This window comes from Lynx canadensis, chromosome C1 (assembly GCF_007474595.2).
Source record: "Lynx canadensis isolate LIC74 chromosome C1, mLynCan4.pri.v2, whole genome shotgun sequence".
NCBI lineage: Eukaryota > Metazoa > Chordata > Mammalia > Carnivora > Felidae > Lynx > Lynx canadensis.
The window spans coordinates 220015306-220143252 of NC_044310.1; the positions used below are offsets into that span (position 1 = coordinate 220015306).

General features: G+C 63.4%; 4 protein-coding genes and 1 long non-coding RNA gene across 31 annotated transcripts; 3 read left to right on the forward strand and 2 right to left on the reverse strand.

The window, feature by feature from the left end:
• The first annotated feature begins 4840 nt into the window (after positions 1 to 4840).
• On the forward strand, positions 4841 to 11589 carry LOC115520891 (G-protein coupled receptor 35-like). 8 transcript variants are annotated; one of them, XM_030325646.1, is made up of 3 exons: positions 4841 to 4857; positions 5770 to 5927; positions 10299 to 11589. In XM_030325646.1, exon 3 carries the CDS (start codon positions 10309 to 10311, stop codon positions 11230 to 11232), a length of 924 nt encoding a protein of 307 aa, XP_030181506.1. In that variant the 5' UTR covers positions 4841 to 4857; positions 5770 to 5927; positions 10299 to 10308; the 3' UTR covers positions 11233 to 11589. The 8 variants fall into 8 exon arrangements, with proteins under 8 accessions (XP_030181506.1, XP_030181505.1, XP_030181503.1 ...); XM_030325645.1 differs by lacking the exon at positions 4841 to 4857 and adding an exon at positions 4882 to 5067; XM_030325643.1 differs by lacking the exon at positions 4841 to 4857 and adding an exon at positions 5259 to 5374.
• Positions 11590 to 13445: 1856 nt separating this feature from the next.
• Positions 13446 to 17066, forward strand: LOC115520996 (G-protein coupled receptor 35-like). The gene is made up of 2 exons (XM_030325861.2): positions 13446 to 14983; positions 15839 to 17066. Exons 1-2 carry the CDS (start codon positions 14875 to 14877, stop codon positions 16978 to 16980), a joined length of 1251 nt encoding a protein of 416 aa, XP_030181721.1. The 5' UTR covers positions 13446 to 14874; the 3' UTR covers positions 16981 to 17066.
• Positions 17067 to 35895: 18829 nt separating this feature from the next.
• LOC115521359 (aquaporin-12B-like) lies at positions 35896 to 39716 on the reverse strand. The gene is given in 6 exon segments (XM_030326540.1): positions 35896 to 35993; positions 35996 to 36100; positions 37385 to 37455; positions 37457 to 37508; positions 39056 to 39109; positions 39112 to 39716. Coding segments are annotated over 6 exon segments (921 nt in total). The 5' UTR covers positions 39653 to 39716.
• A 302-nt stretch (positions 39717 to 40018) lies between these two features.
• LOC115521185 lies at positions 40019 to 41455 on the forward strand. Its single transcript, XR_003970981.2, has 3 exons — positions 40019 to 40371; positions 40969 to 41054; positions 41177 to 41455. It is a non-coding gene; the product is annotated as an uncharacterized LOC115521185 (long non-coding RNA).
• A 4386-nt stretch (positions 41456 to 45841) lies between these two features.
• Positions 45842 to 115622, reverse strand: KIF1A (kinesin family member 1A). 20 transcript variants are annotated; one of them, XM_030326843.1, is made up of 50 exons: positions 115460 to 115622; positions 107687 to 107763; positions 106868 to 107047; positions 106063 to 106128; positions 105405 to 105583; positions 104254 to 104365; positions 102929 to 103006; positions 102162 to 102227; positions 101622 to 101639; positions 94799 to 94874; positions 93213 to 93291; positions 92707 to 92849; positions 92235 to 92261; positions 90694 to 90827; positions 89238 to 89317; positions 88867 to 88942; positions 86854 to 86933; positions 86502 to 86608; positions 85686 to 85769; positions 84614 to 84794; positions 84414 to 84486; positions 84183 to 84276; positions 83035 to 83183; positions 82607 to 82785; positions 80828 to 80965; positions 79918 to 80187; positions 73213 to 73331; positions 71099 to 71184; positions 70182 to 70320; positions 69834 to 70005; positions 69611 to 69701; positions 68109 to 68227; positions 67020 to 67075; positions 66751 to 66859; positions 66488 to 66554; positions 66304 to 66388; positions 63899 to 64004; positions 61483 to 61509; positions 55392 to 55415; positions 54042 to 54156; positions 52943 to 53076; positions 51901 to 51962; positions 51435 to 51580; positions 50970 to 51170; positions 50429 to 50506; positions 49760 to 49884; positions 48825 to 48977; positions 48074 to 48266; positions 47119 to 47237; positions 45842 to 46766 (listed from the first exon to the last, which is right to left on the reverse strand). In XM_030326843.1, exons 1-50 carry the CDS (start codon positions 115563 to 115565, stop codon positions 46724 to 46726), a joined length of 5421 nt encoding a protein of 1806 aa, XP_030182703.1. In that variant the 5' UTR covers positions 115566 to 115622; the 3' UTR covers positions 45842 to 46723. The 20 variants fall into 20 exon arrangements, with proteins under 20 accessions (XP_030182703.1, XP_030182699.1, XP_030182704.1 ...); XM_030326839.1 differs by having other exon boundaries at positions 90694 to 90905; XM_030326844.1 differs by lacking the exon at positions 92235 to 92261.
• Positions 115623 to 127947: the final 12325 nt, after the last annotated feature.

The window sequence follows — 127947 nt, forward strand, 5'->3', positions numbered from 1 at the left end:
CGCCCCCCACGGCCCACCCGTGTCTGAGGGTCGGCTCAGCGCCCTCGCTGCTCCTTCCCTGGCCTTCACCCCAGGTGCGTGCTGCATCCTCAAGTCTGCACCGGGCAAGAGCCCGGGCTGGGCGTTCCGGTTCTCTCCTCTGCTCACCCCGGCACCCTCAGGCCAGTCCCTGCCCCACCTGGGCCTCAGTTTCCCACCTGGGCGGTGCAGGTTCGGAGCCGGGGCTGCGGAGGCTGGTGCCCAGGTGGGTGATGGAGGCAGCCCAGCCCCCCTCCGGACTCCCCTCCAGACTCTTGGCTTTGATGCCCTGCCCTGCAGAGCGGCCCCAGACCGGGGTTTGCTGCTTGCACCCCTAGGGCGTCACTTACTGTATCCCACGCCCTCTGTGGCTCTTGTCACAGGTGGCGAGCTCCAGGTGCTTCTTCAAGTTCAGGTGTGATGTTTGTTTTTGGCAAGCTACTTGACACATGAAGTGACAGGTCGTTTGTTTTTAAGTGCAAATTCATGGATTTAAGCGATTTTTTTGAGTTCCAATTCATGGAAATGATCCTCCTATTGGTATTCAGATCATCTTATCTTTGGCCAGTGGGAGCGAACTCGAGGTCACTCCTGAGTCCTCTAGACAGTGGCCAAGAGTGTGGATCTGCTTCGTTCTCTAGGGCGAAATGCAATTCCAGGCTCATTTTATACATGTTCTGACCCAGGCCTGAGAGCGTCCGCTGCCCTCAGGAGCCCCTCTTTCTCTTCAGGAGAAATGATACCTACAGACCAAAATCTGGGTGTTTAGGGTGCTTGCTTTTAGGTCTTGTCAACGGACAGAATTAAGATACTAACTTTTCTTTTTAAGATAGAACACAGTACAAGGATACACTGATACCTTTCACTCAAATTCAGAGCTACATACTTAAAAAACTTCTGTTAACATTTATTTATTTTTGAGAGACGGAGACAGAGCGTGAGCAGGGGAGGGGCAGAGAGAGAGAGAGGGAGACACAGAATCCGAAGCGGGCTCCAGGCCCCGAGCCGTCAGCACAGAGCCCGACGCGGGGCTCAAACTCACAAACCGCGAGATCATGACCCGAGCCGAAGTCGGACGTTCGACTGACTAAGCCACCCAGGTGCCCCTCGAGGTCTAGCTTCTATTCGTGGCTCCCTTCTCCTCCTCCCCACCTGTTCCTCATAGGTAATGATTTAATTTTAAACAAATTTATTGGCTTATCCTTCCATTTGTAAAATATAAGCTGTTGGTGTGCTATAATAAATGCGCATCAACACTATTTTTCGTTCTTCAATCGAGCCTGGAGAAAACCACTGAGTAATGGATAGAAATATTTCTCCTTCCTTTTTTACGACTTCCTGGTGCCCCGTGGTGTGGACGGCAAGCATCTCATGCCTCCAGGGCTTGATGGACTGACGTCCGGGTGGTTTCCAGGCCCCGCTTCACTACAGCACCGCGAGGGTAGACCCTCGAGTATCCTTTTCAGAACCCCACGGCTCTGTCGTGGGACGGATGCCCGGAAGTGTGGTCGCCGGGTCAAAGGGCAGGGCATCTCCAACGTTGCGGGATTGCCAGGCCCTCTCCGCGGGGAAGATCAGTGGGCCGTATCTGACGATGTTCCCCGCCTTCGATCGCTGCCGAGTGCTCGGACTTAGCTCATCTGACCGGGAGAAGCCGAATTGCCGTGCACTTTGAGTTCACGTTTCTCATTTGAGGAGTGCGTGGGCCCCTTTTAGATCTCCAGTGAGTCCTCTGCATCTCACATCTCCTTTTCTGTGAGTCTGTTCCTGTCTCTTGTTGGCATCTTGCCGACCTCCAAAGGCAGAGGTCCTGGGCGGAGACAAGGACAGGGGCTGACACAGAATGCTGGGCAGAGCGCTGCAGGGTGGGGGCGGGGGGGGGGCAGCTCCCTGCCCCGGCATCACCTGGCGCTGGTAAAGCGGGCGCTTCTTGGCCCGCCCCAGACAGACTGGCTCAGACGAGCCCAAGCCGGAGGCCATCTGCCCTTGGAGGAGGGGAGGCAGGGAAAAGCCCTCCAGACAAGCCGCTTTCAAGGGAGGTGGCCCTTCCCCGGCTCGGCGGCCGGCGCTGCACCTTCACAGCTGACTCTCGGGCAGGGGTGAGCCGCTGCTCTCCGCCCATCTCAATCCTCAGCCCGGGGTCCACAGGCATGGAGCCCCCCCACCCCCCCACCTGCGCCCCAGCAGCACCGACTGAAAGAGGAGCCATCCCCGGGAGGATGGCCGCAGGGAGTGGGGAGGACTCCCCAGGCAGGGCAGGGAGCCCAGGGCCCAGGTCGGTTGTGGGGGGGGGGGGGTGCAGGGAGACCGCAGCCCCAGGCGTGGAACCTGGGGGAGGGGGCCGCCACCAGCCTTGCCTTCGGAGCCGTCTGGGGCTGAGAAAGGGGAAGGTGCCTGGGAGGGCAGAGGAGCACATCAGGGGTCAGCATGAGCAGGAAGAGGCGGAGCGAGACCTGCAGCGTTCCAGCACTCACCCCACCCCCGGGGCCCCCAGGGGCTCCTCGAGGAGCCAGCCCAGGAGGAGGGGAGCAGGAGCTGTCGGAGTGAGCAAGCTGTCCCGGGCAGCTGGAGGCCGGCACCTGCCCGGGTCCCCGCTCACCCCCATCCCCCACGCCCCGTGCGTGCAGTGGCCGGCCTGCCGACGGGGCACTTTTGTCATCTTCGAGTGTCCAGATGTCCCGAGGCATCTTCCACCCCGGGGCAAAAGAAGCAGAGGTGGCGGGAGGTGCCCCGGGTCCCTGGTCCCTGAGTGTCCAAGGGCACAGGTCGGGGGAGGCTGCCCACCGCTGCTGTTGAAGGGGTGGGGTAGGCAGGAGGACGGGCAGGGAGGGCAGCACCCACTGTGCTCCTCGCTGAGCCTGTGCACCTGTGAGGCTGTGGGGTGGGGGTGGGGGCAGGAGAGCAGCCTGCCTCGACCCCTGGGGACCCTGTGCCCATGCTGCCCAGCCAGTGACAGGCCCTAGGATGTCACCGGCGGGAACAGCCCAGCCAAGGTCAGCAGACCTCAGGACTCCCTCAGGACCCCCCCAGGACTCCCTCAGGATCCCCCCAGGAACCCCTCAGGCCCTCAGGCCCCCCTGAGAACTCTCTCAAGATGCCCTCACATTCCCCAAGTTGCCACAGTGTCCCTTGTGCTGTGGTGCCTTCTCCTGTCTGACAAGGCCCCCTTCCCCTCCTTGCTTGGGCCAAATCTCTGTCCAGGAAGGGCTGTGGACGTGCCGTCTGAGCGCCTGACTTGGCCCTGACCCTCTGTCCCAGGGAGGCCTAGCAGAGGCGCTTCCTGGGCCCAGGGCCAAGGGTTGGGAAAGGGGCTCCAGGGGCAAATGTGGCTGAAGGCAGGGTCTGTCTGGGGCACGGAGGGTTCACAAGGGGACGCCGAGGAGAAATGCAGGGAACAAGACCAGGAGCACCGCGCCGGGCACAGCCAGGGCTGCCCGCCCAGGCCTCCGGGGTGCGCATCCCGGAGGCGGGGCCTCTGTCCGTGGGGTGTCGGCGTGTGCCGACTGGTCATCAGCAGCGCGAGAGGCCGGAGGCCGAGTTGTGTCCTGAGCGCCGGCTGTCCGGCCCGAGGCCCGCAAGGCTGTTCTGCCCCCCCAGATGTGCCTGCGGGTCCCTGGGAACAGGGTGGCCATCCTCCGGTGCCCCCTCACAGCCTGTCCCCGCGGGCCTGGGCCTGGGGTTTTGGCTGGAGGCCGGGGGGGTGGGAGGCTCTTATCCTTGACCTTCCCTGCACCCCGGCCACTTCCTGTGGTGCAGGGTGGATGCCAGAGGGAGCAGAGGGAGGGATGTCAAGGGGGCAGTGTGGCCAGGAAGGTGTCACCACCCCCCCCCCACTTCCTCCCCCTGGGGAGTCGAGGCTGGTTTCTGAATGCCAAGGGAAGACCCCGGGCTGAGGACGCTGGGAGAGAAGAAGCCCTCTTAATGGGAGACAGTGCCTGGGGGTGACCTAGGGACAGGCCCATGCGGTTCGAGAGTGTTAGCAAGTGACAGGGCCTCATTTTCCCAGGAGGCAGAGGGACGCTGGCAGGGGCCCGAGGGGCCTGAGGAGGGGACAGGGCTGGAAGGGTCTGGGAAGAAGAGTTGGGGGGGGGGCCCAAGGCCGGGCCCCCCAGCTGAGGAGGGGAGGGGGACTCGGGTGCGGGGGTGCTGGGGGCAGCTGACCCCTCCCGGGACCCCTCCAGCCCCTTGCCGTCCTCATCCGGCTCTGGGCCAGACCGGGGGAGGGGGAGGAGGTTCCCAGAGACAGTTGCTGGGGACAGGGGAACAGAAAGTGTCAGCGGTGGCAACGGCTTCCGTGCCAGAGGCCCGGCTGGTTCCACCCCCAGGTGCCTGGGGTTAGGCCGGGCAGGGGTGAGGCGCTGGCCTCTGGCACAGCATCCAAGGGGCTGCCGACAACTCGGGCGTGAGGATTAACCATGCTCTGGTGCCACGTTTTCGTACTCGGAGGCTGATGCGCAAACCCGCCGAGCAAAGGGTGAGCGCGGCCGGTGAAGGCAGGCTGGGGGGCCTGGCGTGCCTCGGCTTCAGGCTCCAACGTGGGGGGACCGGGAGGTCGTGAAAGACCCACCCGACCCCCAGTGTGGCTCGGAAGGCGGCCCCCTGGCCAGCTTTCGGCTCTGCTTCTCGGGGCTCCGCTCAGGCTCCCCCCGCCCCCCCCACCCCCGAACCAGAGGAAAGGGCCGCGGCTCCGTGCAGACAGTCAAGCCACGCCCCTGCCCGCTGTCCGCCTGAGGCTCCCTTCCTGCTCCTCCTGCAGCTTGCTCCCTCCCTGCCCCTGGCCACCTCCTCCTAGAAGCTTCCGGTCCTGCCCTCTGTGAACCCCCAGGAGTCGGAGGCGATGTGAGTGCAGGGTCCCGCTCCTGGGGCGCCTGCCTCAGCGTTGTGCCCAGCGTGGTGCCCAGGCAGGGCCCAAGCGTGGGTGCAGAGGAGGGAGCAGACCAAGAGTAGACGGTCATTTTAGGTCAGAGTGGACGCACGTTTTGGCTCAGGGAGTCGACCCTGGGCGGCCGCATTGCCCAGTGTCCTCAGGATCCTTTGCCCTCTTCCTAGGTGAGGGTCCCGAATGCCCCCATTCTCAGCACTTGGTTTCCGCGTGACCCAAGTGGGCAGGGGCGCGCTTCCCACCCCAGGAGGGAAGCCCCCGCCCCTGGGCCCCATCCAGCAGCCTCCTGCGGAGTGACTCAGACCCCCGGGCTCACTTCCCTTGGAGGCTCCCGGCTCTCAGCAGGGCAGTGACGTGTCATCTTGACATCGGCCGAGTGGCCCTTTTCCCTCCAACCCCAACCATTCGGAGGGGCGAGGGCCAGGAGGAAGGGGCAAGAAGGATCCACCACACGAGGGTTGCCACGTGGGCTCTGTGCGTGCAAAGCAGGAGTGGGGACCGGGACCCCAGGCGGGGGTGGCGGCCAGGGGGTGCAGGTCCGCTGAGCCCCAGTGCCCCGGCTGGTGGCGGCTCTCAGGGGCTCCGCGGTGGGTCTCGGGGCGGCGAGCGGGGCCTCGCAAGCGCTGCCTTGCGGAGGCCCGTCGCTATGGTTCGAGGCGGCCCGGCAGCCAGAGGACGGGCCTGGTCTGGCATCTGGAGCCTGCCCTGCGAGGTCAGGACTCTTGAACCCGCGGGATCCGGTGGGGCTTGAGGGGGAAAGGACCCGGCCCCAGCCCTGCACGGGGAGGGAGCTTGGCAGAGGGAAGGTTCCGACGCCCCAGCCCACCCGGGGCAGACGCTGTCTGAGTCGAGGCCGCTGCTGTTTACAGGATGCCCGTGAGCCAAGAATCCGGCTCTCCCTCGGCGCGGCGCGTCGCCGCCTGGATTCTCCCTTCGAGGCCGCCGCCAACTGGTTAAAACGCTTTAGGGAGGCCTCACTCCACACCAGGCACTGACGTGACCGACAGCAGGCGGGTCCCAGCCACAGGCAAGAACCGAGCACACGGAAGAGCTCTTCTAATTCATGAGAAATTCTATAAGGAAAACCAGACCGAACGGGGCGCTAGGAAAGGGTGGGGCCCCCAGAGAGGGGCAGAGAGGCGGGAGAGGAGGGGGGGCAGGCTGGCTCTGGAGGGCTGCGCCTGGGGCTGCTGTGGTGGGGGAGGGGGCCCCGGTCACAGGGCCAGGAGGCCCGGCCCAGCCACTGCCTTCTGGGGGCCTCGGTTGCTGCCTCCGCCAATGAGCAGGGGTGGTGGTGATGGCTCGGCGCAGAGAGAGAAGCCGCAACGACGACGAGGAGTCGGGTCCCTGCCACACTGTGCGTGCCGCGCCGGGCTAAGTGGGAGGAAGACGCGAAGGCTCGGCGTGAGCTCAGAGTGGGGAGGTCGCCCCAGGAGGCCCCTGGAGCAGGGCCGCCCGTGCGCGCAGAGCCGCAGGAAGTCGCCTGTCTGGGTTCGCACCGCCGGCCCGGAGGAGCCTCTGTGCCCACACACGTCGGTGGGTCGCGGCGGGTGTGCCCTGGAGGGTGCCTGCGCGTGTGGCCTTCCCGCCGGGGGATGCTGGCCCTGGGGGCGGGGGACACCGACCTGCAGCCCCGGGGGGCCCTGCCCCGGAAAGGTCCCTCACTCTGCAGGGTGGATGGGTAGAGAGGCTGGGATCAGAGGAGCGGTCTCGCTCTCTCTCGGGTTGTTTCTAGGACGCCCCGTCTCCGCAGACGTGTCTGGGGAGGCCATGCCACTCCCCACTTCCCTTCCCAGAAACTACCCCGGCAGCCCTGAGCCGGCACAGGTGGCGGTCCCGGCACCTGCGCTCTGTCGTCCGCCAACCCTGCCACCTGCCTGCCTTAAGGTCGGGGGACGGTCGGCCAGGGCTGCCCCCACTTTCCCATCTGGAGCCGGGAAGCTTGGAGGCGAGGGGGTGATGGGGGGGTCTCAGAGGGAGTGAGCGTATGGTGGGGGGAGTCTCAGAGGGGGTGAGGAAATAATGGGGGGGTCTCGGAAGGGGTGGGGGTGTGATGGGGGTCTCTGAGGGGGTCGGGGTGTGATGGGGGTCTCTGAGGGGGTGGGGGTGTGATGCGGGTCTCTGAGGGGGTGGGGTGTGATGGGGTCTCGGAAGGGGTGGGGTGTGATGCGGGTCTCTGAGGGGGTGGGGTGTGATGGGGTCTCGGAAGGGGTGGGGGTGTGATGGGGGTCTCTGAGGGGGTCGGGGTGTGATGGGGGTCTCTGACGGGGTGGGGTGTGATGGGGTCTCGGAAGGGGTGGGGGTGTGATGGGGGTCTCTGAGGGGGTCGGGGTGTGATGGGGGTCTCTGACGGGGTGGGGGTGTGATGCGGGTCTCTGAGGGGTTGGGGTGTGAGGGGGTCTCGGAAGGGGTGGGGTGTGAGGGGGGTCTCAGCGGGTGTGAGGGTATGATGGTCTCAGAGGGGGTGAGGCTGTGGTGGGGTCTCGGAAGGGTGAGGGGGGGAGCTCAGGGGAGCGTCCTGCCAGAGGTGCTTTGTGAGGACGACGATCTGGAAAGGAGGGCCGCCCTCCATGCGTGTGGGGGGGCGTCCAGCGTGGGCAACAAATGGGAAGCAACTTGGGGTCCCCTCCAGGGCCGGGACTCGCACCTCATTCGAGACCCTGAAACCCACTTTGTGGGCTGGGACCGGCGCTTGAGAAAGTAGAACAGAAAATGTTTGCGCGCCGTATTCCCGCCGCGGGGATCTCGGCTCCGCGACGCTTCGGTCACCCACGCGCATCCGTCCTGGATCCTGGAGTATTTCTTGCGCGGGGCCCCGGCTCCAGAGGCCTCTACGGTGCTCAGGCCCCAGGGTCTGCACCCCAGTCCCTGCCCCAGGTCCCGCTCAAGGCGTCTGTGGGGCCCCGGGGCCGTGGGGTGGGCCGGCCTCCCGGACCCGACCCCAGGCCCCTGTCGGGTCATTACAGAGGTGCCTCAGTGCAGAATCCAGGACACCTTTCCACTGGCGCGAGGAGGCAGACTGATGGCGCCATCAGGAAGGAAGCGGTACCCGGGAGGTGCCGCTCCCCTCCCCCCCCCACCCCCCAGCAGGAAGCTCCCAGCCCGTGTCACTCAGCGCTCTGCGCTGGCCGTGCGGCAGTGGGGCCACTAGGACACTAGGACAGCGGGGGCCCTGCCCTGGACACAGGTCCCCACGCCAGGGCCAGACACAGGCAGGACATGCGGTGCCATCGGTGGCTTCCGGACGGCCCCGTGCCACTTGGGCTGGACCCGCGACCTGACTTCCCGGGCTTGTACGGGAGGCGCCCCAAGGACACAGATGCGGGCCCCCCGAGCTGGCCGAGTGTTCAGGACCCCACCGGGTACCTTCAAAACCATGCCAAGCCCTGTCTGGGACGGTGAGGAGAGCTCGGGCCACACAGAGGCCAGCCTGTGAGTCATACTCCCAGACACCCAACCGCACGCGGCCCCGGGCATCTCATCCTGCCCCCCCCCCCCCACCAAGGTCAGCCAGAGGCAGCAACTGTTCACCGCTGCTGGACCCGTCTCGGGTGGGGGGGGGTCCCACGGCGGCACCGTGACTCTGTGGGGCCTTGAGGTACCTTCCCAGCAGGTTCTGAGGAATCTGGGCTGGTTTGACTGAGCCGCCGGGAAGCTCACACATGCTTTGGGGGGGGGGGAGCTGCGGCCGCGAGGGCGGGGCAGGCAACGAGGGAGGATCCCCGTGGTCAGTTCTGGTGGGCTCGGGGCCTGTGGAGCCTGGCTGGCTTGTGGTCTGAGGGGCCTCAGAACCTGGGTGTCACTCAGAACAGAGAGAAGAGCAGACTCCTTAAAAACAACAAAAAAAGGAGAGCACCTCGTCAGGGGCGCGGAGAGCGGAAACCATGGTGAAGGCTCATAAAGCTTTGGTTGCTGGCAGGGCCGCCCTTTGAAAATTCCAGAGATAAAATGGGATGGTTTGGTGGAATATTTCTGTTCGAGCTGAAATCTGTGCTCCCGCTTCCCTAAAGGACTGTGGTCTGGAGGTTCCCAGGGGGCTGCGGCTGAGGAAACGAGTCCCCCTCCCACCCACCGGCTGCAGGCACTAATGAACCTAATGGTTCTAGATATTTCTTCTCTTCCTGTGTGGGGAGGGCTCAAGGCAGTAGAGCTCGCCCAGGACCCGCCCTTCCTTATCGCCCCAAGCGCAGGGAGCACCCCTCCCCCCAGGGCCTGGTGCTCCTGGGGGCGGGGAGGCCACGCCCACCCTGCCCCTCCAGGCCCTTCCAGCCGGGGGGGAAGTGAGGTGGGGGCTCGGTAGTGTGTTCCCTGTGCTAGGCACTGGCACAGCGGTCACTCACACAAGTGCTCCATGACCCCACATGTGTGACACCAGAACCCCTTTGTGCTCGGGAGGCCAAGGCTCATCCGGCGCTCGGGTGAGTCCGGAGTCCAATCCCTACATCACAGGCCAGGCCCTGTGTGTCAGACCCCTGACCAGGTCCACCCCGGCCCTGGGGGACCGGTCCCAGCCCTCCTGGGCCCTGTCGTGGAGCTTGTCCAAGGGAGGGAGGGGACAGTATGGGTGGTGGAGGGTGAGGCCTTAACAGTGGCCTTGATGATGATGGAGCAGGGGACGCCCCAGTGCCACCCGGAGGCCTGTTCTGAACCGTGGGTCTGGACCTCTGACCACAGAGGGCTCAAGGGGCCCTTGCAAGTGGACCCCAGGGCACAGCACTGGGGTGGGCGGGCACTCGGAAGGTGGTGGTGCCCCGGGTGGCACGGGAGGGAGGGGGGACAAGGGTGTTCTGGGGGTTCCCGGGGGGCTGTCCTGAGCCGCAGCCCCGCTGCCTAAACGGCATGTCAGCACCCCTGCAGCCAAAGACTGGGTGGGGGGAGGGGGGAGGGGGCAGTGGACGGCCCTCAGGTCTCTCCTTGGAGCCACCCGGAGAGCGGCAAGGGCTGGGGCCAGGCTGGCTGCCCTTCGGGCTCCCTGTCCTGAGAGCTGGCACCGTGGGGGGCCCTCAGGATTTGGGCGCTGGCCAGTGGAGACTGAGCCCCTGAGCCCCTCCCACCTTCCTCGCCATCCAGGAGATCCAGTCCCAGCCCTGGGCTGGCTCGCTGTGTGACCTTGAGCCCCCCACTGAAAGCCCCCGGTTCCCCCACTCGTCCAGCGGGCAGGGGTGTGGCCTGGAGGGTGCTTCAGAGCCCCCGATGATTTCTAGGATCTTCTTTGGGAAGGTTCGTTTTGGGCTGCTGGATGTAGCGGTGCGGGGCGGGGGGGGGGGGGGGTGGGGGTGGGGGTGGGTGGCGTGCTCACCTCCTGCATCCCTGGCCAGAGGTGGGCGGGGCCTCGCTGGCCCCAGGGGCGCCCCCCCCCCCCCCGCCAGCCCTCCTCATCCCTGCTTCTCTCCTGCAGCTGCAGGACCATGAACGGTACCTGTCACTCCAGTGAGCTCACCTGGCCCTACTGGGTCAAGAACGTCGTGGACGCCTACGTGGGCCTGCTGCTGGCGCTGGGGCTGCTGCTCAACGGCCTGGCGCTGTGGGTGTTCTGCTGCCGCGTGCGGCGGTGGACGGAGACGCACATCTACGTGGCCAACCTGGCCGTGGCCGACCTCTGCCTGCTCTGCGCCCCGCCCTTCTTCCTGTATTCTCTGGAGCAGAGAACCGAGGACACGCTGTTCTGCCAGCTCTCCCAGGGCGTCTACCTGACGAACAGGTACACGAGCATCAGCCTGGTGACGGCCATCGCCGGGGACCGCTACGTGGCCCTGCGGCACCCGCTGCGCGCCCCCGCCCTCCGCTCCCCGCGGCAGGCCGTGGCCGTGTGCGCGGCGCTCTGGGCGCCGGTGACGGGCTCGCTGGCGCTCCGGCGGGCCCTGGGGGTGCGGGCGGGCGGCTTCTGCTTCCTGAGCGTCTCCCGGCAGGGCTCCAACACCACGGCCTTCTCCCTGCTGGGCTTCTACCTGCCGCTGGCCGTGCTGCTCTTCTGCTCCCTGCGGGTGGTCGCTGCCCTGGGCCAGGGGCCGGCCGCCCACGCGGACCAGGCAGAGGCCACCCGGAGGGCCACCCGCATGGTCTGGGCGAACCTGGTCGTGTTCGTGGCCTGCTTCCTGCCCTTACACGTGGTGCTGGCGGTGCGCGTGGCCGCGAGCCGCAGCGCCCCCACCCCCGCCCTCTGCTACGCCCTCTACGTCACCAGCAAGCTCTCAGATGCCAACTGCTGCCTGGACGCCATCTGCTACTACTTCATGGCCAAGGAGTTCCAGGAGGAGGCGTCGGCACTGGCCTCCATGCCCACTGCCAAGGCCCACAGGAGCCGGGACTCTTTCTCTGTGACCCCGGCCTAGGACGCAAGTCGCGGGCACGCGGGCCAGGTCCCGGGCTCTCCGGGAGGTGCTGCCTGCTGGGGGCGCCCCGGCTCACCGTGGATGGGGGCAGGCTCCGGGGGGCCTGGCGGGGTGGCGACGACCCAGGCACGGACCCTGCGGTGGTGTCGCGCCCATCCCCGGGGTGGAAGAGGGTGGGAGGACTGAGCGAGGTCAACCCCTGGGGCCCTGAGATCGGGCCAACACCTGCAGTGCCCAGGGTGTGGTGCCCCCGGGGTACTGGGGCGGACGCTTGCTCTGTGCCTGGAGGCCTCCACGGCCAGCTTTCCGCAGCCAACCTACAGCGGTTGGAATAAAGCTGTTCCCCTGACCTTGTCAGGGCTGTGTGTGTGTGTGTGTGTGCGCGCGCGCGTGTGTGTGTGCTTTTGGACACGCGTGTGCTGTCCGTACTCGGATGGTGGGAGGTAGGAGGGCCGGGGCGTCTTCCTAGACGGCCAGCCACTTGGGGGCTCTCCTTGGGTCCTCCCGCCTGCTCCCAGCCCGCAGCGCGCCCAGCCACCTGGAGGGCCGGGGGCGGCGCTGCTCTCTCCCTTGCCGAGGCAGGGCCAGGGCCCCTGGACCCCTCGTAGGGGCTGCACAGCCAGCCGCACTAGCCTGGGGGTGGGCTGGGGGCGGTGAGGAACCGCCCGGGGTGCTGGTCCAAGCAGGGCTGGGGTTCAAACCCCACCCCACCTGCACCCCCGGGCACCAAACAGCCTCCCCGTCCTGTTCTTTCTTCCGCGTGTGCGATCGGAGCCGGAACGGCAGCCGTGTCCTGGCCCCAGGGGCCTGCGGACTCAGGGGGCCCCGCCTTGCGAGGTTGGTGCTCAGGGAGGCCCCCACTCGGGTGGACCCGTGCCCGGGAAGAGCCACACTCAGGGGGGCCCCGTGAAGCTTTACCACAATGCTGCCCGATCCTGCTGCCCGATCCTGGCCCCAGGGGTGCGGATCCTCCCCAGTCTACGGCTTGGAGAGGGGATGTGTGCACAACCTCTCCCTCCGGCCTCTCCTGGCTCCCAGCAAGTGGAGGCAGCTGGGCTTTGCACGAAATTCCTGAAGGAACAAGAAATGGGGCAGAAGCAAAGTCAGAGAGGTTAAGCGTCCCCACAACTGACTTCTGAACCCTAATCACGGCCCACGCGCTCAGTATCCTACACCAGAGTCCAGCCTCTGGGCTGTGCCAGGCCAAGTGGAAGAACCTCTATCATGAATGTATGCACAGACCACCCCCAGCCCTGGCCCAGAGGGCTTAGGGGGCAGTCTGGCCATTGATGAGGACTGGGCTTGCCATAAATTAGCAAACGACCGGCATCTGAAAAAAAGCAGATTCATTCTGAGGCTGCATCATCAGGAGTATAGGGCCCAGAATGTGGGAGGACACAGTTCATTCTCCCTCCACTAGGATTACCCCTGGGGTATTTTATCTGGCCAGGGCACTGTTCTGTACCAGGCCTTGGTCACCTGGGAGAGGGTCTGGAGGGTTCAGGCTGCTGAGGGCTTGGCAACCCAGGCCAGCTGGCCACAGGCAGAGGAAGTATGAGCAGTCAGATAAAGTGAGGTGCGGCCCAGGAAGTGGCAGCATCTGCAGTCCCCGAGAAGCAGATGGGTCTGGGTGGCTGCAGAGGACAGATCCCCAACGGGGAGGGACTCAGAGAACCTCCCAGGAGTGGGCAGAATCTAAGTGTCCAATAACATTCTTTTTTTTTTTTAACTTTATTTATGTTGAGAGGAGAGAGAGAGAGCAGGGGAGGGGCAGAAAGACAGAGAGAGAATCCCAAGCGGGTTGTGCACTGTCGGCGCAGAGCCCGAGGTGGGGCTCCAACTCACAAACCGGGAGGCCGTGACCCAAGCTGAAACCGAGAGTCGGACACTTAACCGCCTGAGCCACCCAGGCACCCCGAGTGCCGATAATTATCAGAAAGAGAGAAGGTGTCCCGGGAAGTCCATGCCCCTCGCTGGGGGTTCGAGCCCGGCTGCAGCCGGTCTCAGAAGGCAGTTTGGGGGGGGCAGGCCGGCCATTAGTGGGTAGAGCCACGCTTTGTGTCCTGTTCTCCGGGGCCCCCTGCTGCTGTGCCTCGGAGGAAACTTTCCTAAGAGTAAGTGTCCGCGGTCAACGGGGCAGCGGGCGTCAACCAGACGCGGGGCCCTGCAGGGTCTGGGGAAGTGGGTGCCGGGTGGGGGGGGGGGCTGCCAGCCCCCAGGCCAGCCCCCCCCCCCGCGGCTGCAGTGCAGGGTTTGGGGCACCGCAGGGACCCCAGGGCTGCCCCTCCCAGCAGGGAGGGGGCGGCAGATCGCAGAGCTGAGCCAATGGGTAGGTCGGTACTGCAGGGAACTGCTGCCCACGAGTGACCTTTCGGATAAAGGCGCCAGGGGCTGGCACCCCGAAGTCCACAGGGGAGCACGCGTCGGCCTCCGCCTCGCGTGGGCACGCTGGCCTGCACCTGTCCCCGGCGGCGAGGTGTCTCTCAGCTCCTGCCACCCGGGAGGGTAGGGAGGAGGGCAGAAGTGACACTGAGCACCGCGAGCCCCCCCTCCGGCGGGGGGGAGACCTCACCTCGCCCGGCTTTCAGAGCCGCTGCCGTCCACACGGGGCCGCGCCTGCCCCTGCCTCCTGGTCTGTGTGGCAGGCCGTCCCTCTCAGGGTCCCCTGGGCACCCACCCCCACGTCACCCACCTCACAGCTTCACAGGGTGCCGTGTGCCCCAGATTCGTGGGAGTACGCGCCCCCTGCTTTCCTGAGCAGGGGGTGGGGGGAGGCAGCTTCCTCTGGCCTCCTTGTTCCTGCAGGCGGCCGGGCCAGGTCCTGGGACAGCAGACCCTGTGCCGGCCCCACACCCCCACCCCCAAGAGCCCCTCACACCGGCCCTCTGGGGGAGCTGCTGGTGTGGCCAAGGTCGGGGCCGTGCTGGTGCTGGACAGGAACACACCCCTGCCTCAGGGTGGGTTCCAGAAGCCTCTCTGACATGGAGACTGGCACGCAGGGGTTTCTGTGGGAGTGCTCTTGGGAACCCCACCCAAAAAGGAGCTGGCCAAGCGGGATGGACGGAGGGAACAGCTTCCGTGCCCATGGGGAGCTCTGGAGTTGTGACCACACGGCTGACCATACAGGGCTACCGTGGGTGCACGGCCTCTGATGTGTCACTTGCTGAAGGTGATTCTGGAGGGGCCTCCGGCCGGCAAGACAAGCACCATGTGCCTCGGTCGTGACGCCCCCCCCCCCCACCAGAGCACCCCGCAGCGTCCACTACAGCCTCCCACCCTGTCCGGCCAGGCGCCCGGACCCCTGGGCCGCATGGGTAGGGGCTCGTGGCCAAGGGTCTCTGGGTTCTCCAGCCCCGAACTCTGCAGGCTTCCTGCCCGGGGTCTCCCCGCCCGGTGCCAATCACGGACGCACACAGGCAGGGGGCACCACCCGGCCAAAACGGGCCTGCCTGAAGCCCCGTGCAGGCCGTCCCCCCGCCCCGTGTGAGAGGCACCCTCGGTCCCCATCCAGCCCTGAGCTCCAGGCTGCTGCAGAGGGGCCCAGAGCTGTGGTCTGGGTGTCACAAACCGCAGGCAGAAGCTGCGGGCCCCAGGCACACATGGCCCAGAGAAGGGGGCGGCCTACCTGCCGGCTGCACGGAGATGGGACCACACCCACTCGAGAGAGTACAAAAGCGCAACCACAGCCTTGGGGCTGCAGAGCAGCGAGCGGCCCAGCCGGAGTCTCCGAGGCCCCAGCCATCCCAGATGGGTGAGTCCGCCCAGGCCTGGAAGTCCTCTGCTGTCGCCTCCATGAGCCCCGTCCTGCCCTTGCCACGCCGGCCGCCACAAAGGGCTCCCGGGAGCGGGGCCGTGGGCCTCGTGCATCCCACCCGAGGACCACGCCTGGGCTCCAAGCCCAAGCAGGCGTTAGGGCAAGGGCTGAGGGGGCAGTTAGCTTCTGCGGACGGACAGTGAGGGGGGCCGTGGGGGGGCAGAGGTAGACAGGAGGAGGAGAGATAGGAGATGGGGGGGAGTGCAGGGGAAAGCTTTGGGGGGAGGGGAAAAGAGGGCCCCAAGGAGGAAGTGATAGAGAGGAAGGGCAGAGTGGGGTGGCTGGGGTGAGGGAGACACACACACAGAAGTAGGGAGCCTAACAAAGACAGAGAAGACTGGGGTCAGCCCAGGGCTCCCGATGCTCTCCTGATGGGCTGGGGGTGCTCCCTCTCTGCAGACCAGGAACCCCCGTGGCCCCTGCCAGGGGAGTCTGGGGTCCCGCTCCATGGGTCATGCGTTGAGGGACCTTGGACAGGGCCCCAGGCGGCGGGGGACGGCAACGTGGCAAAGGTCCCCGGCTGAGCTAAAGCCTCTGGTGGAGAAGCCCAGAGAGAAGCCCCCCCAGAGTCCCCTTCGTGGCAGGGACCACCGTCCACATCTAGGAATGCAGACCCTCTGGGCGGGGCAGGGAGGGCGGCCCCAGTGGAGCGCTTTGAGGTCAAGAGAGGGAGCCCCGGGGCTGGCACAGGAAGTAGGGCAAGGGATGAGGGGGGAGGGGGGAGGGGGGCCGCGGGAGGGAGGTGAAGGGGGAGGGGCGAGGCCACAGCAGCCTTTCCCTCCCTGCCCGCAGGTGAAGCTGGGGCGCCCGCCGCCGTCCCCGTCCCCGTCCCCGGGAACGGCTCTGAGGGCTGCAGCACGGAGAGGAGCGTCCTGTCCCAGGCGGCCACCAGCGTCTCCATCTATGTCATCTTGGCGCTGGGGCTGCCGCTCAACGGCCTGGGGCTCTGGGTGTTCTGGTGCCGCCTGCGCGGGTGGACCGAGACCCGCGTCTACATGGCCAACCTGGTGGCGGCCGACTGCCTGCTGCTGCTGAGCCTGCCGGGAGTCCTGCACACGCTGGGCCAGGCGGCGGGGGCCCAGGAGGGCGTCCTGTGCAGGGCCGTGCAGAGCTTCTACTACGTCAACACCTACATGAGCATATGCCTCATCACGGCCATCGCCACCGACCGCTACGCCGCCCTGCGCTTTCCGCTGCGCTCTCGCGCCTGGCGCAGCCCCCGCCAGGCCGCCCTCACCTGCCTGGCCCTCTGGCTGCTGGTGTTCGGGGCCGTGGCCCTGCCGGCGTCCTGGCTGCGCGCGGGGGAGAGCTTCTGCTTCGGCCGGGGCCGCACCCGGGGCCCCGGGACCCTGGCCTTCTCCCTGCTGCTCTTCCTCCTCCCGCTGCTGGTCGTCAGCTTCTGCTCTTGGCAGGTGCTCCGGCGCCTGGCCCGCAAGCGCGCGCGGTCACCGCCCCAGGACGCCGCCCACATCCTCAGAGCCCTGCACGTGGTGGCGGCCAACTTGGCCACCTTCCTGCTCTGTTTCCTCCCACTGCACGTGGCCTTGCTGGCCATGCTGGTGGCCCGGTGGACGGACGCGGCCTGCCCCACTCTCCAGGCGGTGGCCGCCTTCGTGCAGGCGACCTCCCGCGTCGCCAACGCCAACTGCTGCCTGGACGCCGTCAGCTACTATTTTGTGGCCAAAGAGTTCCAGGAAGAGGTGGGGGCCGTCCTCAGCACGTCCCGGCCTTTCCGGGGACGGATGCGGGGCGCTCCTACACATGACCACCCTGACCGGGCCGTCCGGGCGTGGGCGGAGGAGGACAACGGCGCGGGAGAGGCCCCACGCGTGGCCCTGCAGCGCGCGGCGCGGGGAGCCCCGGGCCCCCCCGAGGCGACTCCTCCCCCCCGCCCCGCGGCGTGCGCCAGAAATAGCCTCACTGCGCACGTGTGACTTTGGATTTACGGGTCCTGGGGACGCGGACTCTCCCTCAGCAAATAGAATTTAGCCAAGGCATTAAAAAATTGCCACCCCACGGATCTCTTTTCCCAGACGGATGTCTCTTCTCAGCGCCTGGGCGGCCCCCTCGGCAAGAACTGGGGAGGGCATTTCTGTCACCTATAGACGGTGATTAGAACCAAAATCTCTCAGAGGCGACCAGGTCTCTCCTCAGGCCGGTGACACCACTGCAGACAGAATCCAAGTACCTCCCATGGGCCGCAGGACGTTCACAGAGACACAGCCACTAAACAAGCTTAAAGACACTCCTTTGTAAAAACCGTTCCGTGGGTTCTTACAGAGCATCGAAGAGGTCCCGTCCTGACCTTCGGGGATTCGGGGTGCTTCCCCGAGCCCCCGTTCTTCCGCACCCCTCATGCCTCCCGGCACCGCTGGGGGCCTCCCACTCTGGGCCGGGCTCGTGGACACCCACAGGCTGAGCTGAGGGTTGGGGGGTGCCTCTCTCCCCACAACGCTGAGGTTCTCAGGAGGTGTCCACCCTGCCGGGGCCCGAGGGCCCGGCTTGGAATGGACTTACGGGATCGGCGCAAACACCTCCACTAGGAAGCCCGGGCAGGACACAGACCTGAGGGGCCCGTGCTGGAGGCTGGGGGCCCCAAACTGGGGCCGAGGAAGCAGAGGTGGGGGCTCCCGACAGCCTCAGGTGACTAGAGGGAGAATGGGAGACCCGGACCCCTACCCCCGACACCTGCACCCTCAGACCCGTCTGCCTGGCAGGGCCCGCGGCCGCACAGGGAGATCTGTTCCTGCGGAATGAGAGCAGCTGGGCCTCTGGGCTGGGCCCCAGGCCGGACCTGTCAGCCTGCGGCGCCGCCACCTTCGAGCTGAGGCCAGGACCTGCACGGCGGTCGGCACGGCCTGGTGGTCAGTCCTGTTCCGCGTGTGCAGGTGCCCCGCCAAGGCCTGGTCTTCCGCTGCCTGGAGACCCAGGCTTGACTGGCGTCCCCAGCAGCGGCTCACCTTCCCCCCTGCCCACTCGTTCTGGTCACCGCTCAGCAGGCACCTCTGTGTGGCCAAGGCCGACGGCGGCATCGGTGCCTTTGGCCACCGCTCCAGGGCCGAGGCCGAGGGCAGCTGTCCTGTCCTTGCCCCAGGTGTGGAGCTTGCCGGGGTGCCGAGAGTACGGCCACGGTCACTGGCCCCTCCGTCCTCTTGGGGCTGCCTAAGCGGCAGCTGGCCGACCAGGGCAAGTACGGCCTTGGCCCGCATCGCCCCCCTCCTCACACACAGAGATCGTAGGGCATAAAGTCCCCGGTCCAATCCTCACCACCAGTGCATCCGGAAGGGGCTCCCGAAAGAGGGGCGCTCCCGTGTCACCATGAGGTGGAGCCTTCCCCGGAAGAGAAGCCTGGGCTGGGAGTGTGACCCCTGGAGGGCCAGGCCCTCCACAGCCACCTGTCGGAGCACACTCAGGGCGGCGGTGAACGGAGGTCCCGGCTCGGCCAGGCGGCCTTCCCCTCCGAGTCCACGGCTGCCGTCCGGCCGCCCTCTGCCCAGCGAGCCCGCGTCCCACTCTGGGGAGGTGCGCGTGGGGGTCCAGAGAGGTGGGGGCTCTTGCTCGTTGGGGCTCAGGCTGTTGGCAAGCACGCGGGAGGCACGTGGGCTCACCCCCTTCCCCAGCACCCCCTTTAGGGCGCCTCCCCCCCAGGAGGAGCGCCCCGGAGTCAGCTTGCAGGACTGATCCCTTTGAGACCCAGGCCGTCCCAGCCTGGAGGCAGCGTTGGGGCCCAGCAGGCTGAAGGGCCGCCACGGGGGACCGGACTCCTGGACACCTTGGGTGCTGCTTTCCGGGCCGAGCTCCGGTGTTGACCATCGGCAGCGTATATCCGGACCCGCCATGCTGCAGACACCCTCTAGGCGCTGAGCCCTGAGACGTGCACACGGGGAGCCTCACAGGCTCGCGCGGAGGGGTGGGCAGGGGAAAGGCTGGGTCACGGAGGGCCTGGCAGGGGAGAGGCAGGCCTCGGACGGTGTTCGGGAGGCTTTGCTTCAGACCGGTGCGGCACCTCCTTGTGCTGCAAGTTGGGGGCTGGGCGGCAGGCCCAGGACGTCAGTGGGGGCCCGGGGGTGGCAACAGTGAATGTTGACCAGGATGGGGGCTGGGACTGTGACGGGGGCCAGGCCGTCAAGGGTGAGCTGGGGCGGCAATGGGGGTGCAGCGCTCTCGAGTGGTTTGGCTACGGGGGAAGAAAGCGGGCTTCCAGAAGTTAGGGTGACCCCGGGCAGGTGCGGAGGGGCACGAGGGCCAGGAGGAAGCAGGGGGCAGGCAGAGGCAGGGGACCCAGGCAGCCGGGACGCAGAGGTGTGACCCTCTGCCCTCAGGTAGGTGCTGTGGGGAGAAGAGGGGGGCAGGGCCGCCCAAGGGGCCATCTGTGTCCCCACTCACCTCAAGGACACGCCCTGCGCCGCGGGCACTGGCCGGGGCATCTTTTCGTCTCACTCACCAGGGCCGAGTCCGCATCGCTGCCCCTGGCGCTGCTCTGCAAGCCTCCACCTGGGCGACCTTGGGGCACCCCGGGCCGTGGGGGCGGAGCCGGAGAGGGGCCTTGCCACCTGGCCCCGCCCACCCCGCCCCCGCCTCCCTCCCTCCCAGGCTGGTGGGTCGGCCGCGGTCCCTACAAAGGTTGTTGCCCGTTCTGTGCGGCTGACGCCGGCCGGTCCAACCCCGTTCTCTCCCTAAAGACGGCTCTAGGTTCCCGAAAAAAAGCGAGGGGCGGCCCCTGGCGCTGGGCACAGGGGCAAAGGTGGGAGAGACCCCCTCTCCCCACCCAGCTGCTCCAGGCGGGATTGAGGTTTTAGGTAATCTAGGGAGGGAATCCCCAATCGACGGGGACGCGCCGAAGTGCAAACAGGCCATGCGTGGTGGGGAGGGCCTGCCAGTTCCCGCGGTCAGCACGGGGCAGGGGTCCGGGGGCTTCAGTCCTGTCCTGAGGTCCCCTGGCCCTCCGGTGTCTCTTGGCTCCGGGGCTGTTCTTAAATCTGCTCCAGCTGCCGTATGGGAACACCACGGACTGCGCGGTCTTTATTTCTCATGGTTCTGAGGCTGGAAATCAGACATCAGGGGGGCGATAGGGTCGGGGTCCGGGGGAGGGCGTTCTCCCTGCTTCAGACACCTCCCGGGTCCTCACCTGGAGGGGCTAGGTGGCTCTGCGCCGTCTCTCTCCTAATCCCATCACGTCTGTAATTGGGATTTCTACCTATGAATGGGGGGGAGGGGAGTGCACGTTCAGCAAGGAGTAAGTATATCACCTAGACCATGCCTGGCTCGCAGTTGGCATCGCAAAGTGTTGGCACTCACTTAGGGAATTCCACGCCCTCCCAGACAAGGTCCACTTGGGTAGTGAGGTGCCCGCCCCTGCCATTTCCCGGCGAGAAGCAAAACTGAAACCCAGGGTCCCTGCCCTCTGCCCGATTCCTGCCCAGCACACGCCTGGGAGCGCCGCGCCAGCTGTTAACCTGAAAACGACAACTGCGGGTATTTTACCAGCCAGAAATGGTTACTTTGGGAAGAGCAGAGAATTGCAACCCAGGACCAGCGAGCTACAGCAAAACCATAGACAAGTCCAGAAAACCAGCTGCACCCACCGCCCCCCCAGGCAGATCTTTTCTAAGGAAAGGGACTGTTATAAACTAAAAGCCCATTGGAGTAAACTAGGCGCTGGTAGTGGCTTCTTATTGGCTGGGCTGTCTTTGGCTGTGACTGCCTCTCATTGGCTGGGCTGTTGCCAGGGGAGGAGAAAACCTTCCTTCCTCCTGCGGGCAGAGTAAAGTGGTGGCCAGCCACCTGCAAGGTCCCTCTCTTCCTCTGGTGAGAGAAAAACTCTCTCAAGCGCTGTTATATGAGGGAAGCCATTTTAGATTTCTTTCTAAGGCAGCATGAGTCTATATTAACTTTATATTTCAACCAAAAGCCCGATTTATGGCCCACCCACCGTGCATATCTTACACACCTGCTTTGTAAATGAGTAGCTTAAAGGAAAACCATCTTGTCCTGCACGTATGGATCGATGCTGCTACTCCTTTGCATTAATTATACTCATGATATTAATACTCATGATCCTGCCTACGCGCTAATCTATAATCTTTTTGAACTTTAACAAGAATATACCTCTGACGTATTGATTTGTGGCTCTTTATGCAAAAGGTATAGAACCCTGTAAAAACTGTTCACTCTCTGAAGCACTTTCTTCCCTGCGAAGTTCGTGTTTCCTGGGCAGCTGTCTTAATCTGGGTTTGAACAAAATCCTCTATTTTCCTCTTATATTCCTCTTATATTTCTGGTCAGCTTGCCTAGTCACCGGCTGGGTCTGCAATTGACAAACAGCGCTGGGCACGAGAGCTCCCCCTGCTGGTCTCCAGACTCCGTGCTAAACAAGGTTTCCTTCTACTTCCACACCCATCCCACCTCTTCCCATTTTTACCCCACAGCAGCTCCCTCCTTAGTCCCTCCCCCCCACCCCCCAGCCTCTGGAACCTGCCTACCACTGCCCTGTTGGGCTCTGCCCAGGAGTCCAGGGTGCTGGGGCCCTCAGACACTGAGCTTGCACAGGATGGCCCATGGTCCAGCAGTTAAGAATATGGTCCTTGAGGGGCGCCTGGGTGGCTCAGTCAGTTAAACGTCTGACTTCAGCTCGGGTCACGATCTCCCGGTTTGTGGGTTCGAGCCCTGCATCGGGCTCTGTGCCGACAGCTTGGAGCCTGGAGCCTGCTTCGGATTCTGTGTCTCCCTCGTTCTCTGCCCCTCCCCTGCTCACGCTCTGTCTCTCTCTCAAAAATAAACATTAAAAAAAAAAAAAAAAGAATGTGGTCCTTGAACCTGGCTGCATGAGTGCAAATGCAGGGGGCATGCTTACCGGCCTGCTGCCTCTCTACCTCGGTGCTCTCCCATGTGGCCTGAGGACCCTCGGATCCAGGGGGGTCACCCCTAACATTCGTGAGGTCCAGGACATGACTACAGGTGGAGACCCACATGCCAGTCTAAATATTTAAAGCTTACGTCTGTGCCTTTGGAGCCTGACCTTAGCTCCCACCTCCGGTGCCCCCACCCCACCCCTGGCTGTAGGTCACAGGGCCGAGGAGCTGCCCTCTCTCCGGCCCGGACCTGGGAACCTGAGCCATAGCACCGTCTGTGGGACCAGGGCAGGACTCCTGGGGTGACTCCCGAGCGAGGGATAATGGAAGGCCTGCACGGGCACTCCCTCAGCCACTGCAGAACCTCTAGGACCGCCCCACACAGCTAGCAAGTGAGCAGACGGTGCTCTGAGAAACAGCCCCGGCCCTTGTTGGGACGCCCTGTGGGTCCGGCCACTGCAGGCTTTGGTCCCACTGTTTGTGCCATCGGGGTCAGTCCAAGAGGCTGGCCAGCTGCTCACCATCTCTCTGCCAAGATACTGGGGTGGCCCTGCCTCAGACTTGGGAAGCGTGGTCTGGCCTGGAGAGCCCCGGCGACGGCACCGGCTTTGGGCTAGAAATGAGAGGCCGAACATGAGGGCGGGACGGCCCCCCGTGACACGCAGTCAGGATTCCTTTGGTAACACATCCACCTGTATCAAGGCCGCAGCCAGAGACCAGGAAGATGCCATCAGCATCCCGCGTCGGTTTATCGCTTTCTGCAGTGAGGGCGGGGGGCCGCATCTCCAGAAAACGTGGGGCGAACAGAGGCCTCGCGTTTGCGGGAGGATTTGGGCCTGTGGGAGTGACTGGACCTCAAGAAGTGGTCCTCCACGGGGGCCGGACGGGTGATACTGGGTCACGTTTGCAGGGGCCGGATATGCCTTTCTGTCTTGTTTTCATCCCAGAGACCCTTCTCGAATGCCGACCTTCTGTGGGGCCACCCGCGGTGGCTGGGGACCACGACGGCTCAGCAGTGAAGCGGCCGCAGGGGAGAGCAGGGGTCTGTGACGTCACAGCTGCCCTTTGTCGGAACCTGCTTTTGCGGGAGGCCGCCCGGAGGCGGCATCCTCGGTGGGCCCAGAGCAGCCACGGCAGAGCCCTTGAACCAGACAGCCGCCCTGCAGGCAGCCGTCAGAAATGAAGCGCCCCTCCATCCCGGCGTGGGCCGCAAAGCTGGTCCCGACCGGCCGTCAGCTCCTCTGCAAAGGTTCGGAGACTTGGTACTTTCGGTCTGCTGTGGGGCTCGCCAGCGGTGCCCGCGGGGGAGAGCAGCGCACGACGCCGTGCGGGCAAGGCAAGCGGGCAAGGTCACGTTCCAACAAAACTTTATTTACGAAAAGCGGCAGCAGGCTGCTTTCAGCTGGTTAGCCCGCCCCCGGTGTGCGTGCCCGCAACCAGGGCGGTGGGCGTGGGCAGAGACGTGGGCGGCTTCCTCTGTCGCCCGTGCACGGGCCGTTCTCCTTGATCTGTGCGCCGTGGGCTCTGCTGTAGCCCGGAGCCCCCTGGGCTCACGAAGAAAAGGCAGGGGCTCCGCATTTGCTCAGGCAGCCCTGGAACAGAAGAAGCCCGCGGGGCTCAGGTGCCCGGGAGCAGTGGCCCCCTGTATGGCGGCACTGTGGGGCACAGAGCCGCGGGTCCCAGGGGCATCGAGGGGCCACCCGCTGGTGCCTGAGGGCGGCAGGTGTCCGGGGCGGGGGGGGGGGGGAGTTTGCAGGTCCTGGTCTCAGGTGCCCGTGGTCTCTTACGTGCCGCGCAGTCCCTCCTCTCTCCCACCACGGGGAATATTGTAGCCGAGAGCCACCCGAGTTTCCTTTCCCGATGGGCTGGGTTTGTTGACAGAGTTAGAAGCAGCTCAGTAGGAGTCTTTGATTCATTTAAGGTCCAGTCCGGTTTTCCAAAATTGAAGGTTGAGATAAAAACTTGAGGGAAATTTAAGTGTCAAAGGTGACCTTGGGGGTGGAAATCTACCTTCGGAAGTATTTAAAGGAACAGCTGCTACGTGTAGGTCCGCGGGTTCCAAGGGCAATCAAGGGGAAGGATGGGTCACGAAGCAGTGGGAAAGACCAGCGTCCAGCTACAGGAAGGTAAGCTGGTCTGCCGTCCCGGGGAGCCGCCCCGGAGGGGGCAGCAGGGGTTGATGGGACGAACTGGGAGGTGGTGAGGGTTTTGTGACCTCTCTGCTTTGGGGGTCGTGGCCTCACACATATTACAGCTACTCCAACCGGGGGAGGAGCTAATAGCTAAGTGCTTGTGAGACCACGGCAGCTGGGAGTTCAGATCTGAGGGTCTGAGTGACGCAGAAGCTCTCGGCAGTGGGACCTTACCGTGTCGTTTGTGGCTTAGGAGGTTCGTCTGGCCATACGGCTGTAAGGTGAGACGGGGCAGGCAGGCGGAGCCCGGCGGATGTCCCAAGGTGCCCGGAAGCGGCCGGACACGGGTAGAGTGCGGCCCCAGCGCTGCCGGCTTCCAGCTCTGGATTTCGGGCCCAGCACGAGGCGCCTGTGCCCCCATCCCCAGGCGACACCCTGGCGCACTTTGGTCATGTGTGGGGCAGGAGAAAAGGAGGAAGCAGGTGCGGGAGGTGGGGGCAAATGAGTGGCAGCGGGAATAGGACGACCAGAAAGAGCCAGCAGGGACCTCCCCCCAGGTCCGGTGCCGTGGCCTCGGCAGGTGTTGGGAGCGTCCTCCGTGTCCAGATGTCATGGCCTTTTCCAGTGCCTTTTTGTTCCCTGAACACCCGGGCAGCAGCCCACACAGCACACAGGTGGGGGTCCCCGCCTCGCAGCGTCTCCCGGGACGGGCACCTCCCGTCACATGACGATTGCGGTGGGCCTCCTTCCAGGGGACCCGACTGCACAGGAGTTCAGCCTGCTGGGCAGAAACCGGCAGGTGAGTCCAGGTTTCCAAGGGAAATGAAGACTGAGCCTGAATGTAGTCCCCGTCGAGGGCAGGAAGGGCCTCTGCTGGCCCCTGACTGGGCTGCTGAGACTCGGTTGAGCTCAGCAGCTGCTCGAGCCCCGAAGTGGCAGGGTGACCACTGCACTCGGGGAGCAAGTCCCCCCGGGTTTGTTCTGGGAGCAGAGGATCCAAGCAAGGCCTTCTCCGCTTCTGGTCACAAGGCCCACTGAGGGCGGCCACAGGCAGATCACCACGCATCACGGGCCCGGACGAGTCTGGTTCTGATCAGCCCAACGGGTTCAGCAGAGGGGGCCCTATGGTTCCTGGAGGGGCCAGAGTCATTCCCTGTCACGCGCAGGCTCGAGGCGGGTCTCCGTGTGACACTGCGACCAGGGAGGAGATCGGAGACCCGTCCCCCTCAGGCCCGTCCTGCTCAGCCGACTGGGGCTCTAGCTGGACCATCTCAGGGACCCACATGGGTGGTTCCTGGGCACCGTCCAGGGCTGGACAGAGCTCCGCGCCCTCTGCGTGGACAAGCCCGCTCACCACTTCCGTGGGCCGTGGATTCCGGGTGGACGAAGTCCCCAAAGCCCCCACGCACACCTCATTCAGGGGCAGCCGTCTGTGTAGAGCTGGGAAGGAGGCCCGCCATCCCTCCAGGTGGTGTGGACGTTTGTCCTGGCAGTGACGTGCTCTGACAGCGCTTTGAGGATTGAAGGACAGCTGACGCCCACGGCGGGTCTCACAGCAGCTCTCCCCAGCCTGACCACAGGGTGGTGGGGAGCTGAGACCAGCACGATTGCCCAAGGCCAACCGTGCTTGTGTCCCCAGGCCCCACCCTGCCGAGTTCTAAACTGACCACATTCTGTTCCAACTGTTACTGGGGATGGCCAGGCCATGGCTGAGGTCAGAGGGGGCCAGGGAGGGGGCGAAAGTGCCATTTGACCTCTTAGGTCTTTTCCAAACCAAACACCAGAACTGAGAGCAGGGAAGGGGGTGGGGGGTTCCTGGAAAATCCTTGTCACCTTCATAATCTGCCTGGGGCAGGCCCGGCTAAAGGGTGGCAGGTCTGACCTGTGACCTCTGCTCAGGGTCACCTGGGGCACTTGCCCTGGTGAGGTTCGGGCTGTCTCCCTGCAGAAGGCCCGGGGAGGTTGGCTGCAGCAGATCGAGCCCCACCCCGTGCCCTCGGGGTCACTGCTGGGCTCAGGTCCCGTCGGATGTGCCCATGGGCCCGTCTCGTCTGTGGGAACCCCCGAAGTGAGCTCTGGGGAGCCGGGTCCTGAGACGCTGACCAGGGTCAGAGTGGGGCAGGGGGACCCTGGGTGAGGACGGGCTGCCCGTGGAGGAAAACTCACAGGTGAGCAGGAGATCCTTGTCGGGACCTGGTTCCCGGGGCCGAGGCGGGGAGGCAGCCGCGTCCACAGGGCCGGCCTCCCGGAGCCGACACGCTCACACCGTGAGTGTTGAAGGAAACCACGACCTGTCGTAACGGTGTTCCCCAAACTTTTTTAACGTAAATTTAGTGAGTTGAACCTATCGGTCTCCTGACTAGAGCGAATCCTTCTGTCCGTCCACACCCAAGTTCCCGTTCGGGGCCCTGAGAGCCGGCCACACCCCCACCCCGTCCTCCGGTCCAGGACCCGGGAAGGGACGGGGCGCTCGGAAATTCTCTGCCACGGAAGCTCCGTGCACACATCGCTGTCCCGGGGATGTCAGTCCTGTCCAGCGTCAACCTGAGCGATGGGCCCCTAACCACAGCAGTGACACCAAACGAGAGGAAATTGCTTTCTGCGAGAGAGCCCAAAAATCGCAGTTTCTGGATCAATAGAAGAGACGCATTGAATAGAGTGACGGGAATGTTCGATTTGCTCCGTCTAGAAATCACGAGATGGGAGCCATTTACTAATAAGATTCACATGTGTGGAACGAACCCATAAAACACCACCCTGAAATGGTAATCTTTCCAGGTCTCCACTTGAGGTGTTGGGTAATCACTTGATAATAACCATGAAACCAAAAGAGAAAAAATTGCATTTATTTTAGGAGACCAAATCTGGCCGTGTCTGGGTTATTGCATTCGTTAGCAACAACGAAATACTGTAATGACACTTCCCACAGAGAGAATAACACTGAAGCACTTGTAAGAATTGGCTAAGCCACCTGAGGCTGTAGAACATCGTCTGAGAATTATAATCTGAGAGGTTCCCACGTGAGCCATGAATGACCCCTTAACAGCAGTAAAACCGAAAGAGAAAATCAAAGCTATTTCAGCAAAAAGAAAAGCGTCTTCCTGTAGACCTGCATCCTCAGAAGCAGGCTCACTGGAGGGTGGGGGCGATTCGGAGGGGACTCCCTTCGGGGACCCCTTGGCGTGGGAGCCCCATGCGCCGATTCCAGAACCTTCTGGAAGCAGGCCGGGAAGGTCAGGGAGTGCAAGGCGGTTGCACTATAAGGTGAAGGTTTGGATGAAAACTGGAAAGTGTCCGTGAGGGATTCGCATCTCACATCTGCTGTACCTGACCGTGCTGTGGGGACAGACGCTGTGCTGGCCGAGGGGCTCCTTCCCCACCTGCTGCAGTCAGCCAGAAGGCATGTCAACGCCCCCTTCAGGCCGGCATTGAATGGGGGCCAGTAAGTTGGCCCGAGCCCGAAGAGGCTAATATTTCGAAAGAGGATGGGACACACCTGGTGGGAAAAAGGGATGGCCACCGGACGCCGTGCGCTGTCAGAAGCTGGAGTGCGGGAGGACAGGTGCTCCCTGTGCTATAGCTCTGTGTGGAGCACAGACAGACTATGGCAGAGGCCAGTGAGTGCCCCCCGGGGGCGACCACCGGGATACTGGACCAGAAAATACCCAATTCGCGGGCTGTTTGGTTTTGACTGACGTCGCTTATGGCCAAATGACCTGATCCTGAAACCCTAAATACTCGTAGCGTCCTGAGTGATGCCCGAGAAATCCTGCAGTGGGAGTTCAGTGACCAGAAGAGGCCTGGGACAGGGGGACATTTTATTATGTATTTTGCAGGTGCACATGCCACTACGGGGGTGCAAAGAGGTACTCACGTCTGTGAGCAGGGAGCCCCCCGAGGAGCTGCCAGGTTCCACTGCCGCGTGCGCAGTCCCCGACGTGCAGCTCTCGGCTGGCCCACCGAGGGCTGCCTGGCTTGTTGCTGGCTTGTTCCAAGGGGAACGGGCCGCGTCCTAGGCCACCACTCTGATCAAAGGGCGGCACAAGTGAATCGGTCAGTGAACGGAACCGCGTGCCGTCGGCCCCTCTGTTGGGTTTTTACTGATGTACAGGTGGTGCCGACGGGCTGGCCGTGTGATCGGGTGGACGGAAGATGGAAACCCAGTCTGGGACAGAGATGGCCCCGTGCAAACCCCTGTGCATATTTAAGGGGTGTGTTTGAGCAGGACGTGTTGATTTCACAGGAAGAACTCCCTTCCGGGGTCAGAAGTGACCGGGATTGGCAGGTGAGTGTCTCAGCGCGGCTGCCTGTCGAGGCCACCGCGTCCGCGAGATGGGTTGAAGGGGGGCACATGGAGCTGGGCCGGGTCTGCCCGTGCCCCTTCCGGCACCCTGGAGCCAGGCGTGCCCACAGGAGCTTCTCCGTCCTCAGGAAGAGCGGGTCCGCACACAGCTGTGGGGCAGGCTCCCCGGCGGTGGCTCCAGAAGTGGGCGCGCCGCCCAAGCTGGACCGACGCCCGGGGGCCCCAGGGGGCCCGGTGGGGTCCTGACCGAGTGGGCGCCGACTCTGGACAGGGCTTTACTTACCTGGTGCCCTGGGGACGCAGTGCTCAGAGCGCCGGGGACAGGAGCAGAGGGCGTCACCGCCACCGGGACCGTGCAGGCCAAAGAGCGTACGTACTCTTATCTTCCGAGTGGCGGTTTGACAGAGGCCTGGGATGGGCGGCTGAGACCCGGGTGGCGTGCATTGTGCGAGCGCACACCAGGCCCCACAGGCCGCAGGGACGCTCCGGTTCTCTGGCAGATCGGGAGGAGGCAGAGAAGCGCACACGCGTCCTTCCGCAGGGGGTGGACTCTCGTGTCCCTGGAGGCCTGGTGCGCACAGCGCTGGCCTGGTTTTTTGCCCGGAAGTGTGTATCTGACACCGCGTAGCCGCGCCTCCTTCACCAGGGCCCGGTGTTGGCGTGCTGGGTCTCCCCCCGTCCTCTTACCCTCCACCTGCCCGTGCGGTTACAGTTGATCTGAGTTTCTTAAAGACCGTGTGGATTAGAGCCAGGTTTTTATAGCCATTCTGCCAAGATCTTTCCATTGTGTATTTGATCCACTCACATTTTCTGTAGGTGTTGATGTAATAGGGCTTAATCCTGCCGCATAAAAAACTATTGTTTGTTCTCTCTGGTTTTTGTCTGTCTTTTTTTTCTCCCCACAGATTTTGTTTTTTAGAGTAGTTTTAGGTTTATAGAAAGATCGAGAAGTGCAAATACTCCCCATATACTCCACCTCTGCGATCTCCTTTGGCTAACGCCTCACCTCAGTACAGTCCGCTTGTTACAACCCACGAACCCATGTCAATTGTGTTCATTCATATAGTTTAGGTTTCTCTGATGTATGTTTCAGTTTGTATGTGTTTCTCTTCGTTTTGCTTTAAGTTTGTTTGTTTATTGGAGTGAAAGAGAGAAAGCACGAGCAGGGGAAGGGCAGAGAGAGAGAGAGAGAGAGAGAATCCCAAGCAGGCTCTGAGCTGCCAGGGCAGAGCCTGACACAGAACTTGATCCCATAAACCGTGAGATCATGACCTGAGCTGAAATCCAGGGTCAGATGCTCACCGACTGAGCCCCCCAGGCCCCAGTATGTGGCTTTTGTCTAATGTACTTTCTCCGTTGCAGTGCACCAGGCCAGAGATGACACTGTGTTTGATTGTCACGACTCCTCGGTCCTCTTGGCTGGACGGCTCTCAGACTTCCCTTGTTTTTGATGACCTTGATCATTTTAAGGAGGACTGGCCAGGATTTCGTAGGATGTCCCTCTATTAGAATTTACCTGACGTTTTTCCCTATTAGATTTGTGGGATTGTGGGTTTGGGGAGGAAGACCAAGAGGTCAAGGCCATTCTCATCACACCCTACCGAGCACGCATACTGTCGACGTGACGCGTCACAGGCTGATGTTGACCTTGGCCACCTGCTTCAGGGGGTGGGTGTCAGGCTTCTCTACCCCAATCTTTTCCTGTTTCCGTCCTGCCGTCTTCGGAGGGAAGTCGTTATGAGCAACCCACCCTGTGGGAGTGAGGAGATAGGATCCCTCCCAGAGAGCAGAGTATCCATGTCAAACAATAAAAGATCTGGAATTCTCCTACACAGGAGTTGTCTCCTTCTACCTCATTGATTTATTTACTCAATAATTTATGTATATCGGCATGGATTCACGGGCACTTGCTTTATAGTTTGGGTCAGTAATTCAATATTATTATTATTTTTTGCTCAGATGGTCTTGGTGATGGGGGGCTCTTTGAGTTGGCCTCTGTATCCCTTTGACACGCTCCCATCCATGTGGGTGTTGGGGGGGCGCTCTCTAACTTCTTGGTGCTACCAGGCGCTCTGGGCTCACTCGGGCATGTCCTGTCCCCGTTCCAGATTCAGCCACGTCTCCACAGAGCCCTGGTCCCCATCACTCTACCCCCTATAGCGGGCCCTGAGCAGAGCCCCCACCCCGCAGCTTGCCCCTGGCTGGGGGGCTCCCCAATAGAAGCAGGGCCCCCCAGGGCCTTCCTCAGCTGCCCATTGGACCCTCTGGTCCACCCCTAAATCTCTTTCCTGTGGCCCTGCCTCCCTAGAGGGTCCAAGGCAGAGGCGGGCACCACGTGATCAGAGTCAACGGGCAGTTGGTGCGCACAGAGGGCTGTGAGGGCTCAGCCAGGGACGGAGGAAAGGCCCTCAGCACGTTAGTGGCCTTTTCCCTAAGTGGCCGGCACAGGGACAGGAGCAGGTGCCCAGGCTGCTTCGTTAGAGCCAGTGCCTGCCAGGGGCCAGAGGAGCCCGGGGGCACAGGCCCTGAGGGACTCACCCCACATAGGCCAGCTGCTAGGGGGCCTTCCGGGCCCCTGTCCTGAACGTGCACATTTAAGTGAGCACGTCCACACACACAGACACAAACACGCAGAAACACATACATGTCCATTACGCACTCAAGGCGATTTCCTGCAGTGGCCACAGGTGGGGTGGGACACGGGGGCCCCTCCGGTGAGCCAGCCCGGCTGGGTGAGGAAACGTTTCACTTAGGAGAGCGTGGTCGGGCGAGGGGCCCCGGGGGATGGTGGGACAGGGACCCGACGCGCTGAGCCCGCGAAGCAGGCTGGCTCGTGCCGGTCCTGCTGCGGAGGGCCTGGAGGCTCCGCACAGCGCCTCCAATTTGCAGAAGAGGAATGAGTCAGCAGGGTGTAGCCAGTGCTCCCGCGGGCTGACCACACTCAGCTCCCCGGAGTGGCCGTTGGCATTTCTTTTAGTCAAAACGATTGCTATCACTGAAGCTTCACGCGAGCAGCAGGGTCTCCCCTGGGCCTGCTGGACGCACGGCTCAGAAACGCTCGTCCGTGTTGCCAATATTTGCCGGGGTCAGCCACGTGCCTGTGACCTCTTCCTGCTTTTCCACCTCACAGCCTGGGCTGCCGATTCATGAGCCGGAGGGGCTGCGGGCCTCTGACCGGCACCCCGAGCACTCTTATCCCCGGGAGGCCAGCCCTGGCCCAGGAGGCACTTGCTCTCCAATCTCTCTCCGCTCACCCACCGTTCCACATTCAGGATTCACTCCCTTGACTAGATCACAGTCTCTCCACTGGCCCTAGAAAAGGTTACACTTTCAGGCACTGACACCGGACAGGTGTGGGCCTCCGCTGGGAAGGACAGTCTGCTCAGGTGAAGCGGATACGAGGCTCCAGGCTTGGTGCCCGGCTGAATCTAACCCCCTCGAGTGGGCAACTTCCTTGGCCACCTGCATGGCTGGCATAACAGTGAGTGGGCTCCCCGGCTCTGTCCCTCTGAGAACCCAGGTTATTTCGGCCACGAGCAGTGACGCCCAGAAGTGGCGAGGAAGGTCTCAGAGGCAGGGGCCTGTGCCAGCTCTGCGGGAGGCCCTCTAGGTGTGACCCTTGGGTACTGTGGTGCCCCCAGGCAAGAGCTGGATGCCTGGCTGTCCCCCTGAGCGGGTCCGGGGTAGCCCTGTGTCCCCGCACCCCCCCCCACCCACACACGCACCCCGGTGCCCTGCGGGCCCAGCCCAGAGCTGCCCGCAGGGCTTGGGGCAGCAGCCGCCTGGGGGCCCTGTGTTGCGAGTCCCAGCCCTGCAGAGTCCGTGGGAGAGAGCGCAGGCTCTGGGGGGTTGGGGCCCGGACGGTGACCCAGCTGGGGCCAGGAGGAGCTGAGGGCCACCTGGGCTGTGGTTTGTCCCCTTGAAGGATGTGGGCCTCCCCCAGCTGACGGGGACCGGCTGTCCACCAGAGGGAGGCGGTCTGTCCTTCCCTCCACAGCCCAGGCTGTGCCCGGCTTCTGCCCTGCGGGAGGCGGGGTCAGGGTGTAGTGTCCTGTCCTAAGGCTCCGGAGTGATGGCCGGGCGGGAGCAGGGTTTGTCTGAATTCAGGGGCCCCGTCTTGGGGCCGGGCTCCCGCGGCTCAGCGGGAGCTGCCTGCCCTGCAAGCTCGCGGAGGCCTGGCTTATGTGCAGAGAAGCTGTGGTTTTTTTGTTTTTTTGTGTTTTTTTTTTTTTACCACTGTGGGGAGGACACTGGTACCTGATATGGTTTGCGGTCCTCTTATGGCGCGAGCCTGTCGCTGTGCACCGAAGTCCATTTCTATTCATGTTTCTTTTTTTCCCTGTTTTTTGAAAACAATGAAAAAAAAATGTTTTAATGTTCATTTATTTTTTAGAGAGACACAGAGACAGAGTGCCAGCAGGGGAGGGGGCAGAGAGAGAGGGAGACACAGAATCCCAAGCAGGCTCCAGGCTCCCAGCTGTCCCAGCCACGACACGGGGCTCGAACTCACGAACCTCGAGATCGTGACCAACTGAGCCGCCCGGCACCGCTAAAACTATTTTTTAAAGAGTTCTTTGTACATTAGTCTTCACCCTTTGTGACAAAGGTTGCCAACTCTTTCTCCCTAGTTTGCTATTTGTTATAGGTATCGATGCTCTTTATTGCTTCTGGATTTTCCGTCACGGTCCAGAGAGATCTCCCCCGCTCCCAGTGTAGAAAGAACGTCACCCCCGCTTTCACGTTTTTACAGTTAGGTCTCCGACGGCTTTCGAGTCCCTTCTGGGAGTTCACTCCGGTGCGAGGCACAGAGTCAACCCTCCCCCACAATACGGCCCGGGCACCATTTGCCGCGATGTCTGCCTTCTCCCCAGTGACGCTGGGGCCCGCGCCCGTCAGATACTGAGTGTCCTTTGGTACTTGGGCCTGGTTGTGGACCGTCATCTTTGTCCACTCGCCCGGAGCACGTGCTGTGACTGCGGAGGGTTTGAGCTGTGTTTGGTGACCTGACCACAGTGCCTCCGCCCGCGGCCGCGTGTCTCCTGCGGCGTTTGCTTGGCTTTCCTCGCTGGCTGTTTCATACTGATCTGGGAATCTGGCATCCAGCCTCAAAGCACTCTGGCGTTATTTTGTTATTTTTATTACTATTATATATTTACGATTCTGTATTATGTAATTTATGCTAATGACTTATTATTATTACTGTATCATCAACATGTATGTGTTAACTTGAGGGAACTGACATCCTTAGGATGTTGGGATATCGTTTCTAAGAGCAAGGAATGACTTTCCGTGTTTTCAAGTCTTTCGGGAATTTAAAAAATTTTCACTGGAACCAGGATTTACGCATTCCCTGTTAGATTTATTTCTAAGCTCTTTATAGCTTTGCTGTTACTGATATTTTTCTTCTCATTGTATGCTATGTGAAGCCTGTTGGATGCCTATTTTTTTTTTAATTTTTTAAATGTTTATTTTTAAGAGAGAGAGAGAGAGTGTGCATGAGCGGGGGAGGGGCAGAGAGAGAGGAGACACAGAATCCGAAGCAGGCTCCAAACTCTGAGCCATCAGCACAGAGCCCGATGCGGAGCTCGAGCTCGGCGAACCGTGAGATCACAACCTGTGCTGAAGTCAGACGCTCAACCGACTGAGCCTCCCCGGGCGGCCCTAGTGCCTGTTAATGTGACATTCCGCCACCGTCCTGAGGCTCTCCGTGCTTGTGACTGGTTTTGTGGTGCCTATTTCTTCCAGTTCACTATCACGCTGTCTGCAGATAGGAATTGGTTTTCCTCTAACTGTTCCCTCCTGTCCAGTTTCATCCGATCGTATCTTAGCAGGAGCCGCGACTCCTCACTGTCTTTCTGACTCGGCCAGACGTGGTCTGTTCCCACCGAGTGGGGGCGTCGGGTTGTGGGCGCGCCCTGTGCGCACGTAGGCGTGTACACAGGATTAAGAAATGACCCACCGCTTCCTAATGCGCTAGCATCTTTAGAACAGGAAACAGATGTTATATTTTCTCAGAGGCCTTTTAAGTGTCAGTGGAGATAATCGTGGGATTTTATTCCTAGATTGATTAACAAGGGGGATTATATTAAACAGTGGCCCAGTATGGAACCATTTTGCATTCTTCGTGTTAAACTCGTCATCAACTTTTTGTAGTAATTTTAAGTTGCCTCCCACGTTAGTAATCAGTTCATCAGAGCTTCGTATGGAAATTATGAAAATCGTGTTCTTTCCATCAAGTGCAGTGTTCCTTAAATTTAAGTTACGCTCCCAGCATGTGGGTGTTGCTTTATGACGTTGAAGTTTTCCAAAACAAAGACCCTAAACTCCTCAGGGAATTCTGATAATTTGCTGATATTACTTATTACAATGTCCACAGGTTTGCTTTTCCTGTACGAACTCACTGGTTACATTTACTACAATGAGTGGGGCGCCTGGGTGGTTCAGTCGATCGAGTGTCCCACTCTTGAGCTCATCTCAGGTCTTGATCTCAGGGTTGTGAGTTCAAGCCCCGCATTGGACTCCTTGCCGGATGTGGAGCCTACTTAAAAAAAAAAAAAATTTACTAAGTGAGCACCAGAAGCTTCTGTCCTGGAAGTATTTGTGCAGAGGCCACGTTCTATGGGGACAGACGTGCCAGCCAGCCTCTAACCTTGGGCCCCCCGAGGACCCTCTCCTCCTTCCTGGGGCTACAACCTCTGCTATCACCCCCAGCCCCCCGGCCCACAAAGACTCCCTTCAAAGGGAGCTGGATGGCCCCCATCCTGGCGCCAACCCTGTGTGCACCTGGTCCTCCTTCTGGAAGCTTCCATGTAGCCCCATCAGGCCTTCCAGAAGGCACACAGGGCTGGCCTCAGAGACCTGGGCCTGCTCACCCCTCCCGGAGCAGCCCCTCCGAGGAGGGGAGAGGGAGCCGGGGCCCAGAGGGAGCGGCCTCACCTGCCAGGCCAGGCGGAGAGCGTATGAAAAAGGGGCGAAGGGGCAGCCACGGGAAGTGGGGGGGGGGCGGAATTCTCCTTTCACTCTACCCGGCCACGAGGACCCGGGGGCGTGCCGCCCTGAGGGTCGGATGCTGGCGGATGGTGGGACCCGGACCCTGTGTCCAGCCCGCTCCCCTGCAGCCTCAGGCTCCGGGCCGCCTTCCCCACGTGGCCAGCAGGTCTCAGGGCGACGGAGGCTGCTCGGGCCTCCCGGGCGTGTGGTTCTGGGCAGCCAGGCACCACCTGTGGAATCTGCCCCCAGCATCTTCTCAGGACCCCGTGACCCACCCTGGACCTCTTGCCTTTCCTCCTCGGTCTTCCCTTTGATCCTAATTCCGTAAAGAGGCAAGAGACGCCCCGTGGGAAGACGGAGGTGACGCAGACCAGCCTCCGTGGCGTACTCCCTTCCTGCCTGCCCTTCCAGAAGCCTCTGTCAGGGCCAGGGAGACGGGCAGGGTCTTAGGAATGGTTTATTGACGAAAGGTTTTGGGGGGAGAAAGGGACTGCGGGTCCGGTCCCCCCTCGGCTCAGGGACGCCCCAGAGTCCAGCCAGATCCCCGGCCGTCCCCCCAGAGACCGTGCTGGCTCAGCGGGAGCCCGGCAGCGGCTGCCACCGCCCCACCCCGCCCAGGCTCCCGCTTCTGCACCCCTCTGCAGGCGTCTGGGTGTCTCTAGGCCCCGGGCCGGCTTCCCTCTAGGAGTTCGGTACTTGTTCTTCTGGCTGTACAACAGGTTCCTCTGGAACAGGCGAGGAAGGCGGCCATGATACAGCAGGACGGCCAGGACCATCCCTGCAAGAAACCGGGCGTCAGACCACAGGGCCCAGTCGGCTCGTTGCAGCATGAGGCAGCCCGGTGCTCACGCGGGGACCCTCAGTGCGACGGGGGCCCCGGCAGGGGGGGAGCCTGCGCACCAACGTCAGGGAGCCAGCGCCCGGACCCTGGTCTGGCCCTTCCCACACCTCCCTCCCCTCCCCGCCCCCTGCGCCTACCCCTGGGAGACGTGCATGACCCATCGGGAACCGGGCTCACTTCTCGGCCAGGCTCCGGGGACCTGGGCCTGGTGTCGCCGGCACAAATGTCGTGGGCCGCGTGCACAGCCTCTTTCTTCCCAGGGCTGCCTCCCAAGTGACCTGTCATCCCTGTGCGTGGCTGTGTTGGGCGTGTAGGCAAGAGTGGAGGTGACAGCGAGGGAGGAGACGGGTGTGGGTGGGGCCGGGGCTGGGAAGTGCAGGGTGTGCTGAGGGCAGGGCCCGGCCCCTGGTCCCCAGGTTCTTCCCGGAACTCGTGGAGCAGAGAATCCTAAATTCTCACGTGGCCGCTAGGGTCACTGGGAAGGTAAGTGGGCCACGGCGGGACCCGAGAGCACATTTTCTTCAAGTGTACGTGAATCTTCTAAGGACTTACACGGGGAAGCCCCCTTGAGCCCGAGGGCTGTTCTCAGGTGCACACGGCCCGTCCCCCGGGAGGCGGCGGGGGAGGAAGTCACAGGGAGGGCCGAGAGTTAGTGCCCTAACTGAAAACCCAGAAGTGGCTCTGCGAGCCTGTTACGTAGGGAAGGGGGAGGGGATAAGGAGACCCTCGCTGCCTCTGGAGGGGGGCGGGGATGCGGGCAGGGCAGGGACTGCTTTCTGCGGACGGACCACATGCACTTGAGGCCGCGGTCAAGTGGAAAGTGAAGTCGCGAATAGGAACGATGGGAGTTCTCATGGCTCCTACAGCTGCCTGGGAGCCCCGGGGAGGCCGAGGCTGTGCTCCCCGAGAACACGCCCACCGTGTAGACAGAGAGAAGTGGAGGAAGCTTCCAGAGCTCCACTGGACCCCGCTTACCCGCCGGACAAGGTGTGGAGAGTGTGGTGAGGCCGAGGGGCCAAGGCCGGTGCTGGAGAAGCGGCCCCTGCCTGGGCCCCGGGCTCAGGGTCCGTGAGGGCGCCCTGCAGGCGTGGGTGCGTCCCTCCTGCCCGCCCAGCACCCACGTCCACCACAAATGCTTTGCGTGGCAATCCCCAAGCCACTGTCCAGGCCTGGCCTTGCCTGCTGCCCACGGAGACTCCCAGGTGACCCCTCTGCCCTTACCTGTCAGAGGACCCAGCCAGTACACCTGCATGTACTCCAGCAGGGTGTGGCCCGAGCAGTGGAAGGTGCCCAGGTGCCAGGGCCGGGTTGAAGAAGGCGGATGTGAAGGGCCCAGCTGTGGGAGGAGGCACAGACCATCCCCGTGGGGCCCTGCCTGCGGCCGCCTCTCCGGCCAGGAGAGGAGCCACCCCGGAAATCCCCGCCGTGGTTCCCGCACACAGGCCGGGCTCAGCCTATCCTCGCCCCCCTGTACTGAGGGGGCGTGGGCAGGAGGGCTACTCGGCCAAAGCCAAAGGTCCCCGGATCATGGAGCGGCTGGGACAAGAGTCCGTCCGCAAACCTCCCCCACCCGACCCACCGCTCATCTCCCCCAGCTCTTTTCTCCTCTGTCCACCTGGGGCACTTGTCCTTGAGAGAAAGGGAGACAGAGACAGAGAGATGAGAGACAGAGACGGTGAGACAGGGAGACAGGCAGAGACAGAGACAGACGGTGAAGAAACAAGAAAGGGGAAGGGGCAGGGCAGATGAGGGGGCTGGGGAAAACGCCAGCGTCCTTCAACCCCGGCCACGTCCACCGCTGCCAAAGAGCACCGGCCTCGTCCGGGCGGACCAGAGTGGGAAGCACTCTGCAGACCAGGATCTCCGGGAGGCGCCCTGGGTGGCGGCAGGGCCGACGCAGGGCCCGGCATCTCCCCGGGCGGGACCCCAGGCAGCCCGGACGCACAGCCCTGCTCCTGGCAAGTCTCTGCTCACCCGCGCCTCGTTTCCCCGCCTGTGCGCGGGCTCTCGCGGCGCCTTCCCGGGCACGTGATGTCTGTTCTGTACCAGACCCTGGACGGCGTCTCAGAAAGTCAGCCCTCTGGTTCTGTCCCTACCGGGGCCCGCCCGCCCCCGAAAGCAGACTTGGGAGATCTGGGCCCTCAGGCCCTTCCAGGTGTAGCCCTAGCGCCCTGAGCGGAGTGAGCCGCCGGCCACATGACCTGCACCCCACCCCCACGGCTCTGTTCCCCTGCCCGGGACAGCTGCCCTGTGAGGTCAGCGGTCCGGACACCCCACAGCCGACCTCAGCTCTCTGCTTGCACCACTGGTGGAAGGGCGGCTGCGTGGGGTCCGGAGAGGGGGGCGGTGCCAGGGAGTTGGTCAGGAGGCCCGGGGCCTGAGGCGCGGGCGAGGACGGGAGGGGGGAGGCGCTGCCCTCCCTGGAGACATCTGGGGCCAAGTGGGGAGGGGGAGGGGGCGGGGGCGGGGGCGGGGGCAGACACGGCGGGAGCTGGTGCTCTTGGACGGGGCGGCGAGGACGCGCAGGGGCTTCCAGAGCGAGGCCCGGCTGGGCCCTGAAGAAGCCGCACTGGCTGCCCCTCCCGCCCCGGCCTGTCCCCGGAGCCAGCCTCCCGAGACGGCCAGAGCAGCTGGGACGTGGAAGATCAAGATAAGAAAGAGGGGGAAAGAGGGGGACAGGACAAACAGAACGAGAAGGGTCCGTAAGCAAGGAAGAAGGGCCACAAAAGGGAGCCCGGGAAAGGGAGGGCGGATAGAAACCGGGGCCGGAGGCCCCTTGGCTGGCGGCCTCCGCCCCCAGGGTGTCCGAAGGGTGCGGGTGGGCGGGGTGGCCACGCGGGTGCAGAGGCTCTGACGTGGCCGGGGGAGAGGCAGCCCGTCTCACCTGTGGGGTCGTGACGGTGGCCAGCAGGGCCACGGCCGGCACCCGGTAGGCGGGCAGGCTGTCCGGAGACGGAGGAGGGTCAGGTGCAAGAAGAAGGCGCCGGCGCCTTCCACGAGCGCGCCGTGGGACACGGGCGTGCGCAGGGGGGAGCTGCAGTGCGGGTCCAGGAGGTTCTGGAGGACGTGCAGGTCACAGAGCTCCCAGGCCCAGTACAGCCGGGTCAGGGCACAGGCCGCCCGCACACCCAGCCCCTGGGCCGCCAGCTTCAGCAGCGTGCGGGGCCCGGAGGCCTCGGCCAGGAGGAAGTCCTGCAGGGACACGGTGGGGTTGGCCGCGGCGCCGTCGCAGGTCGCCCCGTGAACCAGGAAGAGCAGGGTGAGCAGGGTGAGCAGCAGGTCGGGGCCGAAGCCCCCCGCCCAGGGGCCGAGCTCCGCCAACATCCGCATCTCCAGACAGCAGGCCCCCAGCTGGGCCGCGCCCACCGCCTCCCGGGCGAAGCTGGCGTAGGCGCCCGCCGGGAGCAGGGCCTTGCACGCCCTCCTGGCCGCCTGGCAGAGGACGAAGGTGGCGAAGAAGAAGGAGAGGGACACGTTCAGACCGGCCATCGGCCTGGGGGCCCCTGGAGGAGCAGGCCGAGCGGGGGACCCGAGCTGACGTGTCAGGGCTGGCGCGCCCTGAGCCCTGAGCCCCGAGGACGGGGCCGCTGTGGGAGAGTCCGCCTGGGCGGGCTGTCCCTGCGAACGCCACACCTGTGCCCTCACCTCCTCACCCCCCCCCCCCCCCCCCACCTGCCGGCCCGGGAGCGGAACCACAGCGGACGCCCATAGGTCAGGCGTCCTCCCTGGGGCCTGAGGCGCGCCTGGCCCCCTGCCCCCACTCGGCCAGCCGCGGGCGCTGGACGCAGCTTCAAAGCCTCCGTCGGAGCTCCGTGACTCACGGCCCGGGCCCTTGGCTCCGTGGGCACGGCCTGGCAGCTCCCTGCCCCTGTGCTGTGTCCCACCTGGGTGAGGGGCCCTGGCTCTGCCTGCACTGTGGGTCCCCTGGCCCCGGGTCCCCCTGCGAAGGCAGCTGCGTGCCGGGCCAGGTGTCCCCACACAAGCGAGGGAGGGAGCCGCGGGCGCTCCGGCCTGGCCGCTCCGGACTCCTCAGGAGGCTGACCCTGCAGAAGTCTGCCCGGCCCACCATGCGCTTTGCTTTTCCTGCCTAGCAGCGTAGACTCATAACGATGCGTCTCCAAGAAAGCCTGGCTGGCTGAGACGTGCAGGTGCTTCCTTCCGGACCCAAGATCACAATGACCTTGGAAGACTAGACCCGTTCCCCCTCGGTAAGCAGAGACTGCCTGTGAACGGCCCTCCTGGGGACAGGCTGTGGGGCCTGGCTCTCAAGCCCAGAGCAACCGGGGACTTTGGGACACCGGCCAGGCTTCAGAGACACGAGCTCGGAGGTCGTAGTCTCAGGGGCTTGAGGTCACCGACACGTCACAGTGACTGTAGTATGCCATCGACCTTGGGGAAGAGCAGACATTAAGCAGTTGCGTTGGGTCACTGACGGCGGCTGGATTCAGCGGCCGACCCTGGTGGAGGGGTCATTCCAGGCAGAAGGAGATGGCCTGGCACAGTGCAGAGACCGCTGGATGGGGAGCTTGCCGGGGGGGGGGGGGGGGGGGCCCTGCCAGGCTGGGGGGGGGCCTCTGGCCCTGAGCTCCTCCCTCAGGACTGGGAGGGGAGGGGGACAGAGGCTGGGAGGGGCGTGGCACTGGGGAGGGAGGAGCTTCGGGGGAAGGCCCAGGTCAAGGTCTCCTGGACACACCAGGCCCAAGGCAGTGGGCACAGTGGGGCGGGGAGATCAGCGGGGCAGGTGGGCCAGCGGGAGATGGGCACCTCGTCCCCTTACCCCATGTCCCAACCCCCGTGCCCCGCAGATGGACAGAGCCATGGAGATGGGCTCTGGGCACAGCAGGTGGGCTTTCCGCAAGGCAAAGGCCCCACCGTCCGGACACCGCTGGGGGTAGGGTGACGCCTCTGCCCCTCCTACCCTCACCCTGTGCCCACTGGGGGTCCCCAGGCCCGCAGCAGCACCTCACCCCTCTCTCTCACAAGCCTTCCATCCTGCTTCCCCCTGCCCTCAAGAGAAGGCCGGCCACCCACTTCCTTCCAAGGAGTTCGGCTGAGCAAGACTACTGGAGAAAAGGCTGGGTATGACGTCACCAGGAGGGGGCCCCAGGAGAGCGCCTGACTCCTGGGGGACCGTGACTAAAGTCCTGGACGTGTCCCAAATGGCCCTGTCACCTGCAGCACTGCAGGGTTGCTCGGCAGGGCCCAGCTCTGGACCGCGGCCCCCTCTGGAGCAGGTGCACACATTCACAAGGAGGCCCAGCGGTAGCTCCGCCTCCTTGGGAACCAGCCTTCCTGCGGGGGGGGGGGGCTCGCCTCTGGCCCAGCCTCCGCCCCCCCGGGCAGCCTCCCTTTGCGTGGACGCAGGGGAGGCTGACAGCTAGGAGGGGGGTCCAGAGCATGGGCGACAGGTGCTGCCTTTCCTCTGGTTGTCCCAGTAGAGGATTTTGAGGTCCAGAACTTTCCTGGAGGTGGGGAAGGGGCCTGGGCCCCGGGGGGCAGGGTGAGGTTAACCCAGAGGAGCTCTGCCTGCTGCTCCCCCTGGAAGGCCGACAACCGTCCAGACCCCAGCCCAGGAAGGGGTGTGGGGGGCAAGGGGCCCGTTCTCTCCTTTAAGGTCCCGCCCTGTCGGAGGAGCGGGGAACAGGTGGAGCCTGGAGTCCGTGAGGGAGAAGCCGGGGCTCCCTCGGGGATCACGCAGAGACCCCTTCCACCCTCCAACCCCCTGCTCCAACTGGGGCGGGGGGTGGGCCTGGCCCAGTCAGAACACACAGAAAGTGGTTTCAGACCCAGGAAGCACATCACCGAGAACACAAGCCTGGCTAATGCTCAGTGGCTATTCATGCCGAGCGATCAGCGTGAGTTCGATCTTCATTTTTGCCTAAGTTTAACTTTTATTTACTTATTATATATTTGTTTTTGAGAGACAGGGAGAGAGAAAAAGCGCGTACACGCATGCTCGCGCAAGCACACACGGGGGAGGGACGGAGAGAGACAGAGAGGGAGAGAGAGAAAAATCCCAAGCGGGCCCTGCTCTGTCAGCACAGAGCCCGACGTGGGGCTGGATCCCAGGAACCGTGAGATCATATGATCATGTGAGCCGAGATGCTTAACCGCCTGAGCCACCCGGGTGCCCCATCATTTTAACGTTTGGATAAAACTTAAATAGGGCAAAGCACACGGTCTCGGGGCCAACTTGCACGCCGTGGGGCAGCGGGATAAAGCCAGGGGACGGGCGACGATCACAGGTGCTCACCTCCGTCGTCAACGCGTTCTCTAGGACCACGGCACGCGACTGCAGCGGTGGTCACACTGCTGAGCCTGGCGGCCTCCCGAGGGGGGTGAGGGGGAGCTCGGACCCTGTTGTGTCCGAGTCTGCTTCCTTTCAACTGCTGCTGACAGAGGACGTCCTGTCTCGCTCCCGGTCCTGAGGGTTCCCACTCCCATCTGCCCGTAGGGATGGCGTTAGCTGTGGGCTGCTGAGAGACGTGCCTTGTCGGGCTGAGGACGTGACCGTCCACGTAAAGGCTCAGGTAGCAACGGACGTTACATTTGGTCAAACGCTTTTTCTGTGTCTGTGATTTTTCTAATTTTTCTGATTTTTCTGATTTTCAACCAGATTTTTGTTGGTTTAACGTGGTGAATCACACTGATCGATCGGTCTTTGAGCCAACCCCGCATTCCCGAGGTTCGCCCGGCCCGATCACGAGGGATCATCCTTCTAGTTAGTAGATTCGGTTTGGCAAAACGTTACCGAAGATACTCGTTTTCTATGTCGCTGAAAGACACTGGTTTGCATCTCATTTCCTTGCAACATCGTCGTTTTGGTACCGGGTGAAGCTGACCGTACAGAAAAGCTTCGGGGCTGCCTGGGCACGTGGGTTACGCAGCCAGGTGCGGCGGGTGCCGAGGGAAGCAGGCGGGTGCTCCCGTGACCATCGCCCCTCACACCCCTCCAGGCTCTCTTCCCCCCTGCCTCCACCGGTGTGGGAAGTGGGTGCTCTCCGGACAGTGCTGGACCTCTGACCCCAGGGGCCATTCTTGGCCGCATCGAACAGACATCAAACACACAAGTAAGGCCACAGTGGACACCCGCGGGTCTGACGTTGCATAAGGAGCCACATTTATTTCTTAATTGGACAGATTCTTAAGTGCACACACACGTACAGGAGCCTAGAGCCTAACACTCAGGTTAGGACGTCAGGGAACTCGAGTCGTTACGTCGGGATGGTGGTTACAGTGCAGGGGCCAGGGTGTGCCACACAACACATATGTACAAGCTACGGGGGGACGCGGGGGACGGCCAGCTGCGGGAAGCACCGGCCTGGAAGAAGTCATAGACTCTGCTGATCCCTGGGGGCACTTCCCCGGCCCCCGGGGGTAAAAGGAGGGCGCCTTCCGGGGTCCCGCACCGGAGGGGGCGGACGGAGGACCAGCACTGCGATCCGCTGACGCCCGAAACCACCAGCGACATTCAGGAACTCTCCCCGAGTGCTTCGCCACGCCCCGCCCGCAGGTGCGGAGGGGGAAACCGGGACGGAGGGGGAGGCTGCCTCCCTGCAGCCACCCGGGGCGTGTGTGTGCGTGTGTGTTATCGGTGACCGAAACGTTGGCATCTTAGGGTGATTACTCGGAACACGGAGGCCTTGGAACTTGGGAACACGTCAACACCCCTGGGCACCAGCTGGGTCACACTGCAGCCTGGAGCCCAGCGCCCCCCTTCCTGGGACCACAGCGGACCAGCGGGGGACTCCCCTCTCCCTGGAGGAGACAGAGGGCTTCTCTGGGTGAGGACGGCTATCCCTCAGAGCAAAACGAGTGCCATTCAGGTGTTAAAAAAAAAAACTCCCAGAGAGATGGCTTTCTGGATCTTTCTTCCCTCCCCACTTGGTGAGAAATGACGGCCACAGCCAGGCCTGACCTTCCTCTGGGACACCGCCAGCCTCCCTCGTCCACAGATGTGAAGACTGGCCCAGTTTGCTAAGTGCCGTCCCCTCTGACGGACACGTTGGGTAGCTTCCGGCAGGCGGACAAGGGACCAGGTGTTCTGACTCGGATCTCTCTCCCCACCAACTCGAGGGTCTGGCAGGGAAGGGGGTCCACGTGGCCACACCCGGCTCGCGGGCACGGGCACCGAGGGCCAGAATCAACACGGTCCTGGGGGCAACTCCATGGCTGTGGAGGCTCCCGCGCTGTGGGGCGCGTCCCCCCCTTCCCTCAGCCCCACGAGGCAGGTGCTCTGCAGGCTGGCTGGCCTCAGACCCCTGCGCCCCGGGTGCGGGGGCCTCGGAGCCTTCCCAGGCCGCGGCTCCAGGCGGGCTGACCTGGGTGGCCTGCGGCCCGGGCCCTGCACTCCAGTCTCCCCGCGGGAAGGGGGGCTGTCGGAACCAACTCATCTAGGAACCACGTCCTCCTTCCCTGGTCCCCTCCCTGCCCCTCAAGGCCATCACAGGAGCCAGAATAAATGCTTGCTCTGGACGGTGCCATACCCTGCCCCTCTGCGGTCTCGGCCCCGGGAACGTCCGGTCTCCGGACGTTTGCTCTCTGTCCAGGATGCGAGCCCTCCTCTGGGGGTCCCCCAAAGAAGGCCGCTGGGTCCCCGCGCCCACAGATGTGGTTTCCTCGGACGCGGTTTTCTGCCGATGGAGCGATGCCGTCAGTGGTGACTTCCCGAGCACCGGGACGAGGGGAGCAGCGGGTGGAAGTGACCGCTGACGCACTGCCCAGACCAGCTACGGGAGAAAGGCGGGCTCACAGCCTCCAAGCGGCCCGGCGCGGCCGGCGGAACCAGACGCGGCTGCCAGACGGCGCTCAGATGGGGGAGCCCGTCCGCCTGGTCCCACGTCCGGGGCGAAGCTCAAGTTATTGGGGGGGATAACTTTCCCAAAGGGAAGCCTCCAACCGAAACCTGGTCGCTGGTGTGGGAGCCACGCCCACGCACCCCTAGAGGAAAGAGGCCGCGCACACCTCGGGCCTCAGGGCGCGGAACCCGTACAATATCCACAGGCCTCGTCAGTGCCGCCTGGGGGCAGCCAGGCTGAGGGGGCCCCAGACCACTGGCCGGGGTGCGACAAGGTGATCTGAACCAAGTGGGAAAGGGGGTGTCACTGGGGCGCCCTGCAGGGTCTGGCGAAGGCAGCGGAAGGCACCAGAGAACGGCATGGACGCCCAGGTTCCGAGCGGAATCTGCTCGTGGCGGGACAGGGGTTTCTGGATCGGTTGCTGTTTTGACTGGAGTTAGAAAGAGGCCACGTGTGGCTGCGGGCAAGGGAACAGGTCACCGAAGACCCCCCAGACCCCGGGGTTTCTCTGATGTGTTTGTGGCCCGGGTGTGGTGCCCGACCAGACTCCCAGCCTGGGGCAGGCTCTTGCCCCGGCGGCCGGGCCTGGGGCGTGCAGTCCCTGGGGGCACGAATCGGACACTGCAGCAAACACAAGGGCAGCGCCCTCAGGTGCAGGAGAGGGGAGCCTCCTTGATGACGGGGGCCCCATTGCTGGCTGCCCTCCCCTGACCCCGTGGAACCTTCTCACTGGGACTCACAGACACTCCTCTCTCGGGGCAAAAGGGGGAAGCCATACACCTTCTTCCCGGGAACCACCTGGAGCTTGAGAGGCTGCACCCCCCAGCCCCCCACCGCCCGGACCGTTCTCTCCCCCCGCCACCTGCAACCTGCGGCCTGGACACACCACCCCTGCCGTCCCTGCCGGGAGAGCCCCACTGCCCAGGGGCCCATCTGCCTGGTCCCCTGTCGTGCCCGCAAGCTCCTGGGGAGAAGCTGCCGGCACTGCCCGTGGGGTCGCGTCTCGGCGGCTGCTGTCGGGGTGAGATGCGGATTCTACCTCCAGCTGGGAGGGTGCACGCCACCCCCTTGCGGCCTGGACCTCGGGCGCCGGGTCCCCTGACGCTCACACACACACACACACACACACACACACACACACGCACCCCGGGTGGAAGGCCTCCCCCACGAGCCCGAGCTCGGGCCTGGGTGGACGTGCCCCTGTGGTGCCAACCAGGTGGTGCCCCGGCCTGTGCAGACGCCTCTTCACCGTGGTCTTCCCTACGAGGCTTGGGGATGAGAGAGGGAACAAGCAGGGGACGGGGTCCATCTGAATCCTATGGGTCTATGTGAAGGCATTAGAAATAAATACTTATAAATAGAACACAGTCTTATAGTTAATTTCTGAGTGGCCTGTTTCGGTGTCACTAACTAATGTATATTAATTATAAGTCTGTCTATGCTTAAAAAAATATCAGAACGGCGGCGACGCCCCTGACTTGTGCCCTCCGGCCTCTCTGGCACCTCCCAGCCGCTCCCACCCGGGGCCCACTCCGAAAGAAGACAGAACGTGGCCTCTGCTCGGGGCAGGATAGGTCTTGCGGTGCAGGCGCCCGGGCCAGAGGTGGCGCTCTGTGGGGCCCCGCGCAGCGTCCCCAACAGGGGACCGGCTGGCTGGCTGGCTGGTGGGGGCAGGCTGGGCGCACGTGACATGACGGATGGTGACGAGGACTGGGGGCGGGGCTGGCCTGCTGGCTGTCGTGGGGGCGCGGGGGGCTCCGGCTCAGACCCTCATCTGGGCAGACCGCCGTCTGGACAGCTTGGACCTGCGGGAGGTGGAGACAAGCGGGGGTCGGGATGCCGGCCTCTCGGCGGCGGATGCCCCCCCTGCTTCCCTGCTCACCCGGAGACCCGGGCTCAGGAGTCGCCTACCCGCCTTCTGCAAGTCAGCGGTGCAGGAGGGGCGGGCGTCCCATCGCCAGGGCTCGCTGTGCCCAGGCCTGACCGTGAGTTGTGTTTGCAACCGCGTGAGGGCCTGCCCCCGGGAGCAAGTACATTTTGAACATCTCAGGGGCTCACACGCTTTACCAGCAGCAACGACACAAATTAGGCATTAACGTCCTCAAGAACACGCCAGGGGGTGGTGCCCTCCCGCCACCTGCAGGGGGAGCCGCGTACCGTATGGTCCCGGCCAGGAGGGGGTTGAATGCGTACAGCCAGTCGTGCATGTCCTTGTCGCTGTTGGCCTGCAGCAGGATGCCGCGGTGCTCCGTGCACACGGCAAACGTGTTGGGTGTCTGCAAAGGCAGGGCTGCCGTGAGACGGCGCGAGGCCTCCGCCAGGTTGGCACGCGGTGGTCACCGTGGGGCATGGGTGGGGGCAGGGGAGGGGCGCCACCGGGACATCCCAGGGGTGAGGGGGCAGGAAAGAAGAACCCGCAGGAGACAACCGCAGTGCACACGGCCCGGTCTGACCCACACGGGGGCGGCCCCCTCGCGGAAGGCTCTGCGGTGGGGACACCCCGTGTCTTCTCCTGCCCCAGGGCTCCCTCGTGGCCTGCTCTGCGTGGTCCCCTGGGATGCGTCTACCCCTCCCGGGCCGAGGTTCCTTCCCCTGCGATTCTGACTCTGCTGCCGTGCCGGCCTCTCCTGCTGAGCCTGAGCCCTGGGTGGGGCAGGTGTGGGCGGCACGCCGAGTTCGTGCCCACCCCCCACCACAGGGCGTCAGAAATCGGCCAGCGGGTGCTGTAGGAGTCTGGCAAAGCCAGGGTCACTGCTGGCTCGGAGAGGGGCAGGGCAAAGCCAGGGGACAGGAAGGCCGTGTTCCCAGGCCCACGACACGGCCGGCCCCGTGGGGCTCAGAGCCCCCGACCCAGGGTGTCCCTGGGGAGTGGGTCAGTGCTCGCCCCATCTGTGGACCACAGCCACGGCGGGCCGTCACCAGGACTAGGTGCCCCGCGGGAGGGCCGAAGGGGGACCCTGTGAGAGACAGGACGTGGGGACCTCGGTCTGGCAGCGAGTAGAAAACGGGCCTACGGGGGACGGGGCCCGGCTCCCACCTCCCGCGGCCCTGCCGGGGGTTCGCCGGGCCTTGGCCAACCCGGGACCCGCCCATCCCATTTCCAAGGCTGTACCTTGAGCATGGCCTGCTGGTCCTCGCTGTACTCCACCTGGGCGGTGGACAGGTTGAGCACGAACCTCTCCACAGAGTCCTTGTCACTGTTGTACATGTAGGCATACGGCCGCCGTACCACCACGAAGCGCTTGGCCCAGCCGGCTGTGTGTGGCTCCAGGAAGTGCAGGTAGCCCTTCTTGGAGACGATGGGGCTGCAGGAGGGACGCCCGCTGGCTCATGTGCTCCTGGCGGTCAGTGGGGGTCTCACAGTGGGGCCCACCACCCTCCACCAGGCCCGTGGCGGTACCGGCCGGGGCTCAGGGGCTATGGGGTACCCGGCAGAACCCCAACCTGGGAGATCGGAGACCAGAACCACCAACCTATTTCTGGGCCTCAGTTTCTCCAGCTGTGAGAAGGAGAAACTTTAAAAAAAAAGCTGCAGCCGCCTTCGCTGTCACATGGGGTTCCGTGACCACAACCTGCGGAGGGTGGCGTTCTTGGGCCACAAGGGCCAGGCAGGCATCTGGCACAGAGGCCAAACTGATAACTCGCAGATGCATTAAACCATCTTTCTGCAGAGGTGCCCGCGAGGTCCCCGGCCCCCTCCTGCCCTTTTGCTGTCTGCTCCTTCTCTGCTCCTGCCCCAGGTCAGGGGTGGCCTGCCTGCCTGCCTCCCTAGTGTGGCGCTGTCCCCGGGCCTGGGTCAGGGACAGAGCTGGCCGGGTGGTTTTAGAAGAGCCCCGGTTTGGGGCAGGGCACCCCCCACACACCTGACCCGGATCTCCTGGATGTCAGGAACCAGCAGGCGCGGGGGCTCTTTGTCCGCCTCCACGGCCCGAGCAGGGGATGGAAGCTTCTTCGAATCTGCCTCGGGCACAGGCTCAGGTTCTGGGCTGGCCGGCCGGGAGCAGGGCTGCGGGGTCCTGGGGAAGCAAAGTGAAGCCTCTGCACCCCTGCAGGGAGAGTCCCCGCTGGGCCGGGGAGCCACGTGGGACCGGGCGTCCTCCCACACCCAGCCGGGCCCTCGGGCACCTCCCAGGGTCTGCCCGGCCGCAGCCACAGCTGGAGCTCGGGGAGGGTCCGGCGTGGCCGCAAGACCCACCGCCCTTCTCCTGGCACTTTCCGCTCCCCGCCCTGTGAAAGCGGCCCCCTGTCTCTTCAGCTCCCCAGCTGAGCACAGGCCCGTCTCAGATGAGGCCCGGAGGGCTGGATGCCTTTTTATTTTAAGAAGAAAACGTGGATGCCTTGAGGGATTTAAAGTCTAAGGGACCGGGCGTAAGAGGTGCTGGTAAAGCTGAGCAGACACCAGCCATCAGCACGACGGCAGGCCCGTGGGTCTCCAAGCTACTTTGTTGCCGGTTTTCCTACTGACTATTGTACGAGCACTTGCCCCCGAAAAGGGTTTGGCTTTTGTGCCGGTTTGACCCGTTCCCGGTTTTCGTCCCCGGTGCATTTTAAATCTACCCTTCAGCAGAAACTGGCCTCGGAAAAGTAACACAACCGGAGACGGGTGGGGGCCGCGCCAGCCAGGGCAGGGCGCGGGGCAGATGCCTTCCAGCTGGCCCTGCCCTAGATGCCTGTGGCCGTCCCTCGTGCCCGGCCACGCGCGCGCCACGTTCCCTGCACTGTGCGCCTGAGTCACGGCCGAGGTCATCGGTCGGTTCTCGGCACTGGAAGCTGCTCCCGGAGCCCGGAGCTCACTCACCTCAGATCGGCTGCTCCGTACCGCCCCTCCACCAGAGAGGGGCAGGTGGAGGAGGGTGTGAGCGTGGCTGCCCCCAGAGGGGACATGGATGGGTCCCGAAGCAGGGTGACAGACATCTCGGAGAGCTGTGGAGGACAGTGGGCCTTTGGCGGGGGGCTTGCAGAGTGGGGACACCCCTGCAGTGGCTAATTCCTATGCCTCTGCTCACCTTTTACCTCCATTTGGGGCACCCCCATTCCAACTGCAGGCCAGACCCTCTTCCCAGCCCCCCTCGACCTGCCCCTAGCCCCTACACGCCCCTACACACGTCAAAGGTGACGACCGGTGATGGGCCGCAGACTGAGCAGAGACTGCGCACGGCAGGTCCCGAATCAAGGGGGGTGGGGCAGCACAGGGACCACACTAGCTCTGGGGACCAGGATCCGTCCCCTGGTAGGGGAAGGATGGCCACAGGGACGGGGCCTGACCAGCCCAGGACAGAGGCAGCTGGGTGAGGGCCAGGCCGGGAGGCCCCTGTGCTCCACACACCCCAGGCACAGGGAGATGGGGCCCTTGGCTATGACAGTATGTTTCTAAGAAAACCCTTATTTCCTTCTCTGGATATGACTGTGCGTTCTTCTTGGTGACAACAGCCCCGTGATGACCTGGGGGTGGCCCCTCTCTGCCCACCTTGCTCTCGCTGGCGCTGACGCACACGTGGCTGTGGGTGTACTCTCGGTTGAACGTGTGCGTGAGGAGGCGTAAGCACTGTTAGAGGAACAAATGCCCGGAGTCAGGAGGCCCCCGGACCCGGCTCCGCCCCAGGCACGGCCCCTGACGTGGGTGACTGTCCGGGGGCCCAGGCACCTCCACCCTCCGAGGTGACGGCTGACCCGGGGAAGCTTCTCAGAGCAGGCTGGGGGCCGAGGGCAAAGACGGGGGGTGGGCAGCGCTGCCCACAGTCTAAGAGGCCTTCCCCGCGGCCCGTCAAGCGGCAGAAAGAGCCAGCTCCGGGCAGAGGGGGTAAGCTCCCCGTCAGCATAGGTATTCAAGGAAGCAGGTCACTGCTTGGGGGAGGAAACTGTAAAAGGCTGACAAATTCCAGTGTGGGTGGGTGAGGGGTAGGCGAGGGGACTCCCGGGACCCCTCGTTCTCCCCGCTCCTGCTCTGACGGGACAGGGCTGAGTCACCCCCAGAGGGGCCGGGGTCACAGCAGCGCTGCCTGAGCCACCTTGACGGCCAGCTCCCGCTGTCTCTCGTTGGGAGCCTCCAGGGGGGACGGCCGGCCCTCGGCCGAGAGTGGGGACGAGGGGCCGGACGGGCCGTGGGAGCCGGAGTCCTCGCTGGAGGCGGGGGACGGCGCCTCGGGGCCGGGCCGCTGCGTGGTCTCCAGCTTCTCCCGCAGCAGCAGGTAGTGCCTGGTCTTCTCCACCTGCACGAGAGCCGGAGCGCAGCTCAGCCCCGGGGGCGCCCGGACCCACGACCCCGCTGTTTCCCTGGGGCACCGCCGGCACTCGGCCTTGAGCCCCAGCCCCATAGCCGCCCTTCGAAGCAGCCAGCGAGCTGCCCTCCCCCCGCAGGTGTGCGGCCGCCCCGGGGTCGGCGGGGGGTGGAACTGATGGACACTCGAGCCCCCCCACCCCGCCGCCCGTGCACCCTGCGGCCCGCAGTCCGCACCCGATGAGCACAAGCGCACCTCCTGCAGGAGACTCAGCTTCTCCAGCTCCCACTGGTGGTCCAGGATGAGGCTGTCGCTCCGGGGCCTCCAGCCCGCCAGGTTCTCCTCGCCGCGGACGTAGGCCACAGACGTATCGAGCACGCGCCTCCGCCGCCGCTGCATCCCTGGAAAGGGGGTGACGGTCTGGCCACATCCGCGCCCTGGCGCCAGGCCTTGGGCCCCCCGTGGGGACTTGTCCACGGAGGGAGGCCGGCCCCCCGGGAAAGCCTCAGCCACAGGAAGTCATCCAGCACGGCGGCCGCTGGGCTCGCCCCCGGCGCTGCCTCTCCCCTCACGGTCCTCCAGCCTCTCAGAGCAACTCCCGAAGTGCAAAGGTGAGCACGTGAGTCTCGAAAGTGAGGGCCCCCCAAAACGGCAGCTTAGCTGATGGGCCCCGGGGAACCCTGGCTCCTAACCAAGTGCCCCCCCCCCCCCAGGCGCCTACCTGGGCTGCCGGCATCGGCCACATGGCACAGGCTGAGCTCGTACACGCCTGTCACGCGGTTGCTGCGGGGAGAGGGGAGGCGGGTGGGCACCGGGCATGGCCAGGGCCGATCAAATGCGAAGCCGGCACCGGTCCTGCTGACAGCCCATGCCGGGTGGCCCTGCGCGGGGCCGCGGGGGCCCTGAGCTGCAGCCACGTGTGGGCGGTCCCCTTCCCAGACCCCTCTGGGCCCCCTCTTGCCAGGGACCACAATTTCGCCAAGTGCGCGCCACGAACCTTTGCACAGGGGGGAGCCAGGCTCGCAGGCGGTATCCCGTGCTCACTAGGTGACCCTGCGTGGCCGGGTTACAGCCAGCCCAGGGCCACTAAGTCCTGAGCCCCAGACTCTGTCCTCCTGGCTGTACCCAGGTGTCCCGCACACTGGGGTCCACGAGACAGTGTGGGGAGCCTCACCGAAGGTGAGCACAGGCGGCCTGCTGGTCTCTCCTCACTGCCGTGACACTCTCGTTCACCACCCCTCCCCGCCCCAGGAATGCAGGGACAGGTCAGAGAGCAAGAAGGGACGGCTGGGCCTGGGCCTGACACTCTCCTCCCTCGGGCACTGCCAGCCTCCAATGGCAAGAGGCCCTGTCCAGAATGCCCTCTCTCCAGTCGCAGCCCCAGGCCTGATGGCACGGCCCTGAGGTCCTACGGGGAAGCAGGCCCAGGACCACCCACAGGAGGGCCGAAGGGCAAACCCCCCAGGCCTTCTCCTGCATGCCTGTGGGCAGACTCGGGCTCTCTCACACCCCTCAATGTGCCATCTGTGTCCCATGGCCTCCACTGACCCCAACATCAGGGGCAGGTGAAAGGCTCTGAATGCAGGGGACTGGCTGGGACAGTGGCCAGTCTGCCTTCTGGTCTGGGCCCGCCTGAAGCCGGCGTGTCACTCGAGCCTCTGCCAGACACACCAGCCGCTCCCCGTGCAGAGTCCGGTCTGTCCTCACCGGGGCCAGAGTGCCGGACAGCAGACCCCCGGGCCATCCCCCGAGGGCAGGCTCACCTCTCCGAGGCCCGCAGGCTCCCGCTGCCAAACAGGTTGCGGATGGAGCGCGAGGCGGGCAGCTTGGCATCCCGAGAGTAGAAGACCATGCAGAAGTCCTTGGTGATGACGGCTGGCTGGGTGCAGTTCTCCATCTGCAGTGGGGGGCAGGGGGGGCTCAGGCGCAGGAGCACCCCGCGGCACCCGGGCCCCAGGCCCCCTTCTAACCTCCCGGGGCGCACAAGCCACTGACCGACAGCCCCAGACCTTCCTGGGTCTCTGCCCTGGCCCCCCACCCAGGTGCGAGCTCCCTGCACCACCCCCCCCAGGAGACTTCCGGGAGAGAGCCAGGGCCCCGCCTCCCTGGGCCGCAGAGGGCTGGCGTTGGTGCCGGGGACCCCGAAGGTCCCAGACACAGGCCTCACCCTGTCAGGCCCCCGCCACCTTGCCACGGGATGGGGCAACACGCTCCCAAAAACACCTGTGAAGATCAAACCAGATCCTGGCTTCCCACCCACATTTTAACTCTAGATGACTTCCCGGGGCCCTGACACGCCGTTTCTCACACCGCTGCTTCTCTTGTTTTCCTGCAGCTCAACGGCAGGTGCCGGCAGGGCCGCTGTGGGCCGGGACTCACGGCGGCAGGGCCCAGCCAGTGCTTCCCCAGCAAACCGCCACCCCGAGAGGCAGTCGGGACGCTCCCTTCCCACAGCCGGAGCAATTGGGCTGGGAGGGGAGGTGGAGTGCCATCGTGCCACCAGCTGCCACCCTCCGGGCTGCTAGGTCCCCGCTGTTGCACCCAGCCGGCAACGCCCATGCTCCGGGCCACCCGCTGTGCTTGGCAGGGAAGGCACAGCACAAGACCCTGGGGACGGGGTTGGGCAGGCTCTTGGTTCAGGCTGCCCGGAACATGGACGCAGGCCTCCCGCAACCCCGAGGTCAAAGCCACACTGAACATAGTGCTGGGAGGGGGAACGGCGCCATTAGAAGTACGTGGATTGAATAAGAACTTGACAAGTCCTCTGTCCGGGGCTACCCAGGGCCCCCACTGCCCCTTGGCAAGCATCTCAGACTTGGGGGGCAGCGATTTGGGGGTTCACCCTTGGCACAGATTTCTCACCTCAATGTAAGCCGAGAGGGTCATGTAGATTTTCTCTCGGTACGGGGTGACCCGGTTCAGCAGCAGAGAGTTGTGCATGGAGCTGTCCCACGCGGCCTCAAACTGGTAAAAGGTCCTGGAAGGAAGCAGAGACAAGGTCAAATGTGGCAGCACACGGGCCGCGCTTGTGGGCTGGGGACATGCAGACGGACAGACACAGACAGAGAGACCTATGGGCCACCGGTCAGGAAGCCCGGGCGGCGGGTCGAGGAGAACAGTAGGTTCCTCCTTACTGGGGACCGGGCTGGGTGGGGGACTCCCCTGAGGACGGACAGATGGACGGACGGACGGGGCAGCCGCAGCGCAGACGCTGAGGCAGGGGCAGAGGGGGCAGGGAAAGGAGGGCAGGAGGCAAGCGGGCTGGGACACAGCAACAAAGGGAAAGAGGGAGGGAGAGGAGGGGAGGTGGGGGCAGACAGGGGTGAGAGACGCGGAGAGGGCAGAAGGGGGCCGCCCCTTCCTGCCCCGTCTGAGTAAGGAGGTCCCGACCTGCCCAGGTTTGCCAAAACCTTGTGTGGCCCATCTCCTCCCTTGGGGGAGGACACTTGGAGTGGAAGCGGGGTGGCCCGGGGCAGATGGCCTCGCCCCCGCCCCCCGCGGTCAGGCTCCTCTCGATTTAGCACAGAGCAGGTGGTGGGCCCTGCTCCCTGTCCCCATCTCGAACCCAGAAAGATTGTGAGCAGAGCCGGAGGCCCGTGGCCCCTCTGAGGGCAGCCTAAGCCGCCCCTGGGAGGCGGGACATCACACTCTTCAGCGGCCTCCGCTCCGGGGCAGGGTTTCCTATCATAGGATAGCTCCTGTTTTCAACCACCCGGCAGAGCTCCTAAACTCTTGTCCGAGGCCGGGTGGGCATTCGAGGATCCTATCTGAGGTGGTGAATTTGCCTCAGTCCACAGTGTGGCCACTCAGCCCCCAGCCTTGCCCCATTTCCATCCAAGCATCCTCAAAGACACAGACCGCGGGCAGCGGCTCACGCCCTGGCCCCACCGGGCCCCCCCCCCCCCCCCCCGCCCCACGAGGAGCCGGCCCGGCCCAGGGGCGCGGAGGGCGGCCAGGAGGAGCGAGGCCACGCCGGGGCGCGGACGGGCTCCCCGTGACACGCTCAGGGGCGCGGGGCGAAGCAGTGGGACGGGGCAGGGCCACTGTCACACACACGTCACCGAGGACAAAGACCCAGGGGAAGAGACGTGAGGACAGCGGGGTGACCGGAGAACTGGCAGAGAGCGCAGGGGAGACGTCGCAGGAGAAAGGGGACTGAAAAGCGGAAGAGGGACGGACCAAGCCAGCGCGGAAGAGAAAAGTGAGCTGTACCTAGTGTCATTTCCGAACGAAACGCTAAAGGTGGAGGCAGCCAGGACACACACGTACACACAGAAGAGATGGACAAGTCAGAACGAGCATGGTCACACGGCCGGGTACAAGCTAACCGACAGTGAGCGGGTGTGTGTGCTGTCCCGCCGGCCGCCGAGGCGCCTCACGGGGCGCCGGGCGGGGCCCTCTCCGACCCCGGCCCCCCGCGTCTGCGCTGAGAGCTTTGGGCCCACCCCAGCAGGACCAGGCGGGTACCCGTGGACCCGTGACCAAGACCTAAAGGGACACCCTCGGTCCCGGGGGCCCCCAGACGCCGCAGGCCCGCAGGCACGGCCGGTGGTCCACGGCAGACTGGCCCAAACGCCCTCCGGACCCCCGGCCTCCGAATGCTCCCGCACGGCCACCCGACCCCGGGCCTTCGCCAGACATCTCTGTACCCTGCTTCCTGGACGGACCACCGGCAGGCACTGGGGCCCCACGGAGACGTGCTGCGGGCTGAACGAGCCAGGACGAGGTGCCGAGGGCGGGGCCCGGGGGTCATCATCCTTAGTCCTCGCCTCCTAGAGGCCCCGATGACACACCGGGGACGGCTAGCCTGGGGCCCCCGCCCAAGTGGGCCAGCCAGCCCCAAACCCTCCAGCTTGGCCCACGGCCTCAGCTCGGTGCGGTCCCCTCTGTCCACCTGCCTCAAAAGTCGCTAAAGAACACCGCCGGCTTCCGTTCCGCCGCAAGTGTGGACCCAGCCTGCCCCCACCGCTGGCCCGAGATCGGGGACCAGCACGGGGACAGCGTGCACTCTCTGTGTGCCCCTCCCAGGGCAGGCTCCTACTCGGGCATCAGGAGCTGGGTCCCCGCCTCGTCCGGAGCCCCTCAGCCTCGGGCGGGACACTCCAGAGGAGCCAGAGCCAGCCCGGTCTGGCCAGCCAGAGACCCAGGGCTCAGCCAGGGGCCTCGCCCCAGGACCAGGTGGGCCGTGCCAGGACTGGCCGGAGCCGCACGGAGAGACTGCACGCCTCCAACAAGGCTTACCGAGGCCGCTCGAAGGTGCCCTTGGCCGGGAGGCCCTCCGTCAGGCTTTCGCCCTGATGAGACTCCAGCGACCAAGAATCCCTCCGAACACCTGAACCTGTGGGTCTCACGTATGAGGTGACGGGGGGTGGGGACCCTCTTGGGCCCACGTCCACAGCCTAGGGTGGCACCTTTCACCGCACCGTTCCCCAGGTGCCAAGATGGCCAGGGTCTGACCTGGCATAGCCAAGCTGCTGCCCATAGCTGGCTCCAAACCACTGGTCAGCCCCCAGCCAGCCGTGGGTGCCAGACCCCGGAGCCCCAGGCAGGAAGGGTCCCCAACCACACTCCCGAGCCCCTGGAGCCTCTGCAGAGGGAGGTCCCGCCCAGATGACGGCAGGTGTGCTTGGGGTGCAGAGGGCGGTGGCCCCCCCGATGTGGGAGCTAGACAGCCACGCAGGACACCAAGCCTGCAGGACGCAGCATGGGAACCGCTGATTGGTGCCCCCTTGATCAGGAAGCAGGAAACCAAGACCCAGAGAGCCAGAGAGGGAGCCGTAGTGAGCCAGGATGCCATGGGAGGCCGTGGGTACCATGCCGGACCCCCACTTGTGAACAGGCGCAGGACTCTGGAGATCTCTCTGGGCATCAGGTCACCCCCAGAAGAGAGCCCCATTCCCCACGGCACCCCTCACTCTGCCCCACCCGACACCCAGCCAGTCCCTCAGATACAACTCCCGGGGGAACCGTGCAGCCCGGACGTGGGGTCCCCGGACCCGAAGCGGCAGCGCCACTCGGGACGCTGCGCTGTTAGCAGTGCGGGTTCTCAGGCCCCACCCCCGACCCACTGACCCACTGAGGCCGAAACACTGGGACGCGGCCACCTCGTGAGTGGAGCCCCCGAGCCCACTCCGGCGCCTCCCCTTGGGCTTGGCCCACCCCACCAGCCCTCGGGCCCTCGGGATCCAGCCCATTTGGGGAAACAGGCCAGAGCACGTGTCCCTCCTCCAGTGAGGTCCCACCCACGGCCCCAGTCCTCAGCCCTTCTCCGGGCCACCCTTGTGTAGAAAGAGCAGCGGGCAGGGCAAGGCTTGGCCCGCGGCAGAGCCCTAGGGGTTCCCACGGGGCCCTCCCCCTGGAAGGAAAATGCCGCCCTGCACAGATCCTTCCGCAGCCGACCGCGGGGCTCAGGATCAAGGCGCCCCCTCCTCTGAGACATCCCTGGTCCGGTCCAGCAGCCTCCAGCGCTGTCTCAACACAGAGCAGCTCAAGCCGGGTGGGGCGGGGTCCCAGGCTGGGAGGTCGCTCGGCCGGCTCTCCTCTAGCCACGCACGAGAGTGGGGCCGCAGGGGCCCCGAAACGGGACCACCCCCAATTGAGTGCCGGGACGTGGAGCTTGATGCTCAAACAAGGGAGGACCCACGCAGGGAAAACCAAAAACTCACTTAAAAAGTTTGTCGACAGGGAAAACGTCATACGCTCTACAATGTTTTGTCCGTGTCGACTCTTGCTCAGAAAGTTTCAGCGGCTACACCGGCCAGGACAGGGGCAGGTGTCTCATCTCCCCTCGGATTGTGACACGGGAGCCCCCACGTCTGCCCTGCCCTGCCTAACCCGACGGGCTGTGCGCCCGCGCGTGTCCCCTGGGGCTCAGGTGGGGCCGGACTGCCAGGGTAGGGTAATCGGGAGGTCGGGGCTCCCATCACACAGGCCTGGGCATTCCCGACGGGACTCTCGCATGCCGGCTGCACGTGGCCTATTTAGACATCTAGACAACCGTGTTGTGACTTGCACCTGGCGCTTGTGACAAGTGTCTCAGTGTCTCAGCTGTGGCAGGTTAGTGGGCAGGCCAGGTGGGCATCCTGACGTGAACGGGTTTGTTGAGAATCTGAAAATTAAACCCATGCTCAAAGTTTCAACAAGAAACTCCTAACGCTCTAGGAAGTCCGTTTCTAGAAGAGAATTACTCTCAAGAGTGGCCCTGGGGAAAGCGAACTGACAGGCAGACTTCCAGGACGGAGCCCCCCGGACTACAGCCGGGACAGCCCTCGTGTCCGGTGAGGAGCGTGACCCCAGCACGGTCACACGGCTAGGAGCAGGGCAACGGGCTTCAACCCCAGCCTTGGGGATTCTGCTGCACCTGACGCGACACATGTAAGGCTCAGCGGCCTCACCCACCGTGCCGTGCGAGGGTCCTTGGACCAGAAGGAAAAGGAGAAATGAGAGGATTAAGGGACTGAGGGGACGAGGAAGTGGGGAGGTGAGGGGGTGGGGGGTAAAGGGATGAAAGGATGAAGGCAGGGGGTGAGGGGATAAGAGGTGAGGGGTGAGGAGATAGGAGAGTGAGGGGCAAGGAAGTGAAGGGATGAAGTGGTGAGAGGATAAATGGTGAGGGGTGAGGGAGTAAGGGATGAGGCGATGAGAGGGTGAAGGGTGAGGAGGTGAGGGAATAAGAGGGTAAGGAGTGAGGAGGTAAGGAGATGAAGGAGTGAGAGGACAAGAGGGTGAGGGGCGAGCAGATAAGGCTGAGGGGTGAGGGGATGATGGGTGAGGGGATAAGAGTGTAGGAGGTGAGGAGGTGAGGAGGTGAGGGGATAAGTGGTTGGGGGTGAGGCGTGAAGGGTGGGGGGAGAGGAGGTGAGGGGATGAGGGGTGAGGGGTAAGTGGTTGGGGGTGACGGCTGAGGAGTGAAGGGATGAAGGGTGAGAGATAAGTGGTCAGGGGTGGGGGGGGTGTGGTGTGAGGGGGTGAGGGGTTGAGAGGTGAGGGAAGACGGTGAGAGATAAGTGGTCGGGGGCGAGGGGTGAGGGGGTGAGTGGATGAGGGGATGAAGGGTGAGTGTTAGTGGTCAGGGGTGAGGGGTGAGGGGATGACGGTGAGGGGTGAGGGGATGCGGGGTGAGGGGTAAGCGGTTGGGGGTGAGGGACGAGGGGACGAGGGTGACAGGTGACGGGTGACAAGCAGGAGACCCACAGGTGCAAAGCTGTGTGCAAGCCGCCCTGCCCAGAGCTTCACGTCGCAGCCCGTGTGTGTCACGGCCATTCAGGCAGGGGCGAAATTATCCCCTTTCTAAGGTGGAAGGAGAACAAGGTTCCCGAAGGCTCTGCCACCTGTCCACACTCACTCGGCCAGAGGAGGGCACTGCCAGGCTGTCCCGGGTCCCCGCCCTACGCCGCACACGTGGGACAAGACCCTCCCTCCGCCACCTCCCACGGTCGCGCCAGTCCCCGGTCCCACCACCACGGTGGCTCCCTGCCCCATAGGGCCGGGCCCTGCGGGGAAGGCGCAAGTCTGAGTCTTGGGGCTCTGACCCCCATTTCGCTCTCAGTGCCCTAGGCCTCCTCTTACAGGCCAAGCCCACTGGGGCCAGTGAGCCCTCTTCTGGGACTGGGGGGACTGTGCTCCCCGCTCAGGTGCAGGGGTGAGGGCCTCATGACGCTGGGGGGCTAACAAAGAAAGCCCTGCCGGAAAGGAAAACTGGTTCCCTTTCCTGGTGCCACACCTCCCCCTGGCCACGGGGCATTATCTCTCCCCAGAACCTTCTGGAAGGTCTGTGTCTGGGGGGCGGGTTGAGGACCGGCAAGCACCCCTCTATCCTACTGCACTGACTGTGGCAGCTCAAACGTGGACAAAACAGTCACGCCCCCTCGAGCCCTCACACCGACCGGCCTGGAGGTCTCCACTCGTCAAGGAAACAGCCCGTAACTTGGGTCCCGCCCAGGGGAGGAACCCGAGCCAGGGGCTCCCAGCCCAGAGCCTTCTGAGAGCAGCCACACGGCCTTAACCAGCCCGGCTCCCCACCCGACCTCCTCCAGCGCATGGCCCAGAGAGACAGGTCCCTTCCGGCCTGCACGGCCGTGCCCCCTTTTCTGGGGCAGCCACTGCCACCCTAGTTCTCCCCTGACAGGGTCCCTAGAGGACCCGCAGAAGGCTCTGGAAAAGATGGGTTCATCCAACAGGTGCGATGTTCGAGTGCGCCCCGAGGGTCACACCGGCGGGACCACAGCCTGCCGCCCTCCCTGGGGCCTAGGCTCCAAGTGCCCGGGTCACACTCACAGTGACCCTCACGGCCATGACTCAGTCCTGCCGCGCCCCCTGCCCCACCCTGGGGCTCCTTCCAGAAGAGGAGCAGGCACCACCCCTACCCGGCTCAAGCTACCATGCAGCCTCAAGGCTCAAATGTTTGCCGGAAGACTTCCAACCGCTCACTTTGCCTTTCAAAACGGCTGTCCTGCGAGACCGCCACCACCGAGCTCTGACCACAATCCACAGGACCCGGAGGGAGACAACCTTGACCCTCTGCCCAGAACAGACTTGGGTCTCAGGGACGGTCCTGATTAGGAACTCTGAGGCTGTCCGTGCCCAGGGCCTCACTGACCCTTGCACCCGGTGGGCACTGCCAGGGGCCCCACTCAACTCAGAGAGGGCATCCCCTGCCCGGGAACCCCTGCCTCCGGGGGGTTTGGACCTGGGGCCACCCGGGAGAGTCCAGAGACCTACTGGGCCCTTCCCAACTTCACCGCCCACCTACTTGCAAACAGGGTGTGTGGTGGCCAGCCTGGCCGGGCAACCGCCCAGCAGCGGAGGGTATGGTGCAGAGGTCCCTTGCAGGGCCGGTACCCGTCTGCCCTCCCGTCCCGGGCCCAGCGCCGGCCCCTCCTCCCCCTTTTCTCTTTCACCTTGCAGGGAGTGGGGCTGGTGCGGCCAGCCTGCATGCGGGGGGGGGGGGGGCACCGGCTCCTGCTCCGGCAGGGGTGGGTCAGCGCAGGGCGGGCAAGGCTCAGGGATGGGAGGAGCAGGAGGCCAGCCAGTGTCTACGGAGGGGCGGGCGGGAAACTACGGATGCAGCCAAAATCAAGAGTACGGGAAGGAGCTCAGCCAAGAGGGAGGGAGGGGGTGGGAAGAGGAAGCAACAGAGAAAATCAAAAAAGTATTCCGAGGAAAGAAAACGAAAGAAAACGGAGAAACAGGAGGGAAAGGGGAGCGAGTGTAGAAGGGATCAAAAAGCCGAAATTAAAAGTCAGGGCTGCGGGTCTGGGGAAGGAGAGAGGCTGGAATAAAACCAAGGGGGCACAAATGATACCTAGGCATGTCCGAATCAAGAAACTGCCTGCAAAACACAAACAATCACAGGTTAGTGAGGGCGGCGGGGCAGGGTGGCGGGACAGCGGGCAGCGGGGCGGCAGGGCAGCGGCAGCGAGGGGAGGGGCAGCGGGAGAGCAGCCGTCTGCGGCAACAGGCCCGCTCTGAGCAAAGCGTGGGGCCTTGCAGCGGAGGAGGCCGAGGTCGTGGCAAAGCATGAGGACAGCCCGAGCCCCTCGGCCCAAGCCGGGCCTGGGGTCTCTGAGCCCCAGCGTCTCCAGGGGGAGCAGGGCGCACCCAAGCGGCCCATCACAGGGCTCTGAGGACATCAGCCAGGGTTGGGGAAGAGGAAGATTCTCGGGAAGGGGCCTGCTGGCTTGGCCAGCGGAGCCTCGGGATGGCACCTGCCTTGGGCCGCCAGGTGAGGAGGGTCCCCAGGACTTTGCTGGGGGCAAAGCTGGGGGGTCAGAGCAGTCCTGGGGCTATACTGGCGTGGGCAGGAGCCAAGCCTGAGGCCCAAGCAGCTCTGGCAAGGTCTATGGTCCTGCCCCGTGGACGGGCCTTCCTCTACCCTTGGACCAGGGCCTTGACCTAAGACACAGGGCCAGTGGACCCCAGAGCTGCCCCGAGGCCAGCCTCACTTGCCACAGCTCCCAGGAAGCGGAACCAAAGCCCCATCAGTGACGGGTCCTCGGGCCTCTAGGGACAGGGGTGGACCTATTTAGCTACAGCCCTGCTGACCCGAGGTCCAGCCGGGAGCCACAGCCTCCTAAGCTACCCCGGGACGTAGCCCAGAGCCAAGGGCCCCTCGGCCAGGCTGGCGGGACAATGGAAAGGCCCAGAAACACGGTCCTCAGTGTCGAGAGACCGTGCAGGGAGGGAGGCCCAGGGGGAACATACCCACCCCCACTCGCTTGGTTTTGCCCCCACTCCATTTCTGCCCCCAAAGCTAGAAGTTGCCTGGGCAAAGGAAGGGTCAGAGGCCAGGGGGATGCTGAGGTCACTCAGCATGGCAGACAGACCCCTCCCCAATGGCACAGGCGGTCCCGGGGCACCCTCCCCTCTGGGGTCCCGGTCCCCACATCCCTGCAGGCAGCCCCGTGTGGCTGGGGATCAGGCCTCCTCTGACACATTCTCACGGCCTCAGAGGGGCCCCCCAGCCTGCACATCATGAGAACCCCCTCGGCACTCTGCATCCCACTCCTCCCTCCCCTGGACGTGAGGGCAGCGGAGTTTCTTCTGGGAGGCTCCTGGGCAGGGCTAGAACGAGTCACAGCTGCCCCTCTGGGGGTCTCGGACTCCTGGCCCCCCAACTGCCCACACTGAGGGTGCTTCCCTTACAGCCCACTCCTTGGGGCGTCCATGACGAACCCAGGCTCCGTCTGGACCCGGGAGTCAGGACAGGACGACTCCCTCAGGTCCTTTTACGTTTACGGACCCCAGCCTTCATTCCAAGTGTGGGGTCCCCTGTCCCCTCCGAGCACACCAAGCCTTTAAAGGTTTTCCTGCAGATGCTGTCACAGGAACCCGTGAGGACACCCAGAGTGTGAACTCCAAGGGTCAACTCTCAGCTTCTGCCTCTGGGCCAGGTCTAGCCCTCCGCAGCAGCCATCCAGCACTCTGGAACACCTCATCCTTCCCCCAAGTCCCTAGAAAGCAGCATCTCAGACACAGCCAAGCCCACGTCCCCACCAACAGGGCAGCTCTCGGCAGTTAGGAGCTGCCCTCCCCCCGCCCCCCGCCCCGTCAGTCCTCAGATACCACCCCTCACCTCCCGCCCCCTCGCCTCTGGCAAGCCTCAACAAGGCTGGCTTGTCGGGGGCTGCTAAGGGTGTCCCTGGGGGCTTGCATACCCCGACCATTGTCCCAGATGTGGCGGGGCTGGGGCTGCCCGGGCTGCTGAGTCTTGGCCATTAACCACAAGCTCGCAAAGGAATAGCCCAGCGACAAGGAGCGCGTGCCAAATGGTGCCTGGCGGATCCAGGACCCCCAGCCCGAGGGACCCCGGCCAGAGCCCCAGACTCACCCACAGCAGTGTGGTCAGGGAGATTCAGGACCGCCTGTCTGCGCACCACCCCGTGTTGCCCCCCCAAAACTCCTGAGGAGAGAACCCAGCTCACCAACCCCCGAGTCCCGCTGCCCCTCCACCAGGTGACCGAATGGACAGGCCGGACGAATGCGAGAGCCAGTGATGGGACAACGTGTAGACAAACACACCAAAGGACGTGGAGGCCACGAGCCTGCCCGTCCCGCACCTGTTCCAGAGGTGTCGGAAAGGAAGGCCCAAAAGTTTCGGGGCTGGACACGTACCGGACCCTACAAAGCCAGGTCGGCTGAGGGCACGCCCTGGGTCTTGACCTGGACCCTGTCTCCAGGGAGCTGGGAACAGAACCCATTGTCACCCCAAGGGGACTCACCGGTCGTCCTGGGCCGGGTGGATGTAGCCGGAGGAGAGGATGTTGAGAGACAAGATGTTGGGGTCGATCAGGGACTCGTCAGTTTCTGGTGTGTTTCGAATCCGACCTACGGGAAAGGCCATGGGCTCAGTCACCTCTCAGGATAACGGAAGGGGGTGCTGGGTCCCTGCCTGGGCGAGGGCTCCGGAACCGTGACACCGCATCAGGGAGCGGGTTCCCCACGTGCCCACAAGAGCGCCGGACAGGGAGCCCATGGCAAGGTCTGCTACCAGCCCAGGCTTGAGCGCCCTGTGGATCACTCCACCGTCGTTCCTCCCGTAATCGGAGTTTTTCAGCTTAGATACTCTCAAGGTCTGTCTCTCTTGCACCCAACTGATAGATTCTAAACACTCGGCCTAGAATGTACAGGCTCTCGTTGGAAAAGAAAATCTTAGCAAGATAAGGAGAGATTTTTCCTTCAAGAAAGAAAGAAAGAAAGAGAGAGAAAGGAAGGAAGGAAGGAAGGAAGGAAGGAAGGAAGGAAGGAAGGAAGGAAGGAACGGAGGGATGGAGGGAGGGAGGGAGGACACCATCTGGGCCACAGATCTCTCCCTGCAGGGCACATTTCCAACAGAAGCCTCTAAGCCGCCCACACTGGGGTGGTGGTCCTAGCCGCTGCGAGTCAGGAATCCCGCTGGCGACCCCGTTAGTAATTTCCTGCCCTGGTAGCATTAGGTTGAATACTCTGTTTCTTCAGGGGACACACACGCACTACATTTTCTCCTTAAGCCCTGTGTGCCGCCCCCCACACAGAGGTGAGGCAGAGCCCGGGACCCGGCCAGGATTCTGTGTCTGTACACGCGGCAGCTGCTGGCTCCACTTCCTGGAACCTTCTTGCAACTGTTGGGCTCTGGGAGAAGGCGGGTGTGGGCTCCCCGAGAAGTGCTCTCCAGCACGTGCCCCCGTGGCTGGAGGTGGAGTGCCCCACGGCTCGGCTGCCGGAAGAAAGCTCGCCACAGTGCCAGCCTCATCCCTGCTCGGCCCCTGGAGCGCGTGCTTCCGCAGAGGTTCTCTGCCCCTTCCGAGCACGGCCAGGTGCTCCGCCTGCAAGAGCGACGCCCCGGAGCCCATTCGCTCCCAGCCCGCTCGCCGGTCCGTGTGGTTTATGAAGCCCAGAGAGGCACAGCCCAAACACCCCAACGTGGAGCGGGGGCCTTGGCGTTCACACCGGCATCTCCCCAGATCCTTTCACCAGCTCCCCTTCTCTGCCCACACACGGGACACACACTCCTGCCTGCATCCGGTCCACGCGCTGGCCGGGTGTCTGCTAACTCTTTAAGTCGATTCACTGTCCACGCCGGCCCTAAACGACATCTGAGATGAGGATTGGCTCGCCTGCTCCAGCCTTTCACCGTGTGAGTGAAAAAAGATACGAGATGTGTAAAACGAAAGCATCTGTCCTGGGCCCCCAGAACCTCCTTGTCCACAGCTCTGCGCTTTCGGGCATAGCACGATGGGTCTCATGGTCATGTCCCCGCTCCTGCACCCTTGGAACCCCCTCTCCAAGCCCCAGGGACGGCACCCTGCAGCTGCTGCCCTTCTGGCCACAGAAATGCCCAGGATGGGGTTTCCAGAGGGATCCATCAATCCAGGAAGGGCAGGGGCGGACAGGTGTCCATGTCCTTGAATGAAAACTGGACAAAGTCTATAGCTCGGCCAAGAAACTCTTCTAGTAGACCAAAGAGTTCACAGCGTGAGGTCATGGAAGAAAACCGTCTAAGAGCCGTGGTGACCGCCAGGAGTTGAACTGTGTACTCCCCCCAAAACGGTTGTGTTGAAGTCCCAACCTGCAGGACCTCAGAACGTGACTTTATTTGGTGACAGCGTCTCGGCAGGTATAATCAGTTGAGATGGGGTCACAATGGAGGAAGCAGGCCTGAATGTAGCTTCTTCTATAGGAAGAGGCCACGTGAAGTTGAAGCATTAAAGCCGGCGGGTCCCCAAGCCGAAGAGGGACAGACATTCCCCACCAACCTCCAGGAAGGGCTCTCCCCTACGGGCTTCAGAGGGGGCATGGCCACCTGCTGACACCCTCAGACTCAGGCCCCCAGGTCTACGGGAGGATCGTTTTCTGCTGTTTAAGCTGCCAGTCTGTGGTGCTGTGTCACGGCAGCCCTGGTGAGCTGACACGGTGATTGCATAGAAATTTGGAATCATCACCCTAGTCCGAGCTTTCCTTTCCTAGGCTCTTCAGAGAGGCACAGAGAGGTTAAGCGACTTAGCCAGAGTCACACGGCATCAGGGGCAGAGCTGTGGTTAGCAGTCAGCCGCCTGGCCGGGACGGTGGGGGGCGGAGAGGGTGGGGCCCCGTTGCTCCCAGCGGCCCAGGCCCAGCCCCCAAGGCAGCCCCCACCCGCCTCACTCACCCACGACAAGCTCTCGGACTTCCTTCCAGCGGATGTGGCTGCCCGTCTCGTGCAGCAGTGTCACGGTTATCCGTCTCTGGATACCCTGCCAGGCACCAGGAGAGAGGACACGGTCAGATGGTCTGGGGGTCACATGGGGCGGGGCAGGGACACGAGGCGGGCAGGGCCGGGGAGCGCTCCGCACCTGGTGGAGCAGGAAGGTCCCCATGCACGGCATCCCGCCGCGGTGGTCCACCACCGCAGGAATGTAACTAGAAGAGAGAGATGCGTGAGGCAAGGCCCCGCCCCGCAGACACACGCGGCCCCCGCCTGCCCGAGGAGCCGAAGGGCCACGTCAGGGAAAGCAGCCCCGCCTTCTGGCGGAGGTGAGGCGGTCCGGCCCGGAGCCCAGAGTGCCCCCGTGCACCACCTGGAGCCCTGCCGACCCCGGCAGGCGCTGGGACTCACTCGCCGTTGGCCTCCAGCTCACAGATCTCGAAGTAGACCAGCACGTCGTACTTGCAGTGACAGGGCCCCGGGCAGGGCCGCGCGAGGGTGCTGAGCTTGGTGGCAGGCACTGGGGGAGGACGGGAGAGAGAGACGCAGCCACTGATGGGAGACCTGACCTGCCACGTCCTGGGGGCACGCTCAGGAAGGAGGCCCGGGGCGGGGAACGCGTCCAGGGTAGCGTGGGCACCTCCCTCCCCCGGGGGTGGACTCAGGAGGGCTCCGTCTACCTGGCTTGGACAGCGGCATGACCCTCGGGAAATGGCGGCGTGAGGGCCTCAGGGGGCTGTGGAGGAAGAAGAGCCTCTGTGAGGCGGCTGCAGGTGGCGTCTCTGGGACCCTCCAGCTGGAGAGGGAGCCAAGGGCAGGAGGCTGGCAGAGGGCCGTCACGGCACGGTCCGCTCCAAGCCTCCGCCTGACCCCTGCCTCCCAGGGCCTAGGAAAGGCCCCGGGCTCAGGCCCTCCAGCAGCCTGGATGGGGAAGGAGGGCCCCTGGGGACCCCAGACCTTGCCTGGGTGGTCCCACGAGTCCAGGAGATCGGGGCGAGAATGCTGGTTCTCCATCCAGGGGCCTCCAGGACAGAGCCTCCCCTGGCCCTCCCGAGGACAGACGAGGCTCCTGGGGCCACCCCCCCTGGAACCAGTACCTCTCATGGCTTTTCTCTTCCTCTACCACCCGGGACGCCCCACTTAGCTCCGGGTCCCCCAGCACAGCTGAGAGGGGGGCAGAGGTGGCCAGAGGCTCCCATACCACAGAAGCCACGTGCCGTTCTCCCTGCGCCCAGGTGGGGGGGTGGGGACCACAGAAGGGACACCCTGGCCTACCCTCAGAGTCCCCCAGAGGTCACGTGGAATGAGGGAGACGGAAAGATATTCCGTCACTCAGTCTGGGGGCCGAGGACTCCGGGGGAAGGGACAGCCGGGCGGTGGAGTGGTGAGCAGGCAGCAGGAGCCGTCTCCCCGTGGGCCACCCGGGCCGTCCTCCCGCCCAACGCCCGCTTCCCTGGCCTGGGGACATGGCCCATACCCGCAGGGGTCTGGGCCCAGACGGCAGTTCTCTTTAAGAAACTTGCTTTAAGAAACATCCCCGAAGGGATGTCTCTGACTTGCTCTGGGTCCCGCTGACCTTGGGTAACCAGCCGCCCCATCATCAGGGAAAATGGGCATCTGAGGCCCATGGGTCCTGTAGCCGCCCGACCAGGCCTGTCTGGGGCAAGGCCGGCTTCGCTGGCTGGGAGGTGGAGAGGGCCCATGCCCTGCGGGGGCTGGATGAGGTCTGGGAAGGGGGCCCCTAGCCCCCCCGACCCAGGGCTGCTGACCTGAGCACGTCCTTGCAGAGCGGGGGGAACGGGTGCTGCTGGTAATGGCCGAAGACCTCGAACACGATGGGCTGGCTCTTAATGTACTCGATGAAGGACTTGGTCACCTCCACTGCGATCTGGTGGATGAGGAGAGCAGGCAGGAGGCCGCAGCCACGCCACAGTCAAGAGAGGGAAGGAAGGTTGCAGAGGTAAGCGCTCAGCCTCTGCGGAGAACCAGACTGGACACCGCGGCTGGGCCCGACCTCTGCCCACGAAGGGGTGACACTCCTCACCTGGTCCTTCCTGCCCCGCCTCCCCTCCCATCACACCCCTGAAGGCCAGACCCCCGAGAGTGCCCTTTCAGAACACCGGGCTGGCAAGGGGACGAAGGTCCGTGGCCTGGCCTGAGCCTTCCTGGGCCCTCGCCCACTCCCTGAGAGTTATGTGCCCCCCTCCCCCAATTCCTATGTTGTAGCTTGAATGCCCAGGACCTGTGGCTGGACCTAGACTCTTCAGAGAGATAATCCCAAGTTAGAATGAGGGCATTAGGGTGGCCCTAATCCGGTACGACTGTCCTCACGAAAGGGGGAAATGAGGACACAAAGACAGGCACGGAGGGAGGGCTGTGTGAGAACACAGAGAGAAGACAGCATCTATCCGCCCAGGAGAGGCCCGGCACGGAGTCCCCCTCACGGTCACTGAAGGAACGACCCGACCCACACTTGCATCTCGGGCTTCCGGCCTCCAAGGCCGAGAGGCAGTAACTTGGTTGTCAAGGCCGCCAGGGCGCGGGCTTTGCTCCAGAGCCCAGGAGCGGAGGCTGCACACCCTCACCCCTGGCCCGGCCTCCCTGGCTGAGAAATCACTAGCTCCCTGCTGCCTGAGCGTCAGCACGGGCCGGACCGTGGGGCCCTTCTGGGTGCGGGGCCTGTGACTGCTTGGGCCACACAGCCCGCACCCACAGGCCGCACCGCTCAGGGTCAAATCCACGCTCCTCGGCGGGCACCCGAGGCCTTGCCCCCCGACGGCATTCCTTATGGCCAAGTGGAGCGCATCTCCCCCCGCTACCCGGCTGGCTGGCCAAATTCTCCTGCCTCACGGAGCCACTCCAGTCCGAGTCCCGCTCTTCCCGCAGCCAAGCTTGGGACGTGCCCCACCTGCAGCTTCCCTGACCTCTCCGATGCCCTCTGTGTGCCCTGCCTCTCTCTCTTCTTCCCCGGCAGCAGGCCGGCGCCACATGGGGCACCCCGGACTCCCCGTGCTCCTATCTGCCCCCCGGGTTGCCCCTACCCCCAGGTAGCAGCCCACCGAGGCCCCGACTGTCCAGCAGAAGCCTCCACGGCCCTGCCTGGCACCAGAGGCCCCGTGCCCTCACACCCGGGCACCGCCAGCTCACGGCTGGGGCTCAGGACAGGGAGACGGTATGACGGAGAGTGACCACAGCTCGGCTCAGCTCCGGGGAGGCCCCGCAAAGCCAGAGACCCGGGAGGGGGGCAGAGGCGGGGGCGCTCAGGACGTACGTTCTGGACGTGGTAGAAGCCCAGCGGGGGGCCCCTCCCCGTGTTCTTGAGGGGCTCCGTGGAGAAGGCCTCGTCGTGGCGATGGATGAAGCTGCAGAGTTAAAGGAGATGCTCGGCAGGGTGCAGGAGACGGGACGGGGACCCGTTCCCGGGGACTGGCGGGGGTCACCGGGGTGCTAGGCGCCCACCCTGGTCCCCAGCCAGCAGGGGGCGCGGGGCTCACTTGAACTGGCAGAAGATGTCCGCATATTCGGCAGAGATGCTGGACGCCTGCAGGACTGTCACACGGAAGGTGAAGGTGCTGCCCAAGCGCAGGTGGTCCAGGGCGGCGTCCAGGGGCCCGTCCAGGGCGGCTTTCTCAGGGCTGTCTAGGAGGAGGCCTTCTGGAGGCACGGCTGCAGGGGGCCGAGGGCAGAGCAACGTGGCAGCACCCCAGAGGCCTAGAGCCCAGCGTCAGGCGGGGACCCCACACGGTGTCCTCTCGTGGGAAGGTCTCACAGCCTCCCCGGCCACAGCGGGGCGGGGGCCGTGTCCCAGAGCCCCAGGCCCCGGGGCAGGTGTGGCAACCTACCTGAGCAGGTGTTGTTGTTGACTTCATCGGCCGAGGGCCCTGCCTCCGCACCCTGGCCCTGACCTTCCACGATGCGCAGCTCCTCCTGCGAGGTCCCGGAGCGGGACATCCCCACCACGGGGCAGGACTCGGACTGGAACTGAGTGGGTTGGGGGCCAGAGTCAGGGGGAGCCGGCTCCAGGTGAGGCCACCGGAGTCGGGTCAGGGCCTTTGTGGACCCGTGTTGCAGACCTGCCCCCGCCTAGACGGGCGCCCACCTCCCTCGGCCTCTCCTAGGCTGCCGTGGCCTGTGTTGGCTGCAGTGGGAAAGCGGGGGAGCAGTTCAGGCGGGGTGCCGGGTGGCCAGGTGGGGGCAGGTTAGGAAAGAGCCAAAGAAGGAGAGGGAAGGAGCCTCCCGGCCTGGGGCCCTGAGCAGGACCCTCCCCCCTCCTCCACCCTCTGGCCTGAGAGTAGAAAGGGGAGCCCAGGTGGAAAGCACTTTCCTCTGAGGGAGGACCGGGCCGGGGGCAGCCCGGCACCCGATGTCGAGACAGTGAGGAGGGGCCCTCTAGCTCTCAGTGGGATATTGGCGGAGAGCAAAGATGCTGGTGGAAACAGCATCCAGGAGAGCAAGCCCGAGGAGGGGACAAGGGGGGTGGGGTGGAGGCATCTCGGCGTCTGGGGGTGCACACCTGCTCTGTGTCCCGGCCCGCAGCTGAGGCCCAGGCAGGGAAAGCAGATACAGACCCCGGAGAGGCCGTGGCGAGGACAGAGACAGACCCAGTGGGTCAGGGCAAGTCAGACAGTGAGAGACAGGGGGACATGCCACGAGGCCTGGGGCTTGGAAGGAGAGGAAGGAACACAGGAGGCCCCGGGGCCCGCTGCACAGCTGCCCCCGGCGTTCGTGCTGGGCAGCCGGGCCAAACCCTTCACGGCACCTTTTCGAAATGCTGGTCATCAAAGGAGATTTTGGCGGTTCCTGACTGTCGGACGCCAGAGCCGTAATCGGGGGCCTCTTCATCAGCTGAAATGGGGACAGAGAAGACGGTCGGGGCCCAGCTCGTCCCCCAGGGGGAAGTGGCAGGGCCAGGCGGGGTCGCCAGGTGGGGGGAAGGCACAGGAGCCGGAAGAGACTCAGGCCCACACGGGGGGATCCCCAGTGCCGCCCACCGCAGCCCCAGAACAAGGAGGACGCGTCCCAGGCACACCGGTCGCCCGCCCGTGCTGTCCTAGGACCCAGGCGGGGCCACATCCTCCGCACAGCCTCCTCTGATGGGGCCACAGCTCCGTGTTTTCAGAACCAGCCTTATGACCACTGCCCGTCTCCCTGAGTCCTGGCCACCCCCGCCCTCCCCCACACTCGGCTGCACCAGCAGAGCCGTACCGGGCAAGACCCTTCCGTGGGGTCCTCCTGATCTCGACTCCACCGTCACCCACCCAGACCCCAGGCAGCCCCTGCTCAGCTCCCACGCCTGCTCCCCACACGCCCCCCACTTGCCGTCCTTCACGGCGTCCTGTGCCTTCCCACTGTTTCCCGAGGGACGCCCCCCAGACCTGGCTTCCGTCAGCCTCCCCAACCCCAAATCCAGCCACCCCCCTGGGAGGCCTCTCAGATAATCCAGGGGCTCTGACCTCCTCTTCTGGGGCCCCCAGGGGGGCGGGGCAAAACCCTGCTGTGCTCTCTACCCCAGCTGCCCGAGGGCCCGGGGCCAGCCCCTCCACTCGGTGCTGAGGGGTCCTGCAAGCTGACACTTGCAGGACAGGTGTGACTTCTGTGACCACCGGAGCTTTTCCAAGTGGCTCCTTCTCCATTGTAGCCACTAGACAGGGAATGTCAGGTGTGGCCCAAATACACACAGCGTCCGCCTATAAAGCAGGCCACTCTGTGGGACCAGCTGCATCGGGGCTCCCTCTGGTCACAAAGGGCCAAGAGCTCAGGGGGACAGAGCCCCTCCAAGATGACAGAGACAGGGTCCCCCTTGAGGAATGGCTGTGGCACTTGGACGTCCCTAGAATCCCCGTCCTCTGTCCTTTCCCCCATTCAGGGTCCCCGGGGGATCTCGGCACCACAGTGACATGACTGGGAAGCGCTGTAAAGAGTATCTGGAAATTGCAGGCTAGTGAGAATTTGACAAAAGAATCCTAAAGGTAGAACCAAAACCGCCTGAAGTGGCTTCAAGTGGGGTGGGGTGACTCGAGACCCTTTCAGTGGCTGGAGCATTCTGGAGCAGCCCAGCCCCACCTAGTCTGGGAGGAGACAGAAGGAGGCCACGGTGGAGGGGCTGGGGGCCCGAGGGCAGAGAAGGGAGCAACGGCCATCAGGGCACGAACACTAGGCCCTCTCTGGCCTGCAGCTTTCTGGTGGCTAAGCGTGCCCACATCTGTGTTCTGGAACAATCTTTCGACACTCCTATTGGGTAGGGAGCTTCAAACGGGATGCCATTTACAGGGAAGCAAACCCAGACTCAAAGGCATTCTGTGGCTCTCCTGTCCCGGGACCCCGGCGGGGGGGTGAGGGGAGGGCTCAGCGGCAAGAGGGTGTCCACCTCTGCAGGCCCACAGTGAGGGGGGGTGTGCACACCCTCTGGGGAGAAAGGCCAGCTCCAGGGAGGCCACGGGGCCCGCAAGCGGGGCACACCGGGGAGTCTGGAGAGAGGCTCTGAGGGCTGTCGTGGCCCCGGTCCGGGCTGCAGTCTGCACGCCTGTGCTAGGCTCAGAGACCGCCGGGGAGCGGCCGCTCCGCACCAGGCTGGGGTCTGGAGCCGGTCGGTCTCTGGGTCCACCTGGGGCTGTCTAATGGGAGGGAGGAGGACCCCTGAACCGGAGCGGGTTCGGACAGCCCTGGGCTCAGCCCGCACAGTCTCCTAGGACCCCGGCCGACCTGACCCGGGAGCGTCTGGAAGGCCGGAGCGCAGAGCTGGGCGGCAGAGGCTTCTCCTGGAGCCAGCAGCCCGTGTGCCGGCCGGGAGCCGGAGACACAGAGGCGGCCGGTGGCGCTCGGGCCGCCACGTGGTGCCCACGGGGCCCTCCGCCCGGGCCGTCCCACACGCACCTGAAGTGGCCTGGACGGCCACGCGGAGGAAGCCCTTCACCTCTCCCTTCTCGCTGACGACGGCCACGCGGTGCACCAGGGGCACAGGGTACAGCAGGTTGCTCAGGTACACGAAGGCCCTGGGGGAAGCAGAGGCCAGAGGTCAGGGCCTCTCCAGCGTGCGCGCGGAGCGGCGCTGGCGGCAGCACGGCCCGGGCTCACGACACAACACTGCAAAGCAGAGCGAGGCGCAAGGCAGCCAGGGCAGCGAGCAGGCGGGACGGACACAGGGCTGTGCTGGGCGGGGGCTGGGGGGGGGGGGGATCCACGGGCCGCGGAGGACACAGGAGGAGGAGGGCGTGCGCAGGGCGGGCAGAGAGGAAGCGCGGAGCGGGGCTGGCACGGGGCGGAGCCCGCGGGGCCATACCCGCTATCAGAGCTGAGGAGGGAGGTTTCAGCCTGCTTCAAGGAGGAGGAGGACCTGGGGACCCGGCCACGCCGAGCTAGGACCTCACACTGGCACTGATGCCCGGCATCCCCCTGCCTCCCGCCTCTTTCCCAGTGACCCCTGACCTCAGGGCCCCACAGAGGGCTCCTAAGGTGGAACACAGCTCTCGGTTCCTTCTCGGACCCTTGGGGGAACACGGCGGGTGGGAGCGCACGGTGGCAGCCGACGGGGCAGCACCCCCGGCCCACAGGGCACCGCCACCCCCAGGGCGCCCAGAGCCCTTCACATCCCGAGCGGCTCTGCCGCACACCCAGCGAGTGGCAGGCCAGGCCGGTGAGGGGCCACGTCACCCAGGTGTCCACCGAATTCCCGGAGCTGGCCAATGCGCAGAGGTCGCACAGGCCGCCCGGACAGAGAGGACTCTGGGAGACCCGTGCCACGCAGCTAGGTGTGCAGGCTGACGCGGAGCAAAATTCCTCCCTGGTCGGGGGCACCCGTCCCGAGGGGACACCTGACACAGGGAAGGCGGCCCACGTGGCCCATCTGGTGAGAACCCGCAGCTCCGCTCACACATCGGCGCAGGACCTGCCTCCCGCCCGGCCCTCCCCTTCCCTCCCGGCATGACAGGCATTGGGCCCAGCTCGGAGGTGCAGATTTCGATAGCCCCGGGCTTCCAGGGGGGATCTTGGGGCAGTGGGGGATCCCAGGGGAGGGGGAGAGCTTGGGCGAGGATGGGCAGGAGGTGTGGGGGAGCAGGTGTAGAGATGGGGCAAGGGAGTCCCAGGGCTTCAGCCGGGGAGAACACAGTGTGGACAGAAGTGAGAGCAATAGGGGAAGTGGGGGAGGGAGGGAGGGTAGGGAAGGTCACAGTCTGAAGGCCATGTGGGTGCTGGCACCCAGATGCACGGCCCAGGGCTGAGCTGGGAGGAGGAGGAGGAGGGGGAGGAGTGGGAGGAGAACGAGGAGGAGGACAGGGAAGAGGAGGGGGAGGAGGAGGAGGAGGAGAATGAGGAGGAGGACGAGGAGGGGGAGGAGGAGGAGGAGAGGTATCACCACATCCCCGACCCCTCTTAGCTTGCTTAGAGATCAGACACCACCCAGGCTGAGCCCCTTGGTCTCGCCCCATGCCTAATTTCCTGGAGGAGCCCCTGTGACCACAGGCGTGGGGAAGGACTGTGCCCCAGGGGCCTGATTCCAGACCCCGGAGCCCCTCTCTCGTGTGGGCTCCAGATCTTGTTCCCCCCCACTCCTGCCGGACCTCTGCCTACAGAAGGTGAGAAACCTGAGCAGCGTCCTGGCTCTGCTCTCAAATGCGTCAGCTCTCCCTCAAACGTAGAGGTCCTCTGCGGAGGACCTGTCACCCAGCTGCTTCCCCCTCGGCCCCCACAGCAGCCAGACGGGGCCTGGGGTTCTGACCAGACTCCCGCACACCCTCGATGCCAGCCAAGCTCCTGCCTCACCGTTAGCCCTACCGCCCAGCCACCCCCTCGGTCCCGGGGCAACCCCGGTGCTCTCTGCTCCCTCCACAAGTGAGGCCTGTCCTCCTCTCTGTTCCCAGCCCCCATGTCACGTATCTCTTCAGAGCCATCTGTCCCAACCTGCGGGGGGGGGGGGGGGGCGGTCTCTGCCAAGTGTCTCTTGCTCCCTGGGCACCCCCCAGGCCAAGACAGGCACCAGCTGGAGGAAAGGGCTCACTGCCTTCCGGGGCCCGGATGTCCCGCTGGGGCAGGGGAAGCCCCTGATGGCTTTGTGGAGCCCTTCTCTTCGTCAGCAAGGTGCCCTCTCTGAGAATGCCCCAGGGGAGGGCTGTCCCAGGGGAACGCATCACTGAAAAGCATTTGTGTTGAGGACGGTGCAGGTAGGTCTGCCTGACTGCGACGGGCGGGGGCTCTCCTGCCCCTGGCCACCCAGCAAGACTAGGCACGGAAGCTGTCGGCAAAAGCCAGCCATGGCCCTGGTCACAAAAGGAAACCGAGACTCAGAGAGCAGAAGCCCCTTGCTTCTGACAGGGTCTGGCCGGGGCTGGCTGGTGAGCCTCTCGCAGCACTCACTTCCGGACAGGGACAGTGCTGGGCTGCCCTCCCTGGGCCCCCGGAATCCTGGCCAAGGGCCTTTGCTTGAATTTGAGGGTGCGTGAAGGGGGCGGCCACGAAAGAAAGCAAAGCCTTGAGGTCCAGAGGGGGAAGCAGAGGGAGCCCGGAACTCGGGCTGCGGGAACATGTCCCGACCCTGCTCTGCCCCCTTGACTGGGCCCCCGTCTGGCCAGCCCACCACTCTGGACACAGCTAAGGGGACCGAGCAGGACAGCCCCCAGCTGCAGGGCCCTCAAGTCAGCCCCCACCCCATCTCCCAGCGCCGGGCCCACTGCAGAAAGCCCCGTGCTGGGAGGCAGAGAGGAGGCCCCCAGGGGCCCTGGGCACAGACACGGGGGCCGCGGCCTGCCCACCCCCATCGATACTTGCCAAGGAACCAACGGGAGGGCCCTCAGAAGCGGAGGAGCACCTCCCACCGCAGGCCTGTGAGGGCACAGTGCCCGGCACCAGGGTCCTCAGCCACTATAGCCTCCGGGAAGGAGAGCTGAAGGCTGTTCCCACCCAGGCCTCTTCAAAGCCAGGAGTGCCTTCCTAGAAGGCTCCGGGGACCGTTCCACGGGGGCTGGCTCTGGGCTCCGGGGCCACCCAGAGTGCCACTCACAGCACCCCAGAGGTGATCCCTACCCCCTTCTGAGCTCTCAGGGTCTGTGCCCCCCCGCTTCCTGACTCTCCTCCCCTGTCCCCAACAAAGGCCAGGACAGAGGGAGACCGAGGCAGAGGGCAGGGCCGGGCCCAGGTCAGGGCAGGCATGCCCAGTCCTGGCTCTGTCCTTAGGGCCTCATGGCACAAAGCCCCTCGCCGTCTTCAGGGTGGACGCTTTCTGCCATGTTGCCAATCCACGGGCTCAAGAACCTGTAGCATCGTGCAGATTTGAGGTTTCCCACGCGCCGGCTGGGACTGGGCCTCTTGTGTGCCCGAGGCCACAATCACCCCGTTGGTGGGTGGAAAAGTCGTGAAGCCATCCTGGGAGCCCGTGCCTCTGAGCTCACGAGGGGCCAGCACTGACACAGCGGTGCCTCCACGGCCCCGGGCAGCACGTGTGTCCTCCTCACCCACGACGCGTCTCAGTTCAAGCACCTGCACCTTCCTCGCCTTAGAGCTGTCGGTACCCATCTCCCAGACCCAAAACTGAGGCACGAAGACAGAGGCGGAAGTGCCTCGGGCTGGGAGCTAAGGCCCCAGCTGGGGTTTAAACCCACAGGCTGGCTCCTAGCCCTACTAGGTAGACAGCATCGTCCCGCTCACCAGCTCGATCGGCTAATTAAGTAGATCAACTTAGCATTTCCTGTCGGGGGCGAAAAAACATCCAAACACCCGTGGCATCAAAAACTGCCATTTCCAACTTCAAACCATTAGACAAATGCAGGCTCGATGTGCTCCCCGGAGGCGGGGCTGCCCAGGGGTGGGGGCCTCGAGGTGCCCCCTGGTTGGAGGTGCAGGACCACACAATGAGGTCGGCCGCGGGGGTCCACGGCCACCCCTCTGCCCCTCTCTGAGCTTCGTAACCCAGCAGTGGCTAAAACACATGCACACAGTCCCCTGGGGCACCCAGCTGGGACGCTCCCAGAAGGCAAAAGAGAGCACGGTGCCGGCCGCTGGGCCCTCTCTCCTTCCTGCCGCCCCTAATCCCCGAGACCTAATCTTGACACGGTGATGGGCACGTTCGGCCAGAAGGGACCCCTGGGGCCCAGCAGCCACCACCTAGTGGCGGCACAGCCTGGAAGGTCTCCACAAGCCAGGGCTAGAAGAGCCCACGGCCCAGGCAGAGCCCCCCCTGGCCAACAGAACCCCGGCCGTGAGGGAATAGGACCCTGGTACAGACGCCGGCCTCCCCTCCACAGCCCTACACGCGCCAGACGGCCCGGCATCAGCGTCCGTCAGCAAAGGGGCCAGAACAGCCTCGGCACCGCCCGGCGGGCCCCGCCAGCCACGGTGCGCCGGCTGCACAGAGGGGCTCACGGCCTCGCTGGCCCGGGACACGGAGGCCCCCCAGCTGGGAGCCGAGGCACTGGCCGTGCCAGCCCAGGTGACACGATGCGGACGCGCAGCAAGTCAGAATCCTCCCACGCAGAGCCTGGAACACTCCCCTCGGACGTCCCGCCTCACGCCGCCCCTGCCACCCGTCCCCGGGCCCGCCATCCCTGGCCGCCAGCCCCTCGCCCTCCTCTCTGGGGCTCCCTGCCCATCCAGCTACTGAAAGCGACGTTCCGGGCAGGGAGCATTCTTGGGGGAGGGGGGAACCAGAGCCCCCGGGGCCACTTTTGCTGCCTGGGTCAGCCCGTCCCACCTCCCTCCTTCACCTCGCACCCCAGACCACCAGAGGGAGAGGCCACTGGGGGGCTAACTCTGGCCGTGGGTGAGGAGCCCCCCAGGCTGGGGGGGGGGGGGCCCGTCCACAGGGGTGAGGGCACCTTGAAGCAGGCTGAAACCCGCCCGGAGAGAGAGGAGACGGCAGAGCGGCAGAGCCAGGGCTGAGTGCGGCGGGAGGGGAGGAGGCAGGGCTAAAACCACGAGGTTGGTGAGGTGCAGAGACGCATGCTGGGGCCAGGAAAGCCTTTCCAAAGGGAGACAAGAGTGGGTGCCCCAATTCTGCTTAAGCTTTGGAGAGAGAGAGCCAGCAGCTACCAGAAGGATAAAAGGAAACCAAAGATGGGGTCCTTCTCAGGGCCTGGGCCTGCACAGCTGCTGCGCGGGAGAAGCCAATTCTTGCCAAACCAAAAAGATCGGGACATTTCCAGATGAAGCCCTACACGGACCGCCCGCCGTAGGGGGGCTGGCCTCTCGCTGACGACTTGGTTTGATTTGGTTGTTTGGTAACATCTCAGATCCACAGAAGGGGAAAAGTGTTGGAAGGACCCAGCTCTTTCTGGCTGAGACTGCAGAGCTCACACCCCGTTTCTCCCGGTGCCCTGGCTCCCCTGCGCCCTGAGCCCACGCCTACCTGACGCCGGAGCCGCCCAGGGCTTTCTAGAGGCCTGCGTGGAGCCGGCCCCGGGGCTACACCCCACTCTCAGCGGAGCGGGAGGCCCAGACCCAGGGCATCTCGGAAGGCGAGAGCCCACGTGTTTATGGAGCAGGCCAGCACGCCACACCCACGGAGAGCTAGTCGAAGGACTCCACGACATGCGCCCGTGGGGAGCTGCTTCCTTCCAGGAGAAGCTGGTGGGCCTTCAGTCCAGCGTCTGCGCCCAAGGGCTCCTAGTGTGAACCCGTTATCTGGGGGCCAGCCTCGGCCTTCAGCTTCCAGTACTGGGGCTCCGAGGTCAAAACCTGCAGAAACTCCCATCGGCCTAGCCCACGAAAGCCGTCTCCGACTCAGAAAAGGCTGCTGTTGAAACCCTCTTGTGCTTTCTCTATACGTAAAATCAAAATGAGCTGAGTGCCTTACTACAGCAGCTAAGTTTCTAGATCTTTCCTTCCTCTGTTTTGCCTCCATTCCATGGGAGTAAAAAACATGAATGGCAGCTGCATTTGCCAATCTGCCTGTGGGGTCTGGGCTTCCCCGGGGCCTCCGCTCCACCTCCTGACCTCGGCCTCCCTCTTCCATCCAGAAAGTGTACCAAGCCCTCTCTGCCGAGGGCATTTCCTCGAGGGCACAGGGCCACGTGTGCCCTCTCTCGCCATGACAGCTGGGAGGTCAGGAGGAGTGAACCGTCCTTACTCTCAGATAGAGAGAGGCTCGGGGAGAGGCAAGGTCCACCCGGGCCCCGGCTTCAGAGGCAGACCCTCCCCTGCCAGCTCTTCCTCCCCCCCCCACCCCCCCCGCCAGGGTGGCCTCCTTCTCCCAGCGGGGAGCTATTGGTCAATAGCAGGTCAATAGCACGAGGAGGCAGAGGGAAGTGAGGCCGCTGCAGCCAGTGGTGGGTGCGCAGACGCAAAACCCCACTCTCCCAAATGCCCCCCAGCGGCCCCGCTCGGGGACTCCTCCCGGGTTCCAGGGCCTGTCTGTAGACACAGCTCCACCACACAGCGCCGGACGGCCGTGCTCCGGGAGCACCACCTCTTCTGACACTGGGGCCCGACTCTCCCTGCTGGGCACACTCCAGGATGGCCAGGAGTCCTCTCGCTCCCTCACACCCTCTGCTCGGGGGTCACGCCCCGACGGCGGTCAAATTGTGCCCGCAGCAGTGCTCCTGCGCAAAAGAGCTGGTTCCTTCCCAGCATGCCATCCTCGACCTCACCAACCTTCCTACTAAACTGAACAGGGGGGGCCGGTCGTAAAACGGGTCCCGGCCGTCGCACAGCGCGTGCTCCGGAAAGACGTCGTCCTGCAGATCCTCCTCCTCCTCCTCCTCCTCCTCCTCCTCCTCCTCCTCCCCCACGCTCTGCTCCTCGGCAGGCTCGGTGGCGTCGGAGTCGGGGCTCGAGAAGGTGGGGGAGGGGGTGAGAGCAGCCATGCGCTCGCTCATGCATGTGTTGAGAAGAGGGTAGCTGTTGCAGCCAGAGATGACTGAACTGAGGTTAGTGCGACAAGACAGAGAGAAGTTAACACCAGCTACTCGCGGGGACGGACAGGGCGGGGGCGGGGGCTTCTGTTTAAACCAAAACCAAACACACAGACCATCAGGAATGCTGCTTTAAAAGACACGAGAACCAAAAGTGCATCCCGTCCCCAGGCTTCGAAAGAAACCACACGTGTGCTCAGGGGAAGGTCACCGAAAGTTCTGGAAAGTAGCCACTGGCGTGATCCTCGCCAGGTGTGGCTGAGGTCGTGTGAGGACCAGGTCACTCGGCCTGACCAAGCCACACATTCACACGCGGGGACACGTGCAACCCGGCGGCCACAGCCCCGCAGCAGGTGTAGGTGGTGATACTGAGACTCCCTCCCCTCCCCGGTCCCCAAATTATAGGGCCCACTGGTCTGTGGACAGGAGTGGCTGGGGCGGGGTGCCTCGGACCCAGGAAGGACGAGGTCAGGGACGTCAAGGTGGGAAAGGGCCTCTCGATGGCTCCCTCCTCATGTCAGGGCCAGGGCCCAGCCAGGGCGCTCGGCCTTAGGAGGACGCCCACTCCCTGCCCCTACCACCTTCTCTCTCTCTCTCTCTCTCTCTCTCTCTCTCTCTCTCTCAGCCCAGGGAGGGAAGGAGGCGCCCACCTGCCCACCAGCCGGAACCAGGGAAAGCGGTCGTAGAAGGGGTCTCCGCCAGTCACCACGTTGTCACAGTCCTCGATGACACTGGAGGGCACCTCCGCGGCCCGGTCATACATCTCCCGCATCAGGTCCAGGCGCTGCCTGCAGGGGAACAGGGATCACTGTGGGCCTGGGCGAGCGGCCGGCACGGCACACCTCTGCTGCTGGGGACAGCAGGCTCCACCCGGCTCCGGCCGCAGCTCAGCGTCATCCGGGGTTCAGCATGGTTTGCCGACAGGCCCTGCGCGGTCCTCGCAATCTGTCAACCGTGAGCAAGGAGACCTCCAGGTGAGCATGTGCTAAATACTCTCGATGCTGGCCCAGGGACACCACGTGATCTGTGCAGGCAGGATGGGCCGGGAACTGGAGGGGAAACGGAGAGGGCTCCGGCCAGAGCCACGGTGGGGACGCTCGGGGTGGGGGATCCCGTCACAGAGCCCTGAAAGCTCAAGGGAACGGACAGCAAATCGGTGACGGGATACAGAAACATGACACATTTCAAAAAGTATCATCCCCAGGAAAACCAACAAGTTGTGGAAGAACGGGAACGAAATCGTTTCCCGGTAGGGCTCAGCGGCGATAGGAACGGGCTTGTCCCCGCCACAGCGCGGCCCCGGGCAGGGTGGGGGGCCCTGAGCGTGCGCATCTACTCGCATGAATCTTACGAGAGCGCGTGTACCTGTGTGCGCGCACGTGCGTGCCAGCGTGTGTGTGAGCGTGTGAGCGAGCCATGCGAGAAAGGAGGTGTGCGGGCGTCTGTGAGTGTGTGAGGGTGTGTGCGGGAGTGTCTGGGTAGGACTGTGTGTTTTTACAGCTTTCCTTCTCTGTATTCTAGGGTGTCGGGACATCTGTGGGGCCTTGCTGGCTGGGCCGGTCGGTTCCTGTAGACAGTGGATAAGTCCTGGGTGAGCCCACCTCTCACAAGGAAACCGAAACCACCCCCCACCCCCGCCACCCACCTGTCTGACTCATGCCAAGCCAGCACCCCCTGCCTGAAATCACCCTAGAGCCAGGGACTCGGCATCCAGGGGCAGGCTCTGTGCGCCAAAGCCCTCCAGAGAAATTCAAACCGGAAGGTCCCAGCGGTTGGCCCTGCCCTGCCCAGGGCGTGAAGACCCGCACGGAGGCCGCGGACTCGCTTGCTCTGCTCCTGTCTCCCTCCTGACGGCCTGCGCTTCCTCCCGCCCACCCTGGCTCGGCCTACGTGCAGGGGCCTCACGTCTGGGGCACCTCGAGCAGCGCTTGTTCGACTTCCCTCGGACGGCATCACCTGCGCCTCACTCAGTCCCCTTTCTCAGGTAAGAGCCACACGTGGGGACGAGCACGCGGGGAGGGTGCAGGCGGAGCCGGAGGAAAGACGCCTCTCGCAGGGACAGCTTCGCCCCCAGCCCAGCCCCCTCAGGCCCTCCCCCGGACCCTCGTCCATCTTCCCCTGGGATCCCTACAGCCCCAGGGCGGAGAGGCTTGCAGCTGCCGAGCTCTTCTGAGGACATGTCCGCCCGGTGTGCCCTGCGGCCCCCCGCCCGCCTTCCTGCAGCACCATCAACCTCATCCGCCCCTTCCTCCATGGAAGCACGGTACACTTGACCGCTGCATCCGTAGGAGGAGAACGCCGATTCTACGCTAACGCTTTTGCCTTCTGACGGTAAAAACAACTCCAGCAGGAGGGAAGCGCAGGGACGCGGGAGCGCCGCGAACCCGCGCCCACCCCTGCCGCCCCCCCTCGCGGCCTGCCCACCACACCTGAGCTTCTCCAGCGTCCAGTAGTGGGTGGCCCCGTTCTTCTGGTCCTGGACCTCCACGGCCACGATGGTGCGCGGGAAGGGGCGCGTCTCCCGCTCTTTGGCAGCCTCTGGGGGCAGCAGGTCCGGCGGCAGTGGGGAGTACAGCGTGTCCGTGAGGAGGACAAACTGGAACTGGACCTGTGGCGGCAGGAGGCGGCCGCCCGTCAGCCCCCGGGGGTGTGCGAGCCGGGCCCCACCTCCGGGCTGCACGCCCCACAGGGTTCACCGGAACCTTCCAGCCGGCAGCCGGAGGGGAAGCTGTACTTGCACCCCGGCTGCTCCCGGAGCAGGGAGGGTGCGCATTCGCCTGGGTCCGTCCCCGGGCCTCCCTCGCTCTGCCCACGGCTGTACGGGGCCCGGGTTGTGGGCGGCGGGGTGGGGGCCCACCTTCTTCTTGAGCTCCACGCTGATGGCATTGGCCTCTTTGAGGAAGATGGCGTTGCCCCACAGCAGGTCCCGCAGAGACGTGAACTGGTACCACTTCCACTTCCGGAAGGCCCACAGCGCCAGCTCACACTCCCTCTCCGTCCACTGGACTGCGGGGACAGGCACGTGCGGTCGTCACGGAAATGCCACCTTACCCCACTCTGGCCCGGGGCCCCCGCTTCTGCACTAACTGTCTCAGGCTCTTGGAGGGAAGGAGACCCGCAGAAGGATCCGCCCCGGGGGGCGGCCTGAAGGCTCCATGTGCCCCAGAGGGGCTGACCAGAACCGGACATTCTGAGAGTCAGAGAAGCCCAGCGGGGCTGGGGGCTGGGGGCGGGGGGAGGGAGCAGCACTGGGGCCACGTGCTCACAGGACAGGCAAGAGAGCACAGTGACCTCCCACCCTGTCCCAGCTCACACAACCTTTGTCTACTGTGTCCCCAAGAGAAAGGGAGCAGGGACACCAGGAGGGGCCTGTCCAGGCTCCCAGGCTCCGCCCCTCTCATCCAGGGCTCCTGCCCCGAGGGAAGATGATTCCAGGCTACAGGAGGCCAAGGTCACATCTACGCAAAGGTGCTGACCAGAGGGGTCAAGCTGGACGCGCATCCTGTGCCTGACTCCACCCCATCTGCCCTGCCTGCGGGCCGCCCTCGTGCCCCACAGCAGCCTGGGGTCCTCCCCCCGTCACAGGGGGGGCTGCCCAAGCTGATGCTTGGAAAGGGGGTCCTGAGGCGAGGAGCGGTGACCTAGTCCCGGGAAGGAGCACCAGCCTGTGCAGGCAGGACACACGGCAGGGCGGACGAGCAGACACCACAGCCTGCCCGCACCGTGCTCCCCACCACCTGGGCCATTCCTGCCATAACCTGCGTGCGCGAGCACACGCCTGTGTGAACACACCGCACGAGCACACGCCTGCGCTTTCCCGCTGCAGCGCAGCCTCCCCCAAATCCTGCCTCCGTGGGTGCTTCCCGGGGACAGGGAGAGGGGCGGGCCGGGGACCCCGAGGGCAAAGGCGCCGACCAGGCCCCCGGGGGCTCCTCGTGCCCGAGACCCCGCCCGGCCCCGGCCCAGGCGCTGCCCCCCCCCCCCCCCCCCCCGCGAGCCTCTCACCCTCGTCCTCCGGCTCCTCGTCCTCCTCGTTCGCTTCAGAGAAGCACCTGGAGCCCATCTGCTTCTGCAGGGCCTCCAGCTTGCTCTCGTAGTCCTGGCCACGGAGGGAGGAGTGTGGGCCCACGTGGAGGCCGGGCCCCTTCAGCCCCGCCCCCGGCCCGGCCCCTTCGCGCACCCCCCTCCCGGCCCCGCCCAGGCCTCCCTCACCGCCCTCACCGCGGGCGCCCTCACCAGCCTCTGCTGCTCCAGCAGGTAGGTGGCCTCCTCTCGCTCACGGCGGTACTGGTCCTCCAGCTCCTGGAGCCTGCGGGAGGGGGAGCGGGCGCGGGCGCGGTGAGCGGCGAGCGGGAGCGGGCGCGGCGCGGGGGCGGAAGGGGATGGAGCGCGGCGGGGGAAGAGGGGGTGCGGTGACCCGCAGCCTCGGGCCTCACCTCTGCTCCATCTCCTGCTTCATGTCGATGCCCTGCTTCTCCAGCAGCTCGCGCTGCGCGAAGGCCCAGTCCACGGGCTCAGCGGGCGTCTCTGCGCAGGGCGTGCGCTCGCGCTCCTGCCGTGCCTGCTCGGGGTGGTTGAACCGGAACACGTGGCTCTTCCCCATGATGATGCGGTTTCCTGGGGGACAGAAGCAAGGCCGGCCATCAGGCGGTATCCTGTGGCCTTGGGGGTGGCCTCAAGGGGTCAGGGCGGGAAGACGGGAAAAGTGGAGCACGGGCAGGTCCCCCAGGCTGGCCCGCCCCAGGGAGGGCCACCAGGAGCCACCCGGGTCGGCTCCGGACCAGCCAGCCACCTACCCCGTGGCCGGGACCTGACTCTCTCCCCAGACCCACCCCCTCACCACCCCACCCCCCCCCCCACCCCACAATATACAGCAGCCAGTGATGTTTGCAAAACAGTCCTGGGGCTTTCTCCAACGTGCGGTCCTGTGCACAGCCCGCACATGTCACCCCCAGGCCAGCCTGGTCTCCTGCCCCCAGGCCCTGGCCCTGGCCACTCCTCCACACCTGTGTGCTGTGTGCCCCCCCCCCCCACCCCCACCCTGCACGATGCTGCAGCACGGGCTCACGGGCCCTTCCCCTCAGTACCCGCCTCGATGGAAGCAGGGCAGGGGCCAGGGCCCCCCGTCCGTATGTGCCCAGGGCCAGGGTCCCCCGGTCTGCAGGACCCTCCAGGCAGACGCGTCCGCCAGGGCTGTAGCACCCACCGTCCTGGACAGTCCTGCCTACAAGGGCTCTTTGGACAGCCTAGTTTCCTTCCGACTTAGGGCCCGTGGAGCAGGCTCAGCTCCTCCCACACCAGCCCCTGGTGCGTCCTCCCCAAAGCCTCCCTCAGCTCATCCCCCACCACCTTGGCCAGCCACCCCTCATTTAGTCACCCTGCCCTGGGGCCCAGGTACCAGGAAGGAGACACCGAGCCGAGGCCTATCCTCCTGAGTGCGTGGACCCCAGGCCTAGTCCCGAAACTGCAGGGGAGAAGGAGACACCTGTCTCCAGGCCCTAGCCATACCTGACCGCAGGATGCTGGGCTCCGTGACTTTCTTGCCATTGACATACGTGTCTGCCCCCTCACAGGGTTCCAAGGTCACCACGGCTACGTGACAGAGATGGGGAGGGCAGAGAGCGAGGGACTGTCATCCTGAGTGGCCATGCCCTCTGTCCGCATGCAGGGCTCGGCTCAACTGGCTACCCAGGTGTGGCCCGCATCAGGCCTCTCTCATCCCTGCTAGCTGCAAAGCCTGATGGCCGCCAGACAATACATCGTGTGGGCCCTGGAGAAGCCAGAGGAGGGCTACACCCCATACAACAGGTGAGGGTGACGCCCGATGGGGAGGTACCTTTGTCCCAGTCAGAGAACCAGGTGGGCACGGACGGGAAACAGTGGCTAGTGTGTCCCCAGGGGTCCCAGGGGTCCCAGAGCCCCCTAGAGCTTTGTGCCCATCCCAAAGAGGAGGGCAGGCGTTGGAGACAGAATTCTGTCCCCAACCCTGCTCAAGGCCATCGCCCTGAGGTGACTGGCAGGCAGGCTGGGGACACGGACAGATGGCCGCGCCACAGCCAACAGGAGAGTGCGGTGTAAAAATAGTCCTCCAGCCCGGATGGAGGTTCATTCCTCACGGCTCCCCATTCTCCTGCCCACGGAGACCCCCAGACCACTCGCGACGTGGGGAGGGAGCTCCCGCGTCCACAGCCAAGCCCTCGAACACCGTTGTAATGGAAGGGCTTTGCCGGGACGGACTAAGGAGCGAGGGCTGACCCACAGCCCCGCTCAGGCCTGACGGTCAGTGGCGCCAGAGCAGAGGTGGGGACTGAAGGGCAGAGGTACCTTCGCTGCCGCCCCGGGAGTCACTCCGGAAGACACAGTGCTCCTCCTTGATGAAGTGCCCACTCAGGACGATGTCCTGCCGCCTCTCCGCATCTTCCCGGCCCACCCTGGGGAGGGGCGGGGGACGTCAGCACCGGCAGGACCCAGCGTACCCGTGCCGCCACCCGCTGGCCTGCCCGCGCATCCCCACAGGGATGCCCCAAGCGCCGCCCCGCCTGGGAGAGCCACGTAGCCCAGGGTGGCCTTCGGCATCGTCTCCAGCAGCCATCACGGGGGACGGCAATGCTACAGCACATACCCAGGCTTGGCGGCCTCTCTGCCAGGGAGCCTGCCCCACCCTGACGACCCCCACCTGGTGATCCCGTCCTTGATGTAGTACAGGAGGCACTCGGACATCAGCGGGTCCTCATTCAGGTTGACGAGATGTGGTGTCTGGGGGGAAAGGAGGGTCACCTCTCCTGGGGAGGCGCCAGGGCCCAGCACTGACGCGCACCTGACCTGTCTCTCCTCAGGTGCCAGACCGCCACCAGCCTAGGCCTGGCCTCCTGGGGACGCAGTGTCCTCCCGGCCTGGCTCCCGTGAGGAGCCCAGGGAGCTCAGAACCAGGCAGTAGGCGCTCAGGGGAGCTGGGAACCTGGGGGTTCCGAGGGCTGTGGCGGGCCCTCAGATGTGCAGGGCGCAGGCCGGGTCCTGCAGGGCCCATGGCACCAGGCTCTGGGTCTGTTGCTCCACCCTGCAAGGGGGCTACAGGCCCTCAATCCAACTGAAGTGCCCAGGAGCTGAGGTCCCAGTGGATCTGAGAGTCCAGAAGGATTAGGACACTGGCCAGGGAGGGATCTGGCCTGGGGGCTTGGAGCACAGCTTGTAAAGGAAGTCCCTGCTGAGCCACCCAGCTCGGACCCGCTCTCCTGTCCACGGGCCCACCAAAGGCGACCAGCACCCGCCAGCTTCCCTGCCCTCTGCAACCTGCCTCCCTCCCAGGGCACTGGGGCCCTAGACATGCTTCCTGAGCTCAGGAACGCCACCCCTGACTGTGTCCCAGGCCAGGGTCCTACAATATGGTGGAGGCTGGGACAGCTTCCTCGGTTTCCCACTTGGCACCTTGGAACGAACCGCCTCCACTTTAAGCTATAAATCCCACGATGCACCACCAACGCTCCTGTGCGGGGCTGTGAAGTCCTGGTCATCAGACACTGGGGACAGCGGTCCCCAACCGCCCCCTCTCCCAAGCAAGGGGAACGGTGCTCACCCTGCAGGGCTGAGTAGGGGGGTCCAGCTGGCACAGGCACTTCCCCAGAGCCCCAGGAATGCTGCCCTTCTCAGAAGGAGGTGTCCTCGGCGGTCCCTAGGGCCATCCTCCCACTCCTGGGCAGTGCCCAGATCCGGGGCCACCAACCAAAGGCACCAGGGTGCCAAGTGTCCCAAGAGCACCTGCTCCCACAGCCCCGGGGTACACCCCACCCTCCGGGAAGGGGCAAGTTTCCCCAGGAAAACTCAAGGCCTCTCCAGAAGGCACATGAAGCAGGGTGTGACCTGCTTCTCAGCCTGCCCCGAGTCCTTGCAAGCACTCCCACCCCCGCCTCTGAGCCTCAGCACTGCTGCCCCCCCAGCCTGGAGCGCACGAAGGCGGAAGAAGCCCGAGGAGCCTGGCCCTGTCCCCAAGGAGCGGACACCTGGCCGATGCACGCATCACACCGGCGTCCACACATCTCTTCCCACAGGGTCCCCGATGGCACCGTGGGGGCTCCATGTGTGTCTGGCTTTGGGCATTGGTGGCACAGAGCACCCGCCGTCCCAGACAGAGCCAGGGTGAGGGGCCAGCCACACGAAGATGCTCCCAGGAAGGCAGGCAGGAGCTTCCTCCCTAACAAAGTATCGAGGGCAGGGCCCAGAGAGTCCGGAGCTATGGTCAGAACACACGGCCACCACCTCCTGGGAGGCTCCCCGGCTTAGAACGTAGCTCCTGAGGGCTCGAGGCTCTGGCACTCTTTGGGGTGGGTGGGGGGCCTGGTCCTAGAATTATCAGAGACAACTTCTCCCCAAACGCTCGTGCTGTGCCCCACCTGAGCTACTGAGGAGGACAGTGCTCTGGAGGCCCCCCTAGTGACGGGGCCAGGTCCTGTGAGCGAGCTGGGCCCGGGCGGGAGAAGACTTGAGTGCCAGCTGGGATAGCCAGACCTGACTTTGGCTGAGCTCCAAGAGGGTGTCTCCCACACTGGGGAGGTGTGGCTGTGGGCGAGCGTGGCCCCCGGTGCCTGGACCTGACCCCTCTCCTCCCAGAGGAGCTGACACCTCACAAAGGGCTGTGGGCCGCCCGGCCCTGTCCCAGTCAGGGCTGCACCCCAGAGCTAGAAAGAGCACCTACCTTTTTTGGAGAAAACACACCCAATGTGCCGCCGTCCTCCCTCATGGCCACGCCCATCTCGGCCAGCAGTGCTTCCCTGTGGGGACAGTGTCTGGGTCAGCTCGAGCCTTGAGGCCGCAGGACCTGCCTGGCCCCCAACCGACCAGTCGGCCGTGGGCTCTGGCCACACGGCCCAAGGCGGAGCCCGGGTGGCGTCCCATCCGGTCAGAGAGTTGAGGTGTCCAGTTGGAGGGACTGGTCTCCTGATCAGGGATCAGGTCAGTGGGGCCACTGGTGACGGGGCAAGAGTCACCGGGTGAGAGGGCATGGCCACTCCCAGGAGCGGGGGCCCGGGCTGGAGCGCTGGAGTCCTCGGTTTCCCCGCCACCCACCTCTCCATCCGGATGGCTTCCGTCCGCCGCAGCTTCTCCTCCCAGGTCTCGTTGAGCTCGGCTATGATCTTCTCCGTCTCCTGGGCAGCGGAAAAGAGCACAGTGAGGTGAGGGACCTGTGCCAGGAGCGGAGGCCAGGCGGAAGGGCACCGAGACCCCAATCCCCAGTCTGGTCAGGCGGCACAATGCCTGAAAGGTCAGGGTGAAGGGCTGAGGAGCTAACGTGTCCAAGGACACAAGTCTCTCCCGTGGACACAGCCAGACAGTAGAGGAAATGGCAAAATAAACCTGGAGGGAGAGAAACGCACACATACGAGGACACTGAGAGACACATGGGGACCCTGTGAGACATGCAGGACACTGAGAGACAAGCAGGGATGCTGAGAGACACGTGGAGACACTGAAAGATATGCGGGGACCCTGAGAGATACCTGGGACATGGGGAAGCACACGGGGACCCTGAGAGACACATGGGGACCCTGGGAGACACGTGGGGACACTGAGAGACACACGGGGACCCTGGGAGACACATGGGGACACTGGGAGACACACGGGGACCCTGGGAGACACGTGGGGACACTGGGAGACATGTGGGGACACTGAGAGATATGTGGGACCCTGGGAGACAAGTGGGGACACCGAGAGATACCTGGGACACAGGAGACACACGGGGACCCTGGGGGACACGTGGGGACCCTGGGAGACACGTGGGGGACACTGAGAGACATGTGGGGACCCTGGGAGACACGTGGGGACACTGAGAGACACAGGGGGACCCTGGGAGACACGCGGGGGCACTGGGAGACACACGGGGATACTGGGAGACACATAGGGACACTCGGAGACATGCAGGGACACTGCGAGACACATGCGGACGCTGAGAAACTGATTCCGAGGCACAGGTGACCCTCAGCCGCTGCCGGGACAGGGGACGAGCACTTCCGACATCCGCACCAGCTCCCGGTTACCTTCCCAGCTGCCCCCCCCCCCCCCCCCCGTGGGCAGCCTGCCCCACCCGTGCCCCACGCCAGCCACGGTCCACTCTCTGTCCAGCCTCCGTGCTTCTGTCTCCGAGGCCTGGACCCCCCCCAGCCCCACACAGCCCGGCACCCCAGTCATCGGCTGACGGAACGCCAATGAACGAAAAGGCAGCCCGCCCGCCGCTGGGCCGCTGCGGGCCAGGGGAACGCTCCGAGCAGGTGCGAGCACAGAACCCCCAGGACCCGCGCCCGCCCTGCTCAGCAGGCGGGGACCCCTCGGTGCTGGGCGCCGGTGGGGGCACCGGGGGTGGGGCCCAGACTCCGTCTGCACCCATCCGTGCGGCCGCTCCGCCTCCAAGCCGGCCCACCCCGCGCCGTTAGCACGGCCGTGCCAGCGGGAGAGGTCCCGGGCCTGCCCCCCCCCCCCCCCCGTCCTCCCCCCCCGGGGGTGGCGTCCCCGCCGGCCGAGCCCTCACCTTCAGCCTTTCGATGGCCTCCTCGCTGCCTGGGGCGAACAGCATGCGCTCGTGCAGGCTGGACACGGAGGCGGCGCGGCTGGACAGGGCCGAGAGCGAGGACGAGGGGCTCATGCCCACCAGGGTGTTGGTCACTGTGGAGAGATTGTCAGGGGCTGGACTCAACTCCGCCCCGCCACGGTTACGGTTATTGTTCTCAAGGTCGGACACGTCTATGGGAGGAAGGGAAGGAGAGGGCGGGCAGACAGACGGGAGGGAGAGAAAAGAAAGACCAAGTTGGGAAAAAGCAAGAGGCAGGTGAAGAGAGGCAGGAAACAGACACGGCCGGCGGGTGCAGCCTGGGGCCCAGCGCCGCACAAGCACATGCAAGGCTGCCCACCACCTCCCCGCCAGGGCGCAGCCCCCCGAGCCCGCCCACCGCCCCGGCACCCGCTCGAGCGCCTCTACCCTCCGCACCTGCCCGGCCCTGAGGCCCGTCTGCTTTCCCTGCGCCTGCTCCCAGGCCGCCCGGCGGCCTCTGTCCGGGAGCGGCCTCCCCGCACCCCCACCCCATCCACCACCCTGTGCTGTCGCTGCCCTGCGGCCTTCCTACGCCCGGGGCCCCGACACCCGTCCTCATCCTCCCTGCCACGGGCGCCCACCCCTGGCACCCATCACCCGCCTGGCCGGCCATGCACCCCCCAGCTGCGGGGACTGCGCTGTGCTAACTGTCCAGCCCCACCGGGCACAGGAATCTGCCCCGAGAACACCCTGGAGGAGAGGTGAACTGGGAACCCCCTGGGAGCACGTTACTCCTGCACCCCGAAGAGCCCGCTCTGGGACCAGGGTCTCCTGGCACTGGGGTGCCCAGAGAGCCCGAGGCCTGGGAACTGAGCTAGGCCACCCCTGGTACGGGAGATGCCCAGAGCCCTCCTGGCAGAAGCAGACACACAGCAGAGCAGTGGCAAACATAGGACAGCACGGGGCGCTGGGGCAACCGAGGGCACCCTGCGGCCCCTGGGTCGGGCAGGCACCAAACCACGTGTCCATGCCGCAGGGAGCCAGGCCCAAGGCCGGAAGGGCACACGGGCGCTTCCAGGGGAAGGTGTGTGCGGTGTGGCCTGGGGGAGGCCGGAGCTGGGAGCCAGGGGACAGGCCCCGGGCCTCGGCGGGCCCTCCAGCTCTCCCGGCCCTCCGGTGCCAGCTAACATTCCGAGCTTGCCAGGCCTCTGGCACTGCGGGGCGCTCGGACAGGCCGAGTTCAGTCACTTCCGGCCTGGCAGGGCCTCGACTGCACCAGGCCTCCCTGTGGCCTCAGTTTCCCACACAGACACGGGACTGAACCCGGAACGCAGGCTCACAAGGCAGCATGGCCTGCATCCACCTAGAGGGTGTCTGCGAACAAGACGGCTGTTGTCCCCAGCCCCTGAAAGAGGGGAAGGCAGAGGAGGGCTGGGCGGGCCCCTCCCCGCCATGCTGCCCTACGCCCCGCCGTGCTGCCCTACGCCCCGCCGAGCAGGCACAGAAGCGGGGATGCGGAGAGCAGTGAGGGGGATACACACATTTGGGTCCTCCGGGCACAGTGTTGGCTATGGGGAGGGGAGGCGTGGGGGAGGAGGAGAGACAGAGAAACAGAAGAACAGGTTTGTCTCCAGAGGGTCTGAGGCACGCCGGTCGCAGGCCGGGCATCCGACAGGGTGGCGGGGGTCTTCGGGGGACGCACGGAGACCGCTGCAACCCCCCGCGCCCACGGCATGCCCACGTGGCTTCCGGGAAAAACGTCCGTGGCCTGCCTGGGCCAGCTCCAAACCCGAACCATGCAGTCCACCCGGGGCGAGGACAGAAACCCCAGCCTCCCGCCAGGGGGGCCTCGCACGGGGACTCAGAGCAGGGCTAGGATTCCGGTGGCAAGGCCACAAAGGCCGCCTGACCGGTCCCGGCCGGGCCGCAGCCGGCGAGCGGGTGGCCGTCCCCAGGAGGGAGGCCACTCTGGCCCGGCTGCCCTGCCCAGGACAGGCGGGCACAGACACTCACTGTCGGTGATGTCCCCGAGACCCTGGGCGTACAGCAGGTCCCGCAGCCGGGTCACCTCGTCCTTCAGCTCACGGATCAGCTTGTTGTTGGGGTCCTCGTTGATGACGGCGTTACAGCGTATCTGTTTGGCCCGGTCGGCGTACCTGGACGGCCAAGGGAACTGTGGGCTGTGCCCGTGCCGGGCAGGCCCGAGGGCACCCGGAGCCCTGCCCGGGGCAGAGCCGTGGTGGGGAGGGCCTCGGTAGCGGGGACCCAGGGGCCGTGACACAGGGCAGGGGCTCACGCCACTTGGAGTCAGTGGGGCCACTGGTCAGAGACCCACAGGGGGCCTCACCTAACCCTGCCCCCTTTCGGGGGAACTGAGTCCCCAGGAGGAGCAGGGACAGGGTGGTATCTTCTCCCCGTGGCGGGGCCTTCGCGTCTGGGCCTGTGGTCCCAGGGACGAGCGAGCAAGTCCCACTGCCGGGGGGCGGGGGGGACAGGGCCCACCTCCCTGGAGGACACACCTCAGCGTGCTCAGAGTCTCGTCGTAGTTGATGTCTGCAGGGCTCAGGGCCGCTACCATCGCGGTCCTGGAGTTCCCACCTGCGGGAAGAAGGCCAGCTCGCGGGGGCTCCTCCCCCCACCCTCCCGCCCCTCCCCGCCTGCATGTACAGCTGGGGAAGCCAAGGCTCAGAGAGGTAAACTGCGTCACGGGCCAACTGTGGGAACGGGGGGTCTGACTTCATCACCGCAGCGGGTACCTCGGTCATTTTTCTCCCGCAGAGTGCTTTGCTCGAATTTGGGTTTATTTCACAACCACCAGTCTTCCCTCCCCACACTGAAGAGAGGAGCATTTCCTCTCACGCTCAGGATATTTCTTGAGAAAGTCAACGTTCGTTTCAATTCAACTCCAGGTGCAATGATTTCTTTCACTTCTATCTTCCTCATTTGGAAGATTTTTCTCGGTATTTAAGGTCAGATTCCCAGCCCGGGGCAGTGCGGAGCAGCCCGGCATCAGGTTAACACACTGCGCGAGGAACTGGATGTTCGACTTCAGTTCAGACGCCGAAGGATCACTCGCAGGCTCTGAGCGGAGCGGGGGCTGGGCCGTCGGCGCGGTCGGGTCAGCGGCCCGGGCAGCCCTCGGGACGGCTGCCTGTCCGTGCTCAGGGTTGGGACCGATGGCCTCTCCATTGTGACCTCAGGGACGCGTGTCCCGGGAGTCATGTGCCCAGGGTGTGGCCCCCACACAGACTGTGAGGTGACAGCCTAAAGGGCTCGGGCGCCAGGCTGGGCTGTGGGGGGCTCCCCCTGTCCCCACCCTGGGGCCGGCCCCCGCCCTGCGGGAAAGGCCTCCTTCCTGGCCTCGGGTGAAGAAATGCATTCCTGGCACATACCATCCGCTCTCGGTGGGGCTCACCTGCCTCCCGGAGCGCCCAGGTGGCGCCCATCGCTAGTCTGAGCTGAGGAACAGCCAGACTGCTTCCGGGGTGCAGGGTCAGCCGGCCGGGGCCCCCACACCACAGCCGTGGAGCTGAGGAAGGCTGTAGATCCCAGCTGCCTATGTTCACCGGGTCAGCCCGTGACTCAGTTTACCTTCCTGGGTGTCGGCCTCCCGAGCTGTAAACGTAGCCAGGGAGGACCCCCACGGTTGTTTTCGGGTTGAAGGGATCGGGATTGGGAACGTTTCAGTCTCCATCTCCCTCTCTGTCTCCCGGTGGCCCAGAACTCAGGGAGAAGGCGTGACGTGTGGCACCTCCCAAAAGCCCAGCAAGCAAGCAGGGCTCCCCAGAATCGCGGAGTCCCCGCGAGGCGGGGGGTGGGGGGACGTGGTCCGGGTGTCACAGGCCTAAAGCGGGAGCAGCGGCACAGGCGTGTGTGTCCTGTGGCCCCGCGGGCCATGCTGCGTCCCCGCACTTGCTCTCCTCGGCCCTTCGCTGGCCACCAGCCCGGGCCCTCCGGAAGGACCCCCCAGGTCCACCTCAACCTCAGCCCAGAAAGGGTGAGGGGCCTCCTGGTGGTTGGACGCCCCTCCCCGGGAGGGAGGGCGGGACGGCGGCCCAGGGTGGAAGTTAGAACCCGGCGGATAGGCGACCCCGAGAGTCCTCACCTAGGTTTTCCCGGAGCAGCCAGGTCAGCACGGAATCTCGGTAGGGAATGAAATCGGTCTTCTTCTTTTTCTTGTTCTGTGGGGGAGGAACATTCGAGGTGAAGCCTGAGCCCGCCAGAAGGGAAGGGAGCTGGAAGGGCAAAGCACGGGGTCTGTGGGTGGGTCCCCCAAACCGAAGGCCGGTGTGGAAGGCGGGGCCGGGCCGGTTCTCAAGGCCTCTCCCCACCGGAACCCCAGGGTGCTGCCCCGGGGCGCCTGCACTCGGGGCTGGGAGCAGACTCGCTGGCACATGCCTCGGGTTCCTCCCTCGTCTGTCCCGTCGCGCGTCTGGGCCGCGCAGCCCGACGCGGCCGCGTGTCCTGCCTCTGCTCCGTCAGAAGGGCCGTCTGAGCCCACCGCCCCCTCCTCGGGCCCCACCGTCAGTCCCGCTGACTCAACAGCAAAGGCCCCGCTGCTTTACGTGACAACGCGGGCCTCTGCCCACGCCCGTCGCTCACGTGTCTCCCTCACTGAACTCACCTTCCCTCCCCTGCCCTGCAGTCCAGGGCACAGGCCCCTTCCTCGGTAGCCGCTCCTGCCCCCGCCCGCCGGCCCCAGGACGAAGCGTCCTCCACACCCTCGCCTACTCCTGTGCCTCTTTCTTCCTCCATTCCGGCAGACAGAGGACATTCAGAACCCGGACTCCGGCCACGCGACGGCCGCTGGGCACCGCGCCCCGTGGACACTGCCTACGGACTGGCTGAGGGAGACCGCTGACCGCTCCCTGGGGACGCCGCTGATGGAACGAGGGAGTCCACCGACCGAGGGCACCCGGTTACTTTCCACCGTCTCCTCGTCCGTGCACACAGTTGCTTTAAAGTATTTGTTGAGGGGCGCCTGGGTGGCGCAGTCGGTTAAGCGTCCGACTTCAGCCAGGTCACGATCTCGCGGTCCGTGAGTTCGAGCCCCGCGTCGGGCTCTGGGCTGACGGCTCGGAGCCTGGAGCCTGTTTCCGATTCTGTGTCTCCCTCTCTCTCGGCCCCTCCCCCGTTCATGCTCTGTCTCTCTCTGTCCCAAAAATAAATAAACGTTGAAAAAAAAATTAAAAAAAAAAAAATAAATAAAGTATTTGTTGAGCCCCTGCAGAGGCCACCGGACACGACCCTGTCCCCCAGAGCCCTCCCGGGAGACGCACACGGGCGCCACCGCAAGGGCTGTGCCTTTTCTCTAGACGCAGGCTCCTCCGTCGCTGTTCTTCAGGCTGATTTCCAAGAGGCGCTCCCCTAGATCTCAGAGGGCGCCTGGGGCGCCGGGGCGGCTCAGTCGGTTAAGCGTCCGACTTCGGCTCGGGTCACCATCTCACGGCTCCTGAGTTCGAGCCCCGCGTCGGGCTCCGTGCTGACAGCTCGGAGCCTGGGGCTGCTTCGGACTCTGTGTCTCCCTCTCTCTCTGCCCCTCCCCTGCTCAAGCTCTGTGTCTCTTTCCCTCAAAACTGAATACACATGAAAAAATCGTTTTTAACTGTGAAAGCTCTCGAGGCCCGCGATCAGAGCCCGCAGAAAGGCCGCGCCGGCTTCGCTGAGAGCGGGTCTGAGGGCCCATCTCACAGCAGCTCGTCGGCGCCCGGGGCCTTCTGTTCTCCTTCGAAACGTGACGGATGAAGACTGTATTTCTACGTCGTCTTTCGGTGATTTAACTCCCGAGGCCGAATCCTCTGCCGCGTCTGTCACGTTCCTCGTCCCCACGGTGAGCGCCCTCCGGGCACACGGGCCCTTCAGCAAGGACCCCCGCGGTCACCTTCCATCCCGCCGCGCCCTCCCCACGGCTCGCTCCGTCCGTCCGTCCGTCCGTCCGTCCGCCGGCAGCCCCCGATCGCTCCCGCTCCCGCACCTCCCAGGGCCACCCCCGCTCCCCCTTCTCCCCCGCCTCCCCCGCCTCCGCACCGGATCCTCCACGTCCTTCCGGGTCCTCTCGCACCCGGATCTCCGCGACGCCCACTTCCGCTCTCCCGGCGGCCGCGCCAGCCCGCCCGCCCGTCCCCAGTCTCCTCCGAGCAGCCGGGCCAGATTCGACCGGGCTTCGCGGGCCCTGCTCGAAGCGCGTCCGCTCGCCCCGTCGAGCCGCGGTCAACTGGCGCCTGACGCGGGACCTCCGGGCCTCGCGTCGGAGCCCCGCCCTCCGCTGGCTTCCTCGCCTCACGGGGACGGGTCCCCGCGCCCCCCGCTCCGGGCCCTGGTCCTCAGGAACTTCCTCGCCCGACTCCCGCCCAGGTTTCCACCGCGGCTGCCGGGGTGCCTCGCCGATGAGCTCACGGCCCCTCCCTCCTCCCTCCCGCGGCGCCTCCCCAGCACGCGGCTCGTGACCCGGCTCCTCGCGTGGGCCCCTCTGCACACGCCCCGACACGCTTCCCCAGAGGGCACGCCGTCCCTCGCGGTTCCCGAAGGGTCCGCACACGCACCTCCCACACAGACCCCGCGCCATCTTCCACGGCTTCGCGTGCGTCCCCTCGGAGCCTCTTGCGGTCCTCCACGCAGATCCCTGGCACGGCTCCCACGCCTCCCCACCGTGTGGCCCGCGCTTCCACGCCGTCGCTCGGGGTTCACGCACCTTTTCCCGCAATTCCTCGCACGGCTCCCCACACGGCGCCGTCGCGGTTTGTCACGCGGTTTCTCTCCCGTCCTCCCGGCCCCCCACACCCAGTCCTGCCCGGTTCCTCACGCTCCCCAACGCGGCTCCCCGCGTCGTCCCAGAGCCCCGCACCGTCCTCCAAAAATGTCCTCGAGAGTCGCTCCCACGCTTCCCACGCGGTCCGCCCACACCATTCCACACGCTTCTCGCGGCTCCACCAAGCGCCTCCCAGCCCTCCGCTTACACCCTCGGCTCCCCGCACGGTTCCTCGCGCGTCCGCCACACCGCCCTTCCCTGGCTTCCCACGAAGCTCCGCGCACAGGTTCGCGCCCCGTTCCCCACGGTCCCCCCACGCGCGTCCACACGCTCCCACACGCCGTTCCCCGGAATTCCTCGCACGGCTGGCTCCCCGCACACCTTCTCACGCGCTTCCGCACACTTCCGCGTGCCGTTCCGCACGGCTCTCGGCTCTCCGTAGGCCCCGGGAGTGTGCCGCCCGCTCTCTCCCGTAGTTCCCGACGCTTCCTTCACACGGTTCCTCCCAGTTCCTCAGTCTGTCACACGTTTCCTCTCACGGTTCTTCCCAGTGCCCTCAGGCCCCCGCAGAGTCCCTCGCGCAGTTCCGCGCAGTCCTCTCTCACGCGCTTCTCCGCGAACGCCTCACAATTCCCCTCCTAAGTCACCGGTTTTCCACACGCCGTCCACACCACCACTCCCCACACGCTTCCTACGTGGCTCCTCACACGGTTCCTCACGGTCCTTCACACGGTTCCTCACGCTTCCCCACAGTTTCCCACACGGTTCCTCAGAGCTCCTCACGCCTCGGGCTGTCACACACACGCAGTCGCACAGTTGCTCACGTTCTCCGTACAGCTCTTGCCCGGTTCCTCACACCATCCACGCAGCTCCTCACGGTTCTTTCACGGCGTTTCACGCGTGACTCCCCACTTCATACGCCTCCTCGTGCAGGTTCCCCGGACAGCTCCCCACACGGATCCCCAGAGGTTGCTCACATGGTGCCTCTCACAGACCGCAGTTCCTCACACAGCCCTCTACGCGGCTCCTCAGAGATCCCTCACGCCATCCCCGCGCTGTTTCACGCAAAGTCCCACGGTGGCTCACGCGGTCCACATACAGTTTCTCACAATTCTTCACATGTATTCACATGCAGTTCCCACAGATTTCCCGACACAGCATGTCCGACTCCCAGCACAATTCCTCCCGCGGTTCCTCACGGTTCCTCCCACAATTCCTCACACGGTTCCTCCCGCGGTTCCTCCCGCGGTTCCTCACGGTTCCTCCCACGGTTCTTCCCACGGTTCCTCACATGGTTCCTCACACAGTTCCTCCCGCGGTTCTTCACATGGTTCCTCACGGTTCCTCACGGTTCCTCCCACGGTTCCTCACGGTTCCTCCTGCAGTTCCTCACACGTTTCCTCACGTTTCCTCACACGGTTCCTCACACGGTTCCTCACACAGTTCTTCATGCGGTTCCTCACAGTTCCTCCCGCGGTTCTTCCCACGGTTCCTCACATGGTTCCTCACACAGTTCCTCCCGCGGTTCTTCACATGGTTCCTCACGGTTCCTCACGGTTCCTCCCACGGTTCCTCACGGTTCCTCCTGCAGTTCCTCACACGGTTCCTCACACGGTTCCTCACACAGTTCTTCATGCAGTTCCTCACAGTTCCTCCCGCGGTTCTTCACATGGTTCCTCCCATGGTTCCTCACACGGTTCCTCACGGTTCCTCCTGCAGTTCCTCCCGCGGTTCCTCATGGTTCCTCCCACGGTTCTTCACATGGTTCCTCCCACAGTCCCTCACAGTTCCTCCCGCAGTTCCTCACGGTTCCTTCTGCAGTTCCTCACACATTTCCTCACGGGGTTCCTCACGTGGTTCCTCACACGGTTCCTCACGGTTCCTCCTGCGGTTCCTCACGCAGTTCCTCATGCGGTTCCTCACAGTTCCTCCCGCGGTTCTTCACACGGTTCTTCCCACGGTTCCTCACACAGTCCCTCACGCGGTTCCTCACGGTTCCTCCCGTGGTTCCTCATACGGTTCTTCCCACGGTTCCTCACATGGTTCCTCCCGCAGTTCCTCCCGCGGGTCTTCACACGGTTCTTCCCATGGTTCCTCCTGCGGTTCCTCCCGCGGTTCCTCACAGTTCCTTCTGCAGTTCCTCACACGTTTCCTCACAGTTCCTCCCGCGGTTCCTCACACGGTTCTTCCCACGGTTCCTCACATGGTTCCTCCTGCGGTTCCTCCCGCAGTTCTTCACACAGTTCTTCACACGGTTCCTCACGGTTCCTTCTGCAGTTCCTCACACGTTTCCTCACGGTTCCTCACGGGGTTCCTCACGCGGTTCCTCACACGGTTTCTCACACAGTTCTTCATGCGGCTCCTCACAGTTCCTCCCATGGTTCTTGACATGGTTCCTCCCGCAGTTCTTCACATGGTTCCTCCCACGGTTCCTCACAGTTCCTCCCGCGGTTCCTCACGGTTCCTTCTGCAGTTCCTCACGCGTTTCCTCACGGTTCCTCACGGGATTCCTCACGCGGTTCCTCACACGGTTCCTCGTGCAGTTCTTCACACGGTTCCTCCCGTGGTTCCTCGCAGTTCCTCCCACGGTTCTTCAAGCAGTTCCTCCCACGGCTCTTCACGCAGTTCCTCCCGTGGTTCCTCACACGGTTCCTCACGCGGTTCCTCACAGTTCCTCACACGATCTTCATGTGGTTCCTCACACGTTTCCTCACAGTTCCTCCCGCGGTTCCTCACACGGTTCTTCCCACGGTTCCTCACATGGTTCCTCCCGCAGTTCCTCCCGCAGTTCTTCACACGGTTCTTCCCACGGTTCCTCACGGTTCCTCCCGTGGTTCCTCACGGTTCCTTCTGCAGTTCCTCACACGTTTCCTCACGGTTCCTCACGCAGTTCCTCACACGGTTCCTCACACAGTTCTTCATGCGGTTCCTCACAGTTCCTCCCGCGGTTCCTCACGGTTCCTTCTGCAGTTCCTCACACATTTCCTCATGGGGTTCCTCACGGGGTTCCTCACGCGGTTCTTCACACGGTTCCTCCCGTGGTTCCTCACGTGGTTCCTCACGCGGTTCCTCATGCGGTTCCTCACAGTTCCTCACACGATCTTCACGTGGTTCCTCACAGTTTCCACACAGTCCCTCAGTTTCCTCGCATAGATATTTGTCCATTTAGCTCCCCACACCATTCTACACAGCTCTTCACACAGTCCACACATTTACTCATAGTTCTGCGTGCAACTTCACACGCATTTTCTCAGCTACAGTTACACGTTTCCACACGATTTCAATTCTCTCCGGTCCCTGACACAGTCCATCACACGGTTCCATAGTGCCGTGCTCGTTTCCCATACTTCCTCACATAGCTCCTCACACAGTCCTACACACGGTATCTCACAGCTGCCACAGTTCCTCACAATTCCCTCAGAAGTGCCATCCTTGCCCCACCCCCACCTCACGTACTTCCTCTCACAGTTCCTCACACGGTTCACTCTTCCACACACACTTCCCTTACAGTTCCTCACACAATCGTCCACATAGTTCCCCACAAATATTCACACCGTTTCTACAGTTAGTTCCTCTCAGACCCTCGCTGAGTTCCTCCCATGTTTCCTCACAATTCCTACCGCATGTCCTCACACAGTTCCCCACACATAGTTCGTCACACACTGCCCCTCATCTCCTCACACAGTTCCTCGTGCTTCCTCGCGTTTCCTCACACACAATTCCTACACAAGCCAACGTTTTTCCACTTTAGCACCTCACACTGGGCGTTCCAGCTACATGGCTGGCTCCCCCCCCGCTCCTCATGTCTCAGCCTCAAAACTACGTGTAAAGCTTCCTTGGCCACCCCGACTAAAGGCCGTCTCACTTGTGCGTCACTCTCACAGCCCGTCTTTTTCCTTTATGAAAGGTATACCAATTCGTAATTTTTTTTTTCTGGGTCCACGTCTCCACATCTCCGTCCCCCATTGTGCTGTGGCCCCGGAAGGGGTGTGTTGTTCTGGCACAGCGCCCAGCTCAGCGCTGGCTCGATGTGTCTGTCTGTGAGGTGCACAAATGAAGGAGCACTCTTACGACCGAGACCTTCACAGGACAACCGGAGCTAAAGGGGCTCCTTGCTTCCAGCCCCCAGCCCTGCCCTGGAGGGAGATTCCTCCCCCTAGAACTGAAGAAAGCAGCTTACCTTGTTGGGCCCAGAGTCCTGGAAAAGAAAAGACAGAGTCTGAGGACCTGGGGCCGGCCTGGGGACACAAGGTGTGTGGGGAGGAGACTGTGGCAGGCTCCAGAGAACAAAGGAGCAGGAGAGGCCTGAGCACGTGCCAGGGGTCCATCCCTCCTCACCTGGCCACCGCTGGCCACCCGGGTCCCGACGGGCCAAACGACAGCGCGACCTCTCGGGTTCCTTCACCCCTAACAATCTCAGAAGGGTAGGGCCTCGTAAGATTCGTCCCTCTCTGAACAAAGGCCTGGGTGTCTTGAGTGGCCAATACTGGTAGGGAAACTGAGGTTCCAGGGAGTAACAGGGATCACTACCCCGTCTGCAGCCTAGCGACACACACCCCTCACACCTTCGGGCTTTCCCTTGAACCCCGGGCTCCTTGCCAGAGACAGGGCCCGGGGCAGGTATGACAGGCCCCCGGCATCCTCCACAGAAGACAGGACAGGGCGCCACCTCCGCAATCCATCCCATCAGCCTAGTTCTAGAAACCCAAAGCTGGCTCACCATTTCCGCCAGAGCAGAGATGACCTTCCCCAGCGTGGTCAAGGACTTGTTGATGTTGGCTCCCTCCTGTGTGCAGAGAGGACAGGAAGCCTCATGAACCTCTTGCTCCAGCGTGATCCCATGGGGCCTGACCCGCGTGACGTTGGTCTGAGGCCACCAAGCCCTGACCGTTGATCCCGGGGCTCCTTGGAGCACGGGAGGCTCTGGCGAGAAGCTGCTCAGAGGCCCACCCTGGCCAAGGGGGTGCAGCGCGCCCAGTGTTTGTCCTAGTCCCCCAGGGAGTCCTTAGAACACCTCACACGAGCCCCGCTGGTACAATTTCCAGGGCCCCCTCCCGTCCCCCAGGTAACGGCGGGCACCAAAGGGAGGCTGAAAATGAAAAGTCTCCTTCCCGACACCAAGGACCGCTTTGACCAGACACTGTCCGCCTCGCAGCCTGGGTTCTGGCGGGAAAGCGCAGACACGGGTGGCCGGGGTCCTGTGAGGGCCCGCACGGGGCCCAGCCTTCCCGCCAGGGCCTCCGTCCTCCTTAACCACTAAGCCAGCGTGCTGGGCGCGGCCCTCTGGCTACTGGCCTCCTCCCACGCCCTCACCCTCGCCCCCTGCCCTCCCTGCCCGGGCTCGCCCCGGGTGGCGGTGCTCCCCAAGAGGGGCCCTCCCGCCCGGCCCACCCTGGAGCAGGCCAGGCTTGGAAGATGGGACCTGCCGGATGAGCGAGGCGTGGAGGGGCCCGCTGCCGTCCACAGGCATGGTGGCCTGGCCCCTACCTTGAGCCGCGTGCCCTTGGCTCCCGTGGAGTCGGCCCGCTCACTCCCCGCCAGGTCCACCAGGCTGATTTTGCTCACCTGAAACGCAACGTGTCAAATGCAGGAGATGCTCAAGGCCGCTAGGGGGCGCCCTGCCCCCTCCGAGGCCTGAAGTGCACACTTGAGGGGCCGTGGCCAAGCCCCGCCTCGGGGGTTTGCCGGTCTCAGACCCCGCGGTTTCCCTCTGTTCACAGCGCACCGGAGGCTCTGCCTGGGGTTCAAAGCCCACCTCCCCAAGAGGCTGCGTGCCCCTCACCCCTAACACTCACGATGCTGCAGAGACGCTGCCCTCGGTGCGCGGGGCTCTCCACGTGCCCGCACGGAACCCCCACAGAGCTCCCCAGATGTGTCCTGCCCCCCTTTTCCACAGATGGGCTCATCATCCGCGGTGGGATCTGAACCCAGCTCTGGCTCCGTTCTCTCTGCCCACCCAGACCCTGCCGGGCCATCTCTGGGAGGATGGCACCAGGCTGAGAGGACCCTGGCGCGATCGGCGACGAAGTGTGGCAAACCTCCCCGGGACGTGCGGACCCTGGGGGGTTGCCTGCTGCCCGAGAGAGCACTGCCCACCAGGCGGCGGCCGAGGCGCCCCGGGGAGGAGGCCTGGACAGTGGGTCAGGGGAGGTGACACAGAGAAAACCTGACCCCAAGGGACAGGGCCACCGATGGGCAGGAAGAGGCTCTGAGCCTGCCGTGCGGCCCCTTCCGGGGCATGGAGACCACGTGGCCAGATAAAGGTCCCAGGGGACCGTGCTCCTACCCGGGTTCCCTGAGAACGCCAAGGCGCGTGGGAAAGGCATCCGGAGCCAGGGGCGGTGGGCGGGGTGGTGCTCAGACCACAGCCTCTCCTTTGTGCTTGTGGATGCCGGGGCCCCCGCTCTCCTGCCAGTCGGTCACCGTCGTGACAGGCACTCACTCCACCCACGGCCCTCTGCTTCCAAGGGCCACTGGTATCCTCAGCGGTGCGGCCGTGGGGACACCCTTCCTCAGCCCCCACGGTCTCCACCAAAACCACCCGGCAGGAGGCAGACCCCGGGTCCACGGCCCCTCCACCGTCAGTCCCTTCTACGCCCAGACGGTGCCAAATACCGAGACGAGGTGGCCCCGCAGGCCGGCCAACTTCTCGGAGGCCCACGCTAAGCAGGGGGTGGTGAGGGCCCGGCGCCCGGGGTGAGGACGCTGTCCGAGCCTCGCAGGCCGGTGGTTCCCTGGCCTCCTCGTCCTGCCCGATGGGACTGACCCGTGCCCCCGCCCAAATGGCCCACCTCTGCCAAGGCCACGCTCACCTTCTCTGTGGTGATGTTGGTCTCCGCGTCGTGGCGCTTCTGGGTGAAGATGATGTTGAAGACAGCGTGGGAGCGGCTGCTGGTCTCATTCATGTTTGTGGCCGCCACGGTCCTGGGGGAACGGAAGCCACACGTGGTTACCTGTCGTCCTATGGTCGGGCAGGAGAGTCGCTGACGGTGCTAGCCAGCTGGACCAGGTCACGGGGCATCGGCTCTCCCAGGGCTCCCGGGGCTGCCCTACCCAGCCTGGTGGTGACTGCGTGTCCTGTCACAGTGCCAACGGGGCCCCCGCCCTCCCGGCCACCAGCTCCAGCCTGGTACTCGGGCGCCGTGACAGGGGCCAGCAGAGCCCAGGAGCACTCACGAAACAGGGAGGGGGCCCCGTCGGGCCGAGATGTGGAAAGGCCCCGCCCAGGAGGGAAAGGAGGCGCCCACCTCCTGTCCCTTCGGTCCCCGTCTGGGCAGGGCCGGCAGCAGGCCCCTGGGGGCAGAGCCCAAGGCAACTCGAGGGGAGCTGCAGGGCTGGTCCCAGGGCTGCCGACCTGCCGGGACCTCAGGACGTGTCCCTGATGGGGATTCGCTGACAGCCCACAGAAGGGACAGGCCTCACCAGAACCCTGCTCCTGCGGGGCTCTGACCCACGCGAGGTCGTTCACCGTGGGGGCGTCCCTGGGCGGCAGAGAAGGCGACCGTTTCCGTGAGCAGCCGGGCAGACCCCCCCCCCCCGGGGCAGTGCCACCAGTGCCCGTGGCCAGCAGTGCCTTACGGCTGACCCTGCCCCCAAGCCCCCACCTACGCCCCCCGCAGAGCGGGCAGAACCAGGCGTCACAGCCTCCTGACCACTGGGCCCAACGGGGCAGCTGCCCACAGGGAAGGACCCCGGGGAGCCTCACAGATGATGCCAGTCCCCCCCAGGAGGAGCAGCCCCTGTGGAGGTGACAGGGTGGGGGTCTGGAGGCCCCTCCCAGGCTGGCCCTTCAGTGGCCTCAGGCCCACGGGGTCCACCCTCCACAGGGGTGCTGGACAGACCCCACGGGGAAACCGACAGGTGCCCCAGGAGCAGGCCTTCCTCAGGGAGACTCACAATGGCGGTGGGGGGGGGGCGGCGTTTAGGGTAGAGAACTGGGGGAGGGCGAGCCCCCGGCATGCACCTGGCCTTGTTCCCTGAGTCCATGAGGTCCTGGATGTCATTGTAGGAGGTGACGGCCAGCTTGGAGAGGTCCTCCACATACGGCCCCATCAGCGGGTGCTCACGCACACGCAGGTTGCCCTTGTTCTTGGGATTCAGGAGGTCACGGACGCGTTCACAGTAAATCTCCATGTAGCTGACCTGCAGGGCGGAGATGTACCATCAGGGCCCCCCAAGGTGGGGGTGCAGGGCGGTTACCAGGGACTCTTGGGATAGGGGTGTGGGGGCCACCTGCTGGCAGGGGGAGGCATGTGCGAGTGCAGGGGTCAGGTGAGGGCAGTGAGTGCGCAGGGAAGTCGGCCCACCTCCTGCTGGTCCCCCCCACCTGCGCTCATCCTGGGGCTTGTCCGACGTGGACACACCGCGGCCATGGCAGAGCCAGGTCCCGCGGCTCTGAGACATCCGTCCCTGCCCCTGGTCCGGAGCAACTACTCAGTGAGACTTGCTGAGCAGAGGACCGCCCCTCGCTCCCGTGCCCGGTGTGGGTGATACATGCACGAGGGAGGGACGAGCCAACGGCACAGACCAGTGGTGGGGACTTGCTTTAAAGCAGAAAAGCACCGCTGTCCACGCCCGAGCCCCCCGCTGTGCTGGCAGAACGGACGCTCGGGGAGCCCTACCTCCACGGAGTAGGACATGTTGTCGTTGGTCGTGTCGTTGATGCGGGAGAACAGGTCTTCACAGAGCTATAGGGCCGAGGACACACCGTCAGGTGATGGGGACAATGGGGCTGTTCCTGGAGCCCTGCCCCCGGGGTGCTGTGGGCAGCCTGAGCCCAGGCCAGACGCCGCTCTCCGGGCCCCTCTTGCTCATCACAGTCCACCTCAAAGGCACCGAAAAGGCCTGCAGCCAAAGAGCGGCTGTCTTCCGCTTAAGTCATGGAGTCCCCACGGACCATCTGTGATCCCTTCCTACGCTTTTCGGGCCGTCCTTGTCGCCACCGTGTGGGCTGGGGTCCCCCGTGCTACAGGCTACCCGGTGTTCTCTCCTGCCCTGACCAGGTCGAGCGCTGACCAGCTCGGATCCAGAAGCCTGCCCGGGGTCCCAGCAGCTCAGGGCCCCCGAGTCATCCATGTCTCAGCCTGCAGTTAACCAAAGGCCACCCCTTGTCCCGGGCGTCTCTCCCTGTCCGCCGCCAGCCTCCACAGCTCCCGGGGGAAGGGTCAGCGGGACAATGACTCTCCCGACTGCCCTGTCTTACGGATGTGACCCGGGGGGCACGCGGCCAGGGCTCTGCCCCTCAGCACCCCCCATCGCAGGGCCTGGGGCTCCAGCCCGCCTCGCAGTGTCCCTCCCCTCCTGGCCCCCTTCTCTCCGAGGCTGCTCCCCTGGGGCGCCCTGCCCGGCCCTTCCCCGCTGGGCTCCTGCAGCCCTGCCCGTGCTGCCCTCCCCCGGCCTCCCGCCCCAGCCCCGGGGCCCGCGTGCCTGCGGGATGATGCCTTGCTGGTCCTTCTCCTGCTTGCCCATCATGGTGTAGGACTTGCCGGCCCCGGTCTGCCCGTAGGCGAAGATGCACACGTTGTAGCCCTCGAAGGCGTGCTGCAGCATCTCCTCGCCGATGTCCCGGTACACCTGCTTCTGTGACGCGTACTTGATGTCCTCCGGCTGCAAGACAACAGGGAGCGAGGCTGCAGGAGGCCGGGTGCGCCCGAGGCTCAGCCCGCTGTGTTCTCCGAGCACCCGCCTCGCAGCCCGAGGCCTCCCACTGGGGAGGGACGCCCGCCCCGCGCCCCGGCGCGCAGACGCCCCGGAGAGGGGACCTAATCCTGCCTGGCGGGGTGCAGCTTCCTGAGGGAGGGGTTGGGAGGGGCTGGCGGGGCGGAAGGGCATCTCAGCAGAGGGAACTGCCTGTGTGAAGGTTCCGAGGCAGGAGCATGGGACATAAGGCTCAAGATCAAGGCTGGGTTGGCAGCCTTGGGAATGAGAAGCGGTGGGGCTGGAGGCCCTGGGAGCCCACAGATCGGTTACGGCGGCCGGGTGCTCTCCCAACAGAGGATTATTTAGGCAGGTCCGGGGCGTTACCATAACCATGCCTGTCACTGCTCAGGGTGACCTTTCAAGCACACGGGGACTTGAGGAGGTAGGCCCCTTCCCCGCCCCGGGCGGGTGCCGCTGGCCCCTTCCCCTGTCCCACCCTCATGTCCCAGGTCATGAGCTCAGGGAGGTTAAGGGACTGGCTAAGGCCCACACACAAGCGTCCACACGACTGCGGCCCACCCCCCCGGATCCCAGCCCTGGGCTTACCGAGGTGTGTGACCAGTAGGAATAGTCGAAGCTGAAGCTTTTGGGTGTCTCCTTGGGCTGTTTGGGGTTAATGATGGCTGCGGAGGGGGCGGGGGGGAACAGGCGTGGCAGTTAATGCTGTGCTGGGGGAGAGACGACCGGTATGCGGTCCATACCCATCAGGAGGTACCCAGGGCGGGGAGGCGGGGTCCCCGGTGGCCTCTGGCCCCAGACAAGCCCCCCCCCCCACAGCGGGATGGGGCCAGGGCTCCAATTCCAGGCAGACGAGCCCCGTCTGCCCCTTTCCTCGGTCGGGTGGAGCCTGCAGCCCACCCCCACCGCTCGGTCCAGCCTCCCTCGCCGCCCACCCCTCTGGGCCTTACACATCCGCTCCGCGTACACGTGCCCTGGAAGCAGCCGGAAGGCCGGGCAGGCTGGGCAGCCCGGCACGGTCGTGCCCTGCTCCCCCCGGGCCCTGTCGTTCCCATGTGGCTCCCGTGTGCCGTGTGCGGCCCTGGCTGTCCCCGCCGGGGCACCCCATCACAGCCTTCACCGCCTGCTCCTCCCGGCCTGTGCCTGCAGGCTCCCTCCGGGCTCGCGCTCCCGGGCCCCCCGGGGGCCGTCCTGTGCGCGCCCCGCCCCCGCAGCGGGCTGCACCCCGGGGCTGACCAGGGGCAGCCCTGGGAACGAGGCCACGAATGCGTGCTGGTGCCGTCACACACCAGCCGGTGCCTGCCGCACGTCCCAGCGGCCCCCGGTGCCCCAGGCCCGCAAGAGGCGACTGCCCTGTGGCCAGGCAGGAGGGACTGAGGCCTCCACCCCCATTGAGCCACCCCGCCCGCTGCCTACCAGAGCACCATCTGAACCTTTGAGGTCTGCGTTGACCTTGACGGAGGACTCTGGGGCCGGGGGTCTGTGCGGGCAGGCCCCCGGGGCCACTAGCTCTGGCTGACGGGCCTGCTCCCAGCACGGGCATCCCCTGAAGCCCTGTCCCCAGGGCTGACTTGGCTTTGGGACCCAGACCCCAGGTTTGAGGGGTTCCGGGAGATAACCAGCACCTTGGGAAAGCTAGCAGGAAGGAGCAGGTGACTGACCACCCCAGCGCCGTCCTCGGGGCCTCGAGGGGGTCACATCCCTGCTGCCTCCAGGAGCAAGGCCAAGGAGAGCAGGCTGTCCTGCTGTCCACTCCTGCTGGGACCTGGGGACACAGCCACTGGAACCCCGGGCGCAGATAATGCCAGCGCCGTGGAAACAACAATCACGGCACCCCCCCCCCAGGCAAAGTCCGGGCTAGGACGCGGCAGGGGCCCGGTCCCCTCTGCTCCTCACCTCCCTGCCTTGCAGGCCTGGCCCCCCTACCCTGCTCCCGAAACAGGCCCTGATCCCTATCCCGGGTCCTTGGACAGGCCCGCTCCCCAACCCTGCTCCCTGGGCAGACCCGGGCCCACCTGGCACACCGTCCCCGCCCCCCGCCCCCCGCATGCCCAGACACAGCCGATTTCGCCGGAGAAACAGCTTCCTTCGCCAGGGTCTCGAGTTTCTCCTTGTCTGGGATTGAGGAGGGAGGAGAGAGGGGGGTCCTCGGGGGCTCGCCGAGCCGGGGACGGGCTCCCAGCAAGCCTGGGGGGGCTGGGGCCCCTCCAACGAGCACACAGTACCGGGAGAGCCGCCCGGGGTGCACGCCTGCAAGGGACAGACATGTGGGGGGGGGGGCAGCTGGAACAGGGAAGGGACGGCCGGGAGGAGGCAGCGGAACGGAAGCCGTTCGTCTCCGTCTCAATGTCCCTGCGACCTCAGGCCCCACGAGCCAGCGTGTGCTGCTTGGGCCCCTTCCAGCCAAACACTGAAGACTTCTGTGAGCCTGCTGTCAAACCGTTGTAGCTCGAAACTAGCCGAGGGGAGAGTATTTATACCACGTAAATCAGGCGACAGGTGTGTGTGGGAGAGTGTGAGCGTGTAAGCGTGTGAGCGTGTAAGCGCGTGGGGGTGTGTGCAAGCGTGTGTATGTGAGAGCGTGTGAGCATGTGTGAGACGGCGTGTGAGAGTGTAGTGAGAGAGTGTGTGTGTGAGCGTGAGAGCGCATGTGCACAAGCGAGCTGCCTTACCAGCAGGCCGCCGCCTCAAACGTCCAGGATTTGGGAGGCGGCCGCCCTCATGGAGCGGGACCTCGGCGGGGCCTCGGGGAACAGTGAGTCCCACACCCGGCCGCTGGCACTCCTCGCGCACGGGACAGCCCCCTCCTCACCTTCTCCCGACAGACCAGGAGGCTCCGTGGCCCTCTGATCTGGTTCACAGCCCCTGTGCCCTGGCCAGCCCCCTGCACCCCAGCCAACCCCCTGCACCCCGGCCAACACTGCTGCACCCGGCCAGCCCCCTGCACCCCGGCCAGCCCTGCTGCCCCAGCCAACCCCCTGCACCCCGGCCAACACTGCTGCACCCGGCCAGCCCCCTGCACCCCGGCCAGCCCTGCTGCCCCAGCCAGCCCCCTGCACCCCGGCCAACCCCCTGCACCCCGGCCAGCCCTGCTGCCCCAGCCAGCCCCTGCACCCCGGCCAACCCCCTGCACCCCGGCCAGCCCTACTGCACCCCGGCCAACCCCCTGCACCCCGGCCAGCCCTGCTGCCCCAGCCAGCCCCCTGCACCCCGGCCAACCCCCTGCACCCCGGCCAGCCCCCTGCACACTGGCCAGCCCTGCTGCCCCAGCCAGCCCCCTGCACCCCGGCCAACCCCCTGCACCCCGGCCAGCCCTACTGCACCCCGGCCAACCCCCTGCACCCCGGCCAGCCCTGCTGCCCCAGCCAGCCCCCTGCACCCCGGCCAACCCCCTGCACCCCGGCCAGCCCTGCTGCACCCCGGCCAACCCTGCTGCACTCGGCCATCCCCCTGCACCCTGGACAACCCCCTGCATCCCGGCCAGCCCCCTGCACCCTGGCTAGCCCCTCTGCACCCCATCACTGTGCCCTCTTGATTCTGCAAGGCACAGCCCTCATCCACGTGTGCAAGGTCCGCCTCCCTGCTGGAACATCACCCCTGAGGGTGGTAAGAGCCTCTGTCCTGCCCCCCTAGGGCTCCGTGGGGAGAGAACTTGTTACTTGTTCCATGTAAATCGCCAGCAGGTAGGTGAGTGTGTATGTGCGTGTGTGACAGAGAGAGAGAGAGAGAGAGAGAGAGAGAGAGAGAGACAGAGACAGAGGACACATGCCTGGAAGCTCGTGCCCAGCACACGCTTGCTGACAACATGAAGGGGCCCCCTGTCCACTTTCCTGCACGGCCACATGTGATGACAGGCCCTCACAGACCCTCGGTTTCCCCGTCTGTGCCTCGGAAACGGTCCTCATCCCCGCGGGGACAGCAAACAAGGTCACCACTGTGACCCTGTGAGCGGAACGGCCATGGTGACCCTATCGGGTGGCAGGCATCCAGGAGAGAAGGCAGCTGTCCCAGGGCTCCTCCCTGACACCGCATCGGCCGTTCCTCCCATGAACAGGCCTGCAGCAGCACCACTGCCTCCTCAGCCACTGCCGGGTTCCCTTCGGTGGCCTTCTGTTCCCAGTTTCACTCTATTTGGAGCCAAGAACATTCTAGAACAGTGATGGCAAATAGGGGCTGACTTAGATGAATTAGGTGTTTGCAACACCTGGGTCTGTGCACAGGGCTGCTGGTTGACAAAGGCCTTTGGGAGAAAGACCACTGTGAGCAGAGGAGAAGGGTCCGGAATATTCCAGCAGACCATCCAGAATGGCGGTGCATTGCCCGATGCCCACCAGGACCAGCTCGCCAGCATCCAGGAGGAGGGCTGGAGGCAGGAAGGTCGGGCTGGGTGTGGGCCTGTGGGGCCTGGCAGGGCTGGGGGCAGGCCCTGGATGATCAGCCCTGCCGTGGCCTTCCGCTCCAGAGGCGGTGTCCTGGGTGAACAGCGTCCTCCCCAAATTCACATCTACCTGGAACCCCAGAAAGTGACCTTTGGAAAAAAGGTCTTGGCAGATGTAATTAGTTAGGATGAGGTCACGCAGATTAGGGTGGGCCGTACATTCAGTGACCGGGGTCCTTATACGAAGGGAAAGCACAGACAGACAAGCAGACGCGTAGGGAAAAGGCCACGTGAGGACGGAGGCGAGCCCAGGCCCGCTGGCAGCCCCCACAGGCGGGAGACGGGCCAGGCTGGGATGCTCGCAGAGCCTCAGAGGAAGCCGGCCCCATGGACAGCCTGGTCTCACACTTCTGGTTTCTGGGGAAACGATTTCCATCCCAGCTTTTTTTTCCTGGGAAAATGAATCTTCCCACTGGTGCAGAGGGTCCAGGGATGAGGCCAGTCTGAAACGGACACAAGAGACGCTGCGATCCAGGCCCAGCCTCGCTTCGGGGCCCCAGGGGTACAGGGGCAGGGGTGGGGGGCCCCCAGTCCTGAGGGTTCCTCTGTATAGCCGGGACTCAGAGAGAAGAGAGCGAACCCTTCCAGAAGTTTCAGTCTGTTCTTATGTAAAGCGGGGATGTGGGGGTACTCACAGGACCTCTGTACCCCTGAGTAACCTACACCAGACCTGCCACGTAGGCACAGAAGCATACGCTGCGTACGATTTGGTTGGCTCACAAAATTACTAGTTTTGGAACGTTCCAGTGAACGGTATTGTTCATCCAGGCAGTGAGTATGGGACGGCAAATTAAGTTCACCTCTAAATGCTTCTAATCTGCGCCTCACGATGGAGGTTCAAGGGGTACATTTAGGGACGTGGCATCTCCTGTGCACACCTAGTCTTGAGGTTCAAGAAATATGTCACATCCCTGACACTCACGGCCTGGCACCGGATGCCGTTGGGCAAATCCACTTACGGAGCCCACCGGGTGTATCACTGGGGAGAGTGGCTCCCTGCTCAACACTTCTCTGCTGGCCCTCGAGGCCTCGCACAGCCTTACCCAGCGGAGCATCGTCCCCACCCTTTCTCATAGGCCCCACAGACACTGGCAAGGTGGCCGCCCAAACCCCGCCTCCGTGGGTGTCCACCCCTCTGCGCAGCTCTGCCCCGGGGCGGCCAGGAATAGAGCCCGTCCTGCCCTCTGACCCCGCTCCTCAGACACGCTCTTCTGTGCTAAGGGCTGGAGGGCACTCTCCTTGCCTCTGGGTTTCCTCAGCCTTCACCCCCACTTCTGACCTGGCTTCTAGCACTTTCTATCAGTACCATCACTGCTTTGTTTTCTCTGAAAATGAAAATAGCTCCCAAAGCAAGTGTCCTGATTATCCATTCTTCTGACACTCCTCTCCCTCCCTGTCTGTCTCTTCATCTCTGTCTCTCTCTGTCTCTCAGGCCAGAGGTAGGTCAGAGTTTTCACCCCCCACGGCCCATCATCTCCTCCAGCCATTTGCTTCCGTGACACCCATCCCATCCTGTCCTAGACCACTCCCAAGTTCCAGGGGAGACAGGGGTCCGACTCTGATGTTTTGTTCTTTCTGTTTATTCTGCAGGCTCTTACAGGGTTTGGTTGCCTGTGAACCCCTCAGGCCAAGACCCTCAGCTACTGTCTAAGGTGGCGACTGTGCTGGTCAGGCCTGGCCCAGGTGTGAGCAGGGACCCCCATAGTCATTCTCGATGTCCTGGGTCATCCAACACTGACACGACAGACCCTGTCAGCTCCTTGGGCCGGTGTCCACTGCCCACCCAGGGCCAGAGCCCCTACTAGAGGTCACAGTTCCCGCCAGGGGTCACCGTTCTCACCCAAGAGGTCACCTTCCCACCCAAGAGGTCACCTTCCCACCCTGGGTCACGGTTCCTGCCAGGGGTCACGGTTCTCACCAGGGGTCACGGGTCCCACCAGGGGTTGTGGTTCCCACCCAGGGGTCCCAGTTCTTGTGCAGCTCTTGGCTTCCCACCTCTAAGGTGAGAGTCACCCTCCTGAGCACCTTCTCTGGCCGCAAGGAAAGCAGGCCCCTGGACCGACCCTCAGCTCACACTGGGGAGACGCCGGACAGGCAGCCAGCCTCTGGGGACAATGACTCAGAGATGCATTCTCTAGGTCAGGGGGTCCCGGCGACCGGCCCCCGCTGCCTGTGGTGCCCCCTGCCCCCCAGGCATCAGCGCCCTCCGCATTTCCACGTTCCCTCCCCACGTGTCCCGGACCACTTCCCCGGTAAACCCTTCCGAATCCTCCCGTCAGGGTCTGCTTCCAGGGACCAAGCGGAGGCGACTCGGTTCCTGAAAGCCGCGACAAAACCCGGGGGCCTCCACAACCTGCCCACACGGACGAAGGGACGTAGGGCGCCACCTCCCAGCCCCTCCCCCTCCCACAGAGCCTAAAGGGGCCCAGAACATTCCCAGAGTCTCCCCAGTCCTCACGCCCTCCACACGCCCTCCCCTCGGCCAGCCCCTCCCTCCAACCTGTTGGCTAACAGGCGGGGTAGGGTTACGTGGGGGTGCAGGGCACCCGAGGACAGGCGAGGCCTCCATCCACCCCACGACCTGAGGACGAGGTGCGGAGTGAGCAGCTGGCGTCGAGCACACAGGACAGCTTGTACCCCCGGAGCCCGCGGGTGACAGCTGCCGTAGCCGCTTGAGGGACCCCGGGGGCAAAGCGCCTGGCTGAGCCCTGAATTCTCGTCGTACGTCAGCGGTTGTGGGGACAGGCTATCAATCAGCGGGAGATATCAGCCAAACACGGCTGCAGTTTCCACGGGACCCTAGACAAGCCCCGCTAACCCACGGGTGGGAAGCAAGGGGCGGGGGGCCTTCCGGGTGGCTGGAGGTGGGGGGGTCTGGCAATGCCCTGCTCAGGCAGTGAGACCTCCGGGCTACGCGCCGTGCTCTGCCTGCACGCGTCTGCCTGTGTGCTGCCACTCAACACGAAAGTTCAAAGCAAAAGAGCAAAGGACAGGCTCAGAGAGAGTGCTCCCCGGACTCGGAGTGAGTGCTCCCCAGACTCGGAGTGAGTGCTCCCCTGGACTCCAGCAGCCTGCGTGTGCCCTAAAGAAACCCTTCGGGGCACATCTGAGCGTGAAACCATCATCTTCTCTCTTACTGTCCACGTGTTGACTGCAGGCCTCCTACTTCTCAGGCAGTTTTGAGGCGACTTACAGTCACAAGGCCACAGGACAGACAGAAATAAAAGAACGTGTCAATGGAGGGCAGCTGAAACACGATGAGAAACCAGTAACCTCGCGTACTGGGTTGGAAAGCGTGCCCCCAAATTCACGTCCACCCTGAGCCTCAGAACATGACCTTATTTGGAAAGAGGGCTGTTGAAGATGTAACTAGTCGCTACCACGAGATCAGACTGGATTAGGGTGGGTCCTAAATCCAGTGATCAGCGGGGTCTTGTCTTGGTCGGGCTTTTAGTTAAAATATAGTGTGATACCGGTTTCGGGAACAGAAATTCAGTGATTCGTCACTCACGTGGGATCCCCAGCGCTCGTCCCAGCAAGCGTCCTCCTTAATGCCCGTCCCCCGCCCACCTCCCAGGCGATCCGTGCTCTCACGTGACGGTCACCTGAAGATGCCGGCTACAGGCCCAGATGGCCAGACCAGCAGAAGCCGCCTCCTCTAGGACCTCAGAGGCAGCACGGCCCCGTCAGCGCCTTGATCCCCGACACTGGCCTTCAGAACCGGGAGAGGACGCATCTCTGTCACTTTAGCCTTCCCGCCCCGCTGGTGACTGGCCACCGCTGCCCCCAGGGAGCCAACACGCCAGGCGGACAGGGAGGGAGGTGGGGGCCAGGGCGGCTGCTGTGTCTTGGGGGGGAGGCCCAGGACCCCTGGCCCTGAGCGCCCAGCAGCCGACGACAACGCCGTCACGACCCGTACTCACTGGTGGTGCTTCCAGACATCTGGATAATGCACTTGGAGTCTCGGCTCATCTCCCTGGAATTGAAGGGGCGGACACGCACCGCCACCTTCACCGAGGCCCCGGCCATCTCTCTGGCCTCCGTCGGTCACCCTCAGCAGCGCCGGGAGCCCTGGCGAGGGCGGAGACACCTTGGGAGAAAGGGAGACACGAATTAGAAGCAATGTCCAAAAGGCAGAACGGTGTTTCCAGTTGGGGACTGAACCTTCTCCCTTCCGAAATCCCCCTAAGTGATACGGGCACGTGGTGCCACACCGCAGGGGCCAGGAACTGGAGAGGGCGGCCACAGACGCGAAACACCACACATTTTAGACAAGAAAGCAGACAGGATGAGCGGAGCCTGGCTTAGCGAGCCCGGGAAATCCAGCGCCCAACAAGAAATAAGCCGATTCACGCCGCGGGACCTGGAAAGACTCTAGGTGCCTCCGAAGGCTCACGTCTGGGTGGGATCAAAGGCGGGTGTTTGTGGAAAGTCAGCATTAAACCTGCTATGGGTTGGCTTACGTCCCGTCAACATTCCTGCGTTGAAGTCCTAAACCCCAGGACCTCAGAACGTGGCCTTATCTGGAGACGGGGCCCTTGCAGATGTTACTGGTTAAGATGAGGTCACACTGGAGTCGGATGAGCCCCCGACCCAATACAGAGTCCTTATAAAAAAACACAGAGACACAAGGAGAGTGCCATGTGGAGACAAAGGCAGAGATCGGGGCGATGCCTCCACAGGCTAAGGAACGGCAAAGGTGACAGCAAACACCAGGAGCCGGAAAGCCCAGAACAGTCTCCCCAACGGCCTCAGTAGGAACCAGCCCTGTTCACACCTGATCTCGGGTTTCCGGCCTCCGGACCGGGAGACGATAGTCTCTGTTCTCTGAGCCACCGGTCTGTGGAACTTTGTTACAGCAGCTCGGGCAGGCCGGTGAGGACCCCTAGCCCCCCACCCTCCCCCTGCGGACATCCAGGACCCTGCCCTCCACCACCACCGGGCAGGAGGTCAGAGGCCCTGCCCGGCCCGGGGCGCCCGAGGGCCGGACGAGGGCAGGTGCGGAGCGCCCACTGGAGAGGGGCTGAACGAAGGCCACGGAAATGCGGGTGCAGGGCTCTCGTCTGGGGAAAGCAGCCAGGACCATACCCTCTAGCAAGAAACAGAGGCTAAAACAACCAGACAATGAACGCAACAGCAAGAGACAGTGCAGGGAACAGAAGGAAAGTATTTTCTTAATGCCTTGTAACTAATGTTCTCAGAAAGGAAAGCTACCAGGTCCACGAGCGAGGGGAGGACGCTATTTGTAAGAGGACCATTGAACGAATAAGGCAGTTCTTCGAAATGAAAACAGAAACTTTACAAGTTGGAATTACCAATTTTCCATGAAAGGGGACGGGCAGAATTTGAGGGTCAGTGAAAAGCAGCCACTGAAGAGATAATTCAAGCAAACCTCCCCGGACTGTCAGTCCCGTCTCCGAATTTAAAGGGCCTACCCACCCTGCCGGCCGTAAAACGCCACACACCAGGCAAATCGTGAAATTTCAGAACTTCGGGGTTAAAGGGAAGATTCCATAAGCTTCCGGAGGCACAACAGACCACAGAGGATGGAGAATCAGAGCGGTATCTGTATCTCCTCGGCCACATGGTGATGAAGAGACGCTTCCAAACTGCCGAGGAGAGGTGTCCTGCCACCTCCAGTCCTAAACTCAGCGGACTGCCTTTCGAGTGCGAGGAGAACGAAGACCCGGAAGACTGTGGAACATGCCGGGATCTGTGCTCCGGCAAGTGCGGGAGCGAACAGGGAACGTGAGGAAGACGCGGGTCCAGGCCCAGGGGATGGCACAGGGGGTCCCAGGAGGACGCTGGGGCTGCCTCAGGGGGCACCCCTGATGGGAGGGGACATCAGTGACGTCAGCGAGAGGGAGGCTAGGTCCGAGGCCAGGGAGAAGTGGCCGTCAGAGTGTCACAGGGTTTGACGAGAGCAGAGGAGGCACTCGCGGAGCAGAGAAGGGTCCTTACTGGTCCTACCGCTGCAAACACAAAGTTCTAACTCAGGAACTGCACAGGAAATGCGGCAGGAAGACGGGGATGGAGTTGTCGGGCCGGGGGGGGGTGTGGAGGGTCTCTGCTGGAGTGATGCTACGGGACAGCTGAACCTCCAGAGTAGCTAAACCCAGGGGCGCCTGGGGGCTCCGTCGGTTAAGCCCCCGACTTCAGCTCAGATCGTGATCTCACGGTTTTGGGGTTCGCGCCCCGCGTCGGGCTCTGTGCTGACAGCGCAGAGACTGCTTGGGATTCTCTTCCTCTCTCCCTGTCTCTCTGTCCCTCCCACACTCACACACTCTCTCGCGCTCAAAATAAAACAACATTAAAGGCAAAAAAACAGATTAGCTAAATCCAGAAACCAAAGAAGTGGCCACCTGAGCGGACTTGAGAGACGGGGGAGCCGGGAGCAGGGAGGGGCGGCAAGCGGGGCCGTCCCTCCGTCCCTCTGTCCCTCCCGAGGAGCCTCAGCCCCGCTGCCTCGGGTGCCACGTCCACATGTGCTACTTGGTGAGAAGTTTAGGAACCAAGCAAAGGACGACAAGCAGGAGAGACACGGTTGCTGGAGCCCCGGCGCCACCAGGCCTGCTCTGTGACAACCTCGGCGAGCGTGAGGCCGACCTTCACGTCCCTTTGGAGGTCAGCCTCACGCTCACGCCAAGGCAGCGGCTCCCCGAGGATGCAGGCCCGGGCTGGGCTCCCGCCAGCTGGACACGACAGTGTCTGGGCTCTGGAAGCCCACAGGCCAGGGGCGGGCGAACAGTCTTTGCGGCAAGACCCGGGCGAGACGGGACAGGAGGAAGGAGGCCGAGGATGGGGCCGCAGGGGGAGCAGGCCTGTGCCTGTTGGGGGGCACATGACACCTCATCGTCCCCTGCGGGAGGCGGCCCCTGCGCATCCCCCTGCCCACCCTGCGTGCCCAGACTGAGGCTCCTGGAGGGAGCCCGGAAGCGGGGCGGGCGCGGGTGGGCAGGACTCACGGCGGAGCACAGGCCGCCAGCCCTCCCTCCGGGCCTCGATGCCAGCGAGGCGCCGGTGAGCTTCCTCCAGACATCGGACTGTGCTCGACTCCCCGCGTGCCAAGGTCAGGGCAGGGGGGCAAAGAAAGAAGCCGCCTGGGGGACCCCGGGGAGGCCGGGGGTGGGGTGGGGGGAGGCACGCACAGGGGTGCGGGGACTGGCACAAGGGGACGATCCCATGATGCCGGGGCACACAGAGCCCCAAACCCCACCCGGTGAATATTCACAGGAATCACAAAGGTACAGACAAATCTTGTTTTCCCTAAAGCCACAGCTGCCGAAGACCAGATGACTCACCGGCAAGCCTCCCGAGGCAGAGACAGGGGCCTGTGGAGACGCACGCGTCCCCTCACGGCCAGTGGGCCCAGGGAAGCTTCCAGGGGGTCCCGGGAACAGAACCACCTTCAAGCATCTGTTTCCACAGAAAATGCTGCCAACCGGGTCTCTTGAGCGCCCCCAGCCACGGTCCCCCAGCCCCGGACGCCAGGACAAGGCAGGGCCCGAATGAAGAGGGTCGGGCAGCCACAGGCAGCAGCAGACATAGAGCCCCGGTGCCCTCAGACTCACGCTCCTGAGCCCTGGCCTCGCCCATCTGGCCAGGGACCCGGCGGGCACGCGGGCAGCGGGCAGCGGGCACAGCCGTCGTGAGACACAGATGCTCTTCGAGCGGGAGCGTGGCCCTTAGGTAGTCTGGGCCTTCGAGGCATCGAGAAGGGTCGTCAAGGTGCGCTTCAAAATCGAACAGGGTTCCAGAGTCTCCTACCGCACCCTACACCCTGGGGTTCTCGCTGGCAGCCGCAACCACGAGTATGGCCTCCACACTAGCAGGGAAGGAAACGATTCGCTCGAGAGCAGATCGAAAGGACGGGGCAGGCAGCCCTCAGCAACGAGACGGGGGTCTGCGTGTCGGCGTGATGGGCCACTGCGCACGGCTCGTGCCGAAGGCGCCCGGGGTATTCCCGAAGCCACATGGACGCCCCGTTGATGAGGAGCAAATTGCGTCATAGACGATTAGGGGCAAAGCAGGGACCGGAGGACCCGGTCCAGGTCCTGCCTTTACCTCCGCTGTGTGACTTAACCCCTGGGCCTCGGTTTACCCACCTGTGAAATGACAGGCTGAGGTGGGTGGCCCCCAAAGTGAATCGGAGTCTCGGGTCCCGGGCCCCTGAGGAAAGCTGGCAGAAAACTCCCTGCGGAACTCTGCTGCCGCCGCAGCCACGGTGAAAGGCCGTCCCACAGGGCGCTGCCGGGGCTGCCGGCCTGAGGCTGCGGCGGGCCACCCCAGGGGAGCTGGGGGCCCGAGGGACGGGCCCCTGGGGACACAGAGAGGGACAAGCTCGGGGCAGAGAGCTGGTGTTTACAGGAACGGCCAGAAGCACCGGGAAACAACTCAGCCTCACCCGAAGAGGCGCTCGGGGCTTCGGCCGTCTGAAATGAACTCACATGCCCGTTTAGCTGCGAACCCCCCGTCACTGGAGGCATCCAAGTAGAGCAAGGGCTCGGGGACAGGTCTTCAGACTCGCCCACACTGAGGCTCCACGAAACCCGCCCTCCTGGAAGGGGCACCTCCTGCCTCGCCCTCCTCACCTGCGACTCCCACCCTCAGGAGAATCTGCCCCGAAGACCCCTTTCCGGCAAGGACCCAACCCCCGCCCGTGAGGACCTCTGGGGACCCAGGACCAAGAGCAGAGGGGGCCTGCGGCGTGTCCCGGGGCCTCTCGGGGGGCCTCTCGGTGCAGGCGGAGGGGAGCCCCCCGGGGGCGGGGATCGGTGCAGGTTTCAGGCGATAAACTCCCAGGCCCTCTCAGGGCCAGGGCCTCGGCCCCTCAGAACTCTCCGGAACACGGAGCGGAACCCATCCCCTCGGGCAGCCTCAGCTCTTCCACAGGCTGCAGGGAGAGCAGGAAGCCCAGGGCAGCCGACCGCGGAGGGCCAGCAAGCGCAGGACGCGAGCGGGAGCCCAGGCGGATGGAGAGGAGCAGGGGGTCTGGGCTCGCCCCGCCACACCCCGGCGCCCCTTACAGCCGCAGCGCTTGTCCACACAGCCCGAGCGCTCCCAATAATTTCCCCTTCCTCCCTCCGCGAGTGACCACCCAGGCGGGGACTGGAGGGACGTGCCTCCCTGACAATCTGCTTCCTCATGCTGGAAAATCTCTGTGCCCTTGAAACGGGGAAAAGTCTTAGGACATTCCAGCCGGGGTGGGAAGAGCGAGACCGAGGTCACGAATTCCTGGGGAGAATGTAAATTGGAACGACATTTCTAGCATTTGCCAGCGTGCCTTGTGCCCTAAAAAAGGAGGCTGGGGCGCCTGGGTGGCTCAGTCAGTGAAGCGTCCGACTCCTGATTCGGCTCAGGTCATGATCTCGAGGTCTGTGGGTTTGAGCCCCATCGGGCTCCGCGCTGACAGTGCTTGGGACTCTGTCTCCCCTCTGTCTCTCAAAATAAATAAATAAACATTAAAAAAGAGGCTATATCTGTAGAGTAAGTAATGTTCAGCACTGAAATAGGAAATCATCAGGAATGAGGAAAATATTTATGAGAGCAGATATTCAGTTCAATATTGCAAAATTTTCAGCTCTCCCCAAATTTAGCTACATTATTTCAGTGCGATTCCAATAAGCAAAATACTCCAACAGGATTTTCAGTGGCATTTTGCAAAAGTTCGAAAGACAGCTGTGGAAAAGGACAAAGGGCATATCCTACCAGGTATCAGACTCGCTGTAAAGCTACAAGTTGCCAAGTCCAGTGATGACACAGGCACAGAGATCAACAGAAAAGACTAAGCCTGACCAGAGACAGAGAGACGATAAAACAGCATTTCAGGTAACGGGGTGAGGCTGGTATTGGAACGATTGGCTCCCCCATATTAAAAAAGAGAGCTAAAGGGGTGCCTGGGGGGCTCAGTCGGTTGAGCATCTGACTTCGGCTCAGGTCATGATCTCACCCTTCCCGAGCTCGGGCCCCGCGCCGGGCTCTGTGCCGTCAGCACAGCAGTGCCCCTCCCACCATGCCCAGCTAGAGAAGGCGGGTAAAATCTTACAATCTGTTGGAAGGAATCAAAGAGCTACTGAAACCATGCAGGCGAGGAGGCCAAGATTCCGGAGATGGGGGCTGCCGGGGCAGGAGACAACATTCCAGCACTCCGCAGCACTTTCTCCTTAAATGCATTTGCATTCTGGGCACAGGGCAAGAGGCTGGGAATCTGGAGTCTTCCCAGGCAGAGGGCCGTTGCCGAGGGATGGAGAAACCCGCTGAGCTTTTGGTCAAAAGAAGCACACTTGAGAGACCAAAATCCCAGAAGAAAGAAGGAGTGGGGAACTTCACTTGGCCAGTTCAAGCCTTAAGACATGTGCCGAACTCTGAGGGTGTGAGGGGTGGAGTTTAAAATCTCAAGCAGAAAGCTTCTGAAAATCCACCAGGAGTCTTTTGCGGTCTCAGGTGTTAAGGAGACAGGGATTAGCATTCAGGATCCTCTTGGTGATCACACCACGGCCTGGTTTGAAAGCCCGGGGAAGCACACAGTCTAAAGGGAGGCCAGAGCCACAGGGAGGATTAACCTTACCCAAACTGCAAGGCTTCCCTGACTCCGCTTAGTCTCTGCCTGAATCAGGGATGACCGTCTACTCTGCCTGTCTGGAAGGAAAGGAGCAAACCATCCAGAGCCTCTACAGTGTTAACAGGCAAGGTCTGACAATACCTCCAAAGTCATAGGACATGAGAAAAGACAGGACTATAGGATTCAAAACAAATTGGGGGGAAAAAAAAGAAACATATCTACACATGATCCAGATCTAGGACTTATCAAACAAGGACTTTAAAATGACCACAACTTATATATTCAAAATATAGAGAAAAGTACGGAGAAATTAAATGGAAAAAAATGAAGAATTTTGCAAGAAAACTTGAAACGATAACAAAGAATTTCTAATGGGAATTCTAGAACTAAAAACACAATAACTGACATTAAGAGGTCAAGAGATTAGACACAGCTGAAGGCAGTGTTCATGAACTGGAGGACAGGCCAGCAGAAATTACAGAACAGAGGAAAAAATGAATGGAAAATACAGAAAGTAGACTCAGAGTAATATAGGACACAGTGAAGCAGCCTAACATGCATGTAATTGGAATCTAAAAGGAGAAGAAATAGGAGAGAATCAATACTTAAAAAGATAATGATTAATTGTCTAAAACTGCTGAAGCTGGGGTGCCTGGGTGGCTCACTCAGTTAAACACCTGACTATCAATTTTGGCTCAGGTCATGATCTCATGGTTCACGAATTCGAGCCCCACATTGGGCTCTGTCCTGATGCCACAAAGCCAGCTTGGGACTCTCTTTCTCCATCTCCCTCTGCCTCTCCCCCACCTCTCAAAACATAAATTTTAAAAAATATTTTAGGGGCACCTGGGTGGCTCAGTCAGTTAAGCATCCGACTTCGGCTCATGTCACGATCTCGCAGTTTGTGAGTTCGAGCCCCGTGTCGGGCTTTGTGCTGACAGCTCAGAGCCTGGAGCCTGCTTCGGATTCTGTGTCTCCTCTCTCTGCCCCTCCCCAACGTGTGCTCTGTCTCTCTATGTCTCTCAAAAAATAAATAAATGTAAAAGTTAAAAAAATATTTTAAAAAATACAAATAAATTGCTGAAGCAAGGGGCGCCCCGGTGGCTCAGTCGGTTGAGCATCTAACCCTTGATTTTGGCTCAGGTCATGATCTCACAGTTTGTGAGATCAAGCCTTGAATCGGGCTCTGTGCCGACAGCATGGAGCCTGCTTAGGATTCTCTCTTTCTCTCTCTCTCTCTCTCTGTCCCCCCCTACTCACACACACACACTCTCAAAATAAATAAACAGTTTAAATACATATGTATGTGCATACATACACACAATTGCTGAAACAGATCAACCCATAGATTCAAGCAGCCTTGCAAAGGCAAAGCAGGATAAACACAAAGAAATCTACATGAAGGTGCATCATAATAAAACTGCTGAGTACCAAAGATGAAGAATCCTAAAAACAGCCAGGGAAAAAAAAGAGACATATAACCTTTAAAGGGACGAAAACAAGCCTGACAACTGACTTCTCCACAGCAATGATGGAAGCCACGAGACAGGGCTCAGGCGTCAGCATTATCAGGTAAGTGGAAAAGCAGCAATTTATATTAGACTCTCAAGTATATGCGTTTCAACTGCTAAGGTAATCATCAAAAGAGCAGAAAAAGAGACAATTTAGCAGCAAGAAAAAAACAGGAAAAAATGTAAATCCTTTTGTTAATCCAATAGAAGGCAACTAAGGAGGAAACATAGAACAACAACAACAAAAGTTAGGCCAAATGGGAAATGAAGACTTAAGACTGCAGACAAAAGCCCCATCAGTATAGACGAAATTTGTATGAAGTAAACACTCCCAGTAAAATGTAATTGTCGAAACAGGTCTTTAAAGACTCTATGTTGTTGCCAAGAGACACCTTAAATAAAAAGACACAGAGAGGTTGAAAATAAAACAATAAAATTTTTTGGTTTGTGTGTTCCATCAGCTACTGAGAAGGAAAAATATATATCGCACACATTCTTTTAAAGTGCATGTAACACGTACTAAAATTAGCCATCTGCTAGTCATAAATCAAACTCTAACAAATTTCAATTTAAAATTAAAATCAAGGGGCCCCTGGGTGGCTCAGTTAAGCATCCTGTTAAGGGTAACTGGGTGGACGGATAAGCGTCCGACTTCGGCTCAGGTCATGATCTCACGGTCCGTGAGTTGGAGCCCCGCGTCGGGCTCTGTGCCGACAGCCCGGAGCCTGGAGCCTGCTTTGGATTCTGTGTCTCCCTCTCTCTCTGCCCCTCCCCGGCTTGTGCCCTCTCTGTCTCTCTCTCTCAAATATAAATGAACATTAAGAAAATAAATAAATAAATAAATAAATAAATAAATAAATAAGTAAATAAATAAATAAAATTATACTCATAAGGTGCATAAAACGGAACAAAACAAAACAACTTACAAAATCCCCCAACTGCTTGGACACGAAGCAGTACAATTCTAACTAACCCATGGGACAAACAAACAAATAAAACTCATCAGATACGAGAAACTATTTTGAACCGAACAACAGTGAGGATACAGCATATGAAAACTGTGGGATGCGGCTGAACCACAAGCCTGGGGTGGGGGGGGGGTGTTCACACCGTCCCGGGGGTGGGGGTCGCTTCACTGTTCCCAAGCAGGTTCGGACCCCGGCGTCCCTCAGGGAGCTGCAGGTTCGCCAGGGGGGGACCTTCAGGAGAGTTTTCCTGGAGAAAGGCCCAGGTCTGTGGACCGGCAGCGGAGCCTCTGATAGGGCAGGGGGCTGGAGATTCGAGAAAAACTCTACTAGGGAGGGGGCTGGACTCGGTCACTGAATCAGTCACTGGTGAGCACTGACTAAGTCATGGCCGAAGGGTTAGAAAGATGGAAAGAGACAGAGAAGGAGCAGTGGAGAAGCCTTGGGAATCCAGCTGCCCCTTAAGCAGACTTCGGGCAGGTCCCCTTGAATCTCGCCCTCACTGCCACAGGCAGCTGGGTGCCCAGGTCCTGGGCCTTGTGGGGACACCACAGGTCGCTTCCCGGTTTCCCCTCGGCCTCCTTGGCGTCCAAGGAGTCTGCCGTCAGTCACCACGAGGGTTCGGCTTTTCGTTTTCCAAAATGCGGTTACTGTGCCTTCTCTGGTCTTTCTTCCCACCCGAAGACTTCAGGTCTTTCTTGAGTTTACCTTTGCCCTTATCTTGGTGGCATTTCAAGAGGGAGAAAAGATAAATGGACGAATCTCACAAACATAACGCTGAGAAAAGAGGACTCAAACACAAAAGGTACACACTTTATAATTCCACTTATGCAACTTCCAAACCAGGCAAACACCATTCAGCAGAATAAGCACATTATTTAGCAGCACGGAACGACGGAGCGACTGAGCACGACACAACAGCCGAGAGAGAGAGAGAGAGAGAGAGAGAGAGCGCTGATGGGGACGGAGACGGACACCTGCTGATTCCATAAACAGGTTTGGCGGCTGTATCTGACCCTTCTAGGCTGTGGTCACACTTACAGAATTTGTTTTAATTACCAAACAGTTCAGGTAAATAAGTAGGTAAATAAACAGACCTCCTTTTGGTTGACAAACACCGGCATGTGCAAAGGCAAAAACAGTTGGCTCATCAAAGTTAGTATTTCTAGGGGCACCCGAATGGCTGTCGGCTGAGCAACCGACTCTCCCCTGCTCTCACTCTCTCTCTCTCTAGAATAGAATAGAAAATTATAAATAGATAAATGATAGATAGATAGATAGATAGATGAATGAATAAATAAAAGTCGTATTTCTCAACCAACAAGGAAAACAGGTGAATTTTTTCTGGGTTTTGCCTGCTGAATGGAGGCTTCCACAAAGTTGGAAGTGGAACCAAATCGTGTGACATGGAAGGCTGGGGAAAAGCCACCTGTCATCAAAGGGACCCAGGGGAATTACTGTGACACCTCTCAGCTCCCTGGGGTGGAAAAGCCAGTGTTTCCAAGACTCCGAGTTCACAGACCTGTCCTCGTGCAGGTTTGGGTCTCAGATCTGCGACCCCTGCACGATCAGTGAAACCCAAGTTTGAGAAGTGACCTCAGAGCGGGGCTCAGCCGCTACAGCACATCACAACCACAAGAACAAATCTCCTGAGAAACAGCTTAGCCCTCGGGGCGCCTGGGGCGGGGGGTGCTCAGCTGGTTAAGTGTCTTCGGCTCAGGTCATGATCTCACGGTCGGTGGGTTGAAGTCCCCGCATCGGGCTCTGTGCTGACAGTGCGAAAGTCTGCTTCAGATCCTCTGTCTCTCTCTGCCCCTCCCCAACACTCATACACAATCTCTCTCTCTCTCTCTCTCTCTCTCTCTCTCTCTCTCTCAAAAATAAAGACTAAAAAATAATGATGATAAATAAAAGAAACAGCTTCCTCTTCTCGGGTCCCCAGGATTCCCACAGATGAAGATCAGTCAAATGGATGCTCACAATTAAATATTACCCAAACGCCAGACAAGCAATTCACCATGAGCAAGAGTTCTGGTGGGGGGTGGGGGTGGGGTGGGGGGTAGAAAAGGAAACGAAAAAAGAACCAGAATTAGATCTTCAGCCTGGGCTATCGAAGATTACAGATACTGGAATTGTCAGCCACAGGTTATAAAATACGTGTGCCTAAAATGCTTAGAGAAATAAACAGGAATGGGAAATGATGGTGTAAAATATGGGGCAAAAACCGTGCAGAACTTTTAGAAATGAAAATGTAACCATTCAAATTTCAAAACTTAGCAGACATAGTAATCAGCAAATTAAATGAAGCTGAGCAGAGAATTAATGAACTGGAAAACATATCAGAAAAAATTACTCAGAACGGTCCCAGAGAGACAACACGATGAAAACATAAAACCAAGGTTAAGGGTCATGCTACACGAAAGAATTCATTAACTTATCATGACGGGAATTTTAACGAATCCCTCACTAACCGACAGATCAAGCAGACATAATTAGCAAAGATGTAGAAAACCTGAACGTGATAATCACGACCTGATGAACACAGGAGCTGTCTTCCTCTGGAAAATGAGAGAAACGGTCCCTTTTCTAACACCCATGGAACATTTACAACATTTCACCACGTAGTAGGTCACAAAACAACTCCTAATAAATGTCAAAGACTCTGTGTCTAATGGATCGTGTAATTTGAACACAATTAAAAATCAATAAAAGATCATTAAAGACCTGTGTTTAGGAAACTTCAAAAGAGGGGCACTCAGGGGGCTCAGTCTGTTCATCGACCAACTCCTGATTTTGTCTCAGGTCGTGAGATAACATCCCTCTGTGCTAGGTGTGGAGACTGCTTGAGATTCTCTCTCCCTCCTCTTCTGCCCCTCCCCTGCTTGCACACACATCTGCATGCTCATGCTCTCTCTAAAGAAAATAAGATAAAATGAAAATAACTTAAAAAAAGAAAATTGAAAAATAAACTTCGAGACAGCTAATACACAAAAGAAGAAACTTCCGGCACTTCCACATTCAGCCACGGTGGAAGCTACAAGGGTACCTTTAAACTCTCACTGTAAATAACAACTCAAAAACTGAACAAAATGTATGAAAATAACTGTTTTCAGACATTGTACAGCAGGCAGTGCACGGCTGTGATCACAGAGAGAAGGGAAACAGACAAGAGGAAACCTATAATCACTCCAAATCTGCCCAGAGGTAATTTCCAGATTTCAGGCTTTGGGAGGCAGGACCCAAGCAGCTTTCATGACTTGAGGAGATGGAGGCCAGAGTTTGGGTAGTTTGAAGCGGCTGAACGTCGTGGAGCAGAGTTCTGGAAAGGAAATAGCTGCTGGGTAGCAGAGGTTCCCTTGAGTCTTTGTAGAGAA

Bases quoted from the DNA above. Each gene is read 5' to 3' on its own strand.
- LOC115520891 (XM_030325641.1), top strand. From the start codon at position 8,220: ATGCGGGCCCCCCGAGCTGGCCGAGTGTTCAGGACCCCACCGGGTACC. The intron at 8,333-10,298 runs GTGAGTCATACT...TCTCTCCTGCAG, and splicing joins GGCCACACAGAGGCCAGCCT to CTGCAGGACCATGAACGGTA.
- LOC115520996 (XM_030325861.2), top strand. From the start codon at position 14,875: ATGGGACCACACCCACTCGAGAGAGTACAAAAGCGCAACCACAGCCTT. The intron at 14,984-15,838 runs GTGAGTCCGCCC...CCCTGCCCGCAG, and splicing joins GCCCCAGCCATCCCAGATGG to GTGAAGCTGGGGCGCCCGCC.
- KIF1A (XM_030326839.1), bottom strand. From the start codon at position 115,565: ATGGCCGGGGCCTCGGTGAAGGTGGCGGTGCGTGTCCGCCCCTTCAAT. The intron at 86,934-88,866 runs GTAGGTGCTCTT...CTTTCCCCCCAG, and splicing joins GTGTGTTTTCTCCAAAAAAG to ACACCACATCTCGTCAACCT. The intron at 51,581-51,900 runs GTAGGCGCCTGG...CCCCCTTTCCAG, and splicing joins GGCCGATGCCGGCAGCCCAG to GGATGCAGCGGCGGCGGAGG.